General features: G+C 45.8%; 4 protein-coding genes across 12 annotated transcripts in view; all 4 read left to right on the forward strand.

The window, feature by feature from the left end:
* LOC139060176 (carcinine transporter-like) overlaps window positions 1-5,325 on the forward strand; it is a 36,424-nt gene extending 31,099 nt beyond the window's left edge. Inside the window, exons 8-11 of the mRNA XM_070539106.1 lie at window positions 516-694; window positions 1,382-1,545; window positions 3,207-3,291; window positions 4,012-5,325. Of these exons, the coding sequence (XP_070395207.1) occupies window positions 516-694; window positions 1,382-1,545; window positions 3,207-3,291; window positions 4,012-4,038 (455 nt within the window). The 3' untranslated portion in view covers window positions 4,039-5,325. The remainder of the gene's footprint in view (window positions 1-515; window positions 695-1,381; window positions 1,546-3,206; window positions 3,292-4,011) is intronic.
* A 3,724-nt stretch (window positions 5,326-9,049) lies between these two features.
* On the forward strand, window positions 9,050-40,080 carry LOC139060599 (organic cation transporter 1-like). Of its 3 annotated transcripts, XM_070539746.1 has the most exons (10): window positions 9,050-9,570; window positions 17,305-17,408; window positions 18,827-18,981; window positions 19,863-20,031; window positions 21,418-21,544; window positions 24,027-24,139; window positions 26,676-26,890; window positions 35,326-35,504; window positions 38,113-38,276; window positions 39,949-40,080. In XM_070539746.1, exons 1-10 carry the CDS (start codon window positions 9,169-9,171, stop codon window positions 40,034-40,036), a joined length of 1,716 nt encoding a protein of 571 aa, XP_070395847.1. In that variant the 5' UTR covers window positions 9,050-9,168; the 3' UTR covers window positions 40,037-40,080. The 3 variants fall into 3 exon arrangements, with proteins under 3 accessions (XP_070395847.1, XP_070395849.1, XP_070395848.1); XM_070539748.1 differs by lacking the exon at window positions 24,027-24,139; XM_070539747.1 differs by lacking the exon at window positions 24,027-24,139 and having other exon boundaries at window positions 21,455-21,544.
* A 4,617-nt stretch (window positions 40,081-44,697) lies between these two features.
* On the forward strand, window positions 44,698-90,324 carry LOC139060600 (organic cation transporter protein-like). 2 transcript variants are annotated; one of them, XM_070539751.1, is made up of 11 exons: window positions 44,698-45,123; window positions 67,267-67,704; window positions 72,654-72,757; window positions 74,971-75,125; window positions 76,125-76,293; window positions 77,900-78,026; window positions 78,714-78,823; window positions 79,899-80,113; window positions 83,167-83,348; window positions 84,896-85,059; window positions 88,678-90,324. In XM_070539751.1, the coding sequence occupies exons 2-11, from the start codon at window positions 67,297-67,299 to the stop codon at window positions 88,760-88,762; spliced, it is 1,719 nt and encodes a 572-aa protein (XP_070395852.1). In that variant the 5' UTR covers window positions 44,698-45,123; window positions 67,267-67,296; the 3' UTR covers window positions 88,763-90,324. The 2 variants fall into 2 exon arrangements, with proteins under 2 accessions (XP_070395852.1, XP_070395850.1); XM_070539749.1 differs by having other exon boundaries at window positions 44,698-45,070.
* A 9,600-nt stretch (window positions 90,325-99,924) lies between these two features.
* LOC139060177 (organic cation transporter protein-like) lies at window positions 99,925-128,645 on the forward strand. 6 transcript variants are annotated; one of them, XM_070539113.1, is made up of 11 exons: window positions 99,925-100,105; window positions 103,399-104,061; window positions 105,363-105,466; window positions 111,047-111,201; window positions 114,276-114,444; window positions 115,174-115,300; window positions 116,827-116,936; window positions 117,079-117,293; window positions 118,150-118,331; window positions 123,890-124,053; window positions 127,633-128,645. In XM_070539113.1, the coding sequence occupies exons 2-11, from the start codon at window positions 103,642-103,644 to the stop codon at window positions 127,721-127,723; spliced, it is 1,737 nt and encodes a 578-aa protein (XP_070395214.1). In that variant the 5' UTR covers window positions 99,925-100,105; window positions 103,399-103,641; the 3' UTR covers window positions 127,724-128,645. The 6 variants fall into 6 exon arrangements, with proteins under 6 accessions (XP_070395214.1, XP_070395208.1, XP_070395212.1 ...); XM_070539107.1 differs by lacking the exon at window positions 99,925-100,105 and adding an exon at window positions 102,744-102,883; XM_070539111.1 differs by lacking the exon at window positions 99,925-100,105 and adding an exon at window positions 102,816-102,898.
* The last annotated feature ends 15,534 nt before the right edge of the window (window positions 128,646-144,179 follow it).

Consider the following 144,179-nt stretch of genomic DNA (forward strand, 5'->3'; position numbering starts at 1 on the left):
GGGGTGCTGTCGCGTTCATATATTAAAAGCTACATTTAGCCCTTGCGTCCCCTCGACACGTCCATCCTGAAGGATGTGCAATGAATGGACACATATCACTATCACACACGCACTGCCTCAGTTGTCTGTTCGGGCACATAACCGTTGGCACATGCTCAGCGACCGAAGTTGTCTACTAAGCCAGACTGCAGCCACCAGCATGTTGTCTATTGTTGGCCACCTACTCAGTGACATATGTTGTCTGCTCGGTAAGGCAGCAGCCTAAGCATACCTAGTGACCCAATGACAACTTGCGTCACTGAGTGACAGCAGTTAAATACATACTTCACAGCGATAAAAGTTCCCAAAGAACTTCGGGTTAGCTGCGACACCCAGTAGTAAAGAAACCTGTGTTCTTGAACGCGATCATGCCATTTGTCATACAGACTTTAAAAAAAACGAACGCATCGCCCACGTTCGTCCTACGTGGCCCCCTTTATGAATAAACTTGCATGGCTTCACTGCTCGTGACGCAGCCGGCACGGTGCACATCGTCTCCTCGATCGTGGCCAAGTTCTCGACCACGGCGGCGTACATGATGATGTACCAGCAGTCGGCAGAGCTGTTCCCGACGCCGCTACGTTCCTTCTCAGTGGGAGTGCTCACCGCTCTGGCCGCAGTCTTCACGGCATCGGTGCCTTACATCGTCTACCTGGTGAGTCCGTCAAAAAAGCCACGAAAGAGAAAAGATCAGCTTAGACTGTTAAAGTATCCTTTGAAAGCTCTATTTTTGTTACTTTCGAGCCATTGATTGTTAGAAGAGAAAATGGCGGTACAAGTTTCTTTGTTAGGGAACTGGTGGATCAAAAAATGCATGGAAGTGATTGATAGACTCGGAGTGACTAAAGGCACAGTGATACTAGCCGTTATATAGATATATAGGCTTTAATAAAGGAGGAAGACAGGCAAGGCCGCTAAACTGTGTTAGATGCAGTAGGCCTTCGTTAGATCAGGCAGAATTTGCGACTATTTGTCGCCTCCCCGTTTTAAAGAGGATGCCAGTAATCATCATCATCGTCATCGATGCACTAAAGGAGGAGCCCGATGGCATACACACCTCAGTCATACGCCATGTGCGCCATGTGCCATGTGCGCCAATACGGTGTGTAGCTACAGCGCTTCAATTTAGTCACATTGACGTCTACATTCAGCGTGAAAAAGGTTCTGCCGGAATTCTTCCCCCCGATCTCTCTATCTCTTTCTCAAGCCACATTCTATATCAACGCATTCATTTCTCAACTCGCGGTATCGCTGTGTACCGCATAACATTAATCAGCATCATCATCATCATCATCATCATCATCATCATGAGTGACTAACCAACAGCCCCTACGTGACGCAGGTGAGGTACGGCGCGTGGATACCGTTCCTCTTCCTGGCCGTGCTGACAATGGCGGCTGGCATCGCGGCCGCCTGGCTACCCGAGACCAAGGGCTACCCGCTCTGCCAGACGGTTGAAGACGCCGAGAAATTTGGCAATGACCAAAAATTCTTCTCATTCAACAGGTGTGACACGGGCGGAGCGCCTGAAAGTTATTCTAACGTGTACTACCGCACAAGCTTAGTATAACCACAAAAATAACTTCACGAAGCCTTCTTATTAGCTTTTTCGCTCGACATGATAGTCGCATGGTATAGCGCGCAGCTTGCTACTTTCTTAACTGTTTTGCTTTTCTTATATTTTTGTTTATTTATTCGTTTCTGTTACGTGCAGAGAAGCGCTTAGCATGCAAGATGATATTGAGGTCATGGTGTAGACGTACTCGGCAAAACTCTTACGGCACGCTTGCAAAGTTTTTCTCACAGTCGGCCTGTAGACATGCGTCTCCTCTAAGGCCTGCGCGAACAATTTGTATTTCCTCGTCATCATTGTCTCTTTCGCTGCTCCATTCCTATCCTTATATGTACAGTAGACAACCAGCGTCAACCTTATTAATTTCACTATACCCTCATTTCTTTTGCCTTTCTATTCTTTCTGTTTTGTTTACGAAAAGTGTTACGTTTAAAGAACTTATGACCACGTGGGTGTCACATGAACGAGAAAACGTAGATCCAGCTTTCGGATTGATAACATGTCCATGTTTCATGCTCAAGCTGATGGTAAGCACTTCATATTAATTTGAACGATGCCCGCATCCTCCTCCAGCTAGGCAGAAAAGCAATTCTGTGAGACAGTTGGGGGCAATTCACATTAAATATGTGCAGACGGAACGCACATGTTTATACCTATGTGAATCTAACCTTTAGCGAAGAAGGTAATTAGACGCTTTACATATAACGTTGCTGCTTACAAATTTGTATACGTTCATGTCATGCAACGTGTAATCTCATGGAATGTGTGTTTATCCACCACAATGGATACAACTTTATTGTCATGCATTTTTTTGTGATTATGAACTGCATCGCTCACAAGCCATGCTGAAATACAAACTCCAAATCAGGTAGATGCGCCGCGTGAGATATACACGCAGCGATGTTACAATAACTCATACCCCGGTGTAGGGTAGCCAACCGGACGTGATTCTGGTTAACCTCCCTACCTTCTTCTTATCTCTATCCCTCCATTGTCGAGGGAAGAATGGTAATGACAGAAAGGTAAAGTGTAGTACGACACACATCAGGCAACATTTAGGGATTCTGTATATCTTGTGTCACACACAAGACATACCCATTCTGGTGGATTGGCCGTGAAAAGGCATACCCCTATAAGCACATACCGAATGGAGAAATGAACGAAAATGAAGTAAATCAATGAACCCGTTAAATCAAATTCACTATTCCATTAACAGATCGGTGTGCTTTAGAGATGCCTGTGAGCGAACATTACATTTACAGGTTTTATGTAGGAAGTTGTTTGTTATTGTTGCGCAGGAAAGAGGTGCGCATACTTGGTCAGCATACAAGAATTGTATATGCCGTTCGCTGGTACTTTCATTCAGTACGCATATACTTATGTATATATATCCACAAACGTATTCGCCGAGATAGCTACCCACCCAACCGCAGCCAGGTAGCCACGTCAAACCTGGAAAAGTAGGCAAAATAAAGAAGTTTCGCTTTAAATGTGTTACCGTACCAGTGCACGGCTAAAAGCGGGTATCATGGTACGATAACAAGTCTCGTGGATGCGAACTAACAAACATTCGGTATGTATGTTTTTTGAACAGGTTAGAGGAATCCTCGAAGCGCTCCAGGCGTGTCGAAGAAAACGGCGACAAGAAGACCGTCGAACTACAACCTCTGCAGGCTGAGGCATGACCGATTCGTCCGATCCCTCGTGCGATGCGCCATTTGCAACGAAGAAACCTGCGTGTCAACACATGTGACCACTACGTGCTAAGACACCATGCCTATTATATATATATATATATATATATATATATATATATGTGTGTACTAGTAGAACCCTGGGAGTGTTAGCCAGCGCCCCCACTCACAGACCTTGGCGGCGGACGTTCTCGTGACGCCTGCGGCAAAAAAGACGTTCCTCGTCCGCCGCCAAGGTCTGTGAGTGGGGGCGCTGGCTAACACTCCCAGGGTTCTACTAGTACACATAAATACCCAAGAAAGTGGATGGGGAAACGCCGCCGCGGTAGCTCAATTGGTAGAGCATCGCACGCGACATGCGAAGGTTGTGGGTTCGGTTCCCACCTGCGGCAAGTTGTTTTTTCATCCACTTTAATTTCCATTAATTTATCATTACTTTATTTCATTTATTAAGCACATGCAATTTCCCCTATGTTGTACTTGGTGTCAGTGTTTGTTGGCTTCTCATTATATGACTATATATATATTATACATTATATATTAGACATTATATATATATATATATATATATATATATATATATATATATATATATATATATATATATATATATATATGCTTGATGCTTGCTCTTACTTTTGAGGTAGCATATTTAGATCAACTGTTATTCCCTTCCAATGATTGCGATAACATTCTTGTTTCCAGGGAAGAGCCCTTAGTGTCCCCCACTGAACCTCCTTATACCTAAATTTTGCGCCAAGTCTGTCCATCAGCGCTCACCGTCCGCAACAATGCCACTCGCCACCTGCCCTATACTCAATCTCTCTCATGGTCATTTAAGCATAGATTGAAGCACTGCGAGCATAGAGCAGTGGTGGATGAGGCGCACCGTCGGTTCACTGCACCTCCATTCTATTTTATCAATCTCGCATAATGGCACCACCCTCGCACGTCATGGTGGCCGAAAAGCGAAGCGTCAAGCCATTGCCCTGTTATGAATTTCACTGCAATGCAATCAAGTTTCTTCTGGCGCTGCGATAGACCTATTCAACGTCGAACTATAAACACAGTCACCTCACATGCGCAAACGTTTGCCGGTCAAACCGGTAATCACTGCCGCTGCAGCATAACAACTGTTCGCTGCCTGTAGTGCATGCTGAAAGTAGCGCAGATCTCATGGACATTTTGTTTTCGTTCATTATGGGGAATTAAGTGACCTCTGATACGATCTCGACCGGGTGATGGGGGTCTCCACCGCAAGAATCAGGAAATGACGATGAAGCCGGGCTAGTGATTACGAAAAAAAGAAAAGATTGTATTCCCTCCATTGGTACATTAATGTGACTCTCACCTAAGTGTCGAACGGTTCTTATCCACTCGGGGGCCAGAACAGTATTAAATAACTGGCGGTCCTGTAGTCGTCGACATCTCCTTCGGGAGCCTGTTAGTGCTTTCGTTAGCTTATGCCGTTGATCTCTTGTCCTTCGGTCTGCCTTCTCTTCCCCCATCCTCCTGTGTCAGCTCGGGGAAAAAAGGGGCGACGCAGTTTCGGAGAAGAGGGTAATTATGTTGACATCGGGAGGCCCGCTTGAAGGCTTCTCACACTTGAGAGGTCAATCATACAGGGGCTAAGACGGCCTTAATTACCCCTTGCAGTCCTGTGGTCGTCGACGTCTTCCCGGGGAACCTGTGGAAGCATTAGCGCATTCGTCAGGCTCTGCGGTTGAGCTCTTGTCCTTCGGTTTGCCTTCTCTTCCCCCATCCTTTTATGTCAGCTCGGGGGGAAAAAGAAGTGACGCCGTTTCGAAGAAGATGGTAATTATATTGACATGGGGAGGCCCGCTTGAATGTCTTTCACACCCGACAGGTTCATCATAACACCTCCACTGACTGCAGTGTCGCCTACGTTACCAGCGCTAATGTTTGCTGTGTACATATGCCAACAGCGCTGATATTTCTATAATGTGTCCATCAGCAAGGCTTGAAGAGTTTACGAAGAATTAAAGTGGATTGCTCAGAGCCTGTGTTTGGTGTGTTTCTGCGGCCGACCTCCTGCAATAGCGTGCACACTACGCGTCTAACCAATTAATATTTGGTTTGAATACATAAACGACTGAAAGAGGTGAACAGAAGCGACAAAGTAAGCTGGAAATTGGCATAGAATGGATCGCAATGCCTGTCTATTGTTAACTAGGGGGATGGAAACATAAAAACTAAGGATATAAAGAAAGAAAGGATAGAAATAGGAAAGGAAGAACAAAACGAGATATATCAGGAAGGCTAAAGCAAAACAGACAAAAAATAAAGTGCGCCAGCGGGATCAGAAAAATAACAAATCAGACTATGCAAAACAACACTAAAAAAAGCTGAAAATATAGCCTAATAACTCATCACTCGGAAAGGAAAAGTACGCAAAAAACTGGAAGCCAAGTCAATATCTTCTTGGAAAAACAAGGAGTGCACGATAAGTCGGCCACGTCCAGACGCACAGCTCGGATACGAGCATTCTTCGAGGGTCATATGCATGGTTTCCCACGTAACTTTAGCTAAACTTTTAAAATATGCATATGCCACGTAGCTGGACAGAACCAAGGTAATGTTGTTTGCCGTTGCTTGGAGATACACAGGTTATTCTTTACATTCCCTTTAATTACATAATTAGTCTTAATTAGTCAACTTCTCAAGTATCATAATTAGGTGAAAAGTGTCGACAAAATTGTAGAGCAAGATGAAAAAACTCCCGATAGAGATTTATGTCACTCAATACGTGCGACATAAAAGTGTTATATTCCGAGCGTGAAAGAAGCCCGCGAATACACACAAAATTGTCGCTTGACTGGCCGCTCCAGACACTCAGATGTGCCTCCTCTACTAGGCCCGGTGTGTGGCGTTGGCCACTGGAGCCCTTGACTGAGGAACCCTCCGGCCCCCATAACCCTATTTTTCGTCAATAATTTTCTCTCTCTCTCTCTCTCTCTGTATAGACTCACGGATAAGTTTATGTGGCAATGAAGGGCGGCCTAGGGAGGTGAACGCACACAAGTAAGAACACTCCAGAAAAAATTACCCGCACTCTCATCCGGATTAGTTTAAGCTGGGGGAAAAGGAAACGTGAACATCTCATTTAAAACAGCGAAGTAAGACGAAATGCACCACTGAGTGTTAACTTAGACTCATTTTTCCCCTTACGCGGAAGCGAAGCTGAATCAGTGGGCAAGAAAGGAAAAAGTATTCAAGAAACGTTTTCAGTATTCAAGAAGCGAAAAGCGGTGTCAAACGCCGCCGGACCACTTGGCGCAGTAAGGCATGCGCAGAAGGTCCGGCGCCCCTGTATAGGTTCTCCTTCATCGCCACAGAAAACTCTGCGCATGCTTAGCCCGCCTATACACGGCTTACTATTTACGCTCCTTGGTGAACTTCAGGAAACTTCGTGGGCCGGAGCGACACTGTCGTAAATATCCGCTGTCCTCACGGAAACACGATGCCACTTGCGCACGTTACGCAACTGCTCTTCACGTCAGTCTACATAATAATTCCTCACGCTCTGTAACAAACACAGAGCACTGTATAATGAGTAGCGGCGTTGGCAGTTTAGCTCTAGTTTACAGGTGTTGCGATAACGTTGAGAGAACTGCATTTTGGAGACACTCGATCGAAACTTGGAGACTGGATGCGACAATGAAATACTAGCCGACTCTTGAAATTAGATAAAGCCGCTGGTAACTCGTAACTAGGGGCAGTACTGTCATCACGAATTGCCCTTTCTTTTTTCGCAAACGTGGCACAAGAAGTAAACATAGTGCACAATGTTTTTACACACTCACGTGTTTCTATCTTCGTGCCGCGTCTGGACAAAAAAGAAAGAAAGATTCTGCCTCAAGAGTTGCTGTATATATGGCGTGCAGCTTGGCGATCAGAGTCCTCCTTTCTAGCCTAACTTCTAGCCTAACTTGTAGCCTAACTTCAGTGACATATTAGTGAAAGACCGACTCTTTCCCATAGAAAATACAACATGTTTATTCATTGCTTTTTACTTCTCATTTGTGAGCAGCACTAATAACAATAAAAACACGTGCACAACTGCAGCGAACGAATTTACAAATTCAGGAAAGTACTCACAACGATTTTTCATTGTTTCGTTAAGTAAATGTTGCTTATTTACCTTCACATATGACGGTAAGAGGCTTAGAAGCTTCCCCCTCGGCACACGATGTTATTCACTGGGAGCATATTTGCTTTTTCCTTCCCGATTACATTGCCTTACATTCAACTGTGAGCAACGATTTAACCTGACAACCTTTAGAGACGTTTCGCGCTGCAGGAGGCCAAAAATGTCCGATAACCATTATATTTGCGACGTGAGCATGACGTTATGGGTGCCGCGGTTAGAAACTCGAGAAGTCTAACCCTAAATGTTCTCCCTACTGGTTAGCGATTTTCCAGACACACAACTGTACAAATAGACGCTCTTAAAGAGTGGTACACTCTTCTAAACGAATTCCTTGCTTATGTCTATTGCTCCTTTAAAATTGTGTTACCTACCGGGTCGTTCACCCTTAGTAGAAACAACTTATCGGCATTCATTCGTTCTTTACGTGAAAAATCTGGTTTTTGCTCAAACTATGCCGATTACGTACATCTATTAATCACTGTTTACTCTGCTGGATTGCATAAAAAGGAATTTAAGCTGCTACGAGCGTTTGAACACTAATTATCCCCTCACGCTGGTCGTGTCTTTAATATATGAAACCACTCGATGGGTCGGACAAACCTCCGCAATTCCTGCTATCAGTTACGATCCAATTTGACTACGTCACACCAGCACTTCTCCGCGCCGGGCAGTGCGAATATGTACGGGTAAACTTGTTGGCCAATTGTTCCGAGCGAGGTTCGTATGACTACCAAAATACAGCATCGTCATGCCACCTGCCGTGGTTGTTCAGTGGCTATGGTGTTAGGCTGCTGAGCACGAGGTCGCGGGATCGAATCCCGGCCACGGCGGCCGCATATCGATGGGGGCGAAATGCGAAAACACCCATGTAGTTAGATTTAGGTGCACTTTAAAGAACCCCAGGTGGTCAAAATTTCCGGAGTCCCCCACTACGGCGTGCCTCATAATCAGAAAGTGGTTTTGGCACGTAAAACCCCATATATTATTATTATTAGCATCGTCCATGCCGCCGCTGACGCGACGTACTTTCAGTTCCCGCCGGCAGGTAAGTGGCGCAGGTGTTCGAGCCTATCTCTCCCGCTCAGCCATTCAGTGAGCCCGTATACAGCCATGTTCGCTCTACGGCGCGGCTTTTAATCGCATTAAACTTCCAAAAGATGCCGCCACAACGTTCGGCGTTGCCGACCGACTTGCCCGCAGGCAAGCTTGTATATCACTACATCCTTGTAGCGCCAAACGGCTGCCAATTCGGGCTACGCGGCCAGCAACGCGAAGTCGACTGTCGACGATGACGTCGAGGGGCGATGTCAGATAAATAAAATAAAGCCAACATAACGCGTGGTCGCACGCAAAATCTTTTTCCTCTCAGCTACGGCCGCGTTTGCCGCACACCCAGAGTACAAGATTTCCTCTTCGTTTCTCGCCTCCTCTCTGTCTCTCTGTCTCCCTTCGTATTCCTCGCCAGGCCGCGAAGCGTGGCTTCTGCCACCGATAGCGGCAGCAGCAAGCGCGCTGTACAGATCGACTCCACTTCCACGTTTCGATAGGCGTTGGCACCAAACCCAGCTCGCACGTGCATCGTCGCGTTACTTTTTTGTTACTTACGGTAGAGAGACACGTCCCTACGAGTTAACAGAAGCGCTAGCGTCGCCGGGTCAATCGGAGTCAAGAAAGAGTAAAAGAGTTCGAATATGGAGTTCGAAGACGTGATCGAAGAGCTCGGAGGCTTCGGCAAGTTCCAGAAGTTCCTCTTGTGGGGATTCCTACTGCCCTCGGAGATACTGTTTCCTTTCTTCTCGATGAACCTGATATTTCTGTTGTCCGAGCCCGACCATCAGTGCGTGGTGCCGCAACTGGACGCCCTGGGCCTGAACGAATCTCGCGCACAAGAGATTCGCAAGCTGCTTGTCAGCGACGACGAGTGTGCGGTGCTGCCAATGCGGGACTTCAACTCGACACGCTTGGTGACCGCAGTAGGGTTCGAGGCGACGTCGTGGAACGCGTCGTGGTTCGTGAACGATAGTGCGCCCAGGCAGCCCTGCCAGCTGTTTCGTTACGACGACCTGCTTTACGAAGAGACCGTTCCCACCAAGGTAAAACTGAGATAATGCCACGCACAAAACCGTAAAATTCATTTCACCGCCACACGCCCGATGAATCGGTCCTCTGGCTCTGTGGCCATACTTCTTCTATAGAGTGTCGAATTCAAAGTTTTCTCGGTACCATTTTCCTTTAGGCTTACTGAAAACAGTTAAGTTCCGGTTGAATCCCGGAGTGAAAAAATTAACGGTTCGAACCGGATCGAACCAGTTCAAGTTCAGTCGCATACCCGAAGTCTGATTGCACGAAAGCAGCCCAAGCTTATTTTGTACAAGAACTCGACGCTGCTGCTAAGCTGCACTGAAAAATTAGGCCTATCGTTTGTTTTCCAGGCCGCAGGTAGTTACAAAATAATTATGTAAATCCAACACCAATACCGGAATCTTTGTGAAGCGAAACTAAAGAAGAGAGAGAGCGAGGACATATTGAGGAAACGCAGACAGGCCTCCAGCGTGTTACTCTGCTCAATGGGAAATAGAAGAGAAGAAAAATAAGAGACTGAGGAGAAATTATGAGGACAGGCAGTACGATGCGGATATATAAACGTTATTGCTCGAAGGGCCCGTTCACAGCCTTGAATCTCGGCCTGTGTTAACTAAATATTCTAAGATAGCCTTGATTGCTCGCTTCATTGGTATGTCTGGGCGAAGGCCAGGTAACACTTTTTTACGTTGGTAATTTGCACTAACCAAGAGATCAATGGCCGCTTCACAGTCATACTGGGGACAAGGAGCAAGCATGCGTACTCCACTGTCTCAGTGTACTTCGCACGCATCCAAGTTTGGGCGGTCCGCACGTCGGATGCGATGCAAGTATTATCGCGTTAACACAACACCTAGTGTGCGCCCTGCAGACCCAATACAATGAAAACCGTACTAATAGGGCTGCTACTTTTAAAAACACGGGAGGATGGTGTGTGTTCAAAGATGAGGTAGCATAGTTGAGCCACAATTGCAGGCAATGCATGGATGAAAAGCTTCGGAAATGATGGCCAACCTGAACCGGAAACCAGTATTTTTCCCTTTCGGTTTCGCTCCAGAGCTAAGTAAATTGCAATGTTCCTGTTCAATTCCGGTTAGAGCAAAAATAACTTTTTTTTTGTTCTCGGTTCAGTTCCCGTTTGAGACACGACCTCTTACCAATGCGATTCTGCGACAGCTTTGTACTTTGACATTACAATACTTCGAGAAGACGAAGGTGGTTCAGAGATAAACTTAACTCCTCACTCCATCGTTTTCTCTCCTTCGCGACACAATCGCACTCCCTTGGTGTGCAGCGTAGGTAACACGACCAAACCTAATTAGCCTTCTTCTATTCTCTCACATACTGTCTCTCACGGTAACCATCCCCGACGGCATTACTTGATTTAGAGCATCCACACGTCCACGTGCACATATCTCTAACCATCTTTTAGTTGAAACACGTTCCGGGTTCTTGCGCAGGCTGTACCTCTTGTGTAACAGTGCAAACCCCGGTCTGCATTTCAATTTAGCTACACCGATTGCGTCTACCATGAGCGTAATGCAAGAGCCTCTTCGATGCAAAGGCCCGGCACTATAAGACCGATATTGAAACCATCACACCAAGGACGCATGGATGAGCGGAACCATTGCAATTAGCAGCGATCATGCGTGCTCGCAGAGTTGTATTGACGTCTGCATTTAAAGAAAAAGTATACGTTGGTTTAAAATTTAGGCCACTAAAGGCACACGTAATAAACGAAACGACGAAAGCGTCTGAAGCCAGAAACACGAAGGTCAGGAAAATCCATGCACTACTCAGCCACCATGCATCATTCTCATGGTGGCTGAACGATCACAGCGCGAGGCTTTCCTCTAGTAATCTTAGCAGGAAACTCTTGTTTTGTTCTTCGTAGCATAAATCCTCGAAGATGGTGCGCGACGATGCACCGCCTTCGGAATCGGCCAAGGTCGTTATGGAAAAAGTTGTCACGTTTCCTCCCAGAATAAAAAAAAAATGGCGCAGTGTTGTTGCCGTCATATTATGGTCGTCGCCCTTTTCATTGTCGTCTTGCTTCTGTAGTCACACTCACGGTCGCATTGAACACAACTGCTTGCTTTACACAAACACGTTGGTGCCACTGTGGTAACCCTTCAAAGAACCCTAAACGGTGCTGGATAGCCGTCTACCCACATGATGTTTTGCATAACATCGATTCCCGCAGTGAGTGGCATCGGACTAACTTTTTGGCTTCTGCGCGTATCGAGATGTTGAAGGATATTTCAGGCAATGTCAGACGTACAGTCGCCTTTCATTTGTCTTACAGCGAAGCTGTCACTGGCTACTTCCCCCAGGACCGTGTCCTTGTGTGTTGACACAAAACTGGCGCCCGCGTCACACAAACCGGCGTCCGCGTCAGACGCCACCTGCGTTCGTGCCGTCGAGTACGCACCGTGATTGACGCGGCCCTGCTAGAATGAAACGTCATTGTATCACCAGTCAATCGTGTGTGTGTCCTGCGTTCCATGATGTCCTGATCTCGCCAGAGCAGTTGTCCTTTGGACTCGCGATGGCTCGGCCGCGTGCCGTTCGTTCTCGGGAAGGAGAGCGGGAACGCAAGGAGCGGCGACTTGCCCAGAAGCGCGAACGGGAGCGCAAACGTCGCGAAAGAGCTTACGCCGCCGAACGTACAACCACCAGCGTTACGTCCGGTGGCTCGGAATCCGCAGGCGACGACGAGGCCGTCGACCAATTACGGGCGCTCACGTTGAGCAGCGGCGGCAACGGGAGCGGCGGCGGCGGGCCAAGGCCGTGGACGACGGACGTGCCACCGGAGCCAATCGCAGGCGCGAGAAAGGCGGGCCGCCACGCCGTTGGAAGTTCCCGGTTGCGACGGCGAATTTCCGCAAAGAGTTCTTGGAGAATCGTTTGGCGGTGCACGTGTGCGATAATCATGTACAACTTTCACAATACACAGATTAGCCGGCCTTCTATCTTCACCAGAGTGGAAGGGCTTACCGGATTTTAAAAATATTTAGTTATTCTTTCCATACATCTTTATTAACTCGAATTGTACCTGTGTTTTCAAGCTATGTCAATGATTATAACTTCACGGTACAGATAGAAGACGTATACTTCGTTATCTGTGGTACGCTGGCAGAACATTGGATATCGGCGTGCTCATGGAGGTGTTCAATAGGCCGTACCACGGCTGTAACAGGCGTGCAGTTGCAGGCGACGGCCCGGCACTAGTTGATGTCGTGTTTGACATCGTCGTGTCATGTTTGTTTGTCATGTTTGGACATGTCGTAATTGACTCTGTGAGCGGAGCTGTCACATTCGAGCGTCAGCGCTTAGTATAAACGATTTATCTGAAACTTGTCAAGCCTCGTGCGCCCGAGTCTCTTGCTGGGCAATGCGCGACAGTGTGACTTTACTACGATCTAAAAAAAACCCGTGTGTGAGCTGACATATTATCCTCAACTGAAATTATATTGACTCGGCCTTCTCACAATGCCATGCAACCTGCTCCAATTTTGCGCTTGATGCAATTTATTAAAATTATTCACAACTCGTGCTTCTTGTGTTTACTAAAATTATTTAATCGTACATGTGTTGTAATAGTCGAGGGTTGTTTTTTTTTAATCAATTTGAATTCAAACACCCGATAAATCGCTCCCTGCAATATTGAATCGAATACCGATTTCTCTTTCGAAATGTTGAAGAGTAAACAAAGACGCCAAAAGTGGCAAGAAAGTTTATATATTTTCATTAAACACAGTCAATGCTGCGCGAAAGTCCTTACAACTTAGCGCCTTGTAGATGAGCAAAATATGTAAATGCCGTCCATGCCTGCCGGTTGGCTGAAACAGGGCACCTGAAGCGCACGCCGAAGCACGGGAACGAGCCCTCTCATCCGCGGCAGGCAAGCTTCCATTACTGCAGTAACAAAGAATATTCGGTCAAATCGAACATCCGAAGTGACGCATCGAATTTTAATATCGAGAACTCTCCTCTTTCAAGACATTAACGTTTCATGTCTATTCAAAATTAGGAATATTCTAACGCATCTTGTTTTTACTCATCATTCGTTCTTCGCCGTCGCTTCAAGTGGCAATAAAATGACTGTATTGTGTTAACTCATGAGCTTTATTGGACGCGAGCAAGACCAGTGTTATTAGCAGCACTAAAGGCGAAAAAATTAGGCCGAGTAGATTGGTAGCATATTCGTTTATCATCGTTGTCTGTGTGCCTATATATTTGTCGCATAGAAAAATTGTCGCCGAATGTCCCTATGTGCAGCTGCTCAATTTGAATCACCCACGCGATAACGGACGAATTCACGTGATCAGTGAACTCCCTCTACTGCCGAGCTCCGTGAAGCAGTCAGTGCTGACATCGCGTGAGAAGCACTATAGTCCACATGGGGTGGCGCCACTCCTATTTTTAATTTACGTCAATTTGTCTATTTCTCTCTTACAAAAGCTACGTTCTCGCTACGAATGACAAAGTCGTTATTACTGAAACCTCATCCTTCAATGTAGCTCGACTTAGTGTTTACTTTTAGTGTTTAACCCTTTAAAGATACAACACACAACAGAGGTGATAAGCAACCATGTAGGATGATCGAGAAAAGAAACTCAGTTTCTCCCCGTAATGCGAAACCGTAACACAACAGCTCGCGTAGTACAACGCTCAAGAAATTATGCACTGCTTCCTATCGTATCGGTTGGAGTAAACATTCGAGGATGCAAGTGTGTCAATAGCTACGGACTATTCAATGCTTAAGGAGTAGGCTAGGCTAAAATATTCTGTATCCTTCACTTGCCCTGTTGTTTTCTTGAAGACTACCGAATTTCACTTCCGTTTTTTGAAGGTGAATTTTCGGCCGTGATTCTTGCACGCTTTTCGAGAATAAGAATATATTCGTAAGTGCCGAGCGTAGTTCACTGTTCAAGTCGGCCTTCGATTGTGGAAGTGGCCCTCTCCGGATGAGAAGACGCGAAGAGACATGGATGCTGCTTCCTTCTCGTTCCTGTCCTGCGTTTCGGTTATTATCATTGGCTTCGTACAAATTCTGTCATCTCGGTGCTCGGGCTATAGATCAGCTGCGTAGCGTCGTAGTTTCAGCCATTCACAGCTCTCCGGGAGCGTTATTATTTTGTGTTACAGAGTCGGCAGGAGTGCACTATTGCGCGCAGTAACCATTGCATGGTTTCGTGAGGGATCGGTACGAGTTAGTATTAGCACGTGCCCGCGGAGTGATCTCCTGATTATAATAAAAAAAAGGACAAAAATTAATTCATTGCGGAGGTGGGACTCCTGGAGGTGAAGTGGACAGACACGGTTATTCATCCATTCTCACCCCTAATATGCTGCTCGCGTTTTACCGCATAGTTTACATTATCTATGGAGGACAAGTGCAGAGTGGGGTGTCAGCAAATCATAGCAGCTCTCAAGAAGCCGTATTTTTCTTGGGCGTAGCACATCGCGAGGATCCAGACCAACGCGTCGCCAATGGAACGTTCCCGCCCCGTGTTCGCTGTCGAGGCTTTCCTCGTCGCTATAGAGCGAAGCTACTCTAGCTGAGCGTTGGCTGCGTGAACGTGCGCGAACGTTCATACAGACGAGGACTGTGTGGCCAGTCCGTCGTGTACGTCTTGCGGCTGCTGCGAGACACTTCAGCACCTGATATTGGAGTGTCCCGCTTTCGGCGGGCAGCTCATGTCGCTAGCGAGAGACTATCATCTCCTTGGCCTGCTGCGGTGTACGACAGTCGACGAATGTTTGTACCACAGTGGTTGTGCGTCTCGACGCAATCAGGCTCATCGCGCTCTACTTGCTTTTCTAGAATAAACTAACTTAGGTTCATGTTTGTAGCGCCGACACTATTTATTCTATTTAACGTTCTGTAGTAGCGTGACCTTCAGTGGCCGGCCCTACACAATTGCACGGAATTTAAATAGGCACTTCCCTAAAGCTTCGCCTCACATAGATACCTACAGGTGTGTTGGATCTGCATTTTTGTTCCTGCCTATATTAGGACATAGCGGGCTCTGCAGTAGCCAAACTTCCTACACTTCTGCAGTTAATAAACATCACATTATTCTGCAATCTCGCGGAAGGTGTGTTCCGATTTTCTTCTAACAAGTCCGCATTTTTATTTAGGCTTATGATATTATATTACATCTCCTGTTCTCTCGTGAGAGCCAGAGTATCCGGACGGCGCGGCCACTCTGTCGCTAAGTTGCAATAGGCAATTCATTGCAAGCGTCTACGTCGTTGGCGCCGATCAAGGTCAGCTGGCGCGTCCTTCGTACGTAGCGTTTCTTTCCTTGACTTTGATTACGTTGCTTGCAAGGAGCGAAAAATTCTCTCTTCTTATACACGGCACTGGTGCGCCTATCATAACGAGTTGCTCGTGCTAACGTCGAAGGAAACTGGGCTTTCTGCTCATGATTCCTGGAAGCCTAAATCGCCTAATATGCAACGCTAATAATATGAACGCTTGCCTCGTTAGAAGGAAGCTACGGACAAAACTAGACCGAAAATGCTGCAGCGTGCGTTGTCTTGTTTCACCCCTCTCTCCTATCAACGCCTAGAGTGCGATTTCGTTTTATTTTTTTGCATTCTAGAAGTCTTCCTCGAGGATATTCACATACTTTATTCAGCGCACGTCCATTCATGACTACTGCTACATGGCGAGAATTGTAAGGTTAGGTGACACGTGCTTGCAAAATAAGAATGACTTGAATGCAAAGAAAAAAATATTTTTTTAAATCCAACAGATGGGTACGGTACCGCACACTTGGTTTTACCAACTGGAAGCAGACGTCATAAATCCCAGATATATCCTGACATGTCCTGGCATATATCCTGACGTATATCCTGGCATAGCCCAGCTAAGCCACTGCCAATTTTTTTTCTTCGGTCCCATCTCGTGCACCACCGAGGCGTCACGCCTGCAGCGCCCCTGGCGGTGCTCCATGCCACGCCAGCTTTCCGAGACGCCGTCAGCGCGACGTTAAACCTTGCTGTCGCAGTCAAGACCCTATTCAAGGAGCGGTATTTTTCGCGAGGCGTGCGCCACATTGACGGGCCTTCTTTGATCACCTGCAAAACGTTACACGTCAACGCCTCAGTTCACCAGCGCTGAGTAAACGCCACCGCACGTCTGTGTTCACTTCATCATTGTTGTCCCAAATGTAATATTTGGGCTGACTTCGGCGCCTGGGTTCAAGAGGAATCTCATCAAGGAGTTTTACTGAATTATCTGCACGATGCAGGGTGGCAAGCATTTGTGTGTTTTGTTTGTGTCGCCAAATAACTGATACACAAATACATTCGCAGCCTATTACCATCCCACTTGCGACTTCAAAAGAATTTATGCACCTCCAGGTTTCTTCATAATCACCTCAGTACCAAACGCATATTTTGTAGAAGTAACGCTTCCGATGCTGAGACTTTCTCACAAGTCATCGCAGTTTAGAATAGCATATTCTTGCTTGAATTACTAACTGAGAACTGCTGAGTGAGTATTTGTGTGCACATTTCTTGTTCGAAAAATGTATAATTACGCCTTCTTTTGCTGCTAATAGTTACTTCTCGTTGTTCGTGTTCATTAGGTGTTCTCTTTCTTTTTTTTCCATCACGCAGTTCTCCTAAACGAGCCTGTAATGAATCTACAAATAAATAATACGATTATTATGCCTTCACACAGCCCTTCTTAAATAAAAAGTATAATGTTGCCTTTTCCAATTGTGCAGTGGGATCTGATATGTTCTCGCGGTCACCTCCCTAGCTTGCTGTACTCGACAGTGACCGCAGCAAGCGTCATTGGACCTGTCATCATTGGTGCATTGGCTGACAAGTTAGTACTATATGGAATGATCACTGCATATATTACATTAAGAATGCTTATTTGATCAGTTAATTGCGTAAGAGCTGTTTCATTATCAATAACGTTTCTTTTTTCTTTCCTCTTTTTCTAGAAGATGTTCTGTGCTGGCGGCATAGTAATAGTGACTACTCTTTATGTCCTGTTTATCTTGTTTCTTTTTTTTTGCTATCCATTGTCTTGTGTGAGCTTACCGAGAGGAAAAAGAAATAAGAAAGACATAAACACGCCCGAAAAGTTAAACTCAGAATGCAACCCCATAGAGTCACTAAAATTAATGGCCAGACTTGTAGCTTGTTGCAAAGCACAAGCATGTAATAAAACTTGATTCAGAGCTTAAGAAATCACCAATAACATATACGCATACACTCACACACACACACACACACACACACACACACACACGCCAAGAAAGGACTACTCCCACTTGCGTAAGCTCAAGCCTGCTTTCGCCACGGGTCCCAAAGAACATGTCATCGTCAGTGGCACATCACCGCGAAAAACAGTTAACCCGCAGTAGTAGTTCACGGCGAACCAATTTGTGCATATCATCGTCACACATGTTCAGCCATGGAGGCGTTGAACCTATGCGGTCATGTGGAAGATCTCAATAACTGTGAAGAATCCGCGAAGGTGACTCCACTTATTGAAAGGTAGAAAGCTCGTTTCGCACTCCTGTAGGGGCTCAGCGTCTTCTTAAGTCACGTCATACTTCGACAACCTGAAGCAACAAATCACAATTTTCCTGGTACAGAGAAACCACAAGGAACATTCACCGTCTTCGTTAAATCGAATTATAGAAATAATAAGGAAAAATTATTTTAAAGCGCATGAAACTACAACTTGCCGCAGATGGGAACCAAACCATCTTCCGCATTACCTGCTCGTCGCTTACCACTGGCGCGATGGCCGACATTATTGGGTGTTTGTGTGTATGTGTACTACGCAGCGTCAACCATGGTAACGCAAGGCCAGATCATATGTAGGGCTCCCACTTGCGGCAAGTTCTCTCTTTCGTATGCTTGTATTTTTGTTTTTCCTCATTATCTCTATATTTCAAGCTTTCTTTAATATGGAACCCACATTCAATTACCACAAATGTGGCACAGCAAGAAAGACGACAGACGATGGAAGCAACGTCGACAGAGACTTATTGTCACTTACGGTCGTCCTTCGCCTTTTTTTTTTTTTTAGTCAGAATTGTGGTAATTATTCAGGCACCAACCAACCCAGCAACGCGTTCTGTTGAACCCTTCGTTTCCCTATATGATTTCCTCGGTTTCATTGTGTATTTGCTTTTTACAGTTGTAATTTTTTTCTTTTTCTTTAGTTAAGCTGCTATAGGTTGCCCTTATTTCTATCGATTTAATTAGTGGTCCGCCCATCTGCAGGTACGGTCGTAAGCCAACGTTCTTCGCCATCGTGGCCCTGGCCGCGCTCTCGGGTTTCGGTGCCGTGCTGTCCACCAACTTCGCCATGTTCGTCGTCATGCGCTTCGTCAACGCCCTGCTGGACCCACAGATCGAGCAGGTGCCCTACATCATCAGTGAGTCCCGCACGGTGATAGGGCGCGGTGACAGTGACCGACTGAGATTGTGTTCCTGTCCTGCTCTCTTTCTTTCCCTGTTTCTACTTTCCTGTCACTTTACCTCACTTTGCCCTCTCTCCCCAGCGTAGGGTAGCAAACCGGATCCTCCCTCTTGGTTAACCTCCCTGCCTTTCCCCTTTGGGGTTTTACGTGCCAAAACCGCTTTCTGATTATGAGGGTTTCCCCTTTCTTCTGTCTCTCTCTTGTTCCTCTCATATGGTGCGTTGGGCTTTGCCGCACGCAGTTGGCATGGCACTGAATTGTACAACTCGTCGCTCCTAATATTTCGTGAAAGAAAGCCAGCTAAAGCACCGTGCCCAAGTGCAGAATGCATGCTGTTGTCTGATGAGTGTTTTCATTAAGAAGCCCCAAAATTATTCGGTCTGTTGGAATCGATTTTGAATACATACGTATATACAAACAGACGATAATGCGAAGAACGGAACGAGGAGACTCCATCGAGGGCTCTGGAAACATTAAATTAATTTCAACGGTTTAATCGAACTGCACAACGGGTTATGAAGGATGCCGAGGTGGACAGCTCGAGATTAATTTTGACCACTAGGGGTTCTTTGACAGGCACCTAAATCTCAGTCGCAAAGAACGTCCATAACCATCTTGCTGCAAGAAAAAAAAACAAGAAAAGTTAGCGACGTGGTTGCTGGCCGCGATGCAATAGCACTGTAGGAAATGAGTGGCAAGTACATACACCGTCAATTTTTTACAGCAAAAACCAACCCCGCCGCGCTGGCTTGCCCTACATAGTTACTTCTAGTACTTTTACCGAATACTTCGTTGTAACGAGCTTTTCGTTTTTTCCTTCCGCCCTGTCTGTGCAGTAATGGAGCTGTTGGATGCCAAGCAGCGAACTCTGATGTTGGGCGTGGCGTGCATGGGCTGGACGCTCGGCATGTGCCTGCTGACATTGGTGGCCTACCTGAGCCGCACCTGGGTGCTGCTGGCAACAGTGTGCGCCTCGTGCGTGGTGCCTCTTTTCTGCTACATCAGGTAAGAAACCACGCACTGATGGAACTTTAACAGTACTGGAATTCAGTGGCCGGTGAAGCGCGAACAGGTTGTTGCCGGGCAGCGCAAAGACTAGCCACAATGACAGAAGCCACCAAATAAACGAAATATTCGTTGTGTTTTACAACGACACGACATTGCTTCTTTGTATCAGCTGATCGGAAGCAGGGCGATGTGTGAATGCGCTTGCACTTCTTTGCAAGTGCGTCGCTTACTCAGTTTCGAGTACCAGAGGACGACCCGTATAGCTTCCCACTTCAGTGCCACAACATTGCCAAGCAGAGTAGAGAAGGCGAAACGCCAACTATCAACTCATCGACAAATATTAGTCCTGAAAGAAAACAAATAAACAGGTTGAAATTGGGTAGGCAACGGTGGTGAAATTATATTGTGCGATGTCATTGGCGCATACGGAACCCAAACCTAACATTTAGGGGTTTTTGTACCGTTTTTGTAGCGCAATCATACCGTCAGATAGCGTCATATTTGTTCATTTCATTGGTTGCTCACCGTGGGAACAATACTCAAACAGGCTTCTGAAGCGTTGCCATTGATTCTCTATCATTGGGTTTACGCTTCTTAAGGAACCATTTTTTCTCGCACTTGAATCATTCCAACTCCCCTTTCTACGAATGAGGGCCAGGTCACACTCTGTGCATTGCCAAGTTACTATGTGCTGTTCTTCGAGGTACTTTCCACTTTCCCGCTGCCTTACGCTACAAAAATAAGAAATCGCCAACTGGATTTTGTAGCGGAGCCGCATACAGAATCACGGCACACGTTCGCGACTGCAATTGGATTCCTTACGCAGGCGCAAGGCTTGTACGGTGCGCTGCCTGTGTTTGAAATTGACCAGGGCTTCCTCACAGCAGAAAGCCTGCGCACTTGATTTTGTAACATCGTGGTACTTGATATGAATAAGTATTATTAGCAAGTGCGGCGTCACGAAGGTGTTGTTTAAGGCATATTTGCTTGTTTATATTTATAGCAACGTCAACAGCGATATTTAGCAAGATGAGATACAGATATCATCATCAAAAGTACCATAAAATGAAACAAAAGGTCGAAGAAAAACCACGAAGCACGATTTAAGTAACGCAACAAGAACGCCACAGTGGCCATTGCTCCCTTCCAGTCATTTTTATTTCTGTGATGCTCGGTCCAATAAACCTGAAGCCATGGCCTTAAGCTTCCAAACCTCGTGTCACCTTGGAGACGCTCACTGGACTCCCTGTCAGCCACAACTCCTTTTCACCTCCCCTTCTCTTGGCGTATGTAGCAGCTTCCCTCGCGCAGGCTACGGGCAAAGCAGCCTCGCCTGCAGCCTTCCAGCCTCCGTCATTGACGGACCTCGCGTGTTCGTTGTAGGGTCATCCCCGAATCTCCGCGGTGGCTCTTGTCGCAGGACCGGCTCCCCGAGGCGTCGGCCGTTCTGCGCCGCATTGCCTTCCGAAACGGAGTCGAGCCCCCGATTGACCTCGACCTCAAGCTCAAGGTAAGAAGTCATTCGTCTTCCGTCCACCTAAGTGCAACCTATGTAAAAAGAGAGAGAGAGAATGTGCAGAAACCATCGAAAGTGGTTCCCAATATAAGCGAATAGCGGAACGCTTCCAGAAAGCAGCTCGCTTTATTAAAGGAATGATGCTCTTGAGAGCGTATATTGTTGCAGTTATGACATTTAGATAGCGTTTGCTGTTTCATATACGACGAGGGTGCAGGGAAGCGGAGGTGATGCATTAAACGGTACTTTGTAGCAGATTTATGGGCTAAAACGTACAAGCTTTAGCCCATGCGCTTACAATAATGTCACGCAAACAACTAAGGAATCTTCGCCATTCTTGATCCCTTACGAGCAAGAACCTTCGCTCACCATGAACAGTATTCTTCTCTGCCAGACCAACGCCTCAGAGTCCGTAACAGTTTCACAAACGGCTACATGCGCCAAAGAATGCTGCCAGCTTACTCGCTTGTTCACATCTCAAGACCAGTGGCGCCAGAAGCATCACCGCGACGCATCCACTACAACTACATACCATGCTCCCAGATTGCTTGTCTGCCTGTGGGTCCTGTCTAGTACTCCTAGCCTCTCCATCAAGCTGATATCTAAGTATTATAGTTGATATCTCGTAATTCACCAAACCTCCAAGCTCAACTACCTCATCAAGTCGCTGGAATTGTCTTTAGACCAATGCCATTGCGGCCAGGAAGTTGTACATGTCTCCGGACTAACACAATGCTGCGACGCTCCTGTGATGATGATGATGATGATGATGATGATGATGATGATGATGATGATAGCAACTTTATTGTACCGCCGGATAAGGAGGCCCCTACTCCCCGTCCCTGGCACACAGGCCTTGGGGACGGGGGCCGGAACCTCCGCGATTAGAAGCAAGCAAAGAGGTCTTGACTCTTCGCGGCTTCTTCCGCCAGGCGGATGGCGTGTTGCTGTGGAGTAGGGTCCTCGCTCCGCAGCAGGGCTTCCCAGGCCTCTCTACAATTTATGTTTGCTTTAGCCCCTGGTGAGCTAGCGCATTCCCAGATTATGTGATCGAGGGTCCCTCTCGCCCCACAGTGTTTGCACTTATCGGTTTCTCTGTCATGCATAACATGGTATGCCCAGACCGGGTTTACGAAGTTCCCAGCTTGCAGGCGCCGCCATGCGACTGCCTCTCTATTGTTTAGACTTTTATCCGGTGGTGGCACCAGTCTCCTGCGTAGCCGATAATTTTCGACAATCTCCGTATAATTTTGCACACGCTCGTCCATGTTCCGGCAGTCGGGCGGTTCCACAGCCACCCGGAAGTAGAGAGCTCGGGCTAACTCGTGGGCCGCCTCGTTGCCAGGAACGGACGTGTGTGCAGGGGTCCAAATTAGGCTAATTTTTCTGTTCAGCCGTCTACTGGCCAGAACCCTTGCCGCTTCCGGCGAGATCCTGCCCTTTCCAAAATTCCAGATGGCCGTTTTGCTATCGCTAATTATGAAATTTGCTTCCGTTCCCACGCAAGCGAGCGCTATCGCAACTTCTTCAGCCGTTTCCGAGTTGCGGCTTCTAATGGTGGCGGCCGATACGGGGGCACCTCGGCCGTCGACCACCGAGGCGACCGCCGCACCCGACTTGCCACTTGCCGCGTCCACGTACGCAACCGACTTGCTGTTCATTGAATCAAAGCGTTTGATTAGTGCTTCTGCTCTTTTTTCCCTCCTCTCCGTGTGGAATATGGGATGCATGTTACGAGGGAGGGGGGGAATGATTATATTTTCTCGGCAGTCCAGCGGGATGTTTGTCTTGCCTCGTAGTCCCCTGTCTGTTTGCAGGCCTACCATATCGAGAATAGCTCTGCCCGTGGTCGTTCGGCTTAATCTTTCAAGCTGCGAAATTCTGACAGCCTCCGCTATTTCGTCCCAGGTATTGTGCACTCCCATAGAGAGAAGCTTTTCTGTGGAGGTGGTAATTGGTAAGCCTAAGGCCCTCTTTATGCACCGTCGAATGAGCGAGTCGAGTTTCCTCCTCTCCTCTGACCTGATGTTTAAGAAAGGCGTGGCATAGCACATGCGGCTTATTACGTATGCTTGGGTTAGTTTAAGCAAGCTTCTTTCCTTCAGGCCTCGTCCTTTCAGCGCGACCCTTCTAAATATGCCAAGTGCTTGCGTGGCAAAGCCCTCTAGATTTTTGACTGTCCCAACTTTTTTCGCGTTGATATTGTACTGAAGAAGAATGACATCTGGATGGTGAAAGAGGAAGGCGGCAATTGCTGGTGTTTAGATGAGCACGTTCGCGCTCTGCTCTTTTCATAAAGCAGGAACTATACTCTCATATGAAGTGTTTAGCCTCATTTCTTTTATTTTATGCACTACATATTACATTCAGTTTGCTCGAATCTTTTGTGCACGTATACATGCTAAGCCCCCAGATAAGCGTTCTTATTTAAAAACTTTACGATCGTCTGGTACTGCTAGAATTTGTTTTGTTTCAGAAAGTTCAGCAAAGTTTAAGTGCCGAAGAAGAATCAGAGAAATCAGGCTCCATTCTGGACCTGTTTATCAAGCCCAAGATACGAAAGAACTTGCTGATACTCACGCTCATATGGTAAGCTTCCTTTACCTTACGTCTGCGCAAAGCTCCGCTCAAGTGAATATGTTTGACACCGACGTACCTTTTTGTCTAAATTTGTTTGAAGAAATGACCTTGTCTTTAGAAGAATTATTTCTTTTTTTAATGTATTCAAGGAAATGTTGGTTCCTCTTCTACTGCCCCGGCTTGTCCCCTTCTCTTAATTCATAGATGTGCCAAAAAAAAGTTTCAAGCAAAGAATGTAGGAAATACTATGATGGCATCTTCTATTGCAGTGAAAAGACTAAGATTCTCGCCGTAAGAGACTTAGAGAAGAATAGCAGTGTGCTAAGAGCAGTTTTTGACGTCGAATCGAATACGATTGAACTATCGCCAGAAGCGAATCCAATCGAAGCGAATATTGAATGATTTGTGAATAATGTGCGGCCTTGTCAGCAATAGTACTAAACAATATTATATTCTTGGTATTACAGTGACAGAATGTTTCGGTCATTAAATTTTCCGTTATAAGACATGTTTTATTAAAAGTCCAAAGGAGCATTCGAAGCAACGGAGCAAATTGTTCAAAAACTCGGAGCTCTTAGGTGAACACACGGTCATGCGTTATCGTGTAAAGCAATGTCAATTTAATCTAATCACGTAAATATATTCCGATGCAAGAACACAGGTGCTGCCATCTATACTACCATACAATACACTACTGAACGCCATGTCTAAGCATCTTGTTGCGAGTGATTGTGCTTGAGCAGAAAAGTCTGGCAGACTCAGTGATGCTGCGCGCTCTAGTTCGTTATGTCTGCTGTGAGTGGAATGAAAAATATCGCATTTCTTGTTTCAATTTCATGTTTGAAGGAATTCTGGTGTTTTACGTGCCAAAACGACGATTTCATTATCAGGCACGCCGTAGTGGCGGCACTCCGGATTAATCTTGACCACCGGGGGATTCGTGCCCACAATGCACTTGACACGGCCGTTTATTGCATTTCGCCCCCATCAAAATGCGGCCGCCGCGTTCGGGATTCGATCCCGTGACCTCGTGCTTCGCAGCGCAACACCATAGCAGCTAAGCAACCGCGGTGGTTCAATTCCACGTTTGATCGTGTACAGCTGGCGGAGTAAAGTATTTGAAAAAACATTCGTAAAATATATTCGCACATTCAAATAGCCTCTATTCGGTTCTCGGACCTAATCACATAATGACTATTCCATTCGATAACCGAATCGAATGGGACAATATTTGATCATTAACTTTATACGAAAGTTTCGAATATTTACACATCCTTAGTAAACGTGCATGCTTTGCATAGGAAGCCAATACCACTAAATAAAATTCTGGGTGCATGGACATCAGAAAACTTGCAACACAGTGCAGCATGCGCATTAGTGCAGTTTCTCGAAGAATCACGAACATCTAAAGGTTACGAAATCTTACAATTGCAAGTTTGATCACGACGTTGATTTGCAGAAGTTATTCTTTTCTATTTCACATTTTCACATAGTTGTTTTTCTGTAACCACTTTTATGATAGTGTTTCCCTGACTCTTGTGTGCGCATCTTGGGTGAGTTGGTAATAGTTGATGGCCCGGTGTTTAGGAAAACAGCACTCTTTGTAGCAATTCATGCGCTGCGCAGTACACCGCCATTATCTTGCCTGCGCGTTGACGGTCACAGTGTCTATTCACCAACGACAGACGTCGCTTGCACTTCAACAACATTCGAATTTTATTAACGACTCAGAAACGTTTCCTTTTTGTTGTGTATATTGTATACTTTAAATCTCTGTTATTCAATTCTCCTAAGATATTGCTGGTTTGCTAGTAAACCCTTGCCAAATCGCCTTGATATGCCGCAGTTTACACGTCTTTCTTCTGTCAACGTAGCAATACATCAGCCATTTCAGAGCTTCAGAGCTAAAACTTCAGTGCTAGGAAACTTCAACAGCATGCACCCCATCGCTTTTCTAAAAATAACACTTGACCCATCGCCCTGGCTGCTTGACAAGAACAAGCTCAAACCCAAAGACAAAACTACGTTGTTTCATTCTACACCTACGTGACATCTTCGGTGGCGTAATCTTTAGCAGGCAAGAATCGAGCGACTTCTGCCCGGGCCACTCTCTGATAACGAAGTGAGGTGTTGTTTGTACGTGTCGCCTGTCGAGGTTACGCATTGTTCAGCGACAATAGTGGCGTCACATTTTGTTTACCACTGCATCGATACAAAATGGGCTTCGCGAGGCAGTGAATGCCAGCTAAGCCTATCTACATTACAATAGGCGGGAGAGATAAGGATATATCCTTAATACGAAAGAAGCAAATCAGGATCTGTGACCATACGAGGTATTTCGTGCAACTTCTAAATTACAAATTTGATGGTCAAGGAAAAGAGGAAACTAGAATGATGGCTGTGCATTGTGCCAACTGAAAAGCGTTACAGCGCGAGATGAGTGGCCTAATGTATTTACTCCTCGTACGGCTATGTCGCTCACTCTTCCACCGAGCTTCTCGATGTTGAGATTCCTCAGCGCAGTCTTCTGTCCCACGTCGCGCAGGTCTGCGAACGGCTGCGCGTACAGCGGCCTGCACATCAACGTGACGCACCTGAGCGGCAACGAGTTCCTCAACTTTCTCTACCTGGCCCTGGTCGAGTTTCCGGCCAACGCGATTGGCTGGTGGAGCATGAACCGCTACGGCCGGCGCTGGACAAACGTCTTCTTCGTGCTTCTCACGGCCACCGCCTGCTGGGCGGCCGTCATTGCCCCCACTTGTGAGTTGGTCGGTCCGTTTATTTATTTATTTATTTATTTATATACGAGAGGGCACGACATAACGGACAACACAAATTTGGAACAAGGCAAGAAGTACGACAAAATATAAGGCATGAGTCACTAGAAATATTTCTTTTTTTTGTTGTTCTCCTCAACGGCTGAGGATCGGGTGAGTTGGTATTGCATTCTCAATCTGGTACAGCGCCACAAGGAAAGGAAGAAACAAGCCGAGCTCGCCAGAAGAAGAAAGAACAAAGCGCCGAACAGCGCTCTGTTCCTTCTTCTGGCCGGCTCGGCTTGCTTCTTCCTTTTCTTGTTGCGCTGTGCCAGTTTGAGAATGTTGTTCTCCTTTTATACTTTCACGAAAGTCATGCTGTATATTAGGAAAACTTAGAAACACTTATTCACCCAATAATAACAGATTTGTCCTCAGGTAATTGAGCGTAACGAAGTAATAGACCAAAGGCGCATGGCTGTCGTAAAATGGGACCCTGTTATATTCTTCGCCAGAGGGCAACTGAACAATCGACCTCTTCATTCATTCATTCATTCATTCATTCATTCATTCATTCATTCATTCATTCATTCATTCATTCATTCATTCATTCATTCATTCATTGTAAATTTTGAAACCTGGTGCCGCCGGTTTCTCGACCACAGCTGAAGCCAAGCACAGCTGCCTGGAAATGGTGTCCTGGACTCGTACGCCACTTCATTCTCTTACCAAAATTTTAACATGTTCTTTGAAGACCAATAGGTATACGCAGTTTAATGACACTGACAGCCAAGTTGTACTCCTGGTACTTTCATAAGGTTATCCTTACATAACCTTAACAATCTTATAACTACTGTGACCACAACTACCTTACGAGCCATAACTAGCTCTGGTTAGCATACCTGCCTTTCTACACATCTTTTCGTTCTCTTCACAACATTCGCATTTTTTTTTCTTTTAGCTGGAAGAAAGATTGCATGTGGAAGGGAAGAGAGGAAGGAAAGATGAGGGCGGAAGGTTAATTTGTGTGGAATAGTGCATTAGCATTAAGATTCATTTCCTCGCATAGCTGATTCCCTTGGTTCCTCTTCCTTTCCTCCAATAATGATGCCGCCCACTTTCCATTTTTTTTTATGCAACATGCGTGGTGCCTTTAACAGAGAATGTTGCCAGCCTTTCCTTCGAACATTTGTACATGTTTGTCATCGGTTAATAACACAAATTGTATGTATTTATGTATTATGGGGTTTAACGTGCCAAAACCACTTTCTGATTATGAGGCGCGCCGTAGTGGAGGACTCCGGAAATTTCGACCACCTGGGGTTCTTTAACGTGCACCTAAATCTAAGTACACGGGTGTTTTCGCATTTGGCCCCCATCTAAATGCGGCCGCCGCGGCCGGGATTCGCTCCCGCGACCTCGTGCTCAGCAGCCCAACACCGTAGCCACACAAGCCACACAAGCCATAGCCACACAAATTGAGTGTCTGCCCGTTGACAGAAAGTCTACTGTGGATCCGCTTCATCGTTTCCGCTAAACTACACTGCTTATAATCGCGGTATGTTTTCTCATACATACCGTGACTTTATTGAATTCTAACAAAGGGCCGAACTACATGCAATATCACCTCGATTGACGAGCAACAGTGATCACCGATTACGAAAGCCATTTCGGGGGGTGGGGACGGCATTCTGCAAGTGTCCACCTAGCGGCACGCGTCAGAAGGATGCAAGCGCCCCCAGCCAATCAACACTTCAGCAACAAACGAAATGAACATTTTCACTAGATGTAGACTTGCAAAATCGCGAATTCCACTTTTGGCGGTTGTCTGGGCCACAACCATTTTCCTGTGGGCAGGGCACCCTGCTCGGCTGCGGGAGCTGTGTGGTTAGATAACATCCCCCCCCCCCCTCACCCCCTCGTGTAGGGCATCCACCGGCGTATAAGACGGGCACAAGCAGCCAACCGGCCCGGTGTCCGGCGTTCAAGGGTATGCATTACTTGCATTACTTTGCCCTGTGCTGACTGTGCGAGAAACAAAGCAAAACAAAACACCAAACGACTCTCAAGAAAAGTAGCCCGGCAGGCGCATATGCTACCAATATCCCAACAGGAGGGTGTCCTTCCAAGCTTCTGGAACTCCCGTAGTTGCCGAACACCTGGCCGGTAGCCTGCTTGTATGCGTGTTTTACCGGTAAGTACACGGCGGCAGCACACGTCTGGCGCCCACAGCAGGAGCGGATGCTCGACTATTTCACGAAGGCTGTGGTGGCAGAAGGGACGTGCAGAGACCTTCGCAAATCTCTACAGGGCACCTGCTCCGAGATGAGAACCCATATTGACAACCGAGCGCCAGGTCGTGATACATCTCCACTCAATAGAAAAAAAAAACCGGTGAGTTTCCGGCAGTACCAGAATTCAAACGGTCGATCATTTCACCACCGCTGCGATTTCAGAGAGATTCAAACAAGGTTTTCTGGGTATATGTGACGTGTGTTCAATTCAAATCAACAGAGGAGAAATTTTTAAAGCCCTTTTTTAATCATTGAAGGGTTTTAAAAGTTTTGTTACAAAATTCCAGAATCTTGGAACTATAATAAATTGTGGCGTCCGCTGAAAGATACACGTATGACGTAAGTCTGTACTTGCACGTTTGTCAAAAATATATGTAGTATGTTATGTATGGTTATACTTAGGCCCAAACAATGAAACGTTCCTTTCCTTCGAGCGCTTCCTAAGCTTACGTGAGGCCTCCTTACAGCGAAGGACCGATGGAGGAAGCAAGCATACTCTGAAAGCTCCCTTCACCCGTCCTCACGTGGGGAGCGGTTGCCGCCACGCCTGGGTTCGAGATTATCTTTTAAAAGCTTTAGGCGAACATCCGAACACCACTATTCAATAAAAAAGGTTGTATCGTCGCACAATCTTTAAGTTGATGAGCTAATATAGAGAAGCGTGGACGCTTTTTTCTAATTTTGTTTACTAAACCTAAAGAAGTAGCGCATTACGGTGCAAAACTTGATGTGCTCCAGCAACGCTGGCACGCCGGCGTCGTGCAACGCCTAGCAACGCTTCCATGCCGCACGCGTGACTGAAACGAACGTGCCTGGCTAAACGTACCGTGCTCGCACTTCTCCGAAGGTGGGCGACAGCGCGCATGCGCAAGCAAACGTCACGTGGTTAAGCAGTGAGGCGAAGCGCTCGTTCAGGGCCAGGAGCGGCGTAAGGACCCATGAAGGTAGCTTGGCCCAAACAATAAAACGTTCCTTTCCTTCGAGCGCTTCCTAACCTTACGTGAGGCCTCCTTACAGCGAAGGACAGATGGAGGAATCAAGCGTACTCTGAAAGCTCCCTTCACCCGTCCTCACCTAAGGAGCGGTTGCCGCGTGCCTGGGTTCGAGATTATTTCTTCAAATCTTTCCGCGAACACCATTATTCTATTAAAAATGTTGTATCGTCACACAATCTTTAAATTGAATAGCTAATATAGAGAAACATGGACGCTTTCTTCTAGTTTTGTTTTACTAAAGTTAAAAAAAAGTTGAGCATTACAGTGCAAAACTTGATGTGCTCCAGCAACGCTGGCACGCCGGCGTCTTGCAACGCCTAGCAACGCCTAGCAATGCTTTCATGCCGCACGCGTGACTGAAACGAACATGCCTGGCAAGACGTAACGTGCACGCGCTTCTCCGCAGGTGAGCGACAGTGCGCATGCGCAAGCGAATGCCACGTGGTTAAGCAGTGAGGTGAAGCGCTCGTTCAGGGCCAGGAGCGGCGTAAGGACGCATGAAGGTAGCTTTGGAGCTACCTTACGCTGAGGAAGCACCAAGGAAGCCTTCACCGAGGGCCCCTCAGTAAGGAAGCTTTCAGAGTGACATAAGGTAGCCTCACCGCAATGAAGGCTTCCTTAGTGAGGTAAAGGAAGATTTCATTGTTTGGCTGCTTATCCTGAGGAAGTACCAAGGAAGCCTTCACCGAGGGCGCCTCAGTTAGGAAGCTTTCAAAGTGACATAAGGTGGCCTCACCGCAATGAAGGCTTCCTTACTGAGGAAAGGAGGGTTTCATTGTTTGGCCCTTAGGGTTAGTACGCTCGTCTGTGACACTGAAGTTCCTCTGTTAAACTGAAATTCTTTGTGTTCTCGGACAATACGAAGCACATATGTGTACATATGCAACTGCGTACATGTTCACCCTCTGTGGGTCTCTTGACTCGTGTACAAAACTTTACTGATATTGATGGCCGACTGTTCTTTGTGATTCTTTTCTGCTGCATTTTGTTACAAATATTAAAACAATATTTTTCTTTGCCAAGCGGCACAGAGTAGCAGGTGCCGCCTAAAGGCGCCAACCTCTCCTATTATATCATGTCAATAAAAAAAAAGCAGGACATACGCAGCAGCACATACCCAGTGACCCCAGTTCACGTCAAAGAGGTTCATTGAAGAGCGGTCCATAGCCAGTGGCACACACCTGCAGTGACCCATGTCGGCATCAAATAGGTTCACTGAAGACCAACACATACCAAGTGGAGCATGCCCAGTAGCGCATGTTTCCGTGAAAGAGGTTCATTGAAGAGCTGCACATATCCAATGTCACATAACCATGGTAACGCAAGTTCGTATAACGGTTGGTTTCGCACCCGGTTCTCTTAGCACAGCAGCCCGAAGCTTTACCCAATCATCCAAGTTGGCGGGAAAACTTTTCGAGACATAGAAAGTTACCGGGAAGGGCGTGAAGTATTCTAAGAATGCTAATAGCATTACCATTCCATCGCATGGAGTGGCCACAGAGATTTAGCATTTGTTTAACTTTACTCAGCTTAACAGAAAGTTCTCGGTCTCCAACGATCTCCAATGGCACCAGGACGCTTCACTTTCGGGCTCCAACGCAGCGCATTCGATCTTCCTTGTTCGCAAGCAGCGTGCAAAATTTCGGATCGCGCGAGCAGGCGCACACTAAACTACCTTGAACGCGATTGTATTTTCCTTTCATTCATTGTTTCACGTGGTCAAAGCCAAAAAAAGCAGTTAGTAATATCTCACCCAAGCAAGCGACTCGTCAGTATTTGCTCCGTGAAGGAAATGCTGCACTGAAACGAGTTTCAAGAAATGCAAGCTTCTGACGGTTCTTTTTGTCGTTTTCTTCGTCATAATGGCTTTCAAAGTGTTAATGGTGACTGTCAAACTTTTCGTGAAACCCACTAACGCGAACGTCTGGGCACCATTTTTTTCACCTCTCTCAAGAACGTACACGTTCCGCTAGTGTGTCCAGTCAGCTCGGAAAAAAGAAAAACATATCTTGCAGACTCGACTAGCTTAAAGCTAGAAGGTCGTCTTAGGACTCGACTTTAGCAGTGGTCACACTCGGCTGGAATTTTACTTTCTTGTAGAACAGGAAGTCGCCCGCAAGAAGTGAGACGCCTGACCCCAAAAAAATACTAATATTGCCCATAAGATACAAATTAGGAGCAGAATGGCGCTTTAGAATCGAACAAAAAAAAAGATTAACGATATCACTCGTGCTTGTTCTTCATTCGCTAACCCTTCGTTCTCTTTCTTTTCTTTCCGCCATTCAGTGCTTCGCATTGCAGAAATCAGGCCATGAAAGCCAAGTTTTATGATAACGCACAGTTACTAAGATGGGATTCTCCTACCAATCATAAATCTATATACTCCAAAACGAACGTTTCCTGTGCTTAGCGCCGAAATTTTATACGAGACAGGACAAGAGAAGAGACACATCGTCTGCCTCGTCTAAACTTTCTGCGCTACGCATTGGAAAAGATGTCTTACCAACGGGGCCATAAGTCAACCGTTGTTCCTCAACTAGTCTGGCTCACCATTATTCTTTGTTTTGCAGCTGCACAAGGCCTACGAATGTAATACATAGATATACCATACATATACTAGACTTTACACTAAGCTACAGCAGTTGTAATACGCGTACTTTATTTATTCTGTGGCTTATAACTTTGACGAAGCTTTTCGATTAGCTTGAGTGTCCATGTTCGTGTCTGTGCGGTGTGTGGTGTCTGTGTTTTTAATGTCAGCACTTTGTATACCATATACTTATATCACCTAGCGCCTCGAGTGGCATGCAAGAAGACCAGCAGGGCTAACATCTCCAGCTTGAAGTCATCGCAAATCATTATAGTCTTCATACTTCTCTCTCGGCCTTTTCTGCCTTATAATGAATGCGATATCACAAGTCAGAAGGGCGCCCGTGGACAATGGTGCGTGTTTAATAATGTAGACAGCCGATACAGATTAAACAAGTGAATACTAAATGCATGTGACCCAAATGAAAATATACAGTCTAAACATTGCTCATTTTCAGTGTAGAAGTGCTGTCTTCCTTCCGCATATGCGTTGAGATTCACTGCTAATTAAACGAGTATCTCCATATTATCTCCACGGCAGTGTCTGTCAAGTTTCCAATAAGCTCAGGAGGCTTACCGCTGAAGTAGGAGGTATACGTCGCGCGAAATATATATATATATATATATATATATATATATATATATATATATATATATATATATATATATATATATATAACGCGAGAGCCGCTAAATATGTTTCCGGAGTTTCCGTGAAATCGCGCTTCTTCATTTTATTTTTATCTTTTCGTATTTCTTCCTCCAAAGGAAAGCTTCTCTACGTAATAGCATTGTCTTTGATCTGTCGTTTAGTTTGCTCGCGAATAATACAGCGTAATTGAACTCCTTTCTGTTGAGTACATATTTTATCAAGCATCTGCGTGGCCAGGTGTACCGCGATATTGTATGGGAAGCTTCTGCTCTTGTCCACTGACGTTGAAATTCCAATCTTCAGCTCCAGCGTCAACATGGTGAAAATTCTATTCGAGCTACTGAAGGAATCGTGGCACTTGGTTTGGTGCCAAGGACTGCAGGAAAAAATTAATTATTTGTTGGTTATTCTACATACCGGTGTTCCAGATTATACAGCAAGTCATAACAAAAAAGCGAAGCCCATTGTGAGGGTGAAACCGACTTTTGAGCAACCTCCTTAAGAAGCCGCGACTATTCCTGTGTTCTTATTCGTTGATTAATTAGTAGTAACAAGTTACTAACCTTTAGTTATTCATTTCATCTCCATGGCGTCAATACATTAAAGGAAATTAGACGCACAGCATCGGAGGAAGAAGAAACCGATAGTAGGACAGGCAGTCCTGCCCTACTGTCTGCCTTTTCTTTCTCTCATGTTGTGCGTCTATTTCACTTTAAGTAACTTGTATCATCTAGGCCAACAGCACGTCATATTAAGATAGTTTATTTGTAGATCACATCTGGCAAGCTCACTTTGCATCGTTTATGGCGGACTACCTTTTGTATAGCTTCACATTAAAAAAGAGGCCTCTTGGCCCGCTGCGGCTAGAAAACCAGCGCGACCTAATGGACCTCAATAAAGTTTTTCGATCTACCCATCCATCTTGGACAAGCAGGCAACCAGTTAGCAACAACTTTTTAAACGTTCCTCGAGGTTTCATTTAAGCATGTAGCAAAAAACAAAAAAAAGAAAGGCCGTGCTGGTGGTTACGCTAAGCAATCAATTTAATATGGTGTCTTCAATATGATTTACGAACCACGACTGGGGATGCAAATTTAGTAATTAAGTATTTGTAAATAATCGGTGCTGATTATGCCCTTTATAAGGACACAATATATACTACAGGCGTCTCCAGTAGGTTGCTCAATGCGTACAGTTTGTTTCGTACCCACAGAGGGCTCCTCTTTCAAAAACATTTTATGACTCTGCTTAAAGGGACACTAAAGTGAAAAATAATTTCTTCTGCATCAGTAAATTACCGTTATTCAACACCAAGAACACCACTCTAACAACAATAAGACGTTTGGTAAGCCAGAAAAAGCGCAAGAACGAAATACGGGTGGCGACGCCTACTTGAGTTCCCGCACCAGGGGGCTGTGACGTCATGGATTTTGATGGCGTCTTCTAGGGCCTACTAATTATATACAGCGGTACAGATTGACTAAATTGTGTTCTAAAGGAATAAAATATTAAACATGCAATTTTCGAGAACGTTTATTCAGCCAACGCGGGACAAATGCGAAAACATACTTTGGAATCCCTGACGTCACGCTGACGTACCGGCGCTGGGGTTTCGGCGCGAAATTCAAATACTGATACTTGGACCTTCATTTTCTCATGTAATAATCAAACTATTTTTTGAAATGACTGCCTGCAGGGCTCTCAAACAATGATCCATTAGTCTAAACTGATTTATTGTTTCTCTTTAGTGTCCCTTTAGGCTCAGACACCCGGTATTAAAACATTGCGGTTCTTAAACGCGACCACGCCATTAGCCATGCAGGTTGAAGGATGAACGCCTCTCCCACGTTCGTCCGAATCAGCTTCCTCTTATAACAAAACTTTTCCGGCTACAATGCATCTGACGCAGCCGGCACGGTCCACGTCATCTCTTCCATCGTGGCCAAGTTCTCGACCACGGCGGCTTACATGATGATGTACCAACAGTCGGACGAGCTGTTCCCCACGCCGCTACGTTCCTTCTCAATGGGTGTGCTCCCTTCCCTGGCCGCGGTCTTCACGGCGTCGGTGCCTTACATCGTATACGTGGTGAGTGCGCCAAAAAACCACAAAAAGTGAAAGAATCAGCTTAGACTGTTACTCTTCCAAAGCTTTATTTCACGCACCACGGTTAGCTCGGTCTGTGTGGCGTTGTGCTGCTAAGCTCGAGGCCGCGGGTGTGATACCCGGACATGGCTGCCGCAATTCGGTGGCAGCGGAATGCACACAAAAAAAAAAGAAACCTTCGTTTACTTAAATTTGCGTGCGCGTTACCGAACCCCGGGTGCTCAAAAGTTAATCTGGAGTACCCCACTAGACCGTGTCTCGTAATGAGATCCTGGCTTTGGCACGTGAAATCCTAGAATCTAATTCAAAATTTTCGAAACTACTTTTTGTCAACTTTCTGGCAATATAGTGATCATTAAAAAAATGACGGTAATTTTTTTTTTAATTTCATACTGCGTCGGAACCCCAGCATCGCAACGTCACTGTGATGTCGCGAATTTCAGTCTTTTTTTTTTCTATTTGGTCCGTTTTGGCTCGGGGAAACATTCTTAAACTCGCAAAGTTCCATCTTTAGCGCTGTTGGTATACAATGCAGTACAGTAAACCCTCATTAGCTCAACCTCTGATATCTCGAAATACCGGTTCATTTGAAATGTATATGCATATTGTTTTTTTTTCACTTCTCATGTAGAAATTATTTCGCTCTTGATATTGGGAAATTCCGACTGCGAGAAATGTCGATGAAATGGCAGATACCCAAAAGTTTCCATGCTTCGCGTACAGCTGCGATATCACCAGAATAAGTGACCAGGACCACTAAAATTTCTGGCATTCCTCTTCATTCTACGCCAATCTTATGAACCGCCATTCACAGCCGCCTTCGACCTCGCGGATAATGCGGGCGGTGTGCCACCCTGACCCCTGACGAAGCGCGATAGTCGCGAGCAAGTACACGTGACCGCCGCACCATGCACGCTCACGTGTTCGCGGAGCCGTCGTCAGCTTGCTTATTCGCCGTGCTCTGCGTTTCTGTGTTTGTGGGTACGCGCGTTTCGCCCTGTCACGCACTACGCGATCCTCGTACGGATACCGCGCTCTCCGCCAGCTGCGCCGAGTATTTGGAACACCCTTTAAAAAAAAGAAGGTCGTCATATTCACAAAGTAAATACTAGCACGTTACCTGTCAGAAAAAGAACTACCTTCTTAGTAAGCGAAGGTACTAAAGTGATAGCTAGTACTCTTAGATACCTGCCGAAGCTCATTAATAGGACTAACTTAGTAGTGAGTACTACCTCGGAAGTGCAGTTACCAACGCAACTGAAATATGATTGCCAACAAAACACTGGGGGCCATTCGATTTAAAGTGCCGCTTATTGTCATATTGTCAGATTGTCATATTAAGTCGATGCTATTGCAAAACCTTAAGAAGGTAAAATATTACATTGGAAAAATAAAGGAAAGAGAGCCGCATCCTTTCACTATACCTGGTATTTCCACGAAGACTTTAAGTAATACTTAAAAATAGCCGTTTTGATATGAACTGGCAGTTACTTCAGAGACATGCCTTCGGTGGTGCCGACCGCGGTGTGACGACTGACGTGTGTTAATTAGTCGCTAATTTAGTAACAATATACTAATTTTATTTTAAAGTAATAATTTAAGCTGGCCCATTGTAAATGGGAAATTAAAGCGAACTCTTCGTAAAAGCCGTATCAACTTCTGGATCTGGGAAAAATGCGATTACCTTGCGAAACTGTGCCACCACGAATTTCGTCTGACAAACTGGGAAGCTGCAGCGAGCGCAAGGCCGCGCCTCTCGAAGCGACGTTCTGCTTACGTCACGCAGCAGTGGGCATGCCAGCGCGCTGCGACAGCCATAAGCACGAAGCCGCAGTGCGCTGTCTGCCCGCGGCTGGGTTACCAGTTGGGTAAACTGTCATCTAAATTGAAACTGGTAAAGGCCAACTCTAACTAGCTTCTCACAGCAGCACTGAAGCCTCTCAAAACACTTCATAATTTAGTGCAGTGAATGTTTACGGTGAGTGAAGACCTCTAAGTTCGGCAAACGTTGTTGCCCTTGGTATGTCGCTGGAATAAAGCTCAGAGCAAAGCATGAAGCCATGGAACACGGTTATAATGGCACGTTCTGAGGACAGGACACAGAAAGAATGCGCACAGGACAGTCGCCGTCCTGTGAGCATTCTTTCTGTGTCATGTGCTCAAAACGAGCCATTATAACCATGTTTCATCAAGCTAGCAACCAACAAGCCCATGTAAGTCCCTTAATAGCAAAGCATCAATACGCGCGGCAGCTTATTGTGTGAATTAGTAATTCGTAGCACAGAAAAGAAAACAGTAGGTATGCATGGGAGTCATGTATGTCAACCGAGACTGAGCCCCCCCGCCCCATCCCCAGTGTAGAGTAGCAAACTGTAGAGTAGTTCTAGTTAACCTCCCTGCCTTTCTTTCTTTCACCTCTCTCTCACAAGCCATATTGCATATCAGCGCGTTTATTTCTCGCCGCGTAATATCGCTGTCTACCACCTACATATTATTATTATTATTATTATTATTATTATTATTATTATTATTATTATTATTATTATTATTATTATTATTATTATTATTATTATCGCCCGACGTGACGCAGGGGAAGTACGGTGCCTGGATCCCGTTCCTATTCCTCGCCGTGGTGACAATGTCTGCAGGTATCGCAGCAGCGTGGCTACCCGAGACCAAAGGATACCCGCTCTGCCAGACGGTTGAAGACGCCGAGAAATTTGGCAATAACCAAAAATTCTTCTCATTCAACAGGTGCGGAACCTCGCCTAAATAGCAGGCAAAGCGCGCTCGTAGTCAAGCTAACGTGTACTGCCGCACGAGCCCAAAGGCTAAACCACACGTACGCTTGCCGGCGCGCGGAAGCTCGCTCCCGCGCGCCTTGCGTTTGTCGCGGCTCTCGAGGAATGCCGGTTTCAAACTACAAGACGTGCGCCCACTTGGCTCACTGCTTTCGCCTTAGTAGTCATCGTTTCGTATTTTTGTGAGGCAGTCGGAGCGTACAATTTTTGTAGGAAACTCCATGAGTCGGTGCACCGATACTAACGCGACAGCGTTAAGGGCCGCCCGCGTCGCAGGAAATCCGGCGCCGGCGTCCCTGTCGACTATCGTATTGGAAATAATCATTCCGAACCACGCATACCCAACCACGCAGGCCCTCCATATAGCTCTAAGAAGTTGCTGATTTGAATTTCTCAGAGTAAAATACGTCAGAAAAATTTTAAGGTACGACTTACACACAACCGACAGACATCATAGCGTCGGACTGTAATTTGAATAAAACATAAAACATAATTCTGTTACTCGCTAACTCAAACACAGACACTTTTTAACGCGACAGCGTTTTCCAGCTGCCGTTCGAGGTCTGTTTTGGTAGGAGCGGCGTGGCCCCCTCGGTTCCTTGCACACCATCAAAGACAGAACAAAGCTCGCCTTCGTACATAGCATTCGCCGCCAGCACTTCCCGGTAAACATTACGGTTACATAAGCTGCAGTTGCCGCGAAGCGTGAAAAGCAGTCAGCGATCTTTGAATGCTATCACGTTCCACTCTTAAAAGTGAAGCTTAAGCATCTTCCAAATTTTTGTGTGGATTATATATCCGTGATCGCGCCACGCTTCGACTCGTTCGATCTTTCGCTCAGCAATTGCCCTGGCGTAGGCGTGCGGGTGCGAGCTGTCGCGCACCGGCAAGCGTACGTGTAATTTGGCCTTAAACGAACCAGCCACAAACAAACGAAAAATTCCGCAAGGTTTTCCAGGAGCTTTTTTGCTCGAGAGGAGTGTCGTGCGATAAGTGTGCGTAGCTTGGTACCTTCTGTTTTTCGTGTATATATAGAGAAGGGCGCTTAGTATGAAAGTTGATTTGGAAGCCATGGCGAGAGAGCCCTACGTGACATAAGCCTGACTACACGCTTGCAAAGCTCTTTTTACGGTGACCGTGCAGACGTGTGTCACCTGCAACGCCTGCGAACAGCTTGTATACTGTCTTCATTCATATCTCTTTCTCTCCTCCACCCCTTCTTCGTTCGTGTAGACGAGCCAACCGGTGTCAGTCTCATTAGGTTCACTTCAATTTCCTTTTTTTTTCTTTCCTCTCTCCTGGCTAAGAAAGGCGTTACCTTTACTTAAAGCACATACGTATATCTATAGGGTGTCATATCAGCAACTAAATGTGGATGGCGTTCACTCATTGATAGCATTTTACTATTTCATGGTCAAGCGTGATCGGTAAGCACTTCGTCTTCATTGAACGATGTCCGCATCCTCCGCTAGTTAGGCGCAAGTTCGCGTTAGCGAAGCAGGATAGGGCAATTATTGAAATATGTTACCATTACTAGTGCACGACTGAATGTGAGTATCAATATGTGACGACCACTGCCATGTATGCATAGTAATAAAGCTTCGGAATGTCTGTTTTGTGAACAGGATAGAGGAATCCTCGAAGCGGCCCAGGCGTGTCGGAGAAAACGGCGAGAAGACCCTCGAACTACGACCCCTGCAGACTGAGGCCTGAATGACTGTTCAGATGCCTTGTACGATTAACCATTCTAAACAAAGAAGCCCTCGTGACAACACAAAGTGACAACATACAGGACATGACATCGTGCCAATGCAAGAAAATGAAAAGTCAAGGTTCGATACCCATGCTTCGACCCTTGGAACTCCTAGATCCTTATACGCACTCACGTGTGTAGGAGCATGCTCATTAATAATACTGTGAAATAGATAGCTTAGAATACCTTACACTATTTTGGGGAAAACAACCGACGACCATCAACCTTCTCAAGATGTCAGGATAGGGCTCACACGACAACTTGATGATATCGTGACAATGTTATTGTTGTTGCTCACGTACGGGCTGCTGTGCACGCCAGCCTTTTTATGGGTTGGGTCGGACGCATTATTGGTGTTCAAAGTAATATCTGAAATGTATGTGATATTCGGTGCTTCTTGCGCAAAAATCTGAACCGGTTCTAACGATACTACCCTTGTGCAAGCGAATTTCCTCATGATTCGTGCTTTTCATGCACAGGTTGCTCACCCGGAACTTGCTGGCGTTCCTAGCTGTGTGTTCTTTTCTCTGTCAGAAAAAATTATTGCTGATGTTAAGCGTCCCCATCGCTGCGAGTCTGATGCAACACAGTTGTACAAGAAGCAAAAGCGAGCGGTCATAGGATACCTGCGCGAAACGGCGCACGGTGCTGTTTTCTGACCGAAATAAGGCAGGCAAGGTGTGCTCCCTGGTTGATAGAATGTTATCCCGCAAGCCAGGCACAGAAACTCGATGTTCCGTCAATCATTTGTACAAATACGCGCAAATGGCACTGCCTACACCATACTATTATCATATGACAAAAAGTACGTCGGCCAAACGGAGTGGTGTCTGAATATGCGGCTTCGAGAAAATGAGCTTTCTCTTTGGGGCAATGCTTCCACGCAAATTGCCATTCGCTGTAGATCATGTGGCTGTTTGCCTCATCTAGAGAAGACGACCATCGAGTACAAATAGGAGAATAAGCGTAACCTGGGAGATAGGTGAAGCCTACCGCAAAGGTATTTTAAGCCATCTTTCTCTCATGCTATACAGGATAAAAAGTTTGGCTATTTAGCTGCAAGGACATGATCAGCTTTCTTTCGCGCATCTGCCGCGAATATTTGGCTGATATATGTATGTGTATATGTTATCCCGATATCGTTTTAGTGGCGAGTCACCGCTTTTTTCCTATTTTCTCTGTATATATTTAACACTGTCACGCATTCCACGATGAATTTCTTCATTGGCCGGCATTCTGGTAGCACGTACCCACCGCTCATGACAATGATCGGCGTGATAATATTCAAATGACCTTACTGCAATCGTCAATCTCACATCATATGAGAAGCTCTGTGAATACGATCCCTGGATGGCAAGAAACAGTAGACAGATATGTATCGGCTAAAGGCCTCGCTTGCTGGTCCTCACATATAACTTGAGGTAAGAGTTTCAAGTCAGTGATACGCTAATAAGTAGGTCATCTATCTAAAGGCAAAACACTGTGAAACCGTACTAAAGGGATGCTAAATAGCCGCACAAAACAAGTTTAGACTGATAAACATTATTTTAAAAGGTTACTTACATTTATTCAGAGGGGAAAGTATGATTACTTGTGGTGCTTCACACCTGCTTTGGACGTGCTTTGAACGTGGGTGATGGAACTTAAGAATTAGGAAAGGCTGGACTGAAGCCAGACCTATATCTGAAAATTAAGACCATTGAGTGATGGACAACAACATTTCCCGCGAAATTTCTCGCCCTGATGGCAAAAATTATCTTCAAATTGGCCTTAATGCAAATGCGAACTGGTGAAAGAAATTGGTCCCTGGAAATGAACGTTGTCACATGTAAATTCGTGCACCTAACAGGATCCAGCCGCGAGTTACAAGCTTACTACCTTAATAACATCCCTTTAGGAGCAGTGGCGTATTACAAATACCTTGGCGTTCACGTAACAAATGACCTCCCCTGGGCCGCTCACATTACCTGGCTAACTAACAACGCAATACAAATACTTTGATACATTCGCGGAAATGTTTCACAAGCGCCTTCAACACTAAAACGCTTGCTTTATAGAACAGCAGTTCGCTCGACACTCGAATACACCACAGCAGTGAAGAACAGTTAATGCACTCTTTAAATGTGGTTCAGAACACATCCGCCCGCTTCATGCTATGACAGAACTGAGAGTGTAAGTAACTTGAAATCTAATCTCGGTCTGCCATCACTATAGCACAACGTCGCGAGATCTCATCGCCTCTGCCTTTTTCATCATATATTTCACCACCACTTCTTTTGTGATAAACTCATTTTGCCTCCTGATTACTTATCCTCTCGGCTATATCATCGTCACAAGATTGGTATTCCGCCATGCAGAACAAATAAATCTCTTTCGGCCATTTCTACCTGCCACGCACATCCCAAGAGTGGAATCGCTTTCCTGCGCACATTGCTTCCATAGTAAACTACGATCATTTCTAACATTCTTTAGCGAATATTGTATAAAGCAGCCACTTATATCGTATATGACGTTAACTGTTCATTTTTAACTTGCTAAATTGTGAATGACCTGCCTAGGCATATTTTTTAGCTAATATTGTATAGGCAACTACTTCTACTATACGTTGCTTTATTGCTCCTTTATTTTCATTTTTACCAATTTAACCGCATCCCGCTGTAATGCCTCTGGAGCTGAGGGTATAATAAGCAAAACTAAATGAATAAATAAGTTTGCAAAGACACTGTTGCAGTTATGGCACAAATGCAGAGCTAGAAGCTTTTATTTACCTTTTTTTAAATATTTACGCCTTGTGGCAAATCCTCCAGCGTAAAGAGAAGAAAACCAAGGCCAATCTTTCTGTTTATTGAATTTCCCAACAACACCTTGGCAGTGGTACGTCAGTGTTACGTTACAGATCTCAAAGTATTTTATCCTATCTGGACCCTTATAGCTCGGCAAAGGTTCTCGGGCCTTGCTAGGTTGAGATCTCGGCTTCAATTATACTTTTCTTTTCATAACCACTTATACACGAGCAGACGGTGTCACAGTGCGTGACGTCACGGCGAGAAGGTACGCGAACTTCATCAAGGCGTCGCCATTAGTCTTGAGATCTTGCGTATTTTCCGACTAGCTGCCAATCTTGTACTCTGACAGGCGAGCCTTACCTGTCATCTTGCTGAGCAGGCTGCAATTTGTCCTTCCCACTCAGATTACAACAAAGGCGCCAAACAAAACAACGGACGAAGGAAGGAGACCCGAGACAACCTCCGCTGTAATCATGCACAACCGAGTCGCTTACCAGCACGAGCTCAGCGAGTTCTGAGTCAGAGCACCCGGGTATGAGCTGCTAACTAGCACTTTCATAACGTCCGCGCCCGGGAATAAATCAAGCAATTGAAGGAATATTCGTAGCCACAGGGCCCCCTTCCTCTACAGTGTTATCTTTGTGTGAAACTCTGCCGTCAGGGCTTACAATATTTTGAGAGAATGGGCGACTACCTGACGAAAGCAATTCCGTTTGTCATTAGGTTTTCTTGGAGCAGAAAAATACCTTGCGCATCCATTGTTGGCCGTTTCAAATCTCCCTCACCGTTTCGTCACGTTTGTATCGAGGCACTGTTTCTTTTTACGTTATTATTATTGTTTATAAATAAATAATAAACATACCGAACGCAGTGAGTGCGCATATCGACTCTGATTCGCAACATGTGAGAAAACACTGATGGCGCTACAACACAGAATACAGCCAGCTGGAAGTTAACACCGTAACATATAAACCCTTACACGGCCAGCTACCTGGGCTTTATGACCGACAAATGTCGGCCAAGGAATGTGCCCCAAGTGCACGGCTCCCGTGGCGACGTCAGATGCTCGACACCTGCTTTGGTTGTGCCCTCAAAAACCGGTGATCAGATTTAAGATCTCAAGAAACACTGGAGTTAATTAAGCGCCAGGTGTACCTGTAAATTACACCCGTTGTTTGTAGTTTGGAAAGTTTTCAGAGACATTGCCACTGATATAATTTGCAGAGTAAGTTTGCAAAGAAATTGCTACATTTCCTAGACGATGCAGACCAAGAAAATATTGTCCGATTTTTTTTTTCTCCCGTATACGTACGCCTTGTCATAAATTCTCCCTCCCCCCCCCCTTCACCCCCGTCTCCTCAGAAGAGAAAACGTCTTAGGCTTTTCGAGATTGTCCGTCTCCCGTCCCTATATCCCCGTACCATTGTTAACGTAAACGTGTATTCCTTGTTAACATGGCTGTCTACAAGACAACCCAGTTGTTATGCAAAGCTAACTTCATCTCTTGCGTTTAGTGAGCCACGGTCTCAGTAAACGCCCCGAATCGCTGCAGATAGTGCTGTGCGGGCAACGCATTCTGTGCGCGATAATGGCGCAACGCCCAATAGCCAAGCGAAGCCTTCGAAACATGCGATTCGCCGCGCCCATGTACGCGAACCATTTCGTAACACCGCCACCCGCAGCCACTTCTTCGTTCTGAACAATGATCGCTACTTTAGCGCCTTGCACTTGCTGTCCGACGGTCGAGCTCCTCGAAAAAAAATCTGCTCCCTTCCCGACCCCATCCATCTAATCTGTGCGTGTAGCTATCGGCCACACCGCACCGATCCAGTTCACGTCGGCGTTACCGTGTCGAGTGCCTGACGGGGACTTTGCGTGTGCGCTCCGAGAGCGCCAGTGGGCAAGGGTGCCAGGTTATTGAACGCCGGCGGACATCTTGCCATCTTCAATAACGCATCGTTGCACGCCGCGCGCGCTGGCACGTTCATAATCAGGAAACCTCAATCACACGTGTCAGTCAGTCACCGAAGCTCTCCGACGGCCTCTCCTGGAGATAGTCAGGAGTGGTCGTTACTGGAGCCGTTGCTCCTGTGATCGCCGCTGCGTGTACCCTTGTGCTGTGGGTCTGCGACCGTATCTCTCTGCTCTGGGTATACCTGTGACTGCGAGGTTCTGGCCTGTGATCTTTCAAGACTGCTCCCTTAAAAGGTAACACCAAACACCAATTCTCTAAAGAAAAATAAGGAAGCAGGCACTTTCAGGTAAGGGTGTTAGGTGTTTCTTTTATGTCTTATCAGCTTTATGATCTCTCTCTGGCTCTCTGCCGGCGTCGTGCTGTAGTGTTTTCTGCGGCAGCATGAGGAAACTTAGTACCGCTAAAAAAACAAGGACGCACGTGAGAACGACAACACACGTCTATACGTCGTAACCTAAAATGTAGTGCTAAATGCGTGATCAGCTCTTTATAGAGACTCTTGTTTAGCAAATATACGGGGCGATTTTACTCAAATTAGACTAAATTTATAGCTCGGCGACCTGGTATGGTGTCATATTTTGCCGCGTGTCATATACCTGCGTTCTGTGATGCGTGCTCCGTATTTCATTTAATTTCTTTTATTCACTCTTACAGCCGAAGTATTAGAGGAGCGGTGATTGCAAAAGCATATAAATATCGAAAAACTGCAAAGTGTAAGCAATACAAAATACTAACAAACTAAATAATATTACTTCATAAAATAATCGGAAACAGCAGTTTTAAACAAAATGACATCAAATATGGACGCCACGTGTGCTCGTTCTTCGAACAACGGAATAGGATTTCACATTTGTGCAACGTTGAACTGATTCCTACCGCGAAATGCAATGTACGATGGAGAAAAAAAAATGCGGCGGAACATATCTGACGATGATTGTCGACGGAAATGTGATTAGCATTCAAGCAATGCAGCGACACACCGCACTGCTGAAGTCAAGATCATTTGGAAATTGTAGTGGTCATCCCGCGACTTCGGTTACATTCGACACACACTGTCTCCAGTGTAAGCCCACATTACCCGCCCCCCTATGGCACTAGTTTGCTAAAGTCACCCATAAGCACGACGGCATGATGATAGTATAACTACGAAAACGTGACGACAACGCCTTAAGGGGCAATGAGATGATGACGAGTAGATCACGAAGATGCTTCACGAGGGCATGACAACGGATACGTGACTGTCTGACGACGACGCGATGAGGACGACGCCATGGCAACGGTGGCACATTCCCGATTGAATAACGACAGCCTGACTACGACGGAATGACGAAGAAGGAATGAGGAAGTCGGTATGACGACGATGACAATGACGGCAATGGAATGACGTTTCCGAAGTGATGACGATGATAAAATGACAGCGCGATGGCAATGGTAGCACGACGACTTGGTGACAACAACGGCATGACGAAGTTGGAATGGCGACGACGGAACGACCACGGCGGCATCGTGACAACGGCATGACAAGGAACGAATAACGATGAATGTGTGACGGTGATGGCATGACAAGGGATAGTGGAGAACAGGATGACGACGAGTGTATGGGGACGATGACAGCTGCATCGCGAGGACTGTACGACGACGATGGCACGATGGCGTGACAACGATGGCATGACGAGAGTCGAGCGACGAAGCTGCAGCGACAATGATGGAACGACCGCGACGGCCTCACGACAACCGCATGACAATGAATGCATGACGAATGTATGACGAGAACGGCGGGACGCCGATGACATGTCAATAGTAGGATGACAAAGCTGAAATGACAAAGACGCATCGACAGCGAAGGCACCACAACCACGAGCACACAATCACTGTTCCGAGCTATTAGACAATTTCGGCCACTGTGTCAGTGTAGAATGCCTGGTGCCGACAGCATGACGGACTGAGTCAAATGTTGAAGCTGGAATAACGACGATGGAACGACCATGGTGGCACGATGACCAGGATTACCAAGCTCGTTGAAAACTGGTCATTGAGCTGGCGTAAAAGAATAGACAGGCAGGCAGGCAGGATCGAAATGCCCAAGTAGGCAAATACTGCTATTTGCATTGAAACAGTCACGCAGGATTAGGTTGAAGGGATAAATTTTATGAAAAAGACTGAGACGTTAGATTTTTCTGTGCAGTGAAACATTAGACAGGTTAAAATTTACTTTCTTTTCACTAACGCTAGTAGTGCGAAAATAGTAGCACAGTTTACGCAAATAGTTGCATACATACGCGCTGTGTGATGTCACTCCCCTATTCCCCTCCTCACGTGTAGGGTAGCAAACTACTCAGTCTGGTCAACCTCCCTGCCTTTCTTTCCTCCCTTCTCTCTCTCTATCTGCGTAACTGTGATGTCTCTGTCATTACTTGCAGTTTGTTATGTCTACCTACTCGTCCTATTTTTCTTCCTGGAAAATAGTAAACTGAGCTCACGAATCCTCTCGATTAAACGAATTACAGCTCGCAGTGGAAATTTTTCAGAAATTCTCGGATTTGACTCCTGGTGGATGACGCATTCTTAGGATGGTGAACTCTAGCGCTCAATATATGTTTCATATAAAATTTACTTTTCTCTTTGCTTTGCCGATCTCATTGGGGCTTGGTTTGTTGCCTTGGCAACCAATTTTCCCTTGGGCATCAGGTTAGCCTACCAAGTTACGCCCTCATGCAGAACTCTAGAACTACCTACATAGTGCGCATATTTTAAGGAGAAATCCTTATATGCCCCACGAAGCGAAAAATCCGGCGTCCCTGCAGCGTTACCATACGATGGTACCAAATCCCAAGTGACCAAGTGATGACGTGCAGTTCCCGGTGCTGGACCTGCTCTCACTACAAAGTCTCATGGTGAAAAGTCACGGCGTAGGCCCTGGCCTGCTCTCAATATAAGATTAATGTGTATTAAGGCTGATTAAGATGGAACAAGATAGATTAAAGTGAATTAGGGTGAATTAAAGCGCATTAAGGTTCGTACAAATTAAATCAAGGTGGATTAAGGGGGAGCTTTAATTTATAGTGATAACTTAGATAAGTCCTAATACTTTGCATTAAAATCACGTAAAATACGTAAGTGACTGTCAACTTTTGCGCAACGTTATTGCTTTGTTTCCTCTCATTCCAGTACTGAACATACGTTTCTTTTTTTTTAAACCTAGCTCCTGTTTTCAAGCTTTATATCAATGTTTCAATCTGATAACAATATACAGACTAAAACTAGGCCATCGCATGGATATGTGACATTGGTCTGGATCCAAGCTAGTTGGTACGGCATCATTTTCCTTAAGGCCGGTCAAACGCTCAAAGGCACGAACCTCGAGAAGAAGACAGACGAGGCGCTTGGACATGACATGGGCCGATCTCGGATGCAGTGTAATCATGAGAGTGTGTGTTCCTAGATTCTAGAACACGCGCAAATTAGTAGTGTTCAAAACATGGCGTTTATGACATATTTCGGTTTGTTCAATTGCTTCCGGCGCATGTGGCCCGCAAACGCATATCCTTCGAGATACATTTTGCCTATTGAGAGAGGGCTGTCCCTGAGGCGTGAATTCGGACGCCAAGTATACGTGGTTTCGCAAGAATTTTAATGCGACAGCATTACTGCACATACAAGGATTTCACCTTCGCTGATGTAGGGAGGCGTTTCCTCAGCGGATCAACTAGAGCGACGGAGTGGGAAAGGAGCAGTGTAGTTGTGTGACGTATGGATGCACGTGACAAGGAGAGCGGTGACATGAGCGCTGGTAGTTTTGAGTGAGGTGGACACGATGGATTGCGCAACACTCACGGCCTTTGCTCATCATGGAGGTGTGTAAAACCGACAGCTGAGGTTCGCATAGCTCATTTATGTGCGTGCGTTTATTAGCAATATGTATGGTCAGTGTGTCGTATGCTTCATAGCGACAGCAGTTGCATGAACGTATAGTGTTTAGGAGTAAGAAACAGAAGGCAACTCGAATGTGCTCCGATGACCACAGGTGACATTGTTGATTCATATACTGCGGGAGTAGAGTTATATGGGCATAATGACTGGCAGGTTATCATGAAGTAGAAACAAAAGCATATATTGATCGTAATTAGTCCATGGTAGAGTTTCATAACGCTATCACATCATAAGAAGCCAAAAAACGCTGACACTAAGAACAACATAGGGGAAATTACTCCCGCTTAATAAATGAAATAAGGAAACGATAAATTAATGGAAATGGAAGCGGATGGAAGAACAACTTACCTTAGATAGGGAACGATCCCACAACCTTCGCATTTCGCGTGCGATGCTCTACCAATTCAGCAACCGCGGCGTCGTTTCCCCGCCATTTTCTTGGGTATTTATGTTTCCTAGTAAAACCTTGGGACTGTTAGCCAGCGCCAGCACTCACTGACCTTGTCAGCGGACGTGAAGTATCCTTTCGGCCGCAGGCGTCACGAGAACGTGATCTTTTTGGGTGAAGGCAGCCGGTCAATAAACCCACAAATGCTACCTTAAGGCATCAATGGCGCCACGGTAGCTCAATTGCTAGAGCATCGCACGCGGAATTCGAAGGTTGTGGGATCGTTCCCCACCTGCGGCAAGTTGTTTCTTCCTCCACTTTCTTTTCCATTAATTTATCTTTTCCTTATTTCATTTATTAAGCCCAAGTAATTTCCCCTACGTTGTCCTTGGTCTCAGTGTTTGTTGGCTTCTTATGATGTGACTAATAAAAATAGGGCCCCTCGGTTAACCCCTTTTCTTCTCGTTTATAATGCTGTCACATTATACAGCCACTAGAGTGAAGTGTGGTGACGGACGAGTCCTGTATAACTTCACGTTGTAACTGTAAATCAAGGCGTTAAGATTGGCTATGAAATGTGGCAGAAAAAAACTGTCGGGGAAGAGGAGGACCACGAGAAAAGTGTTACGTCCTGGGTACGCGGCTCAATGAGCTTACGTCGTTGAGAGCCATGCTTTGAGTTCCTGTTGCACAACGGCCGGGATCATCGCAATCGCGGCTGTTGATGGATAGGTAGGCGAGGCGGAGAAGGAAGGCGAATAGGCAGCCTAGAGCTCACGGCGAACAATTTGAGTTACGTTGTTACAGGTGGCTAGCTTGCAGCAATGGTCCTCACAAGTCAACGTAGCTGCAGTATCGTGCAAGCACTCGGTGTGGAGCGTGATAATGTGGCTCTTAGCCTGTTTGAAGCAGCAGCATTCATTGATAATAGCGTCGATAGCAGAGACGTTGCCTAAAACCTGCAAGCTGAAGACGTCGTCGGTGATACCCTTGAGTATGTGTGTCACTTTGTCTGTTTCAGACATCTTGTCAGCCTTGTGCCAAAGAGCCAGGGCGTCTTGTATTTATGAGACGTAGGGTTCTGCGAGTCTCAGAACACGGATCGCAAAAGTGTTCTTTTTCCTACGACCGAGCGCCTGAGTGGGCTACCGAACATTTTGCGAAGTTCTTTCTTTCAACGCTTCCCAACGTGTTAATTCGACTTCGTGGCTTTGGTACCATACGCGTTTGGTGCCGCTCAGGTAAAAAAACGAAGTTAGCGAGCAAGATCGTTGGATCCCACCTGTCATTAGAATTGGTGCGTTCATAAAGCTTGTACCAGTCTTCAACGACATTGCCATCCAGGTTGAAAAAACAGACCAAGGTAGCGAATCTGGGAAAGCGTGACGACTGGAGCGGTGTCGAGTGTCGTAGCCGACATCGATGAGTCTCTTCTCCAGCAGGCGTGGTGGCAAGCTCGCTGTAGCGATCCCTGCCGAGCCCTGTGGCGAGGATGGGTATCGCCGACCTCCACCAAAATGTCACGTGTGGAGCTACACAAACAAAAGAGACTGTTTACATTGTATTTACAACAGCAGCGCAGCCAGAGACCAAGATGGAAGCCAGCTCGCGAGAAGCCCAGATGCCACCGGTTTCTTGCTCTTAAGCATATGTCGAGTCATACCAATATATATTTGCCGGCAACCTCGCCTCCCACCTCCCTCCTTTAATGCGCTGCGCTACTTATGAGCTTTTAGGCCTGATTCGCACAGCCATTACTCACCCCGTCCCATCACCGACATGGCACCGGTTTCCGCCAGGTGAAAGTGTTTCCTCGTCGGTTTCCCATTGAAAAAGACCCATATGGACCGTACCATAACCGTATACGGTCATTTGAGCTTATACGGTAACAATAGAGGTTTTCATACAAGATCCTATATAATACAGAATTATGGACACAGAGCATAGAGAGCATAGATCTTTTCTATAGGGTTTCTCATGAAAAACACAGCTATGACATTTCCACACATTTCCACAAATTTTACAGGTACGTTATACTATAACAGTTCTACGTCAAAGGCAAAGTGGTTGGCGTCTGCAATTAAGTACAATCATTGTTCACAAGTGTTGAAGAACCACGCAGCCACATGCCTTTGTAAACCCAGTTAATGTACTGGAGTTTATTATGGTACCATACATGTCGTATTTCTCAATTTATTTTGGCTCCATACAGCAGCAGCAGTGTTTGACTTTCTAGTAGTCTTGATCGCACCGACGTTTTAAGGAAGGAATGAAAAAGAAAAGCAGAAGCATAGACAAAGAAAAAAAAGTTAAGAGTGGACACTCCCATATACCCCCAGCGGCCCAATCAAACCTAGCGCGCCTGGCGGTTGATGTGAGCAAGTAGCCTGCACTTCCTGTTTCGGTTTCGCTGGCGCGAAATTTGGATTACCCCTCGTAACTGACGTTGGGCTGTCGCGGAAGCTTGTCATTTCAGACGACCACTTTTCGTCACCCAAATAGCAACGCTTTTATTTGTCGCTTTGATTTAGCGATTCACTCTTTTGTCTAGTTCAATATTTGGTGTGAATTGAGGTAGTGACGCAATTTTTATTTTGATTAAGTTGTAACAGATGGAGATAGAGGTAATCATAATTCACTACGGCTTCATCCATCGTGCTTGTCTTCTGTGTTTTGGTACAAGCGCTCATATGTATCAAAGAGACAGAGTTTCCGCAATGTTTTTATTCCAAGTCAAGATAGGCTTCTTCTAGGTTCTGCCGTTGTCAAAGCACCACGACACACAGCAGTAGCTGCCGTAGCTTGGAGCGCCGGACGGCATGGCATCAGCACGGTCTGAAAATATCAATAAGTGCACGCTTCATTAATTACCAAAAACATATGTACACGTCATAACTGTACCAGGAAACCGCTTTGAATGAATAACGAACCGATGCACAATATAAAAATACCGACACATCCTGACCTCTGACCCATATAACCCGGACTCACAAGGATAAATGTTAATACATACCCCGTACAGGGGTGTTCAAAAGTGCCCAGGCCGCCATCCTATTTAATCCCATGGAGGGCATCGCGGCCTGTGAAGTTTTGGACACCCCTGTACGTACTCAGTATAAGGAGTACATTGGTAGGCAAAATAGCAGTTCACATAAGCGTGATGAAGATACATTCGAAACGTCCAAATACGAGGCGTTTGTTCAAATGCGCGCCACACCACGCCACGCCTACGCGGCAATACGTTCTGCAATGTCTTCGCCACGAAAAAATGATAAGCAACCGAAGATTACTAGAATGCGCAGTACTTCCCAACACGGCCGCCGCAATAAGTACATGCAGTAGTAATTGGTGACTTTTCCTCACCGTTACATTTCTGTATAAACAATCCGCACGGACGCATACACCAGCGTCGGTCCGTGCGCCGTAGATACGCACCTTGCTAAAGTACCAAACGCAATAAGCTATGCTCGGTGTTTGTCACATGCCATTGTTTGCAAGCAATATCGTTAAAATATTCAGGAGCCCTTACTCTATAAGGGAAACGAGCAAGCAAAACTTGGCTACAGCGTGCCTAACGTCCTGCTTTCTTTATTTAGGTAGCGCCCGTCCCCGGAACGCCGTTTTCGGTCTGAATCAGTGTGGCGTCTTTTATGTTCTTTCCAGCGTTCGTCAGCCTCTAGAACGGGCCAACGAAAAGACCGTCAACCGTGAGGCGATCATTTAAACGCGGTTTAGGAATTAAATTTTCTCGAAACCGGAATTTTTCTGAAATGTCCAATTCATGATATTGACCTTAAGCGTTGTCCAGCAGATCATTTTTAATCCGCCAACACGAACTATTTCAATGGAACGCCGATACCGCGGTTATCGCAAACAGCGCTGGGCAAGAACGGTTTACACTCGCAAACCGAGACGCAGCGTCTCGATGGCGTCTGACAAGCTGCGAGTCGCAGTGCAGTGCACAGCCATAGAGAAAGAAATTTTTATGTGGCACAGCCGTGAACCGGTGCAAGTTGATGGCAGCTTCGCGTCGTTTGATTATTTTCACGGAACGCAACCAACAAAGATTATGCCGTTCTCGGTGGGGATAGCAAGAAACTACAGCTAGTATGTACAGCCCTCTTGCTACGCGTTTCTTGAGGGGGCAGGCTTTTCGCATTGTTCGCGTCTAGCCGCTTCATATAGAGCCGCAAACTGCTTTTTTTAGCGAACCTCGTCGCACTCACAAGTCAATTACTCCAAGCTTCATTTAAAAACGTGACTCACCTTTCTCACACACAAGAACACCGCCGCAGCCGACGTTCACGAGACGTTCCCGCTGGCACGCCGCTGGTGTCGTTGATTTCTTCTCGATGGACGAATGGTGATTGGTGTTGGTGGCAGTACGAATGAAGAACAAAAAGCACGGAAGGTGTCTTCGATAAATTCTGTTTTTATGTATCAGAAACACGCCAAATTTGGGTGTATAATAATTATTTTGTAAAGCGATTGAGCAGAATTCATTACAACATTTTCTTTTTTTGCGCCTGCGTCCCCTGGCGTTTGATGAGAGCATTAGTTCGTTACGTAGCCGTGACGTAGTTCTTGAGGCCAGATTTCTCGGAGTGTCCGCTCTTAGTCTTTTTCTTTCTCTATGGCAGAAGGCAGGGAGGTTAACCAAAATAACGTCCGGTTGGCTACCCTACACTGGGGGAATGAGAAAGGGGAAACAAAGATGACAACCACGCTTTAGTCATGGCTAAAATACCCGACTCTGCGATTTCTACGCTTGATACACCCGCTAAATCTGCTGTGGCTTCACGCCGCGCCTCAATTATGTCGCTTACCCCGCCGCATCCGATTTGTGGCTCTTCTGCAAAAACCACGGCGCCGTTGCGTCTGAAAGAGCCCCCGACTACCGAAGTTGTCGGCGGCGATAACATCGATCCCGCAGCTCAACTGCTACCAACATCGTCATCGAAGAACAGCTTCAGCCTCAGAGTTGACAGTAACGTTGGACTCTCGCCAAGCCTGGATGGACTCGACTTGGAGATGGCGGTCCCATGAGACGTAAAGGGTGCCCATGCATCAGCCTCTGGCTCGGACGGCGCCCCGGCGATGACCAAAGAAACCTTGGCCTTTTTCGGGAGGGTCAAAGTGCTTTCTGTGACGTGCGTGGTCATGAACCCTGGATATGTTCTCGGAGCGCCGATTTCAACGACACGACACGACCAAGTCAGTTTAATGCCACTTTTATATCTAAATATGGCAGAGACTCAACATTATTTCATTAAACGCACAGGGGTTCCGAAGTCCGATAAAACATTTTAAAAACATTAAAACAAGCCGAAATTATGAGCCGGGTCCGCGCTAAAAGTTGTCACATTCTGTGTTTGAAAGAAACCATTTTTTTTTTTCACCATAGGGCATGTTCTTGCTTTCAAACGCACCTTCAACCTAGACTGTTTTTTATCTTTCGCGACGTCACGCTCTAGTGGAGTCGGTATTATCATTTTCAACAGAGCTCCCTTGCGAAATCATCTTGCATTTTATGATGGGACAGGCTTGATATTGGCATTTGATTGTGTACTAACTTCATTTAGGTTACGTATGTTGTACACCTACGGACCCGCGCAGGCCACTAAGTCCAGTCAGTCAAGAACTTTATTGAGGTCCTGAGGGGTCTAAGCCGTTGGAGATCGCACGCGGGGAGCTCCTTGGGCGGAAACCGTAGGCGACGCCCAAGTCGGGACGGGAACGTGGTGACGCTCCGCCAGTTCTTGGGCCCTCTGGACGGCCTTGAGTTGGAGTTTGAGGTCCGGGCTTTTGAGGGCTTCTTCCCATTCGGGCTCACTGGAGAGAGGGCCCTCTGGTAACGCGGTACATTGCCAAAGCATGTGCGAGAGTGAGCAATAGGGTTCTGAGCAGTCTGGGCAATTTGCCGGGATTTCTGAATTGTAGTGGCTTAATAGGCCAATGATTTTTTTTTTCGTGACGTGGACGAGTATTCCTTGGACGGTAGTCACGTGGTGCTTGATGGAGATATTAATTGTGTTTTAGACAGGCGAGCAGATCCGCAAGGCCCGAGCTGGAGTCAACCTGACTGCAACGCACGGTAGTTGCGCCGCCTCGTTCAGCACTTTTCGTTGCTGGATACATATAGACTTTTTCGTGGTTCTTCATTTCTTTTGACGTGGCGACGCGGTGTGTCATGAAGCAGGTTACACTGTGCCTATGTGCCAAACAATTTAGCTCAGCATGTCTCACAACCTGATGTGACAACTTTACCTTCATCCCCTGTTTATATTTCCGATCACCGACCAGTTATGCTTGAAATTTGCTTCATCAGCAAAACCTTGGCGCCTCGACATCCGCGTTCTACAAGACACGCATTCGCGCTCTTGTTTGTCAAGAGTCTTGCGAGCCTCTCTGTTTCTAGTTCTGACCCAGAGTCATGGGACGCACTCAAGGTGCAGTAGTACCTGCATTATTTAGTGGAAGAGCTCAGTCCTGGTTAACCTCCCTACCTTTCCTTTATCATTTGCTCTCTCTCTCTAGTGGAAGGGCGTGCACTCAGACGACGTATGTTAGAAGAACTGGCTGATACCACCACAAAGCTCTGTATAGCCCTTCAGGCCAGTCAGACGACTCCGCTGATGCGTCCATGGCAGCGCGAGCTACGGAGGCCTTTCCAACGCCTCATCGCGGCATCGGGTTTATCAGCTGCTGCTTCTTAGCGATGCAGACGCAATCCGCGTGCACACCCTGTAGTTCTGCGCAATGCAAGAAGCTCGCTTTTTAGACAACCGTATACATTAGGTTCTGCGGCCCTAAGAGCACTTCCTGTTACGCCGCCTTCCACGCGTAATTTTTCGCTCTTTGTAACGCATCTTGAAAACATGGCACGCATGACTGTGCAAATAGATCCTGCTTCTCGAGGATCTCGTACAATGTTTAGTGGGCTGCCTCAGGTTGCACCTAAGGTAGCTGACCGCCTTAGTGTACTACCGTCAGCTCAGGCCTCCGTAGGCCTCCGTAGCTCGCGCTGCCATGGACGCATCAGCGGAGTCGTCTGACTGGCCTGAAGGGCTATACAGAGCTTTGTGGTGGTATCAGCCAGTTCTTCTAACATACGTCGTCTGAGTGCACGCCCTTCCACTAGAGAGAGAGAGCAAATGATAAAGGAAAGGTAGGCAGCTGATGAGGTAAAGACAGCATAATATTCCATGAAGCATGGCTCAGCCCTATAGGACCGCACGGGTTGCCCGTTGAGTTATTGGTTCCATTTTCGTATCTGTTATCAGTCGCTGCTTTGAGAGCTTTGAATTCCCGGCTAGTTTTCGGGACGGCCGTATTGTGCTTATACCTAAGTACGATCCATCATCAGTTCGTCTGGAGGAATGAAGGCCAATCACGCTTCTCAAGGTTAACTACGAAATCTTCACAGTTGTTGTCACTCGACGCTTGGGAAGCCTCATGCCTTCATAAATAGAACACCATCAGGCACGCACGGTCCCTGGCAGAGAGATACAGTCTCTCTTTTGTTTCTTTCGTTACGCGTGGCATAATGACGTACACGCTAATCAGGTCAGCACGAGGTCTCTTGGTTTTACTAGATCAAGAAAAGGCATTCGATCGCTTTGAGCATAGCTACATATTTAATGTACTAACCTCGTTTGGCTTTTCGTCAGATTTTGTTGAACTTATTAGGAATGCCTCTTCAAATATCCGAAGTACATTATTTCTTGATGGTTGTCAAAGCGCACCATTTCCCGTCACTCGTGGTATTCGTGAAGGGTCCCCACTGTCCTCAGTACTCCTTGTGCTCAGCCCGGAGCCATTTCTGTGCTCGGTACTGAGAGACCTTACGTGTGCGGTCTCCCACTGCCTGGTAGCGGCGTTTTGGAGGTGACAGCCTTCGCCGATGACATCACATTGTATCTCAGGAATGAAGACAGCTTATCTTGTAGCCTTCGAATTTTCACTGAGTACGGAAATATTTCAGGTGCAGCGCTAAATTTTTCAAAATGTCGTTATTCGTTCGTTGGTTCCCCATAGACACGCCTTTTCCGTCTTTAAAAGAGTGATTTTATTCGTATTTTACGCCTAGATTACACCTATGGTGACATATCAGACTATGTGTGCCTCTCAATTCTTGAAGATGTAAGGTGAAATATTCAGAATGTTCAAGGGTTTCATTTACCCCTAGAAGGAAGGTCCTTAGCACAGTCTCTATTTCGCGGCTGTGTACGGTACGTTTGTCATGGTGTACAGTCAGCGTTACGGGTTACTAGGTCTTTGCAGTCCGTTCCTGGTTCCTTCTTCTGGTCGGGTAATACAGAACAGGTCAGTCGCGCGGCGCTTGTACAACAACGCTCTCGCGGTGGGTTCACGCTCCCAGCTGTGTCTGTCCGCTCCCGGCTGCTTTCTCTGCGATTTCTGCTCCGTCTGTTACAGCGTGATGAGTGACCCGCGCGTAAACTAGGCTGCTATTTCCTTGGCACAATATTCGTTACATGCTACCAGGCGTACACTTAGATTGCGGACCAGAAGTGTTAAACGCACCTGCATTTTACTCTACGGCTGTGGCATTTTATCGCCGCGTACAACAGGTATATGTCCTGATGTAGACGCTCTCAGGAACAGTGTTGTAGATACAAAGACAGCCTTACTGCTTCCTGTAGTTCGCCTAGCGCGCCACGCAAGTTCCAGTAATGTGTTATGGGATGCAATAACGGTGTCATTTCTGTCTTGCCACCTACGCGACTTCATGTGGCGCTTAGGGTGGCAAGTACTTCCAACGCGTGACAGAGTAGAGTGGTGCGTTATAGCCCGCAGTATTCGCTGTGTCTTAATTGCCCCCTTTAAGAATCCAACAAGCATGTGCTGCTGTAATGCGTCATTACTAGGGTATTTCGGAGGGCTGTGCATGGTGGTTTCCGTGGCCTTGGAGTTAACCGCTTTATTACATCTGGTCGCTACTCACGTGGCCACTTCGTGCTACCTTTAATTGCTGCAGAGGCCTTTAGTCTGTGGCGTAACCGGTGCGAGGCTATTGCCACGGGACATCGCCATCGCCCTCTGTTTCCGCTTCAGGAGAGGCTCTACTCTGAGCTACTGTCGTTTCTGTCAGATGAGTTGTCCTTCCTTGGAGAAGAGGAGTTTCTTCGACAGTGGTCATGCCGTTTCCTGTGAGTGGCTGATGGACGCGTATGGCTTAATTTTCAACCACCCTGGTTCTTGTAGCCAGGCCATCAAAAGTATTGACTGAATATACATGCATGTAGGTGCACGGGATTTCTGTGTCCTCTAGTATGCTGATCATCTCTGTATACACACATCTACATAGCACCGCCACAAAACTGTAAAGTCACATCATCATTGTGAATAACCATTGTGTACAGTTTTATATTGAACATCATTTTGTATAATGTGACACTCAGTTTATGTGTAACTTTGCGTTTATGTGGGTCTATGTGGTTATATGTTATTGAGTGTGGACTCGGACACTTCTTCAAAACGTGCCATGTACACAATGCTTCGTACTTTCTATATGTTATCGTCCTGGTGGAATTGTACCGTCATTCCGACTCAGTGTTCGTATCGTCTTTTGTTGAAATAAACTTTATCTAAAAGATCCAGCTGATACTCTGAATTCTTTCTTTCTGAAATATATGCACTTTTATCCCTTTCTTGTACGCACGCGACGCAGGATGTTAACAATATTAAGATCAAGCCTTGAGAAAAGAGCACTTCTTCATTGGGAAAGGTTTTTTGAATAAAAAAATTAGGGGGAATCTTAAATTCCTGTTTATCCGAATAAGGTAAATGGGTGATATAACTGATGTTTTGTGTTCAAAATTAATTTATGTGGTGCTCGTGCTTCTTTACGCAATGCGTTTATACTTGTGTTTCGTGTTTCAGCCATTCAATATATTCAACTTTATATATGCACATATGTACTGAACTCATGCACAAAACCTTGTAATACATATATTGTTGAACTGTACAGTGTTAATACATCTGGCGTTCTACTGAGTGTCATATTTAGCGATATTATTAATTCTTTTTGCACATATTTGTTTCCTCAATTGGCTAACTTACAAGGAGTAACCAGCACCGCCATAAAGGCGCCAACCTCTCCTATTAATGTTTTCAATCAAAAGATAAGAATAAGCACGTAACAAGGTGCTTGTGGTCCAATGTGATGAGAAATGTGACGCCCAACGCTGCCGTATCAGGCAAGTGATCAAATTTTTATACGGGTATCATATGTGGGCCACCTTCAATTACGATCGAGCCCGATCGGGATTACATTTCTCGATCGCGATTCCCTCTTCTGCGCAAGTTAAGAAGCCGCAGTTTCACCCGAAAGGCGAAATATTGATTGGGATAACAAATTAGCAGACAGCTATACGAAGTAAGGATAGCAGTATAATTGGCCGTATAAACTTGTAAGCATTCCCTTACTAGCTAAATTAACGAGCCTGGTGTCACGTGAGCGCAAGCACACACGAGCACTTCTCACTCAATGACCGCGGACACTCGCTGTCAAAAGGCTGGAGTGAGAAAGCGCAGCAGCAGCAGACATCGACTTAATCTTCGCGCTGCACCTCGCTTGAACGCGAACTAAGCGGCGAGGACACAGTCCATACGAAGCTACAGACCCACGGCTTACCTAGACTCTGTGATGATTGCGTATTGGTTTGGCCGTGTCGTACGCAGCAGCAGTCGGAGTAGAAGCCCTCCCCCCCCCCCCTCGTCCAAGTGCCTTGCGTGCGACGGAAGACGGCGCGCTTCCTCCCTGCTTTCCTCCATTGCGCGTACGAGATTGAGCCGCCGTTGTCGGCTTAATCTCGTACGATTTAACTTCCTCGTACAGCCTACTGCGCGCGGCGACGATTTCATTGCCCTTGCACTTTGTGCGGAAAATCACGGCCACGGCGGTGGCAGAAGTGCTCTTGGAGTGTCCATATAAATGCCATCGAAAGAAAAACTGGACGATACGGCGCTGGCACGTGCTCCCAATGTCCTCATAGTCTCGTTTATAGCGATAGAAATTATATGGATACTCGAAGCGTGTTCGCTCCGTCGGCACCGCCGTGCTAACACGGTATGGATTGTGGAAACATGGCTGGCGCGTGTATACGTTTAGAGTATATTCGGAAACGTCAGAGACACGCTGTGCGTTTGCCTGCGCAAACGACGAAGCCAAGTGGACGCACCCTCGCGCTACGCCAACACCACCTAGATAGCACAAGGCCCGCTCACTTCAATCTGTGACGTCATGCTACCTGGCCCGACTGCCATAGAATCTAATGGGGATGCTCCCGAGTAAGCCGCGGTGAATTTGACGTCACCGCTTTTGTCACGCGTGCCTTGGCAATGGACATTTCGGGCCAGGTAGCATGACGTCATGGATTGGAGTGGACAGGCCTTGTGCTATCTAGGTGGTGTTGGCTACGCTCAATCCGCTCTGCAGCGGAGCCAGTGACAGCGTTTCGCGCCCTGCTTATGCACGAGCGTTGTGCACGTACAAAAAAAAAAAAGAATCCACCTCCGTTTCATTCTGCGAAAGTCGATGTACAGCGAAGCTGTTGCCGACGTCAGACAAGCACCACCACCGCAAGCGACGTACGTCACGCGCTTGCGCACGTGTGTGGAAAGTGCAGCATATATCCTCAATCTCCTGGACCGTTAATTTGCCAAGCGCCGATGCCTTATTGAACCGATTGAATTTAAAGCGATAACGTTGAGGGCCCCATGTCGTCACAGAAAATTCGGTGTCGGTGGCGCCGTCCGTATGAGAAAAATCATCCCGATCCACGCAGGTCCTCAGCGTGGCGCATGGGTGTTGCTGAATTAATTGAATTTCTCGAAGTAAAAATGCGTCAGAAAATTCGTAAAGTGCCATTTACACAAATGCTGCAGACATGATAGCTTCGGACTGTAATTCAAATGATCGAGAAAACATAATCCTGTTACACGGAAACTCAAATACAGAGCCCTTATCCAGCTACCACGCGAGGTTTGCCTGAGTGACCGCGGCCGCTAGGTGGCGGTACTGTTTTTGGGTGAGCACGAGATCACTAAAAATCCGGAACTAGAGGCTAACAGCATCGCTGTAAAACTAGCGTTTACAGCTTTGTATACATACCACACCACGGTGCGTTTGAGCGCAACGGACACTACACTTCAAGCTGCAAACACTAACCGTTTTCCTTCTGTCTCATGGCGCCAGTGTTTTGAGGCGCCAGGGCGCTGTTTCTTCTTCGCGACAGAAGTCGCCTGGCGTGCTGTGTCACAACATCTCACCTCAGTGTGTTCTAAGAACATCGCTTCAGGACCTTTAGCGCGATGCTAAGCCTCTTGCTGTCGTGTTAACGCTTCACTGCCCAACGTTTTTGAGGCTAAGCCGGCGAACAAACTCTCTCTTTGGACGGAAACCAGTGCCGTGACGATGAAAGAATGGGTATGCAACTGCTGAATTATTTTATACGCAATCACGCTGCAATGTCTACGCCAGCTACTTCCTATCTTACATGACCACCGCAGTTATGCTGGGTATACTTAGGATTTTACGTCGCAATCATTGTAAAGTTCTAAATAGCTGCAGATACAAACCACTATTTGCATATAGTTTTGCATGGTACGTATTCTATTTAATCTAATATCTAAAACACAACCAAATTAATCAAACAAAGCGCCATTCAGAGGTGAATATATTACACATTAACATTGCGATATTAATCAGCAATAGACGGGAGATTGACATACGACGACGCTATGCCTAGGAAGCACTTTAAAAATAAAAAAGGCATCTAAAATTATTGTCAAAGTAAGCGGGTATAGGTTTTGCCGACCACCGAAACCAAACGGACACACTTGCTATACATCCTTATAGTATGTTGCTGATGTGGAAATCATGACGGCGTAATACGACAACAGCAGCGTCACCAAGACGGAATGACAGCGACGGAATTACGACGGTCGGAAGACGCCAGCGCCACGGCAGTGGCATAGCTACTACTGCTGCTTGTGGACGCTGATTGCGTCAGCAGTACACGCAGCTGTCCAAGCTACACTGCTGCTTGCGGGCGCATACCCATTTGCGACAGTTGGCGTGCAAGAGACTGATTGAAGAGCGGCACACACCCATTGTTACCTATCAAGTACCCCAAGTTTGTCCAACGGTTGGTTCCAAAGCCGGTTTTCTCGGCACAGCAGCCTGACGATACCCGTTAGACCGTGGACTACCCAGTGACCGAAGTTCGCGGGAGAACGGTTAGGCACAAACAAGCGGACAGACAGACAAACATACTGTAAGCTGGGCGAAGTTATCAAAGAATGCTAATGGTGTTTGAAATACTGACAATGTTATATCCGCCAATTTCGCTAGACCATTCTCGGCGTGCTACACTGTCAAGCAAAGAGAAGAAAAAAAAAGTGACGTGGTAGAGCCGGCGGTGTCTCGGAGTATCAGCCACACATCCAACTTTCCCTGACTATGCTGCCCGAACGAAAGGAAGACATTACGTGAAGTTGCGGCGTGGCTATTATGAAGCAGTAATCGAATCAAGCATGGTGTGGTTTGGAGCTTTTTTTAAGCCTGCTTTTATGTATGTGCACTTGTGTGTCAATTTAACGAACAACTCCCTTCCAGATTTTGTGGTTCTGACCTCCATTTTTGCAGCCCCTATAGCTAGGACATGTCATCCACTCTACTTGAAGATGTAGTTCACGCATATGACTCAGCCTTAAGCAAGAATAAACGGTAACTATTCACTCGGGGATGCCCCTTTCGCCAATAGAAAAAGGCGGAGGGGTCTGTTACCTTGGCACACGAGAGTACAAGACAAAAAGAAAGCAGCGTCTATGCAACGTTTGATGGTCTCAGCATGCAGATGCAGAAGGCGTTCAGTAGAATGTAGCACATGACAACCTTGATCCTCGAACAGCGTGTTTGTATAGGAAGGGTTGCTAAATCTAACTTGAAGAAAGTCAAGTGCTTCTCGTAAGGCACTCTCTGCTGCGCTGGCAAACAACCTATTCCCGGTTCGCCCTTATCATGCGCCGTATTTATGAGAATGCTTCAGCATGGCCCCACTTAATGCATGACGTGTTATTTGAAAACGTCCTGGAATGGCGTAAAAATGCTCGCGACGAGAACTGAAGCATACGGCTACCTCTGTTGAAACTTGAACTATGACTTCGTCCTTCGTTTTTGCGTAATAATGTTCGCTAGGGCCGACAATTCAGAATTCCGTGACTTTCAGCGGCCTGTCCTGCATTTGCATATTTTTTTTTCTAGCATGTGAAAAGGTTTCGTACGGTTTGAAATTTCCCCGGAGACGAAGACGTCAACGACGTAGTATACGCATTTGGCGTTCATTGCAGCCAGCATAGAAGAAAAACGTTTTTGCTCACACTCGTATGGAGAAAGGTGCGGCATCCGCCGAGGCCCTTGATGCTGTGGTTATTCCAGCACGTCGCTGGACTCGGTACAAAGCCTCCCTTCTGACTTACGCTACACCAACCATTTTCCGCAGAGCCTTGCACAGAACTTGCGCAGAAGGCGCATTTTGAAGGAGCGCATGCATATTCAAGACACTCATTCTGTCAGCATGCAGTTCTCACATCATTTCGAAGTTTCCTCATCAGTCTGATATGCGTGCAGTCAAGAGTTCATAATCCTTCCAGGAATTTTCTACTGACAGCAGATAGCCTGACTCTGATGGATAACGCCTGGTCACACAATGTACGTACGCGCGTGTTTGTGTGTGTGTGTGGGGGGAGGGGGGTAGAGAGAGAGAAAGGCAGAGAAAAGGTGTGCGCGCGCGCACGCGTCTGTTGCCAGCTTTACCCTTCCTGGTTATTAATTCGTGCACAAAATATTCGTCATAAAAGAGCCCGTTAAAATGGTAATGGCCGCCGTTTTTAATAATTTCGGCAAAGAAGCTTCTCGGACGTTTTCATGTTATTGGGGAACCGACGCTGAACTCAGCCCGCCATCGCACCGGAAGCCTCAGTAAGCGACTTCTTCCCGCCAGCGTGCCTAATCGACTTCGGCGAAAGAGATCTGAAAAGAAATTCTGAGTACGCTTAAGCTTCGCCATTAACAGTGAAACGAAATAGCATTCAATGATCCCCGAGTGCTTCTCACGCTTCCCGGCAACTACAGTTTATGCAACCGGAATACCTGGAAACGCTGGCGGCGAGCGCTATCCAAGAAGGTATGCGTGCAAGGAACCGAAGGGGACGCACCGCTCTTACCAAGACGGACCTCAAACGGCAGCTGGACAAGGCTGTCGCGTTAAAATGGGTTTGTGTTCCAGTTTCGGAGTAACAGAATCATGTTTTTCGTATATTGAAATGGAATCCGCCGCTATCATGTCTGTCGATTGTGTATAAGTCGTACTTTACGATTTTTCTACGTATTTTACCTAGAGAAATTCAATTTGTTCAGTAACTTCCTTGCGCCACATGGAAGGCCTGCGTGGTTGGGTATGCGTGGTTCGAATTTATTGTTTGCCGAGGCGACGTCCGACACTGGCGACACGAGGCCTTTAATGCTGTCGCGATAAAAAACAAAATGCGTTAGTAGCCCAGTTTTACACATCAGGGCGCTCCTTTCCTCTTTCTGCCACTGAGGCGACTGCTGCCAGGCGTTTTCACGTGATACTGCAAAGCACATGACGCTCATGGCAAGGCCCATCCTTCCACAAGTCTTTACAACCGTCTTTATTTGTCTCTCATTACGAGACTCTTGACAAAATACACTTTTCTTTCACACGACGTTGTAGGCAGCAGAAACCTCCGGGTTTTCTTTTCGTTGTTCTGCGTCCCCTGCAGTTACTCTAATTTCACTCTATTTTGTTCTCTGGGTATCGTCATTTACACGAGTAACTATGCATAATGAATAAGAAGAAAAATTCACTGTGGGAACGGCAAAGTTTTCGCCAGGAGGAGCTCGCTCACTGGCCTTCCAAGCCGCATAGAAAAAGGGTGGGAAAGAAAGTGGGGGAGGGAATGCAGCAGACGGTGACAGAGGGCAGGGAGCTATGTAGCTATGTACAAAGATGTGGCAGCGGCCATTGAGGAAAACGGATTCTGCGCGGAATGCTCGCTAAGGACTGGATGACCAAGGCAGGCAAGAAGCTTCGTTAAAATAGGAAGACGGTTCAGCGTCGTGTATACGTTGCTGCTGCTGTCTTTCTTATACAAATTATCTTTTTTCCGCAAGCTCTTTAGTAGACCGTCTGTCATCCGACGATTTTTGGGGCTTTTAAATCGATTTTTACATCTCACAGTTCTAGAGCCAGCTACTGACTGCTTTAATAAATAAAGTGCATACAAAATTAAGAGCCTCTATTGGGCCTTCAACAAAATCGATATCTGAACAGTCAGTGGGGCCAATGGTAGAAAGGAATTTATCTGTGTCGAATACTGTAGTGAAGTAAGAGGTGGCGATGTTAGCCTAACGAATTTCGAAGACTAGAAATCGGAAAGTGATCAGTGAGGTCAGTGTTAACAACGCTCGTCAAAACGGGAACGAGCAGGTTTGTTAAAACATGATCTACTAGTGAATGAGAGCCTTCACAAACGCATCTTGTAGATGATGCGATGTGGTACTCAAAGCCATATACCCACTGAATCAGTCAGTGTAGGCTGTATACGAGCTAGAACTAACATCCAGCAGGTTGATGTTTACATCTCCCACAATCATTACACTCTTATTTTCTGGCAGTAATTTGTTCAGTACGTTATCAAGAGCACAGAGTAAATCAGAAAAGTTGGAAGCTAGTTACCTATAAACAGAACCGAGAACAAAGCTTTTAGTACTGCATGCCACGAGAAGCTCGTTAGTCTCCACCCATACCGTTTCGTAGCAGTCAACGTGAAAGCTTAAATCATTTCTGCGAGTGTAACTGATGCGAGGAGAAACAAGGATAGCAGCACCACCATGCCTACTCTATAAACGGTGACAATATTCAGGACTGTAACAACGGAACCTATGCATGTTACTGTCATCGCTAGAAAGCCACGTATCAGAAACACAAGTGAAAGCGAAATCCTGATCAAGCTAAGACAATAAATTATTTATCCCCTCGTGATTCTTCCGTATAGGCTGTGTGTATTAAATGTATCAATGCAGGATTACTGTGGCTACGTAAAGGACGAAGTTCACACGGATGCGTAAGGGACATCTCAATGAGAACCGTCACGTGTTATCAGCACAAAGGGTGCTCTTACGTGAATATGCGCAGATCCGATTCGGCTGAAATTTGTAATACCCTGCTATTAGTAGTTTTTCGCGCTTTGATCTGGCTTTGACCTCAGTCCAGAGGTACTGCCACTTTTTTGCCTTCTTCAGGGCAACTGCCTTCGCAGACAGCATTTTATTAGATGATATTGAGATGTGCCGGAAAACCCAAGGTGGGTCATTCAGAGCCAGGCCTTGCGAGCCCGCTTTACAAATTCATTTTTTTTTTTGCCTCTTGAAACAAAGCGAGCAATTAAATGTTGATCGGATGATTTCGATGGAACACGATCTGTCTCAATGTCCGATTCAGATACAGGACACCAGGTGACGTCGCCCATATGCTTCAGAATCGATCAGCCATCCTCCCCCTTTGTCAGAGAAATTCCTTTAACTTCAATGTTGTTGAGTCTAGAATATTGCCCCAAATCAGCAACACGTTTCCCAGGCATCTCATTTTTGGGTCAATAAGACCTTGTTTGAAGCAATCAATTCATCCTGCGTAGTTCTAAACTCATTAAACAGGTTGCTCATAAAGTCAATGTTTTCGCGAAGCGAGGCATATTCAGACAGGCCACAGTCATTCAATTTCAGTTTTATTTTAGAGCCCATTTCTAACATCAGGGATTCCTTCCTATCCATGAAATATCGTTCAAGCTGTTCAATATTTTTGCAAGTTCTTGACACGTAGGCATGACATAAGCAAGAAATCAGCACTTGAAAACTTGATGAATCCAGAGCCAAGGGGACCCAAGCACTGGTATGGCTTCTGGAAGTACAAGCGCAGAGTTTCGCTGCTGCACTACTGCCACAACTACCACTGCCACTGCCGGTGGAGACTGCACTCAGTATTTCGTACTCTTCTCTTCCAGGTGGCAACGGACACCCGAGAGCGCCGAGTCATGGAGTTTGAAGATGTCCTCGAGAAACTCGGAGGCTACGGAAAGTTCCAGAAAATGCTGGTGTGGGGATACCTGGCCCCCGCTTCCATCCTCATGCCGGGGTACTTCATGAGCCAGATATTCATGCTGTCCACGCCCAAGCACACGTGCCAGCTGCCGGACTTTGTGCGCGATTCCTACAACCTGACGGCCTCCGAAGCGCTCTTCCTAAGGAGTGCCCTTGTCAGCGAAGACAACTGCAGAGTGTTCCCGGCCACGGCGCTCAATTCGAGTTTGGTGAAACAAATCTTGAACGGTGCTCACGGCGCAAATGGGTCGTCGTGGCTCGTGACTGGCGGCATCGAGTGGGAACCGTGCGAGAGGTTCGACTATGACAGAACTTTCTACGACAATACCGCTTCGACTCAGGTATACACGCGCTTTCGATTCCAAATGTTGATAACGCTATAGTGCTGATATATACGATAATACCCGTCCCGTATAGCCACCCTCAGAATGCACACGGCACCTCATTTTCGCGTTCGATAAACACTAGCTCGCATTACTCAAGCGGGATAGAATAGTACGAGAAAGCTGCCGCACGGTTTCGAAACGAAATAGCGTAAGGCACAATAAACACGCAGACAAGCCGACTTCTCGTGTTGTACAGCTTTCTTTTGATGGCACAAAGTGAAGCCCGCTGTTGCAATTACCGTGTCAAGTGTGTGGACTACGTCGAGCCAAGCCTTGCTGAACACATCCGGTGCTAAAGTGGTCACCGAGAGTCGGTGCAGCGTTGAGCTTGGCCTGTGGTCTTTGGAAGGAAACGAGGTGGGGATGTTGGAATGCTGGTGGTGGCCCACGGTGTCCTTCATACGTTCATTCATTTGCTAATTGATTGATTGATTGATTGATTGATTGATTGATTGATTGATTGATTGATTGATTGATTGATTGATTGATTGATTGATTGATTGATTGATTGATTGATTGATTGATTGATTCGCTCATTAAGGCAGCCAATAATTCATATTATCCGACATGTTGGCAACTTTCGTGGCTAGCTTGTTCGGCATGGGAACCCTCGCAGGGCCCTCACTGGCCACCCTTTCCGCGTAAGCAGCGCCTATAGAACGAAACTAAAATGTTGTACGAATTTGACTAGACGAGGAAAAGGTCGTGACGTATAAGCTTATACAATATCACCGAGAATTTCCTGCCGTCCTATTACATGTTTGCATCCTGTTAGATGCCATCCTGTCAGAATCGTGTTGTGAAAAAACTAAGCGTTTGAATTTTTTTCAAAATTTGTCGAACGTTAGAAGCAACGGCTTGTTTTGCCATACGCCGCGGAATTTTAGCCGCGCGGTCAGAAAAAGCAGAAAAAGCCCTTGTCAAGTTCTCCATTACGTTGTGCAGTAGGAGTATTGTTTCTCACTATATTCATATTTTCAACTGTTGCACAGTGCGCGGGTTGGGCGAATTGCTTTCACGAATGACATGTATTCACAAAACCCTCAGAGGTGCATTCAATTTTACGCTCGCATTTCTGTGGAGGACGTATAATTTCCTTGTCCCTTATCTCAGAAGAGCAAGATTTTAATCTGAATATTTGCAGTCATTTCTTTATATACCTTGTTTCCTTCATTGCCTTATAGTGGCTCTCGTATGGTAAAAAAATTTTTATGGCATTTCAAACAAGCATGACTGATCCATTAAAGAAATGGACACGAGAGTACCTTGTTTTGGCGACGAAAAAGTAATCTTTCAGAGTAAGTAGGACGGCTCACATAGTGAAATCGTCGAATTGAAACAATTATCAAATTAGCAATATTGTGGTCTTCAATATTCTAATCGAATACTCATTGCCTTTATATTCTAAAAGTAGAATGAAATATATTAAGATCGAAAAAAAATCATTTCAGTGAATACGCACAAACATAATTGAATATCCGGCTCAAACGGCCAGAATTCGAATTCAACTGAGCAAGGAAAGAATTATGGAGTTTTACGTGCCAAAACCACTTTCTGATTATGAGGCACGCCGTAGTGGAGGGGCTCCGGAAATTTCGACCATCTGGGGTTCTATAACGTGCACCTAAATCTAAGCACATGGGTGTTTGCGCATTTCGCCCCCATCGAAATGCGGCTGCCGTGGCCGGGATTCGATCCCGCGACCTCGTGCTCAGCAGCCCAACACCATAGCCACTGAGCAACCACGGCGGGCAACTGCGCAAGGATAAGAAATAAGCAATGTAATTGGTTGGGCACTCAAAGGGGCCGTTAAACTATATTCACGAATCCTTTTGTTTTTCTTATCGGGCAAGTTCTAACAGATACATTTGAGTCATAACAACATATTCGAAGAAATATGCATGATATTATAGCATTGAACCGAATATTTGCACTCGAATCAGATCCATTCGTATTCAATATTTCACATATTTGCTCACCCCTAAGAATAAAGAAAACTGTGCATAAATAGACCACACGTATATAGATTTCAGGGACTGCCTTGTTGCAACTCACCATAGTACATCATCTTCACCCTAGCTTCATCAGTAGTTCAATGAATCGATGGACTTTCCTGCTCCAGAGGTTAATGTCCTACCTATTCATTATGTGGGGGATTCGTACTGATATGAAGCAGACAGTAATATTTTAAGGTGGTTGGCCACCTTCAAAATTCATTTTTTTACCATTTTTTTCACATTTTATGTATGCTCAAACATTCAGCAACATGTTGCAAAATGATCTTCCCAACGTCCTTAGTTTGACAGTCACAGTGAGTTTTCCAACCCATACCCCCATATTGCGAAACCGAAAATCAGTACAATTTATTTTGCATAAATATTATTCAAAATACCTTTTTTTTCATTTTATGTTGTCGCCAAGCAGCCTCACGAACAAAAGAGAACTGTAGTGCATCATCTCGTGGGGGCTCCACCTATGAAGCAGGCACATTTTAGTCCTCTGTGTAGGTTTGACATCTTTCACACGGTATGATGATTTGCTCACGTCTTTCTCAAAATAATATTTTGCCCCGCCTCATGTTACGCAAACTTTGATCATTCTTTTTTTTGAATGAACATACTCATATAAAATTTTACACACTCATTTCTCACATAAGCATTGTAAATTGTACGAGATGTGTGGAATGAGCTAGAACAAAAGAAATTGACACAATATTTTTGCATTTACAGCTCCTTTTGCAAGTACATTTGGTCAAAATTGGCAAATTTTCTCACTTTGATAGTTTTTCGAACATTACATTGAGTTAATTAAATTATGTGGTTTTACGTGCCAAAACTACTTTCTGATTATGAGGCACGCCGTAGTGGGGGACTCCGGAAATTTCGACCACCTGGAGTTATTTAATGTGCACCTACGTCTAAATACACTGGTGTTTTCGCCCCCATCGAAATGCGGCTGCCGTGGCCGGAATTCGATCCCGCTATAGCTCGTACTTAGCAACCCAACACCATAGCCACTAAGTAACCGTGGCGGTTTTTTTTTCTAACATTGCTTTCATATAATTTATCACATTTATTTATCCTAGTTCATTGAACAGGTTACAGGTTAGCTACAAAAATGTCGAACTTTTACTCAACTCAGCCATTCATTAGTTACTTATCAGTGCTGGCACGACTAGCACTTTTAGCGCATTTTATAAAAAAATTAACTTCGAATAAATTAAGATGAGCCATTTTCTGCACTTTAAATAGTTGAATAAGCTAAATAAGACACGCTTATTCAGGGGAAAAACAGGTATTTGAATCCTAGCTCCTGAATTAAAGAAAAATACCTTGTGTGGGGCTTACCACCTTAAGCTGCTTGAAAAAGAGCGCAGGAGCAATGGCAATATCGGTGACCTTTTTTTGGACTACCCGTTTAATGCTCACTTCACCTTGTAACGTACGCTGCACTACATTTTAATCACGGACGATCATGATACTTCTGTTCAGTGAGGCTTTCTCTACTGTTCTGTTCTGTTCAGCAACGAGTCCTCAGCGATTTTAAAATTGAGATTGAGGCTGAGCGTGTGCCATGCACTGAAAATTACTTGGTTTAACAAATGAAGCATACTAATCCGCGCTGAGATAAAAAAAAAACAAATTATTTGCTAGAAGGACATTATTAGCGACCTAGTTAGAGCATGCAAGAATAAGCCGCTTACTCTTAAAGCCTTGCAGCATTAAGCCTTCCCTTCTCGCAGGGAGGTATGGTATGACAGCGCACCGGCAGAATTGTATGTGCGCGCGCATAAATTAATGTACTGGCAATATGTGATCCCGAGTTGGTGAATATCCAACGCACAATGAACGAATCGGTCTGACGTTTCATTTCTTTTGCACGTGCCTTGAGCCATACTTGTTAACTACATGCAGATGTAAAGACTACACGTAAAGACGTGTAATGTCGACAATTGGGCGGCTTTGTAAGCGTAATGACCACGCTTCCAAGCCATGAGAGCTTTCGGATGAGAACACAGCGACCATGCTGCAGTGGATGCAACCTGCGAGCGTTAATAAATTGCTGTTATTTAAAGAGTGCAATACGTTTTCGTTTCTGCATAACACAGAGTTATATCGAGAACGTTTGTAAGCACGTGTGTCCCGTTAAAAAAAGACGCTTACTAGGAAAATGCGTCCTGTACTTTTTATGGTTAAGGAGTTTCTCGCTGTCAACCTGACCTGCTTTAGTTACGTGTTCTTGCGCTATCAACCGACTTTCTAGGTGTCGCGTGCCCTAACCGAGTAAGTTACGCCAGTGTAAAACGGACACCGGTACGCTGCCCACGTGCACCAGACCGAAACGTCGTGCCTCGTCGTTGAAACCTCGTTTACTGCACTGTTCCTTGTAGCTGTTGTTGTTTGGATATGAGACCCGACCAACCGGTTCAAACACAGACGATAGCACTTCGGGCATGCGTCGCCATTCGGTGGAACTCTCAAACAAGAAATGGCGAGTCATTCCAAAGCGTTGTTTATATACGCAGGAACTGCAGAAATAACGTAGCTGTCGCTAACGCAATCGTCACCGGCAACTGTCAAGTTTAGCGATTAGGCACACCGCTTGACGAGTATACAACGTGCGATTTCTGCTAAATTGTTCATTTCCATTTGTGTCGCCGTTAGCGCAACCATAGACAAACGGAAATGGTAGGCTACATTAGATCCCGCTATCCCACAACGCAGTGAAAAAGTTGGGACTACTATTTTCGCAATATAATGCATGCGCCCTCTTCAACATCCCTACAGTTTTCCACGAGACCCGCTGTGGACGAAAAAGAAAAGATTCGCTGATGTGACCCATGATGACGTAGTTTCAGGGGCAACCTGACAGTCACTGACAATGATCTTTTTCGTGTCTTTCAGTGGGACTTAGTCTGCGAACGCAGTCACCTGCCAAGCCTAGTGTTCACAGTTACAAGCATAGGAAGCGCGCTGGGAACAATTTTCTTCGGAACACTATCAGATAAGTAAGGACCACCTGTTACATTCTGCTGCGCTTGACGAATCGATGAAAACTCAATTGCTCGCGGTGGCGTTGAAATGTTGTAGCAAACGAAGAATTTCTAAGGAACGAATGCTCAATGAACAGACTCGCTTAGCGAGAACATTTCAGTTTAAATAATTTGACATTTTCACTTTGTGTTAGAGCTAGAAATTTACTACGGGGCGATGCTATCGCTTAAGAAATGGGAAATAGAAATACTTGGCCAATGGCCAGCCTAGGAGAAAAGCGCTTGTCACTTAATTTTTTCTTAAATATCAATACGTAATGTTTATGTTAAATATTTGTGTCCGTTGATACAAAAGTGCCAATACTATATGAGATATATGCTCAAGGCAAGCTTAGGTTTGTTATATGATATGCTGTTATAAGGTTGCAATGATGTAATTGTGTTGTGATGTATTGTAATTATATTTGCATTGGATCAATCAGCTGCTAAACTGTGAGCTTCTGAGCGTCTCATATGACAATTGGAGGAGCTTTTATTTATTTATTTATTTATTTATTTATTTATTTATTTATTTATTTATTTATTTATTTATTTATTTATTTATTTAAGTGAGTGGACTGGGCGTGTTTATAAATACTGATGCATGTTACTTGTACCATCTACTGTGGCTTTCTGGACTCTTGTGCAGAACTTTGCATGTGCTCACGATCTCCGACTGTATTCAGTGTTTCGCGATGAATTCGGTGACTTCATCTTGTTTGCCATACCACAAGGAGTAGCCGGTGCCTGCTAAAAACGCGAACATCTTTAAGCGCCAACTGCAACAAAGTTTCGGAGCGCGTAGAAAGCCTAGTTTAAGATAAGCTAGAATAGAGCCTCCGTGCGAGATTTGAGTGAGAGCGCCTCGAAACGATCGCAAAAAATTGCCGTTTTCGATACGGAAACTATAGAAACGCCGCCATTACCAATTGCCGAAAGTGACGCATGGCCCAGAGCGCGCGGCTCCTAAAATGTATGGCTTCCGAGATAACGCGAAAGCCAGCGGTTGCACGCGGCGCGCTGAAAAATCTCGGAGGTAACTTGCCGGGAGCTATGTCACAGCCTGTAACCACCAGCGCCATGCGTCGTTTGCTTTGAAGCAGTTTTTAAAGGCTGCTAACAAAAAAGTACTGCTATTCTCAGCCCTGCGGCTTAGCCAAGATTGTTTCTGTCGTATATCGGGTGCTTCTGCGAAGATTTTTAGCATGTTTTTTTTTTTAAGATCACCAGCGATAGATAACACAATTACAGCATTTGAGCTGGTTTACATAAAGAGGGGGACATTAGTCACACGAGAATTCGAAATGCATTTTTGAATAATTACTAAAAATTGATAAATGCTGACTAGTTACCCTACGGCACATATGGCAACTTACAAATTGTAGCCTGGCAGCCTGGCCGCAGAATTTGTCACTGCATGTGACAAATTCTGCGGCCGACACCATTCGCGAGATTTGCGCCATCAAACTTGCTGTAAAAACGAACTGCCGTACCACTTACTCTTACAACAAAACTCCGTTTGATGCAGTGAAGCAGAAAATTAACTGGAGCGCCAGTGTATTCGCAAATTTCGGGAATTAATATCTCAAAACAGGTTTCATCCTGAGAAATCGTTCCAAGTGTATCCGCCTTGCGAACTCCCCGCCTACAATTTGTGAACTGCGATATGTGACACGAGAAAATTAGTTAAAAACTTGAATAGGGAATTTTAGTAATTAGTCAATTATACATTTTTATTTCTCGTGCATATAATGTCCGCCTCTTTTAGAAATCCAGCTCAAGGATCAGAATCGTGCTATCACCCACAGGTGATTTCTGAAAATTGGTAAAAGATCTCGTAGAAGCACTCAGTATACTGCTCAGTTATAACCAATTGAGCAAAAATGAAATTCATAGTTGCAACTGACTTTTAACACCATGTCATTAAAAAGAAAGGAAAGATGAGGGCGAATGCATGGCGTTAAAATGCGGCGTTCTAACGACATCATTCATTCTCCGTCATCCTTTGATGTCATTCATTCCACGCGGAGCACCCTGCACAGCTGTCGCTAAAGAGTGTTAGAACTGAGACTCAAGTGGCTGCTGTGAACATGGAAGGCCGTGTAATGGGGACGTGCATGCTGATGATCGCAAGACTGGTAATTATGACAACCAATAGGGCTAACGATCCCGTGACGGCGACTCAACAGGATCGGCCGCCGGTTCGCCTTCTTCATCACCGTGGTGGTGGCCACCGTGTTCGGCATCGCGTCCATCCTCGTGACCAACTTCGTCGCCTTCGTCGTCCTGAGGTTCGTCAACGCCACCATCATGCCGCAGATATTCCAGATCCCGTACGTGATACGTGAGTATACATTCGAGCCATGCCGACAGGCCGTGACTTTCTATTGTTTGTAAATACCGCGGTGCGCAAGTGACCGAAACAGCATCGCAAGCACTGCAAGTGACGAGCTATAGCGCTGCGAGCTGTGTGCCAAAAAAAAAAAGAAAAACTGCAAAACGTAGGTCTTCCCTTTTTTCTTATCTTTTTTTTTCGGAAAGATACGAAAGTTATGGTTTAATTGCGCGCCGCTCAGAGGCAATGGTTCAGTGTTTTTGGAAAACGCAGTAGGGTCTCTGATACGGTTTGAAGAAATTTTGTAGAGGCGTAGAGTACAGCTGCAGTAAAACATTAAAGCCACAATTGAAGTGAAGCGTCTCAAATTAAGTAAGCTACGGGCGATTACAACTTACCCTGCTCCCTAGACATGCTTTACAGACGCTGCCGTAGACGAGGCCTCGCGACAGGGGCAATAAAACGCACGCGCGTCCTCCACGCTCACTTCGTCCTCCCTTGCAGCACCACATCTTCTATCCTGCGTTAATAGCGTTATGTGGCGCAGCCTACCTATAGCACCTGACAGAGGGTCTCACCAACACCGTACAAGGTGACGTCAAAATATCTATCTATCTATCTATCTATCTATCTATCTATCTATCTATCTATCTATCTATCTATCTATCTATCTATCTATCTATCTATCTATCTATCTATCTATCTATCTATCTATCTATCTATCTATCTATTTAAAACGTCTATTCAGCAGCTTCAGGATCGACTCGCTGGCATCAGAGCAAATAGCCCTGCGGCCATCTCGAGACCGCTCCTCCGACTCCGGTCAAACACTCGAAGTTACTTCAGACAGGATTGATTGATTGATTGATTGATTGATTGATTGATTGATTGATTGATTGATTGATTGATTGATTGATTGATTGATTGATTGATTGATTGATTGATTGATTGATTGATTGATTGATTGATTGATTGATTGATTGATTGATTGACTGACAACCCACACAGTGCTGGAGCTGGTGGGCACCAAGCAGCGCACGGCCATGCTTGCCGTCGGCTGGATGTCTTGGACCGCCGGCCTGTGCCTGCTGCCGCTGGCGGCTTTTCTCACCCGTGACTGGACAGTGCTTGGTCTCATGTGCTCTGCAGCAGCAGCGCTCAACGCTGTCTACTGGAAGTAAGGCGCTATTTTTTTTATTATTTCACCCTACGTACTGCACGTCCCGTGCAACTAAAGGCTCGATATGCGTATCGCGCCTGCCAAGCATACTGCACTCCGTCACTTGACAGTTGCGCGCGTCTCCACCTTTACAGCGCGCGTTGTTCACAAGTTTAAGCTGCGCTTGATGGTGGATGTGACGGCACACAGAACAAAACCCGAACAGTGGGCAAGGGCTGATGATACGGGCCTATATTTCCATATAAAGGTTATTACGCGATCAGCTACTCCTGGCCAAATAATAATAGGCTACGCATTCTTGGAAGTAAGCGTTTGTGTCTTCCGGCCGAGATTCCACCATTTCGCCGTCGTGTTCAGGAGTGTATCAAACTCCTGGACACAGTACCACAGCAGTGTGCTTGCTGCGAAATCATTTTTCTGAACTGCAACATAGGCCGCTGCCTGTTACTTCATCAGTGTAAGAACACCTTGTGAAATTTTACTGTATCTTTACAAAAAACAATTCTTAGAGACAATGCAGGGTTAAGAGAGGGCTCCGTGGGTGAACGTAAGATTCAGCTGAATTCATCGCTTCCTGAATAATGGTTCGAGCAACTGTAAGTTGTTAGGAAACTCTGCCCTAGCAACCCTCAAAAGCGTCACACATACGAAGTATGTGGAGCAGCTTGCATGCCGTCTCGGTAGCGGCGCAGCATATCCCACCCTATAGAAAAAGACGTCAAACCGACAGCGTATGGCAGCTTTTGTTTTCAGTGTCCCGTCTCTGGAACGATGTATCGTTCTCTGGGCGGTGTTACTTGTATACAGCACTGCCTGCCGCGGCTGCACTTCCTTTACTGACTGAGCCTGCCCCCATTCCAGCTACCCACCTGATTACCAACCCCAAATAGACGACTTGCGTCAATTCCCAAGCACTTTCCGCAAAGTGTTCATGTTGTTCTTGTTTATCTTATTCTTGTTTTTCTTCTTCTTGTTATTGTTGTTCTTCTTATTCTTGTTTTTCTTATTTTTGTTTCTCTTGTTCTTGTTTCTCTTGTTCAGCCGACTGCTGAGACCATTTACGTACAGAAATATTACATGGATGTATCGTCATCATTATTAATGTCCTCATCATTATCAGTAGCAGCAGCAGCTTATTTCACGTTTTCTCCGAAATACCTTTTTTTTTTTCTCTAAGAGACCTCCAATTATTCCTGTGTTGCATCAGCTGATCTTATCCTATGTGTGTAAATTTCCTCATTTAATCACACTACCTTATCCTCTGCCTTCCTCGCCTTTGTTTCATCCCTTAGAATTCGATCCGCACCGCCAGAAGATAACGAGTTATCTGCTCTACGCATGTTATGACCTGCTTAAGGAAGTGTAAGAGAAAGTAAATGTGCAAGCAAAAACCCTCCATATTTAAAAATTTGCGATTGGTAGACACGCCCACCAATTGCGAATTTTTCAAACGCCGACGGCTTTGCCTGCACATTTGGTCAACAAGACTGTATAAGTGCCGTTTAAGGCGCTGTTTCGGCGAGTCAGCCAGACGTTGTGCTCTCCGCTCACATTCACGTGCGCACAGCTCACGTCCTCGCGCGTTGTCTCTTCTCGGTGCCAGGCTGCTGCCGGAGTCTGCGCGGTGGCTTTTATCGCGGGACCGCTTCAGCGAAGCCACCCGCGTGCTGACTCGCGTGGCGAAGACAAACGGCGTCTGCCCGCCCAAAAGCCTGGCCACCGATTTGGAGGTAATTGGCTAATCGAGCGTGCCTCAGCACCTCTCTTCCTCTCGTCGGAACGCTCTTCCGCTTTTGTTCTGTCGCGTACGGTTTTCTTTAGCACTTCGCTCTGTTTCGGAACGTTCCTCGCTGACGTCATTACTGATCGAAAACCTGATAATTCCCGCATTGTTGGAGCTGCGGGACACTCGTGTCAATCAAACAAAACAGAGAGCGGGAAACAGTTGCGCAGGCGAGAAGATTGTGGGGAGAAGTAATGCGACTGACCTGCTTACGGCGTAGAGAGAAAACAAAGTCATCCTTTCGGTCACCCTGAGAGGGGGAGCTGTAATTGCACGTATGGGCAGGGAAGTTGCCCCCACTGTGGCTATCGGTAGTGCGCAAGTAACAACGATCACCTCCCGAAATCTAGGAAGAAGTGCTGTATATGCGACTGGTTTTTCGGAGCTCTAAACTGAGGTGAAAGTGTAATAACCACTTCAACAAATTGAAGGTAAACAACAACTACTTTAAAAATACATTCTCCAAGACGAAATCGGTTCTCGAGTATTATATATGACTTCTCTCTTTTTCTTATTCTTTTGCACAAGAACTGCCGCAAGGGAAGGTGCCGTCGTTCGTATCACAGCAACACATTCTTGAGATTGATCTTCTCCACATCGAATACCTGATGGCGTTATTCTCTTCTCTTGCCAGCGGGTCCAGAAAAAACTTGCAGAGGAAGAAAAAGTGGCCAAGTCGTCTACTGCCGACCTCATACGGATGCCGAAAGTCCGTAGTAACTTTCTCATCATCACGCTCAGCTGGTACGTATATTATGGCGAAAGTAATGTAAAGTATAATGCTGACTTGTTTTATGCTAACAGACCGCGTCACACGTATGTGTTTGAGACTCGTGTCTTGCTATATATACTGCATATGGCGTGTGGAACATTATAATATGAGAAAACAGCAAATATGGAAGCGAATGGGGAAATAAATATTGGCAAGAATCTCCTAGCATCAGACGTCTTAATAAAAAAAACGGGCAAGCCTTTTTCGGCAACGCCAAAGAAATACATGCACCACATTACAACATACACAAACAGTGAAAATTTCTGCACTTCGGGCATTTCTCTGCGGAATGTGAATGTGGCGAGCGTTCCAATGTTTTGAAAATGTGCGTCCGGAAAGCTTTTGTGTGATCTTTTTCAACGTTCAACTTTTATCCAGCGCCTCTTGTTTCACCATGACATGTACTAATATATGACTAATATGAAATCATTTTACGCTGACAATACATACAAGCTCATGTTCACAGTTTTGTAGTGTTGTGCAGTCTGTTAGATGCAATAATGATCTCCCGTCCACACAAAGTTGTACTACATTGCAGTTAAGCAACGTTAATTATCGTCATCATTCCATTGCCACGCATCCCTTTCTGATGCGAGGAAGGAAAAATAAGTATGCTCACTTTCAATTGCGATACATAAGAAGATTCCTTTCTATCCCGTGGTTATGCAGGCGCCTAATGAATTCCACAAGAAGAGCAGTGTAGTAGAGAACAGGGCTGTTTAACTGTAATGAACAATTGGCAATTGGCAATGATAGGGTGGGAGCGCTGCAGCGGATGCCCATTTCGACGTGGACATTTAGCCAATATCAGATTTAAGATTGCACGACCCCTGCGAAACTTAGTCAAGACAGACCACTGACACATTCAGGGGCAGTAGGAGAACAAATAAAGCCAGAGGCTCTCTCTGCCTCCCTTAACTCGCTGAGACTCACGCCGTGTATACGTTGAGACCACAAAATGAATCGGTCATCTGATTAACCACGCAGAAGACAGCCATCTCAGCTCTCAGCCACTGAGTCAGTCATGCTTTCGCCCCGCCAATCAAGGGTCGCCAACGCGAGCGCGTACTACGGCATGAGCATCAACGTGACCAACATGAGCGGCAACGAGTTCGTCAACTTCTTCCTTCTGGCGCTCGTCGAGTTCCCGGCCTGCGTGGTCGCCTGGTGGGCCATGGAGAAACTGGGACGCCGATGGATGAACGTCTTCTTCCAGTTCATGGTCAGCGCATCGTGCATCGCCTTCTGCCTCGTGCCCAAAGGTGAGCTCGTGCGCAATCCGGGTGGGGCCTCTACAATTAACAGCGACGGTATAGTGTACGCATTACGGCGACATTTGTAGACGACTGTTCGCGAGTGTCACACACGTGATTCTTCTCACGAAACGTTGCAGAACAGCTACTCTATCAATCTTTTCTACCCGACATTCAAAACTGCGTCCCCAACGTGAGAATCAACGCGTCGTCTACGCCACAGCTGTCATCGTAATGCGGTCATCATCATCGTCGTGGTTATGATCATCGCCATACCGTTGCATTCGTCATTGAACCACTAGCTACACCTCTTTTACGTGGCAGTAATCCCCCCATAGTCTTATATATTGAGCAAAAGGAAAGCATATAAATTTTACTTGTAGGCTCTTTAAAGCGACGCTTTTTTTAATTAATTTTATCCCTACTTCCTCAAGCGTTGCGTGTTGTCGTGTTGTTCCTTGCGGAGTGGGAGGGCCTGATGTACGTATTTCTACGTAAATAACGCGAGTGCAGAGAGTCAGCCACTCAGAAAAATAAAATATCATGTTACCATTACAACGCAATGTGACGCCGCAAAGAAACAGGGAACGACGCATAAAAAAAGAAAACTCACAATTTCGCCATATATAATGGCGAAGCAATGAATGCGATAGCACAATATTAGAATATTTCACAAGGTACAAGCCCTTAGCTTTAGCGGCAGTATGAATTGCAGTAAACATAAGCTGACTAAGTAAACACGCCTGGTAAGCGCGCGCATAAGCAGAGATAATTCGATGACAGCTAGCAGCCTCGGTTAGAATCCTGAGATGATGAGAAGCACCTGCCGTAGGCAGCGCGTGCTTGTCACACACCGTATACGTACAGTGTTGCCGCTTTCTCCACCATAGCAAGAGTGCCGCGCGTTCAAAACTGAGCAGACCATATGAACTGTACTACGAGGCGTGGGGGAAGATAACCCGGATGAAGGTACCGTGCGAGCAACGTTCACGGCTCGTTGTTGGCCTGATGTTGTTGATGTCGGACATCGTAGTCGTCAGCAGATCACTCAACGTGAAAAACACTCGGCGAGCGGATCACGCATGCATGCTATCTGCCGCTTGCCTGGAATGTCCGTGCAACTCGTCTTGCAATACCCACATGAGAAGAAGTAATGGTCACGTCGGGGCATTATTGTGGTACAGTTTCAACACTTGCGATGATTATTTAATGAGGAGCCGTTCATGGTGATGTCACAGTATAGATGTACAACGCACTCTGACACAACATGCCCAGACAGGGTCTCAAGTCCGATTTTTTTTTTCACCCAGGAAGATAGGTATGAGCCCTTGTTGATAAGATTTCTTTTAGCGTGGACATTGACGGTGGGGTCTTCGTGAAGGTTGCGGAGTTACGATTTAACCGTAGTGTCCGTTTCGACGTGAACCAGTTGCAACAAACTGGGAAATGAGCAAAATTGGGTTTTGAAAGTATGCCTTATCAGTCCAAAGAGATTGTTTCTCCTTAGTGTTCCTTTAAGTCGCATTGCTTATGAAAACGAGCACGTGCCAGTTCCATCTTTTCCCGTAGTAGCTCGCATTAGTTAAGTCACTTTGTTAGGGTCTACCACCTTCGGAATCGGACACATATATTCCTCACTCCTCTCCTCGCAGTACCTAGCGATACGCAGACACTGTGCGACACTGTACCGCCTTTAGGGTCATCCCTATTCGTGAAACAGGTTGTAACATATGTTTTCTGGAATACAAAAAATCACTCACCCTGCCATCGGCGTCATACTAACAACACCGACGTCGCGCCTGTCCTGCTGCTGTAGTCACACAGGCTCACGTCACAGACGCTATTGCTCGCCCTTCACAAACACTTTGGTTTTCTGGGAAGCGTTAACCGAATGACCAAACGAAACACTGGATAGTTAGCTACCTGCAAAATGCTTCGCACGATTAACATAGATTCCTACAGAGCGCTTCATTAACCGCTTGACTAAAGCTGCGCTTCACGTAGACTCCAATATGTCCATTGGATCTGAATAATTTCGCGCAAGGTTAAAACATCCAACATTAGTTTCACATCATTTAGTGTGCTTCGGAAAAATTGATGGGCTCGTTGCGAAAACAAATGGGTGTGTGACACGCAAACAATGCTATAATACCACCTTACTTTCGCACTGTACAAGCTCTGAATTAGCAAAGCTAACCATCTCGCATCTTATAGCAGCCCACCATGTCAGTCAATATCGCAGAGTTGCCAACTGCGATCTTTGCATGTGAATGAATGCAGCCGCGTCTGTGTTTTTTTTTTTTTTTTAGTGCTCAACCTCTTTGGAAACTGAAGTGTGCAAGCACTGTGCAAACTGAAGTGTGCAAACTGTCTGCAAGTACAGACAGGGATGGTAATATGCCGACACCTTTTGTTCGGATCCCTGCACGTGGCGCCGAAACCAGCTTTATCTCGCATAGACGTCCCTTTCGGAGTCATAGGAGCACAGATTCGGTACGGGGAGATAGCTAAACAACAGGCTATAAAAGCTAAACGGTTAAGACTGTCGACTGAGGGACCTCCTTCAACCTCAATCACGTCGCCTTCGTAACTGCTGTACGCAACATTTAGCGTGCAAATTAAAAATGAGCTTGCGCTTCACCTTACCTCCTTTTGCAGCGTAAGCCATGAAAGATGCTTCAGCAGGTTTCTGTGGCAGCTACATAGAGAAAGGAATGTATCTTTGTGAATTCTTGCAAGTGGCTAACGCTATAACGCAAGTCAATACAAGGGTATACATAGACGTTATGTGCAAGAAACGCTGCATGTCGGAGAAGCGAATCCTAGAATATGCTGACACTTTCGGAACAACGTGTAAAATGACAGCCCGAGTGTCTCGCGGAAAACTGTCTTGGTTGATGAAACTTGTCGAGCGAAAAATGGCCTCACTGACGTCCCTTTGTGACAAGTTTTAAGCATGTACCACTTTGAGCTTTCTACCAGTTGAAGTTTGTTGACTTCAAATAGTGCGATTGTAGCGCAGTGCGTTTCAAACTTGTTTATCCCGCCTCCATTTCATGCAGAGGCGCAAGTCACCGGCATCGTCCTCGTGATGTTGGCCAAGTTCTCTTGCACGGCGTCCGCAATGGTCATGTACCAGCAGGCGTCCGAAGTGATGCCCACTCCTGTGCGCTCGTTTGCCCTCGGCGCATCCTCGTCGGTCGCTTCGACGATCACCATCTGCATGCCCTACATCATCTACCTTGTACGTTCTGACAACATGTGCGGGTATTTCCCTTTATAATGTTGAAACAATGCAAACACAGAAATTTTATTTTAACAAAATATTTGGGCCTTAAAAATTGTCCTTCCTTCCTTCCTTCCTTCCTTCCTTCCTTCCTTCCTTCCTTCCTTCCTTCCTTCCTTCCTTCCTTCCTTCCTTCCTTCCTTCCTTCCTTCCTTCCTTCCTTCCTTCCTTCCTTCCTTCCTTCCTTCCTTCCTTCCTTCCTTCCTTCCTTCCTTCCTTCCTTCCTTCCTTCCTTCCTTCCTTCCTTCCTTCCTTCCTTCCTTCCTTCCTTCCTTCCTTCCTTCCTTCCTTCCTTCCTTCCTTCCTTCCTTCCTTCCTTCCTTCCTTCCTTCCTTCCTTCCTTCCTTCCTTCCTTCCTTCCTTCCTTCCTTCCTTCCTTCCTTCCTTCCTTCCTTCCTTCCTTCCTTCCTTCCTTCCTTCCTTCCTTCCTTCCTTCCTTCCTTCCTTCCTTCCTTCCTTCCTTCCTTCCTTCCTTCCTTCCTTCCTTCCTTCCTTCCTTCCTTCCTTCCTTCCTTCCTTCCTTCCTTCCTTCCTTCCTTCCTTCCTTCCTTCCTTCCTTCCTTCCTTCCTTCCTTCCTTCCTTCCTTCCTTCCTTCCTTCCTTCCTTCCTTCCTTCCTTCCTTCCTTCCTTCCTTCCTTCCTTCCTTCCTTCCTTCCTTCCTTCCTTCCTTCCTTCCTTCCTTCCTTCCTTCCTTCCTTCCTTCCTTCCTTCCTTCCTTCCTTCCTTCCTTCCTTCCTTCCTTCCTTCCTTCATTTTTTTCTTTCTTTTATAATACATTATATCGTCATCAATAACATCTAGTTCACATTGAAAGAGCAAGTGGGCATACTGATCCGATGTACTCTCTGTCTCTCTCTTTCTCATCGCGACAGAAATAAACCCTTCAGAAAATTAAATAGCCGTCCCCCCACAAGACACATGCTGTGACTTCTGTGAGAGACAGAGAGAGAGATCGAGAGAGAGAGAGAGAAACGGGCTGGAAATGCAGGGAGATTACCTGGAAAAGATTCAAGTTTTCCACCCTGCAATAGAAGAAGGGTAAAGGGAAATGAAAGACGGAAAGGAAATAAAAGCAAACGAATGAAAAAAAATAACAGAGGAAGTTGGGAACGTCCGTGAGAACTATAATCTCTCTAATAAGCGACTCGAACGCAAAAATTTTAAGAGTGCCTTGAGCGGCTTGTGGTGTGACGACTGTATGGCCGGCATTCCAGGACTGTCTGTTCCGAAAGCGGCCGGTCGTCAAAACACGCCAGCACGGTCGCGAATTACTGCCTGTGTGCGCTGCATCGGAAACAACGGCAAAGAACGCGTTCGATAGTTTCATCGCTGCCGCAGTGGTCACACGCAGCACTATCTTCCCTTTTAATGCGGAAAGCAAATAATGTTGTCAAAGCGAACTGCGGCTTGTGCATACGTGGTATATATCTATAGATTGGTGAACACTGACGCGTTGTACAAAGACGCGCAACGTGTAAGTACTTCATCTCCCTTTTTCTCACAGGGGAAGTACGGAGCCTGGATCCCGTTTGCAGCAATAGCTATGCTCGCAACACTGGGAGGAGCATTTTCGGTGTGGCTACCTGAAACACGAGGTTATCCTCTGTACCAGAACATGGAGGACGCGCAGAAGTTTGCTGAAAAACAAAAGTTCTTCTCTTTCAACAGGTATGGCTTGTCCGTCCTCTCAAAAAAGTGCGCGAGAGACTGGCGTGTGATAAAGAAAGATGACAGGGGCGCCAGCCGCAGAAGTTAATCTAACTAACGTTTTAGCTCCTACCACGGAGTTAAACATGTATTTACTTATCGGTAATTGCACTGATAGGTTCAAGGATGGGGATCTCAACTCATTGCGAACATTAATATGACTCGGCAGAATGATATCGCACCTTTGATTTCCCTCGCGCACTCTCTTTTTCACGGCTCTTATCACGGTTCTATCGACTCCCGCGCCAGTTAATTCCCATCGTGCTAGCCGCTTAAAAGCTGTGTAAGCGAAATGTAAAATCAAGCAATAGACGTACGCAGACGTCGTAATGTTCAAAGGCGATGACCTAACCCGTGTGAGATAGAACTCGTATCTTTCAAGCTTCGAAGGTACTGCTATTTTCATAACCACTATTCCTTCGTGCGCAGCGGCCGCGACATAGCCGAAAGTGCGCGCATATAATATAAATATATATACATTAGCACCCGCCTATGAAATCAGTGCCTGCTGACCGACATAGTACTCATCATCATCATCATCATCAGCCTATTTTATGTCCCCTGCTCAACGAAGGCCTCCCTCCCTGCGACCTCCATTCACTCCTATCCTGCGCCAACTGATTCCAGCTTGTGCCTGCAAATTCCCTGATTTCATAACCCCACCTAATTTTTTGCCGTCCTCGACTGCGCTTCCCTTCTATTGGCACCCATTCTGCAACTCTAATGGTCCACTGGTTATCCATCCTAAGCATTACATGGCCTGCTCAGCTTCATTTATTCCTCTTAGTGTCAAATAGAATATCGGCTATCCCCGTTTGTTCTGATCCACACCGCTCTCTTCCTGTCTCTTAGTGTTTCGCTTAACATTTTTCGTTCGATCGCTCTTTGCGCGGTTATCAACTTGTTCTCGAGCTTAATTGTCGACCTCAAAGTTTCTGCCCCATACGTTATAGCACCGGTAGAATGCATTGATTGTGCACCTTTCGTTTCAATGATAGTGGTAAGCTTCCAGTCAGGACCTGACAATGTCTACCGTATGCACTCCAACGCATTTTTATTCTTCTGTAAGTTTCCTTCTCATGATCAGGGTCCCCTGTGAGTAATTGACCTACATAAACGTACTCCTTCACGGACCCCAGAGGCTGACTGGCGATCTTAAACTCTTGTACCCTTCCCACGCTATTGGACATTATCTTTGTCTTCTACATATTAATGTTCAAGCCCACTCTTATGTTTTCTCTGTTAAGGTCCTCAATCATTTGTTGTAACTTGTCTGCATTGTTGCTGAATAGAACAATGTCACCGGCAAACCAAAGGTTGCTGAGATATTCACCGTCGATCTTTACTCCTAAGCCTTCCCAGTTTAATAGCTTCAATACTTCTTCCAAGCAAGCAGTGAATAGCATTGGAGAGATTGTATCACCCTGTCTGACCCCTTTCTTTATAGGTATCTTCCTGCTTTTCTTGTGTAGAATTAAGGTGGCTGTAGAACCTGTGTAGGTATTTTCCAAGGTATTCACGTAAGCGTTCTGTACTTCTTGATTACGTAATGTTGCTATGACTGTTCGTATCTCTATTGAATCAAATGCCTTTTCATAATCTATGAAAGCCATATAGACAAGGTTATTGTACTCTACGGATTTCTCGATAACCTGATTAATGACATGGATAACATCCACTGTAGAGCATCCCTTCCTGAAGCCAGCCTGTTTCCTTGGTTGACTAAAGTCCAGTGTTGCCCTTATTCTATTGGAGATTATTTTGGTAAATATTTTATATAATACTGAGAGTAAGCTAATGGGCCGATAATTTCTCAATTCATTAACGTCTTCCTTTTAGTAGATTAGCATAATGTTTGCATTCTTCCAGTTTTCTGGGACCCTTGCAGTCGATAGACACTTCGTATAACGAGTCGCCAGTTTTCCAAGCATTATGACTCCTCCATCTTTTATTAAATCGACTGTTATTCCATCTTCTCCTGCCGCTCTTCCTTGTTTCGTGTCTTGCAAGGCCCTTCTCACCTCATCGACAGTTATAGGACAAGTTTCTGCATCCTGTTCATTGCTGTTTCTAATTGAGGTATTCTACAGGTCAATTGGGTACTGTACAGGTCCGTATAGAATTCTTCCGCTGCTTTTACTATATCTTCGAGATTTCTGATGATATTACCCTGCTTATCTTTCAGAGCATACATCTTGGTTTAGGCTGCGTCCATTTTTTACGGTTTCTTCAGTCTTTCTCATGTTATAGTTTCGAATATAACTTATTTTCGCCATGTTGATCAGTTTTGACAGTCCCGCGAATTCTGTCTTATTTCTTGAGCTGGACTCTTTCATTTGTTGTCGTTTCATTATTAGATCCTTTGTTACTTGGGAGAGCTTGCGTACTGGATGCCTTGGTGCCTTGCCTCCCACTTCAATTGCTGCTTCTGAAGCCAACCTAGTAACGGTTTCATTCGTTAGCTCTATGTCATCATCTCTCTGTTCCAAGGCTGGATATTTGTTTCAATGTACCAGCCTGAATTTGTCTACTTTTACCTTTACTGCCTCTAGGTTTACCTGTTTCTTCTCGACCAATTTTCCTCTTTCTCTCTTCAAATTGAGGTGAATCCTAGCCCTCACTAACCTATGATCACTTCACTTTACCCCACCTATCACTTTTACATCCTGCTAATACTATGCTGGGGTCAGCAGAAAGTATGAAGTCAATTTCATTTCTTGTTTCACCATTAGTGCCTTTCCCGGTCCACTTTCTGTTGCTACGCTTCCTGAAAAAAGGTGTTCATTATTCAAAGCTTATTTCTGAAGCATAATAGGGAAGAAATGTAAATGAGTGGCATGATGAAACAGTTCTCTCGACATAAACCCTGAACGCATAATGCAGCGTCATAGGCATCTCTAAAGCACACATACCTCTCGATGTGATAGCACACGGTATTGAACAGCTCGATGATTTTCCTATATTTAGCCTGCCACATTCCTGGGCTCTGTATGTGCCACTTCGTACGTAACACGGTGACAAAACAGGTATGGAAGCCTTAAACGCACTAGCATTAAGCGTCGCACTTCTCACCGCACGAGCCTTTCTTTTTCTTCAATCGACAAACATCAGACATCTCCCTCATCCTCGTGACATTACTCCATCGACATCTGAAAGTGTAAACCCGCATAAATGGCTCACTGAATTTCGTCATAGCCTACGAACTATGTAGTGCACAAACATGAATGCTGCGAGACATAAAGACTGCATAAGTCCACACGTTGCATTACATTGAACTAAACAGAATTGTGCGCGTCACATGTAGGTTTACCGCATTTCATTACCCTCTTCCCGAAGGCTTCGCTTCACACAGATCCCAACGAATACGTGGAGTATACGTAATGTTCTGCATCTGTCCTTCCTTTAAAACAAAACTTGGAACACTACGTTACCACCTGTATGTTTTTGACGGTGTATTGGCTGGCATTCAGCATAGCCAAGGTGTATAGCCCAAATCGTCAGCCTATTCTTCTCTTCTTTATTCCGTCATATTTAGGAGGAATCCCAACACTATCCTCTGCTTTCGTTTCTTCTCTGCAGGAGGCCCAAGGACCAATGCCCAACTGTAGATAACCAAACAAACGAGAAAGAGATGAAGTTGATCTCGAACGGCTGCGCTCTTTGAAAAACTGTTGAAAAAATTGTGCCCACATTGTGAACGTCGAGAAGTTTTTCCCCAGTTACCTAAGCCATGGACTGGAGCCGTCAACGTTTCCTCCCTGCGCTGACATATTATCGAGCAGCCAGCAGCTGTCGAGCAGCGATGTGCGGCTCCTTTACAGCTTGCCAGGCATCCGTCCGGATCTCTGGATTATGTGTAAACCGTCGGACGGCAAGAGGAGAAGAGAAGGCAAATTTCGTTACTACGTTTGCCATTTTCATTTCACACTGGCGTGATTTATTCGTGGAAAACGAGTTTTTTTACTACAGCTTGCATGTCCGGAAGTCACGTAGCTACGTTAAAGCGATACGTAAAGTGTCTAGCATGCCGCGGCTTTTTAGGTAGTCCAACATATGATGGCCTCTCTGTACTACAGCAACGTGCCAACTTGGGTCAGTTGGTACATACTTAAGCTCTCTAAACTAGTATTTTGTTTTTTAGTTCACATTTGATAGCGGTCCAGGAGTATATACGGCAAGAATTGGAACGAACACAAGTAACTAAAATGGTATTCGAGTGAGCTAGTCAATTAGCAGCTGAAGGAATTGTAATAGTTGGACGTGCGAGCAGAAGGTAACACGACGGTCAGACTAAGGCTTTGCTCATTAAGCACTGGAGTTCATAGTCAAAGACCATTTGATCCTTTTCTTTCTTCAACCGCAGGCTCAGCCATGAAAACAAAGTTACGCTAACAAAAGACCAAGAATCAGCATTGGAACACATCGAAGTCATGCAACTGTACAGTGAGAAAGCTCAGCGCAACCCCGGTGTGTCGGTGATGTTAAGCGGTCACTAAAGTAAAATACAATATCAGCTTAGACTAACAAAGTATTCTTACAGAAGTATTTCCGTTAATCTTGCGAGAAAATGTTCGTTACTGGAGGGCAAAATGAAGGTCAAACTACTAGGTTTTGAATTTCGCTCCGAAACCTCGAAGCTCGTACGTCAGTGTGGCGTCACGGATTTCGGAGCACATTCCCGTATTTCGCATTTTTGCGGCATGGTAAAAGCACTCGAAACTCCTTAAGCTCAGTATTTCGCTCCTTTAGGAAGCTGTATCGTCCACCTTTGTTCATAAATGATTAACTAGGCCCGAGCACGCAGACGCCGTTAAAATTCATGACGTCACTCGAGACGGTCACGGTGCCATCACCTCAAGGCGGCGGAGCCACCAGCCCGTGTTTGCATGTTTTCTGGACTATCCAGCCTGCTCTCAAAGGCAGGGATGGCTTTCTTTTGGTATTGATGCCACCCAATTTACAAATACAGTTCGACCTAGTATTTTACCTCTTTAGTGCCCCTTAAGCACTCCTGTTCCACCATACACCAACGCTCCGCCACTGTTCCAGCATCGTTTCGGAACAGCGCCGTACAAGCGCTGTTCTGTCAAAAATGTGGGCGTGGATGTTCTTCTGCTGTAGTTATCATCACAGGCAGCCCTGACTTCTCGCTCTTCCGGTTCGTTTTTTCACGAGCTCTGTATACGACCGCATGTGATCTGTGATTAAAAGGAGGTTGTCTTTCCCTTTGCAGTTCTTTATTGAAAGCAACTAAAAAAGAAAAAAACAAAACAATAAAAAATATACTTGGACTGATAAAGTGTTCTTTAAAAACTCCATTTTCAATATTTTTGTTTATCAGGAGAGAAAATCAATGTCGGGGTTACATTTGCTTAATTACGTGCCAAAATCTCAGTGCTGGCACGTCAGTGTAACGTCACAGATTTATTTTTTTTTATTTTTTATTTTTTAGTATCCACACAAAGTGCGCGACAAGACGGCACACAAGGTAAAAAAAATGGAACATGAGAATAAGCGATGCCTTATAATTGATTAACTGAAAGAAAAAATTTGAAAAAATAACTTATAACCGCGCTCGTCTGTTACTTTTCTTAGCTTGCGTAGCGCCTTGTTGTGGTGTTTGTATCACTACCATCCGTACAAACACGCCCAGCTTCAACCCTATTCTTTAGTACTTGGGCCGAAGTGGCTCCGTAAAAGTTCTTGTAGCTTGCTAAGTTCTGTCTCTGGCTCCTTTAAAATACAATGCAGTCTATCCTTACCATTAAAATATTAACCGGCTTCGAGCAAAAAGACGTCAAAATTCTATGACGACATGGCGTTCTGGTGCGCGAACTTCGAGGCGGCGCCGGCCAGCTGTCTCATTTTTTTTCTCTTTTTTTGCGTTCTTTAATAAAAATAAATAAACTGTGGGACTTTAGGTGTCAAAACCCCGATATGAGTATGGGGCACGCTGCAGTGGCAGTCTCCGGTTTAATGTCTGAACACCTGGGATTCTTGCGCCTTTTCTGGCTTAGCCAGCTTCTCGTCACGGTAAAAATGGCGTTGTTGATATTGTACAAAATTTATTAACTAATACAGCTCCCATTAATGTTCTTTTACTTCCGTATTAGCAACTCACGCGTAATCAACGTTTATAATTTTCCCCCCGAATATGCTTCCCAAGAAACATAGTAAAACATTTTGGTTACCATTGAATCTTCCCTATAGAAATAGCTATACATGTCTGGCTTAATTCAGAATTATGAGATTAACACGTACGTCGTGTAGCAATAATGCTAGCTACAACGACGTTGCTCTTAAAGAAACAAACTGAAATGCTGTACTGATAGTATTTCTTATTGCTGCGCTCACGTGTAGCAGCCGCAGCTATCGCAGAAGCGAAGCGAGCCAATGTGTCATGACGTCACGACGTGACCACCTCCAGCGCAGTGAAACCAACAATTTTTTAGAAACAATTAGTATAATGAGGTAATTATGACCCTCTGACACGTTCCACTATTTTTTCTAGCTTTTAGAGGGTCTGGATCGTCATTTGCAGCAAAATAAAATAATATAGTAGCAAGTCACAAGTGTCAGTACTCGCTTAGGTGACGTCTCAGTCAGCATTTTATTTAGTGTTGGAACTATATATATACATATATATATCATTCTATCAGGTAAGCTTTTATTGGCGTGCAGCAAAGGGCTACCCTTACCACTGGCAGGCTCTCCTCCTGGCCATCTACTTCTGAAGAAGACGCACGGGCACTACGTCAATGCCTAACGTCAGGTCGGCGCACTTCTCTTTGAAAACGCCATCAACTTCCGCTTATCATGTACACCACATTTTTCGGCTACACGCTGCTGCCGCTGCACGCTGAGTGCGAAGCACGCTGTACGATCAGTTGGCTGCCCACGAAAGGCAAGAGAGGCGACGAGTAAGAGCGGGCGGTGGGGACTGCACGGCAAAGGCCTGCTAGCAGACGCACTGGAACTGTTGTCCCTCGTGCACGGAGCAATCGGCGGCTTTTACCAAGGGGACGTCACGTGCATGACTTAGTCAGCGTCGCGATGTGCGAACAGGGAACCGGAAACGCCGGGAAGTGAGCACGAGATTATTTCTTGAATCAGCAGAGGATGTTCCGAAGGCCTTTTAAAAAGCACCGTCTCCAGACTCGCACATATAGAGTTTCAGGCCAAAGCGCCACACCATTGAAAACCGAATTTCCTACATTTCGCATGCACTATTTCGTATGTGGAATAACTTCTATGGCGCCAGCTCCAATAAAATGCGACTGCCCGCTTTCACGAAGAAGTCACGGCTCCGTGGATGCTATGCAAAGCATAGGCATCCTTAGTACATGCAGTAATAGGTTAACTTATATGTAGGCGCCGCAGTAGTACATGTGAAGTACCCGCCTCCTTGTCCATGTTTCACAACATATAGCAGTTTTCTTGACCAGTATAGCAAAACACTTCATTCCTTGCTTTCCAGCTTGCAAAAGTAGCTGTACAATTTTAGGCGAAGCCACGTACCACACAAATAGGGCATGCTCTCGACGCATTTTTTAACGTCCTCTATTCGTATCATCAGTCCAGAGTGCGTCAGCGTGTATGTGCCTTGCGACAACCACACCATTGCGGCGTTTGGAGTAGGTACGTAAAGCCCGCGGTGCTCAATTTACACTGTAGTAGCGTACACCGCATTTCAGCAAGGTTTTCAGCCCCGTCACCACGCGCAGTGCATCGTTAAAAAGTAATGACGCCGAATGACGTCACGTCGGAAGTACACTCTAAAAACTAAGAGAGTGCCGGGCACTCCCTTTGAGGGAGTAGCGGCTTGTCCCATATTTCACTCTCTTTTCGAGAGTAGATCGACCCTCTTTCAGAGAGAGTAGGTCAACTCCTGTTGACAGAGTTTTGTTACTCCGCCGCAAGGGATTGCTAGTACTCTTCTGCAGAGTGATAATACTCTTCCCACAGGGAGTGCTAGTACTCTTCCGCAGAGTGGTAATACTCTCACCGTAGGGGTAATGGCACTCCACCAGACCGAGTACTTCTACTCCCCCAAACAAAGTGCAACTACTCTTCCCAATACCCTCTTAGCGAAGTCCTGGCCACGCATGCAGGCAGGAAATCAGATCAAATTAGGGTCGCTGATACACCGTTCTCTAGGCGGCTCCTCAGACTCAGTGGCCCGATTCCAAGCGGCCTTCAGAATAGGCGTGAGCAATGTTATGCAGGATTTTAAAGTCATTTTTCCTGGCTATTTGCTGCCTACCATGGTCGTGACGGCTCGTAATCGGCCTATGCGTATGTGTCCCGAACGCCACTGCGGAGAAAAAAAAGCTAATTCACATTTAATCCTCAAATACTTTCGCATACTTCACAATCAGGAGACACATAATCTAATTAAAACACAATAGTCGAAGGAATCACACACTTATGGAGAATCACATTGCTCTTTACATCACGTGGATTCGAACCCACGTACACTCGCATCTATACAATTCAAAACACACATCTTAACCATTACACCACAAAGCCACCACGCTCAGTCGTGTTGTTTTACAGCTTATATACATAACAAATGTATTTGAGGAATCGGCTGCGGTGGTTGGAGTTTCTTTGCAGTGTGCTGTGCTGTTGTGTACTGGAATACGTTTGCGTTTGCATCATTTCCATTCCTTGCTACGACTAACGGAGGAATACAACGTAGACGACGACGTGAGAACTATTCACGGCTTGTCGTCACCCCAGGAAAATAACAAATGTGTCGTTCAGCTCACGATCGAGTGCTTTTCCAGTCCATGCATTATATGTTCTCCGAAATTACGCGGATACAAAGTATCGTGCCAACCATCCACGTATGTGAATTTAAGTCGCGCATATACTGGTGAGCATTTCTGTTTATTTTTTCCGCCAGTTCCATTCGTATGTGGTCAACTGCGATGCCAGTACCAGGCATTTCGACGTGCCTCACGCTGCCGTGTAGGCGTTCTTTTCAGGTGCATTAGTTTGGTTCAGTCCGCTGTGAGCTGTTGTCCTGCATTAGCAGCGGATCGTTAGCGTTTCGAAGAGCACGCATTCCAGCATTTGGAGACTGCTTATGCCGATAGCTGCGTCACATGCATTGGCACGCATGTTTAAATGAGTAATGTGTCCACTTGTTACGCGTGCACTGCTCGTATCCTGTGGCAGTGCTCGTTCTAAAAGCTTCGAAGACCATCTACATTCATACGTGTGTTCAATATATATGCACAGGATAGACTTGCCGGCTATTTGGTTGAGCATTTTAGAAGAAACAGCGCAACACAAGGACGACGCAAAAACATGGACAACACCACGAAGCGCTGGTGTGGACGATGCTTTTTTTCGTCCTGGTGTTAGCGCTGTTTCTTCTTCCACGATACACGCACACCACAGGTACGCGAAAGTTTAGGAGTATAGGGCGTTAACTTTGTTTTCCCCGTTTCCTCTCAGTGTCAATGGCACAATGCGTTGCCCGAAATAGCGCACGCTTACCCCCATATTCAGAAATGCATCATAACTTGAAGCCCATGCTTGACTTGATCTGAATGACGCAAGTCGTGAACGCACCAAAAGAAAGGCAGTGAGCGTCTGGGGGACGTTCGCACCAGGCGTCGTTTATATAAAGTCAAGCATGGGCTTTGTATTAATATACATTTCTGAATACGGGGGTTAGTCATCTACTTCTCACAGAAAATGTCGAAGAAACGCCCACCAAAACCAGGCACATTCGTAAACCTAACTAGGCAATACGAAGCTCCATAGAAAAAGAGTGGTATTAAAAGCTTTCAGTATTTTTCTTTACTCCAAAATGGTTGCGCTCTCGTGGTTTCAATGTACAGAGATGATGCAGCGTTAGCTAAAAAGCATGAATTTCCGAACTCCATGCCAAAATAAGCTTGTAAAATTATTTAGGTGCTAGAAACCAGGGTTTGTAGCGATCCTTGAAAACCCTTTATTTCTAAAATGCCATTTTCAAGGCATTGAAAAGCCTGGAATTTTTAGAAGTACTGGAAAGTCCTTAAATTCGTACACTTGGCTAGACATAGCAGACATTGCTAAGTGCTTTTTTTTTCCCTTCTGTGACATTCTTCGCATGTCACACAGAATTGTCTGTGGAGGTAATAGAAGGAAAGCGACATCCTTAAAGTTCAAATTACAAAGGAGCTGCAGATACCAGTTTTAGGCACATGGAACCGGCGACAAATGTACTTGGAGGAGCAGAAGCAGGAAGCTCAACGGTTGAGGCATTCAAAGAAAAGCCGTGATGAGTAAATTGAGAGCTACAGACACAATAAAAGATCACCTTTCTCCGGTGCTGTGTTGTTCCGCGATCTTGAGCGCGCGCGCGCGCGGTGGAGAACTCCGAGTGAAAAAGTAGAGCGCTCGCTACGCGTTCCCTTAAACTGCGGCGGCCTGTTCTCTTAGAAGCAAAACGATGTGTTCTTTGCTCAGCGTGCATGAATGATACATTGCCATGTTCGGGGCCAGCCACTTACAGTTGAAGCAGAAGATCACGCTACGTTTTGTTCTCTATTGCCGCAAGAGTAGAACTACTCTCTCTCTCTGAAGGGGGAGAGTGAAAAGCACATTTCACTCTCTCCTTGGTGAGAGAGTGAACAATGCATTTCACTCTCCTCGACATTTTGCGAGAGTAAAACGACGCTTTGAAGAGTGAACCGGCCGCTTCACTCCTGCGATACCCTTCCTAGTTTTTAGAGTGTACGACATACGTCCGGCCCACGTGTTTCCTCGTTTAGTAACAGGCGATGGCCTGCGCACCGGCGTACCCGTTTATGATAGTTTATCTGTGCGCGAGTACACAGAGTAATCGAAGAAAAATATGGCAAGGGAACGGATGGAAATACATGTTGTATATATATACGTTTACACGGACACATCGTACAAGTCTACAACCCTACAAAGTCCTATAAAATGAAGATTTCTTAAACTTTCCCGGGGTATATTCTATATGCAGAAGCTAGTTTTGGACTTACGTTAGTCATAACTTCTTTACAACGCGCGCTCCGTCCAAAAATCAACACTGGCATCGGACGATACAGACAGCCGCAAAATAATGCAAGACGCATGTTTCAAAATGTCATCGAATGACACTCCCTAGCTTTCGCCCCGGTGGAAGGACTGCGCGATCAGGAAATGTCACGTATCCCGACCGTTACTAACCATAGATAGGTGCTTCAAAAGATAAATGATTACATCCTTTAATAGGGCACCTTCTCCTCCCAGATTTATACACAGGCGCTCTCCCTGCGCATATGGCGTCATGGCTGAAAGCGTGAAGGTTGATACTACGTGCAAGATAAACAAAGACCTTAGCAAGTACGCAGCTCGGCTCTGTGGCGCTGTGTAATAGCTCCCTGCGCCATGGTAGGCAGAATGGTAGTTCGATTATTGTTGGTTGATTGCAAACATTTTATATTTCATATACGCGCGAAGTAATCATAAGCAAAGCAATCCCACAAATGCCATCACGGTCTGTTATCAAGATACGCATTCTAAAATGTGTACAGTATAGCTAAAGTCAAGGCATATGACCACCCTAATAGCGCACATGACACTTTAATGATTCTGTTCACACGGCATTACATACCGCGCTCTGTGTGTAACCCTGGTGAACAGGTTCGAAAGGCACTCCTGCTCCTGTTCGACCATACTCGCGGCAGACTGGCACGGCTCCCCAGGAATGGAAGACAGGTCCCCTGATTCCGCTTCTGAAAGCTGGCAAGTCGTCTTTGGATATTGCATCATACCGTATGATCGCGCTTGCTGGATGTGTAGAAAAAGTAATGGAACGGATGGGAGGGGGGGGGGGTCCTAACGTGTTTGGAGTCTTACTTAGAGCGCTTTGAAATTTATCCAGACCAGTTGACAGAATTCAGTCGTGGCCGTTCATCTATAGACAGCGTTGTCGACTTGGTGACACGTCGAATTCCAGAAGGCCTGCAAACGCTTGTCTGCTGCCTTGTTACTAGACGTTAAAGGGGCTTACAATAACGTTACTCATGAAGCCATTCTTAAAGCGTTAGAAGCAACAGGACTTGGTGGCAAGAGATATCTCAAGTCTCGTCGCTACCTACAGATGCGATCATTCTGCGTGGTCACCGGGGATGGTCCGACACTCCAGTTTTACAGAAGCCAAGGAATCCCTCAAGGTGGAGTACTAAGCTTAACGCTTCTTAATCTGGCCCTTATTGGACTACGCGAGGACCTGTCAAGCACCACTCGACTCTCTATCTACGCCAACGACATCTGTATCTGGACGTAGAGGATGACACGGTTTCAGCTCCGCGCTCGGCTTCAGAAGGCGGCTTAATCGACATCGTGCTACTTTCGTAAACAAAGTCTGGAGGTGACGTGGGAAAAGTGCGCAGTGGTGGCGTTTAACCGGAAGCCAAGGTCTACATACGCGATATCAATCAACGGACAAGTGATATCGTCCAGGAGAAGTCGCAGGTTTTTGGGTGTTGTGAATGACAGACTTGTCCTGGACTCCTCACGTGAACCACGTGAAAAACCGACTGATTGCTTTATGTAATCTGTTCAAAGGTTCCCTGCAGGAAACAACTAGTGGGTGTTCACATAATTCATGTTGCAGCAGTACAGGGTGCTGTTTGTTGGGTTCTTCTGGTACAGCCTACATGTTATATTCAACACCTGCAAAACCAATTTGCGTATAGTTCAGAGCATTCAAGCCCAAGCTCTAAGTATATGCATTGGACTACCACGCAGTGCGTCTACGGCTGAAACTATTACCATTGCTCAAGATTATTCAATCACGACGCACATCGTCGTCGAGACAATGCGTGCACATGTCAGGTACGCTGCCCGTACCCCTTGCCACCACCCCGCCGCACTCCCCTTGAAGAGACCCCACACGTCATCACACAACTGTCAGGGCATATCTTGCCTCGCTTACATCGGGGCACACCCCTGCGGCAAGGTCGGGGTCTCCTGCACGGTGCTTGTGCCATCCTGCAGTACACCTCATAATTCCAGGACTTCAGAAAAAGTCAGATTTACCGCCATCTGCATTAAAACAATTGAGCTTGCTTCTGTTGTACGAGATATACAGTAGCTACGTACACATCTATACTGATGGATCGACTACATCGGCCAGTTCTGGCGGTGCTGTGTTTATACCGACGAGAGGAGCAACATTGCGATTCAAGACGTCACATTTCCCCACGTCCACGGCTGCAGAACTCATGGCTCTGCACAGTGCGCTTCTATTTATTGACACAGAGAGTCCTGGCGCATAGGCCGAGTTTTCCGACTTGAGACCGGCTTTGCACAGCATGCAGTCAGTTCTCAGACGTAGCGCTCACGAGCTACCATACAAAATTGTCAAGCTTCATCATGATATCAAACAAAAAGGCCACGAAATTATTTTACAGTGGCTACCTGGCCATTGTGGGATAAGTGGAAATGATCAAGCAGACAAAGCTGCCCGAGAGTCACATCAAGAACAACACCGCGTTCCCATTCCTCTTTCCACGACAGACGCTGCAAAGCAGCTTCGTCAGCTGGCACGCAAGCTCTCTTTAACAGAGTGGGACACCCCAAACACAAGGCGCACCCTTCGCTCCAATTCCGACCTTTACCCGGGCTTCACCGACGTGAGGTGCCGCTTCTATACCGGCTGTGGTTGGGTGTGGCTTTCACGAAGGCGTACACTACTTTGATTGGAATGAATGACAGTGCTGCATGCGAGGTCTGCAGCGGCAAAAAGAACATCGAAAATTTATTGTGCCATTGTCATCGATTTCAATCGGAAACACAAACGTTATCTATCCCAATGCGACGACTGGACGATCGGCCGTTGTCTGTGCAGGTGCTCCTCGAAGACCGTCCCCATCGCTCGTCGGCCCACAAAGCTATGAAAGCACTTTTGTCTTTCTCGAGGGCGACTGGCCTATGTGAGCGCCTTTGACTCGCTCAGGCCCTCCACGTGCATGTGCAAGCTTACCGCCGGCCTTTCTCCCCCTCCCCTCCCTCCCTCTCTCTGTCTTATCTTTCTATTCCCTCTTTCCCATCCCTCAGAGTAGTGTAGCAACCAGACGCATTTCTGGTTGACATCCCTGCCTTCTCTATTTCCTCCTCCTCCTGTTCACACAGATCAGTGGATCTCAAGAAGCGGAGTAGCGCTCCCACGGCATTCCGATACGATCTTAAGCCACTGTCGATTTTGTAAAATTCTTCCTTCCCACAAGAGCCCTGTTGCCCGAGTGGTGCAGCACGCCAGAAGATGATTTTCTCGGCGCACTCTACTGCGGGCACTGTCACACAAAAGAACGCCCTTCCTGATACTTTTTCCTTATTCCTTTAATTTCTTTCTCTCTTTCTCTTCTTTGCTTCCACTCCCTATTTCCCGCAACCCTAGCGCAGAGTAGCCAAATGGAAACTCGCATCTAGTCAACGTTCCTGCATTTCCTCTCTGTCTCTGCCTTTCTCGAACAATCCTGTATACAATTCAGTTGTCCCGCAAGAAGGCCGCCCTATAGATAAAAACAGCTCGCACACCATCTAACGACACACTGGCGGCTGACGCCATGCCGCCGCGCGACGCGGCGTTACTGAGTGACCGCGTGTGTGTACGGCCTAGGGCACGGCGACAACGACGTTACGCACGAGAACCCAGGGACCGCCCGTGTCAAGTAAACGTGCCGCTAGAAAGCCCGCGCTTGCGAGCAATATCAGAGGTCGCGACGTCAGAGGGGTGGCGAACACGCAATTTCCTTATTCGAACGTCGCGCAAGTGGGGGTCGAGGCAATCGGCCGACACTGGCGGACTGTTGCCCGGGCGTATATGCGTTCCCAAGACGGCATCGCGAAGGGCCGTTTCTTTGTTTCTACCGTACATTGGAGCCGTGTCCGGTTGTTATGCAATCGTGGAGCAGTATTGGAAGACCCGGCTGAACGGCGGATCCGCCTGATCCGGCGAACACTGTGGATGCGCCTCTTCGCGACCTGACTCGTGAGTTTCTTTTCTCTTCTTTTTCTTTTGTCTCTGGTTCTATTTTACAGGTGAACAGATTGTTCATGCGACGTCCCCCAATCTTTATAAAGTGGTAAAGCGGCTGAACCTCATGCGCAGCGCAAGGCAGGTTCACTGTATAGCACCTTCTGTTGTGGAAAACAATCAGTATATGAAATCGGGTTGTTTAGGTCTGTGTTAGGCGTCAAGATCACCTAGTAATACCACAGTCACTGCACCGTATGCTTAATGGATATGCAATATCCAACTATAACAGGACCGCTAGCATATCTTCAATGAAATCAAGCCTTAATCTACCATCCCTAGCCTCACGTCGCAAAGCGTTTCGTATCTCTCTGTTCCATAAGATGTTTCATCATCCACACCTGCGTAGCGAATTAATCCCTCCCCCACGTCACCTATCATCTCGATTAGATCATGCCTACAAGGTCGGTGTCCCATTTTGTAGAACTAACGCTTTCTTCCAGTCATTTATACCTCGTACAGCAGCAGAGTGGAATCACCTTCCCGCACTGACAGCCACCAACAAAGATTACCAGCTTTTCAAGAACGCCTTAGCTAACATTGTATGAGTAGACACACTTGTTAACTTTTATTGCAATACTCCTCTTCCTTGTATCACATTTCCTATTTTTTCTTGTTTTGTATGCCTGTAACCACTCCCCTCTCCAATGCCAATGGCCCTGAGGATACACGAAATAAAAATAAAATAAAAATAGATGTACCAATTAGTCAATGCACATAGGTTATGGTTTTCGCGTATAGAGTAACGCCTAAGCGTCGGCAACGGCAGAAGAAAGCCCACCTACGTTAATTGTCAATTCGCATCGAACAACCCTCCGTACAGACACACGAAAATCACTTGGTAGTTTGAGAAGTGTGCAACTCAGTGTTATGGGACGCTACCGGTGGGGCGCAAAAAAGGAAAGAAAAAGAAAGACGCAAGTGCGTTTTCAGGAATCTTGAGTAGGCTAAACCACTTGGAAGGGCTATTTCTAAAACTATCTATTTCACTCGACGCTACGCCATGCGATCTTTACGACGACGCCATTCTGACAACCTTTGAGGCACGCAGTGAAAGCAACGAAGAAAGAAAAAGCGAAGACGATTCTCAGTGACGCGTCACAGTAGCGGAAACATAGCACGGAGGTCTCCAAACTACTCTTTCATTAACAGATGTCGGTACAATGCTTCACATCGGCTACTTTTCTTCTTTTCCGCGAAGGGGCTTCTTCACATGCCGGCTATGTGTTTCCGTTGAAGCAAAGAACATGCTCATCCACAATCCCTTGAGAGAAAGAGGGTGCAACTAGATTATTGACTGCTGCCTTCAACTCCGTGCTGTGAACGTTCCCGAACTACATTCCCACATTTAAATTTTTCTACCGCGTAATCTCGCCGGTGGTCGAGCTTGTGCAGCTATTCGACGTGACGAAAACAGCGTAAGTAAATCGAGGAAATAAACGAGGTACCAGGCAAACGCAAACTAGATTGTCAACAAGACGAGGAAACTATGGCTACCGAATGAACGTGATCGTTGCGTTTGTTGGTGGTCAGGCATAAACTTTCCTCATATTCAGATCTGTTTTCTTCGTGTCCCTATTCTTGCTGGAATGCTTATGCAAGCGGTAGAGTCCCATCATTAGAACGTCTATCAACTACTGTTCCGTTCACGACATCCTTTCAAGAATACTCAAACGCCGGCGTACCTATTAGAGGAGCGTAGGTGACGTGTCAGAGAAGTTGCTAACCAGTAGACTTCACCCGACGGCACCTCATCGCGTGGTTCAGCGGAAAGCGCAGTCACTCTCTCTTTTCTTTTTATTTGCATGTGGACCTGCCTTCTTTCCAAAGAACCTTACAATGGCATAACGCGTTAGTGGTTTCAATGTCATTTATTCACATCTGAAGTTACTTGCATTCTGTCGAGGTAATATCAATGATATTGTCAGGGACAACTCTACAGGAAACTACCTTGAACTGACACTAACTCTACTTTTGTTTCTGCGAGGTGACACATTAGAAGCCTTAACAACGCTAAGCCACCGAAGAACAGAATTCGCGGAAATTTTCGTAGCGTATGGCCACGTACCGACCTACCGCATTTCAAGCTGCAAACCTTTCATCGCACCGTAAGTGCACGGATCAATAGTCAGTAACCCACTCAAGCGTCTCTTTGGTATTCAGGGACAAGTGTTCACGTGACCTCCACTGCAGAGAACTTGAAGATATCTTGAGAGATGCGGAGTCCTGGTGTCAAAATACAGGCACGTGACGTATAAGCTCCTTGCAGATGAGCATCCATCAGTGATAGAATGCTTTCGAGAAACTCTCTCTCTATCTCTCATTGAGCCTCTCGGCTGATCGATAAACAGAGCCGGCGCTCTTCGATGAACGGGTATGTTTAAAGACCGGAGGGATCATATCTCGGTGTAGCCAACGCGTTCGGCTGTTGACTCTATATACCGCGTTGCCCGGCGTACGCGCGGTTCGGTACGATTGCCAGCCACAGGAGACTCCAAAGAGAAGCAGAAAAAGCTGCTTGAAGTGGTTCGCTCCTTCTGGGCTAATCTTTGCGCGAGAGCTGCAATCGGCCAGATAGGAGTGCGCGACGGTGCGCGTCAATATGCGGTTGATAACGGTCAGCGCGCTCAGGAGAGCCAAGCTCAGTTTACGATGCGAGTCGCCAAGACACTGCGGCACCCTTTTAGAGATCGCGAATGAATGTCACCGAGACACCACTGATACACGGCGGGGGCGAGTATTCTCTTTGTATGTATATAGTGTATGTGAGCGTCCTGTTAGTGGCACCGATTTGTAACATGTCTTGTTTGACGCAACGAGCCGTGTACTTGCATACGCAACGTGCCGCGAATGCTCGCTTCGAGCCATCGCTATAGCATCGAAGCATTGAAAAAAAAAAAAACATTTCTCAACCTTCGAATCGGCCTTAACGTAGGTAACTCAAGGTGCACTGACCTTGTTCCCTCTACTTCCTGCTCACTAGCCCGCACGCTCCCTCTCGTTCCCTCTTCGCGAAACCAGAGCATTTCCCAAGTGTCTTTAGCACGTCCACCTTCGCCGCACGTAGACTCAACGTTCATTTACCCCCGCCTGTTCGACTCCTGTGCTGGCGGGTGAGGCGCACGCTGTTCTGACCTTGCCAGCCCGCTGCGAACAATCGACGTGTTACCCACATGACATCCTCTCTTGCATGCGTCTCTGCCATCTTTAAGTGCACTCCACGCTCAATGTGACTTCTTTCTTTTCAGCATTTCCAAGCAACTGCGAATGGTACTGCCACAAGACTGGGACCACGAACAAGCCGTTCTCTTCCGCAGACTTCTTTCTCTCTTCCGGGTCGGCGTCCGAATTCCGGCGCATGAGTCACTGCTGTTGTCGCGGGGCATGAGACCACGAAACAACGGACTTCCAGCCTGAAAATTACCTTCCCCGCCGGCGTCCCGGGATCGCCTCGCGTTGCACGGTGCGCGTAGTGTCGGCGAGCTCGAGCCATGGAATTCGAAGACGTGATCGACAAGCTCGGAGGCTACGGCCGGTTCCAACGGCTACTCGTCTGGGCATACCTGGCGCCGGCGTCCCTCCTGATGCCGGGCTACTTCATGAACCAGATCTTCATGCTGTCCGTGCCCAAACACTCCTGCGTGCTACCCGACCTGGCGCTGACGTTCAACCTGACGGACACCCCCGAGCCGGGCGTGCTGCGCAAGTTCCTCGTGACGGACGACGACTGCAGCACGTACGCGCTGGACTCCATCAACGAGAGCCTGGCTCGCGGTCTCCTGTGGGCGGCCAGCGCCAGTGACGCGGGCGCCAACGTCACCCGCTTGCTGGAGCATCACGGCGTGGAGAAGATGGCCTGCACGGAATTCGCCTACGACGACACCAACTACGAGAGCACAGCGTCCACGCAGGTGGGACATCTTCCCATCTTGCCTTTGTTGTTCATAAGCTGCATGCCTTATACGCAAGAGGGCGCTGTGGAACATAGTTTCGAGATGCAGATACAAGTGCCGCAGGAAAAGATCTGCCAGTGACGACTATTCATGCGTAGCGTGTGGAAATCGCGCAAAAGCTATTCAGAATGCTTTATTAGGATTTCGCAGTACCTATTTCTAAGTAACAAGTGCCGTAGTTACCTCTTCCCGCGACCTTGGGCTTTAAAGCTAACCTATGGCAGTTGAATAAAACTCCAGTGTAGAATAATAAATGACTGGCGGAACGGTAGGGATTGCACCGAATCAAAATACATTAGATTTGGAGCAGTAACGTTGTTTTTTTCTTTTTCTTTAAGGTTGCGCAATCTTTAACACAAACAACAGATCTTCAAGATATATAATATACACCACGAGAACTTGAAAATAAAGGTCTTAGTGGCGCCAGTTGTCATTCCGTTCCAAAGGGGATGCTCATAAAATTCATCAGTCCAACCATCAAAAAGCGCCTACTTGCGTAAGCAAAGTGGGCAGACAAAGTTCATGGCAGTATACCCGTTTCTTAAGAACCATACGTAAACGGCTATTAGGTTGGCCACTAATACTGACAAACTGTCAAAGAGAGAAAGATAGAACATCTTTAATTCATCTACACATAGCATTTTTATATTGCGCTAAAGCTCCCAGCTGAAATAACGCGGCAGCTTTCTGAGATACCCTCACAACGGGGTACAGGCTTTAATTGATCGGTGCTGCATAACGTAAATTTTAGACGAAAAATTTGATTCACACACAGCCTTCATTCTGGTTACTTTAGTCCTCATACTTCATTCTGGTTGTGCCTTCAGTTTACGTGTTCTATAGGTATTGTCATTTTACTGTAATGGCTAGACTCAAGACCGTTTTCGGAAGCTAGGATGCTTGGACAATAGGTGTGTGCTTTGCTGGCGCTGGAAGCAACGACAGCGTTGCTGCAGTTCCTTAAGTCGACAGGTCTTTGCGACCGTTTATGCATGGATTAGCTGCAGATCTTCGATTGTGCGCGCCACAATTCCTATTTCTCTCTTCTTGTTTCTCTCAATTCACTTCCTTATACCCTCTCGCTTCCTTATCCTTTCTCATTTGCAGGGCAGCAAACTGGACTCGCTTCTGGTGCTCCGTGACTTTTTCTTTCCCCTCTCTCTAACAGCGCCTACTGTCAATTGATGAAGTCTAGCTTTCCCTTTGTCTTTCCTTTTTCCTTTCTCATTCCAGTGAAATATCCAACTCTTATGTTTCAGTGGGACTTGGTATGCGATCGAGCCCATCTTCCTAGCCTTGTCTTCACGCTTGGAAGCGTCGGCAGCGCCATTGGAACCGTCCTCTTAGGGACGCTGTCTGACAGGTGAGCTAGCGAAAAGAGTGAAAATGCATTGATTGATTGATTGATTGATTGATTGATTGATTGATTGATTGATTGATTGATTGATTGATTGATTGATTGATTGATTGATTGATTGATTGATTGATTGATTGATTGATAAGCATATCGTTATTTTAGTTCTATGCCACTTACGTTGTTTATTTTGCTATCTGATCTACATGTGTTAATGTGAAAGCTTTCCGCGTAATAAAAAAGGAGCGTTCACGCAATATCTCCATTACCAAAGAAAGAAGAAAGAAAGAAAGTCGAGCTTATGGATAGCCGAGTACTCCTCTGTTGCAGAATTACAAGGTTGCCCCCATGATGTACTCGTTCTCTTTTTCTGCCTTTTCTTTCTTTTTTCTATGGTAGTTAAAATACAGGTTTTTTTTTTTAGTTGCACCAATTTTTTTTAAAGATTGCCTATGGAAGATAGCACAATTCTAACCCTTGATCCAAATTACTCCATGAGGCGGCCATTACTTCCACGAGAAATCAAGAGAGAGAGAGAGAGAATGAAGAGGAAAGGCAGGGAGGTTAACCAGATATGAGTCTCCGGTTTGCTACCCTACACTGGGGATGGGGGATAGGGGTTAGAAAGATGACAGAGAGGAAAACACAAAAAAAAACAAAAAAAACCGAACGCGCACACATGGAGACACACACACAAAAGGCGTTCCAGTTAAAGTCGTTCACACAGGCCGGTAGATCGCAAGAAGCGCAAAAGCGCTTGCACGGCCTACGAGAAATCAAAATGTTCACTTGAATAATTAACGTATTGACGAATATTAACTCATCGATTCATTACTTTACGCCACATACTTCCATCTACAAATTATAGCTCCCGAGTTCTCACGGCGTATCCACTTAGAACCAATTCTCTGGACCGCACCAGTTCCGAGATATCAATTTTCAAGGTGTCCTACGAAATGCATTGGTGTTCCGGTTACTTTCATCCTTCAATGCATAAAACAGCAGTTTCTTAAACACGTAATTTGGACGCCAGTGCATTTCGTAAGACACTTTGAAAATTAATATCTCGGAACTGGTGCTGTCCAGAGAATTCGTTCCAAGTGGATACGCCGTGAGAACTCAGGGGCTCTAATTTGTAGATTGAAATATGTGGCGTAAATCAATTTTAAAAAATAATTATCGTAACTACGTTAATTATTCAATTGCACATTTTCATTTCTCGCAGAATTAAGGACCGCCTCATCGAGTAATTTAGATAAAGGCTTAAAATTGTGCTATCAATCTTCAAAATATATATAGGTCGGAGAGGGGGGCTTCAGGACACTAATAAAGTTTTGTGAATGAATGAATGAGGGGGGAGGGAGAGCTAGTCGCCACTTTTTGTTAACCAGGTGAGGGCCTACATAAGAAATCTGACCAGAAATGTCACTAGAATATGACTTCTTTGAAGAAGTGAGACGAAGTTAATTCGAACAGCTTTAGTCGTTCCCGGATAAGAGCGTTTCTTCGGTTCACTTGTCTGACTGTAGGAGATGCTGGCCACTCGGAGTTGGTGCCGGCTACATATTCTCGCGTGAGTAAATGTAAATATATCACAATACACCCAACAACAACAACAACAAAAAGAAAAGAGATAGAGAGAGAGAGCGCGCATTATGAAATTTGATGAGTGTCACGCGTGCGCTCTCCATAAACTATCATGAACACTACAGAAGTGTTTTTTTTTTAAGAAAGAAAATCTTTATTCCCGCATAGTGTAATGCAATATGATTGACAGTGAGCAAAACGTGAACAAGGTGAATGCAGGAGCCAACGTTTCGACAAGTGGACTTGTCTTCTGTCTTCTTCAAGGCGACGTACGCTTTCCTCGCCATAGTATATATAGGTGGGGTTCTAAAGGGGAGAGGGTGTGAGGCGTAAACGTCAGTATAAATTGCAACCCAAAGTAAAAAGCAAAAGACATTTATCTTATATATACGATTTAAAGTGATGTTTTCATGACGGAACAGCATTTGAAAGTTTTCTTATGAAGCTGGGTATTTCATTCCAGATTTTTGCACCGATAAATGACAGGGAACGTTGGCCGTATACATTATGCCTTTTTGGCAAGCTAAATTTATTATTCTCAGCTTGTCTAGTGTCCCTTGTAGGCGTGTGAAATATTGATCATAGATCTGGCTCGTTCGCGGTTACTATTCTGTGGATTAGTATAGCTGTGTTATAGTTGCGTGCTTGAATAAGTGGCACTACATTTAACTTTGCAAAAAGGTGTGCAGAGGACGCGTCCTTTGTGGCCGATGCAATTATTCTCACAGCACGTTTCTGAATTTTAACTAAAGGATCAACGTACGAGGCGAAGGCGAAACCCCAAGATTCTATGCAATATGTTAAATGACAATGAAAAATGCTGAGCTAAATTAAAGGTAATGTTTGAGGATGGAAATGTTTGCGTGCCTTCAATAAGGTATAAGAACCAAAAACATTTCTTTAGTTACTTCTTCAATACGTGGAGCCCAGCGTAGCGACGAGTCAAGGCTTATTCCTAGATATTTATGACTACTAATTTGTTGTATTTGTGTATCTCGGAGATACAAGTTACATTTAGTAGCAGTAGTTTTTCGGTTAAAAGCAAATACTACATACCTGGTGTTTTCGGAGTTTAAAACAAGTTTATTAGCTTCAAACCATGTTAAAGTATTATGCAGCTCACTTTGAGCGATTTCTTCTGCTTCCTGTAGTGACTGTCGTGGAATTATCAGAGCTGTGTGTCATCCGCGTATAAGATAGAATGAGAAAATCTGAGTGATCTAGGATAATCGTTGATGAAAAGAGAGCAGAGTACTGGACCCAGTACTGATCCTTGTGGAACGCCCGTTTTTACTGTCTTTAGTGAAGATTATTTTCCTCTCACTACCACGTATAGCTAACGTTTAGTTTGTTTGTAGCTGCGAAAAGGGTCAAGTGCTTGTCCTCTAAAGCTATAATGTTCTAATTTTCGTAATAGTATACTGTGATCTACGGAGTCAAACGCTTTTCTAATATCCGAAATACGCCGAGTGAGAAGTAGTTCTTGTCTCCAGTTGATAGTTAACGAAACGTTGTTTCATGCACTGAAGCACATAAGTAACTGGAACGCCAATACATCACTCCGCAAAGTTCGGGAATTTATATCTCGCAACTGGTGTCGTCCTGAGAATTCCTTCCAAGTGGATCCGCCTTGCGAGGTCCACTGCTAGAATTTTTAAATTGCAATATGGGTCATGAAATAATTAGCTTAAAAGTTAATTATGGAATTCCTGTTAATTAACCGATTTTGCATTTCAGTTTTTTTCTGCAAGTAGGGTCCTTCGCTTCGAGTAGACTAGAATTGAGCTATCTGCCACAGGAAACCATTAAAAATTTTTGAAAGTGTTCGCGGAAACACCCTGTATATGCAGAACGAGAGGCAATAAGTGCAGAATTTGGCATATAAGGCAGCCTAGTGCGCAGAAACAAGTGAAGTGAACAGAATGGAACAAGAGCGAACGCTCAGCGAGGGGCGTTCGGCTACGGGGACAAACACTGAAGAAGAAGTGAAGTGACCACATCTCAGAAAGCATCAATGAAAGCTTCGCTATAACCGATTCCTACATATGCGCACGATCCGCCAATGTTTCGAAAAATCAAATAAAAGCTAAATGGCCTCGGAACTAGATTCACAGTCTATTCAAGGGCCCAATATAACGTCCACTGGGAACAGTTGGCTTTTGAGACAGGAAAGTGTACTGGAAGACCTCTGTCGATCTACCTCGTCATGAGGGTCAATCACATCTCAATCAAGCCCTCAAATAAAGGTTCAAACTTTTTCTTAAACTCCAGAGATCGTTGGCCAGTGATCAAGGCATCTGCCACAGCGAGCGAGCTTGATCAAATGACTAAGCGCAATGAAGTTGAACGCTATCAAGTGCAGAATTAGTCGGACAGAAAACTGGCGGGCCCTTCGACCGCCGCACGCAGCTGGTACACGCTGCACTCGGAAAGCCATCGCGTGGCCATAGTCTGCCGCCTTCACCCCCGCATACTCACAAACAGAAACCGCTGAAATGAGGCGAGAATTTTCAACCATGTCCCCATAGTTCTCTTCTTTTTTTTCTTTCTGTCATTTCTTATTTTTAGTTTTATTTCTGCCGATTCCTTCAAAGGGGACTCGGGAACTTTGCCAGGCAAGACCCGAATAGGATCTCAAAACTGTGCGCGGACGAAATTATTCAAATACCCTCCCCGCACATCTCAAACGACGGGGCTTTGGGCTCCCAAAATGCATGCAAATACCAATCGATGGCGGAACCAGGACATTCCTTAATAATCCTCCCGGCAGTCCCAGAGACCCGAACATGGGAGCTCATGCAAATCAAATCCTTATGCAAAGTCAGTCCTCGCCCCCGTGTCTTCATTTTTTTTTTGCCCAATGCTATAGCTCACAGGATTTACTGGCGCTGCACTCAGAAGGTCGATATATATATATATATATATATATATATATATATATATATATATATATATATATATATATATATATATATATATATATATATATATATATATATATATAATGTTCCCTTTTTCAATCGGCTTTCTTATATTGTGGCCTGTTCCGCAAAAGAAAACGACCACGTAATCTCCACAAAAGAACGGGTAGCAAGATACAACTGTCGCACGGGACAATGAAAGTATCGTAACGTACCCCGGAAACGCAAGGTCTGTCACCTGCCGTAACTTTATTCAACACAGTCCAAAATTCTAAAGGTTCTAGGAGATCAGATAAAGGAAGCTAAGGTAAAGGCCTTGCTGGGAGCCTGCCTTCAACCACAGGAACTTCAAACTTTCGTATGTAAAGAAAAGTGGTACTGAGGGGGATATCGGAGCCATGGTGAAGAGTTGCCTAAACAAGCGAAAACGCTGCAACGATTTGAAGCAAGGCTTGAACGAGCACCAAGGTCCAAGAGAGCTATTTAATTCACAAAGCATCCAACAAATTTTACCAGAAGGAACTATGGCGTTAGTGACTTCGGCAGTCGCAAAGATGGTGGTTCAGCCAGGGATGGTATTCTGGACATCGTCAAATTCTGTAATGGCGACATTCTGAGCCAATCAGACAGCCCGTAGTAGCCCTCTCGGCCAATCAGAGCCTACAATAATGCGAATTCGACATAATGGCAAAATTTTACAGCTTGCAGAACATCATTCCAGCTTCAGAATGATGGGGAGTACGTGGATTTGCCTAAGCATTGTCCTTCTAGCTTCGAATGGCTTTGCGACTTTGGAAATTGATGTTTTCAACAAACTAGTGCGCTATGAATGCAGCAATTCGCAACGATTACGCTTGCGCATAGCGAGTAATTGTCTTGCCATATTTATAGCGGCCAATATTTACGTTTTACTTTCTGGTGTCCGTGTGGCATGCCTGAAGTTTACACTGTGTGTGTGTTTGTGTCGGAGTCAACGCTAAAGAGATGCTTACCATACATAGTGATACTCGGTACATTAAGTACATACAACAACCTACCCTAACCAAGCCCTAAACATCCACTGCATGGCGGTATTTTCCAGAATCGGACGGAAGCCGGTATTCCTCCTGACCGTCTTCATCGCGACTGCGTTCGGGCTCTCCTCCATCCTGGTGACCAACTTCATCGCTTTCGCCATGCTGCGCTTCATGAACGCCAGCGTCATGCCGCAGATATTCCAGCTGCCCTATATTATTTGTGAGTTGTTTTATTTTTTCGACGCCTACTACCCGCTATCATTTTTGACACTTTAGCGATGTTGTCCCTAGATTTAGCGACATTTTTATCTGTTTGGCGATGAATTTTCGATTTAGCGACCACCGACATTTTTTAGAGATGTAACCGAACGAATGGCGACAATTTAACGGCTTATAAGTTAACACAATTCGTTCAATAATAACTTTCTAGAACGCAGTTTACTATGAAAAAAAGTTAAGCGCATTAGGCTGTATGGTGCATGGACTCTGTGAAGATGACGGAGCGATGGTTTGCATTATGTAGGCCTTACGCTGCAAGGTGAACTGTGCCAAGAAGAACAGGCTTCACATTCTCACCCGAAGGTACTTTTGTTATCTTTTTATACAGCTCAATAAAAAAAGTCTTACGCTGCGGGTGCGGCAGTTTCACTAATTGCGTTGATTTTCGGACGTCATAAACTTAGCAGTAAACTATATTAACGGAACTTACTCAATACACTTTATCGTGGGATTCATAAGTGCAGCAGCTGATTTATACGGGACAGAACAAGGGTAGAAAGGCCTAAATATTGGATCGGCTAGGCTTATTAGCGCGAATCTGAACATACCGCCTCCCTTTGTCGTGCTTTTCGGATAAATCGATACCACGTTGAGTCTTCAGGGGGATCAAGGGGTGCAACGCAGTATTTTACTCGTATAAAGGCTATGTAATTGTTATTGTCGTGTTACCAAAATGACACAAACCGCATTGCATAACTTTGTTCTGCCTTCACAAGCGCTGAAAACTAAACAATTGGCACGCGTATAACGTAGACCAAGTGCGTCTTTCTGCTCGGAAAGTCAGGTGACCCGTGTTTCTTTAAGCCGTGCTAGATTAGTGCCGTTATAATCTAATGGTAAACGCAGGGTATCCGCTGTTATCACCTGCACCCACACTATACAAAAGTGAAATGTTTCGGCAGATGCATTACACCACGTTAGCCTATATTATTTTCCAGAACGCCTACATTATGTAATATTCACTCGACAGTTTTAGCGATAATTTTAGCGACATTAGAGCAAAATTTCGCGAATTCTTTATCTCAGTTTAGTGACACGCTCGAAAAGTAATTGGCAACACTGCCCGTTATATGCGTATTATAATATAACTAAAAGGAAAATTATTACCTTATATGTTTTTATATCTACATAAATTACATGTAAGCCTTCTTTAATGGAGGAAGTTGGTTCTAGAAAAAAATTATTCCTCGAGATGTGGAGCTGAAAACTTGTAAATATATGTAATGGTATGTGCTTATTTTGAAGGTGCAGTCCATTTTGTTTACCTTCTCTGGTTCTACTTTTATGTGAGCCTCTTTTAAACAATACCTTGAAAACATTTGCAAAATATATCTTCCTTAGATTTCGCTAAAGGGGATATCAGTTACTTTTGTATGCTTCAAGAAATGCCGTAAGACAACGTTATTGATGTATCTTACCTAGAAGAAGAGTTGCGATACTTCAAAGTTAAGCACACAAAAAAAACACTCTTTCGAGTTTCAACTTCAAAACCTCGCAAAACGTGTTCTAGGTGAGGCAGCGCAATAAGCTTGTTCTTACGGCATTCCCTGAATCATACAGAAGCCAACGATAGCATGTTTAGTGAAGTCTAAAAAACAAATATTTTACAAATATTTTCAGAAAATAATTAATGACGCTTGCATAAAATTAGAACCAAAGGAGACAAACACTAAGGGCCTGAAATAAGCACATAACATTACATATACGTACAAGTTCTCAGCACCGTACCTCGAAGATGTTAAATACGCCTGATCAAAGACCCATGCCTCCCCTTAAAGGGACACTAAAGGAGAATAATAACTCGAGCTACATCGATAGATCATTCGCCTAGTAGTCTGTCACCGTTTTCTGTGTGCCAATACACCGCTGTCTTGCGTGGGAAATCGCCGCCGAAGGTTCTGCTGCTGCTCCTCAATTTCTATCCCTCACGCCAAAGCGGACGAGTTGCATAATCTCCACGTGAGCTCCCTCTATGCCGGTCCCTGAGAATCAGCCAGTGCTGAAGTCATGTGAGTTGAATTGAATTGAAGTTTATTCCTTGCATACGGTCCAGAGTAAAACATGTAAACAAGTGCATTTGAGTCCCTAGCTGCAGCCTAGTACGGATAACAAAACTACGTAGAAGAAGCAAAGCAATACGATAGTCCACAACAGGTAGCGTCACATCAATTTTCCGTTCTCGTCATTTTTATCGCTTACAAAAGCTTTGTCTTGACTAAGATTGACGAATTCGTTATAACGGCAGCCTAATCTTTCAATCTAGCTCGACTTAATATTTTTCATCATCGGCGTTTTAGCAATAGCACGCGCGTACGGAAGTTTGTCTCTTTCTTTCCTACATCTCGGCCGTTTCGAAGTCAACGCAGAGTGAAACACTTACATGTGCGGCTTTATGCAACTCGTTGGTAAAAAACGCATAGTTCTATCACGTGACAGCTCCCGGTTAAAATGACGTCATGACGCATCCATCTCCTTGCCACAGAAACAAAAACAAGAACGCGTTCCTACAGACGAGTATTATAGTAAATTACTTAAGGCATCCTGGCGTTTGCCAGCATTATTTTTCTAATGTTTGTAATAAATTTGGACCTTAACGAAAAATACAATAAGTTGAGTGTCACGTCAGTACAGCTTTGTAGTTGTGTCCTTTAGGTTTGTTCCTCAGGTATCACTTTTGGCGCGCAGAGGCTGAGAAAAAGCTCGCTCATGCCGACATCAATCCAGTGCTTCGATTCACACGACAACATTCCTTAAATTGACGGTACACCAGACTACCACACCAGTGCCGTAGTACTGCGACGCGGAGTGCAGGTAGAAGGGTGCTCGTAGCATCCGAAATTCGGGCGCCCCACATCATCCCATGCACATCGTCCGACGTCGGCGTGCATCTTCCGTTCCCGTACGGTGTAGCCCCTGGCATGCAAAGTGGCGCGCAGGGAAAAGCTCGCTCACGCCGACATCGATGGTGACGACGACTTGCACGATGGTCACCCCGTGCCTCGCTCGTGTCCGCAGTGCTGGAGCTGGTGGGTCCCCAGCAGCGCACCCTGATGTTGGGCGTCTGCTGCATCTCCTGGACCGTGGGCCTGTGCATACTGCCGCTCATCGCCTACCTGTCGCGCTCTTGGATCCTGCTGGGCATCATCTGCTCCTCGTGCGCCATACCGAACCTCTTCTACTACAAGTGAGGCCGCCGCGTCTTCTTCGCCATCCTGCGCCGAGGAAATCTTTGCCGAGCGACCGCGAAAAATAGTTGAGCCCTGTAGTGCGGGTTGCTGACGTTCATCGTGTGGTCGATTGACTGAGAAGTCTCTTTGATGGTGTCGAAAATGTGGGCAACGTTCGTCGCTGTATTCTGTACATATCTTGGTCGTAAGGTGACGGGATGTAGATGACACTGAAGCACCGTAATCACCGCTGTTCCGCTGTAGAAAGACAGAGCTCGGGCCACAGCATGATCCACATACGTAGAGCAGAACGAGGAGAACGTTAATGCCTTCCTTAACAAAAGGCAGGGAAATTAGAACTCAGTACAATTTTCGAGACAGTTTGTGTGTATAACTCTGGCCCACCTTTCTCTGCCTAAAACCGGGAGCAGACGGCCGTGAATGGTTGCGTGCTTCACGTGGCGGAACCTTGCACACTGTTAACTAGAAAGTACTTATCCTGATAAATTATTCCTGTTTTCTCAGCATATGATTTGTATACGCAATTGCGCATTGGACCGGATGCTGTCCTGTCGGCTATGGCTATTGGTTCAGAAATCCTTGTATTAAAGTATGGTGTACGCATGATATTAAATTCTTCATCAATTTATTTTTTTATTAACCGGAAATGTCTTACTGGTACAAATAATGGAAATATAATGCTTCCTGTTACGCTAAGAGACTGACTTTCTTTCACTTGATCGTAGACTCATTCCGGAATCACCCAGATGGCTTCTGTCCCAGAACAAAATCAAAGACACAATGGCCATTCTCCAGCGGATCGCAAAAACCAACGGCGTGGAAGTGCCGGCAGATCTGGAGACGGATCTTACGGTAGGTCACCAACTTTTTCCTCAGATGTCGACCGCTCATCCGTCGACAGTACTCATCGTCGAAGTAAACGTGCCGTTTATGCAGACTCCTAACATACCCGCCAAAGAGGTTAGCAAAATTGTGTTAGCGTTGCAAAGTTCATATATATATATATATATATATATATATATATATATATATATATATATATATATATATATATATATATATATATATATATATATATATATACAAGAAGAAAGGGGTTAACCGAGGGGCCCGATATTTATTAGTCATATCATAAGAAGCCAACAAACACACACTGACACCAAGGACAACATAGGGAAAATTACTTGTGCTTAGTAAATGAAATACAGAAACGATAAATTAATGGAAATTAAAGTGGATCCACTTCCACTTTAATCCACTTTAATTTCCATTAATTTGTCGTTTCTTTATTTCATTTACTAAGCACAAGTAATTTCCCCTATGTTGTCCTTGGTGTCAGTGTTTGTTGGCTTCTTATGATATGACTATATATATATATATATATATATATATATATATATATATATATATATATATATATATATATATATATATATATATATATATATATATATATATATATATATATACATATATATATATATATATATATATATATATATATATATATATATATATATATATATATATATATATATATATGTATATATAAAGAAGAAGGGAGACCAAGAGACCGCGGTAACGAAAATCGGACCCCTTCTCATCGTTCATTGCAAAGCGAGCGTCTCGACTCCGGCAGGTGTTTGATGCCTTCATGTAGCATACAAGAGTTTTTTATTCAGCTGCCTGCTCCTAAATGTTGACGTACTACGCGATGCCTTCGATCAAATGGTTGTTCATACGTCGCGATGGCCGGAGTGGCGCTGGCTAACACTGCGAGGCGTGCTAGATAAGTACCCAAAAATGTGGATGCGGGAACAGCCGCCACCTTTAGCACAGGTTGGTAGTGTAATGAACGCGTATTGCGGAGGTTGTGGGCTCGGATCCCACCGGCAGCAAGTTGTTTTATCGTCCAGTATCATTTCCTTCTAGCTTATCATTTTTACACTTCAATAAAAACTACGAATAACGTTCACTATAGTTTAGGCTTGTCACAGGCGCTCGTGAAATCCCATTATGGGGCAATTAAGAGCACCAGCCCACCTGCTGGCATTTCTGTCACAACATTCTCTTTTCTCGCATTTTTAGCTGGTATTTCATGAAGATTACGCAGCAGCATTCAATACGTGGTACAGCGCTTTCGTCTCTGCAACCTCCATGCATCATTCCCCTCGCTTAGGCTCTACCAAGCTCGATTTGACATATTTATTGAAGGCACCACGGGTATTGTTTCGCGAATCCGCTTGCGGAAATGCTGTCGAAAATAACGAACAAACCTTAACATTTATTCCCCTAAGCGACCTTTTTCTGCTTGTTCCTTTATTTTGATCTTTTCATTACTTTAATCTGCACGTAGTTCTTTCCTCCTTTCTTTCAAGAAAGTACAAACGAAGATTGCCGAAGAAAAGGAAATTGCAGCCGCTAGGACGTTTGACCTATTCCGGAAAGCTCGCATCCGCAGGAACATCCTCATCATCACCGTAAGCTGGTAAGTAGTCGCGACACAGGTCACCTGTGTCTTACGCGCCGTTACTCGATCTTCCAACCTTCCCTCGTATACCGTTCTCAAGTGCCGCCCCCTGGAGGTGCTACGAGGCGATGCTTTACCAGCCTTGTGCGCACACACGCAGGGTAGCCAACGGCTGCGCCTACTACGGCCTGCACATCAACGTGACCAACATGAGCGGCAACGAGTTCCTCAACTTCTTCCTGCTCGGCCTAGTCGAGCTGCCGGCCTCGGTGGTGGGCTGGTGGACCATGGAGTATTTTGGTCGCCGCTGGAGCAACGTGGCGCTACAGCTCCTCGTGAGCGTCGCCTGCATAGCGTCCTGCTTCATACCTACGGGTGAGCAGCTCCATAAAGTTCTTGTCCTCGTGCTTAAATTAGCCATACCATCCCTGAAGCAGGAACTATTAGAGGTCTCGCACACGAACAAAATGAAACGGTCCTTCACCTTTAATGAGTTTTCTCAACAGTTATTTATGTGCCACAGAACCTCTAGAGAAGACCCTCTATTGTGTGCTGCCTAAAATGGAGCTCCTATGGAGCCGCTCCTCCAGCTTACGTTGCGACTGTGCTGCGTGTCCAACGCAGGCCTGCAACCATTTAGTAATCCGGAAACATGCTTGAAATATGTTCTTCTGCTCATCTGCACAAGGGCACATGCAAGCGAAAGCTGACATTTGGTTCATCGACGAAATGATGTCGAGAACCTTCAGACAGGCAACGATGCCAGAGCAGCACTCTGACGTATCGTAGCAGTGGTGACGGGCCACCCATCACTACAGGATGAAAAAATATTCGAAAATATTCGCTTAGTAATATGCCCTTATATGTTATAACAGTGGCTGTAAGAAGGCTTTTACGTAGATTAACTGAAGAATGCCCTAGTCACTAACAACTCTATCTTGTTTTGTTTTTTATGATATCGACAGCACATTGCTTTAGGTTAAGACGTAATATTGCGGTCCATAATCTAGTATCTGCACAACTGCGCGTCCCACGCACGCGTTTTGCTGCGTCTAATAAAAAAGATTTGTGGTTATGCTCATCCGGCTTACGCCTTCCTTGGCTTTTGTCGGTTCTCAGTTTTGTGTCCGCATGAACGGCCAGTGATAAAGTGACCGCTGTTAATCTCTCTCTCTCTCTCTCATTGAAGTGCACGCCCGAACAAACAGAGCGTCATTCACGTCCATTGCAGAGGCCGTAGTCGCCGGCGTCACGGCGTCGCTGGTGGCCAAGTTCGCGTGCGCGGCCTCCTTCATGATCATGTACCAGCAGGCCGCCGAGGTAATGCCCACACCACTGCGCGCGTTCGCACTGGGCGCCTCCTCGGCCTTCTCGTCGGCCTTCAGCATCTGCATGCCCTACATCATCTACCTCGTGAGTGGCCTGCACCTTTTTTTGTTTCTACTCCCCTACTCGACTCCCTGCTACCTTATAAACCTACGATTTTTCTTTTGCTTCTTCTTCTTTGCTTTGTTTACGAAACTATCCACTTGTACCGTGTGCAAAAAAACAAAAAAAAAGGGGGGGGGGGGGGGGGAGCTCGCTCCTTAACACCATTGTATCTTTCGTCGTTTATCAAACCGAAGCTTTCTTAACAAAGCCAATCCAGAACTTCCTGACCGTGGTTGCTGCCGTGTCCGATAGGCGCGTAGCGCATGCGCCCGGGACCACGTGTGCGCGCGCCAATCGCCATTATGCCCTGGACGCAAGAACAAAACTGAAAAATGAAAAATGTATAACAATGATAAGCAGTCAAGCTTACCGCCGTCTTGCACGTCGTACTTCTCTCTCTCTCTCAGTATGCATCCGCCATCGCCACTCTTCACTTCTACAAACTCACCTTCGCCCTCGTGGCATCGCATGCGTCGACTTCTCGCCGTGTACAACCGCGCGAAGTGTCATTGGCATTTCGGCTTAGCTTGCGAACGGTGCATATAGCGCCATAAACGTAAGCATTAAATAGCCATACTGTTGTTACCGCCATATTGCATAAATAAAAACATTGCATGACCCTACAAAGTTCCATATAGATGACAATAAAAAACAATTGTACGCATCGCGTTTAGTTTTATAGCATTAGCTAAACGCTACGTGAAACCTACGTTTCGAAAATTCCGAAATAATTGGCTTTATATATATATATGCATTCATCATTGTAGTATTTTCGCCTCTTTTTCCTGGTACTCGTCTCCCACCTTCCGAACTTCTTCAATCACAGCCGCGTCCCATTTCTTCCCGAGGCCGCTGTTATCATAAACCACACACGGTATGCACCAATTTCCACGTAGATTATATACAGTGGTGTGACTTCCGTGTGTGGCACGATAACAGTTATCCGCCTCGCAGTGGAGATTGAAAGGAGTAGGCCGAGGAGGGACGGACGATGCGAAGCCGTCAGAGAAGGAGGGTTCGTGCGCGCGCAAAGCTAAACGCAATCCTAGGTGTTACAGAAAGACATGCTGGACAGAATGAAACTGAGAGGGAGGGAAGGAGAGAGAGAGAGAGAGTCAGGCGAAGCTGGTGGCGTTCGGGACTCCGCGCGCGCAGCGAGTTATCCGAGTCGTTACCCCGGGGAGCGATGAGGCTGACAAACCTACGCACGCACCAATTGAGCGTTGCGACAGGTGGACCCGTACAGGACATAAAAAAACAACTATACGGCGCCCCGCTACGCCGTGCAGTAAAGAGGTACCTACGCTGCAGGGTGAGCACATTTAATATGAAGCAGGATATAAGATTAGACGCGAAGCAGAAGAAACACAACGCAGTTTCGAAATTCGGTTACAGTACAGAACTAGGAAGACTCGAGATATTTGTAATCTGTTTCCTCTCGCAGTCGTACAGGCCTGACTGCCGTACACCTATAGCTGCTTTTATTTTTTATCTTTTTGCTTCGCATGAAGCGCTGTTTGACCGAGTTTATAGCACTTCGAAACGCGGTAGCAGTATTGAAATATGACGCCATTTCTCTGCTTGAAATCAGCGAGACGTAACAGTTACAAGGGTATGTGCAGACAGCATCACACCAGTTAAGCCCAGATAGAAAACTTCAAAGAGCGAACCACTAAAATCAGGGTTCAGCATGGATACTGAGAGAGGCGAACAGTCTAGAAGCGATGGGCGGAAAAATCTGCCGAGTACTTTCGGCGAAAAAGCGTGGGCACTGCGGTATTTTATCATCAAAGATCTCTACCGGCATTTTGGGGACTCAGCCGCAATTAAGCGAGAAATTAATTAAGTAATTATTAATTAATTAGTTAATTAATTAATTAATTAATTAATTAATTAATTAATTAATTACCGAACTTTCATTGACATATAATGGTGCTTCGGCCTAGTTAATGAGAAAGAAATTGGGAAAAGGGTAGGTGTGTCGGTGGTGCCGACTCAGTATTAGACGCGGTGAATGACGTCCTTCTCCCTCGGAAAGGCCATTAGAGGCTGTGATACCTGAAGGCGAAGCATATTTCTGGAAACAGCAGAAGTGTTAAGAATTTCCAATCGCCTTTACTGTCGTCCAATATGTAGCCGGCATGATGGACTTTCCTGAGGTGGCCATGCCGAGAACGATGATCTGGATATTGTGATGAGCTTTTTGCAGCGTAACAACACTCAGATTGCATGGTTACATATGCCACGTGTGCTGACAGCCTTCCTACGCTTCCTACTGAAACTGCGACCCCAATTCTAGGTGTATCCCTCGTGGCACTGTTTTACAGCGAAGCTGTCAAGGGCTACTTTCCCCACTATCGTGTTCACGTGTAGAAAAAAATGCTGGCCCGACCCGCAGCGGAGGTGCAGGTTGCCATTAAGGGAGCCCATATAATCAGCTTCGTTAGTCATCCTTCTTCGCAGAGTGGAAGGGCACTGAGTTTTTTTTTTTTTGGGGGGGGGGGACGTTGTTGGCTGGACCCGTAAGCTGGTTCCCCACTAAGCTATAACCCGATCTGAAATGCGACGTCATATCTTGGAGCGCTTGAATCTTCAGCACGCGGCTGAGTTTCCCTCTCCTCCCTTTCGCTTAAGTTTACGAGCAGGTCAGCAGCAAGCATTCACGAGTACGATACACGACTGTCCCAGCTTTAGAGAGTGGTGCGGGAGCAGTACTGCACGGGAGCAATGATCTGCACGTACTGCATTAACATGCAGGCTCAAAGGCAGCACAAATAGTGGCTCCACGTTTGCTTATACTTTTCACTGACCCTCAGCTCTGCTGACTGCACTTCCACGATCTCCCTTTCCTCTTCAGTGGCATTGTTGTACCGTATATATCTTCGACCTGATATCTAGGTGAGCACGCTAGATGGAGGAGTTGGAAAGCTTCCCGAAACCTTGACGTTACAACGAAGGCACGTGAGGCGACATTCGCATAGGCGGGCCAGCAGCTGCGACACGTTATCTTACAGAGCTCCGAGCAGATCGATGCGCGCTTTATGCGAAACTTTAAAGCGCGCGCTGTTGTTTTATGGCGTGAGAGCCCTTTGGGAACGCGCATGGGCTTCCGAGAGTGCAAGCTGCTCCATATGTGAGCCAGACATGCGGGCAATCCAGAGGAGGAGACAGCAGGGACGGCCAGACGCTTGCGAAACATAACGATCCACTTTGTCGAGACTGCTCTGCTATCGGATAAAAGCGAGAGGCGTCGCTGCACAAACAAAGACGAGTGGGGCGAGCTCGCGCGAACGCAAAGAAGGCGCAAAAGAAGAAAGTAAAAGATAAATAAAATCGAGATGGCCTCGGCTTCTAAAGCCTTTAAGGTCAAGAGGACGGCACGAATGTCACTGAAGGAGCTGCATACGCTTGACACAAGGAAGCTGTAAACTTGCCTTTAACATTTTTCTTTTACCACGTGTTCTCTCGTGGCCCCATAGCACGTGCTCGCAGTAAGACCGGCATGAATTCCATTTCATGCTTACGCCCTTGCATTCACTAATCGCTCAACCGCGCTGTTTTCTTTTTTGCGACAGCCTGCCTTTAGGCATGATACATATGGGGTTACAGACACACAAACAGGTTTGTAACTGCGCTTTTAATCTTCATTGTGCTACTTATCACGCGGAGACACCATTCTAGATGCTGCCGTATACGTATTCATACGGGAAGGCACCCCGTCATCGGCAACTTGCTCAACTGCCCGTGCATAAGTTCGCAATTTTGTCGAACATGACTGCAAATAACACTTGCTAGTCGGCAAATGTATCAACAAGAATAGGTTTTAGGTAAGACTGGAAGTTCATTGGAAATGCTTTTCGCCATGGAGACAGATTATCCCTACCGATGATTCGGACTCGCGGTTTTCGAAATAAGCGCCATCTTGTGGTCATAGTGCCGCCGTCGTAATCGTCTTCGTCGTTTAATTATTTTAATGCGCTAACTGCACGCTTTTTCCAGTTCATTTGCTGGCTTAGCCCCAATATATTGTTTACTTGTCTGTTGTTGTTGTTTTTTTACTTTTGACTACATCTACTGAAGCATGTACAAAGGTCTTTCTGTCCTTCCTCAATGAGTCAGTCTCACTATATGGCGTACTTTCGTTGAGCAACGCATTGCCATTAGTGTCGGGCCCACAAGATGTTAAGGGGTGCGTTTCGAAGCGACTTCATGGCACTTGAATGCTAGTGGTGATCATATCGAAATGCCCTTAAACTGAACCTACTCGCAGCAACCGCAATCTGTCATGACAATGGAGGTGGCTGCTTGGTATGATTACTACGTGTTTGACGCAAATTTCAGCGTCATAATGAATGAATGAATGAATGAATGAATGAATGAATGAATGAATGAATGAATGAATGAATGAATGAATGAATGAATGAATGAATGAATGAATGAGCGAGCGAACAACAGTCGAGCAATGTGATGCTGATGCCCCACTCATAGTAGTTGTGGGATGTGTACATACTGGCGCGCGTATAGTACAAACAGATCATTAAAATTTAAAAACTTTGGTGGACGCTTAAGCTGCGCCTTTAATAGAGGAACGCAATAGCATCTAAAGATCCCTGACTGCTTCTCACGCTTCCCGGCAACTGCAGCTTATTTAACCATAATGTTTATCGGGAAGCGCTGGCGGCGAACGCTATGCACGATGGCGAGCTTTCTGGTAGAAACGCTGCCTCTTGCGTGGGCCGACCCCGGAGTTAGTGCATAGCCGCTCCAGAAAAATTACACCATATACAGGTTTCTATTATTGTTTCGCATTTTTAATATTTCAGTCTGAGAATATTTAACATAAAAGGCGTGCGCTATGATTGTTTTGTTTCATGACATTTGTTTGTGGCCTGCCATTCACAAAATTCCGAGGAACAAATTTGTGCAGAATGTAAGACAAAGTGTGAGCAACTTTGGTGATATAATGGTGTGGCAATATAACCTGCATATACCGCATGTCATATAGCAAGGTGTGGCATATACATATACCTTAATATATCTGCCAATTTTCGCTTACGGGACCGATTTTGATTTTCTGCGACACAGGGCCCTCAACGCTATCGCGTGTAAAGGGCGAAAACCAGGACTGACATAGATGCTTGAGCAGCAACTGGGACGAGGTACGCTTGATGTGGCCCTGTCACACTTCAACGGACTTCCTCACTTTCCTTTAACGAGTCCGTTAGCTCCTGCGTCGCGTTTTAAGGCGAAAGCCTTAGATCTCAATGCTTCAAGGTTGTGTTTTGAGGTACATAAAATATCACATGACCCAAGGACGGCCAGAAGCAAACCAAAGCATGTCCAGCCGTGTACAAAAGATGATTAATGATTAGCGAAGTTAATTAATGATTGATTAGAGATTGCATTGTGGTGAATCAAGGTCGATTAAGTTGGATAAAAGAGGAGGAGGGTGCATTCAGGTGAATTACAGCATGCTTTACAAGGCTTTCGCCTTCACGTCTCTTGAGCGATAGCTAAGGACACCTGCGATTTCATTCTAGGGACGCTACGGAAACTGGATTCCCTTCCTGTTCCTCGGTGTACTGGCAGCCGCGGCTGGCATTTCGGCCGCGTGGCTTCCAGAGACCAACGGCTACGCGTTGTGTCAGACCATCGAAGACGCCGACGAGTTCGGCAAGGGCCAGCAGTTCTTCTCGCTCAACAGGTGCGTTGCAAACCGCCAAGGAATCACCCGTTTGTGTGAATACCTTCAGAGGGAGACCAGAGTATCCCTTCAGAGCTCTGTCTTCATTAGTTTTGTACTAGCATGTAGATTCTTATAAAAGAAAATAACAAAGTTTCATTTTTTTATGAAGCGACAAATCTCCAATGGTGGTAAGCCAGCTTGACATCATGGATTTCATTGTTCTTTTTCTGTTCGTATTCAGGCCGTCGTGACTCAGTAAATCTTTTCTAACCTTGTTAAGTTCACTTTCTGGCTCTTGTAGAATACAGTGTAGCCTACCTTAGCAAATAAAGGATTAACTGGTTCCTAGAAGGCGCCGTCAGAATTCATGACGTCACGATGAGCTAGTGCCGCAGCTTCAAAGCGGCGGCGCCACCAGTCTCTCGTTACTACCTCTTTTCTGGCTTATCAAACGCTTTCTCGCTGTGATAGTGGATTTTTCGGTATCATCGAAGTATAATTTACTACAGCACAGAACAAATTAATAATAATAATATTTGGGGTTTTACGTGCCAAAACCACTTTCTGATTATGAGGCACGCCGTAGTGGAGGACTCCGGAAATTTTGACCACCTGGGGTTCTTTAACGTGCACCTAAATCTAAGCACACGGGTGTTTTCGCATTTCGCCCCCATCGAAATGCGGCCGCCGTGGCCGGGATTCGATCCCGCGACCTCGTGCTCAGCAGCCCAACACCATAGCCACTGAGCAACCACGGCGGGTCCCAGAACAAATTATCACTGTCTTTGGGGTCCCTTTAAAATGCTTAAAAGGACATCAAGTTTAAAATTTTTGATAGCGATGACGATCATCACGATGATCATCATTTCTATTGACACCCCTTTGAAACATGGCGGCGACAGATAGTCACCAAGCTTGCTTAAACTAGTCAGGTTTTACATACGTCGAACGTCTCTCCAACGAAATGACCTGTAGTATAATGAAGGCATAATTCTGTCCTAGTTCTATAGTGAGTGGTGCGGTGCATGACCTTTTGCAACGAAGTGACCTGTGTAACAATCGATTTCGGACTTCCCTAGCACTTCGCTATAAAGGCGTTCGACTGTACATCCATTGGTGTCTAGCAAGCATCGCTCCTTGATCTCGGTTTTAAACTCTTCATTTAGACTCTTCATTAAACTATTCATTAGACTCTTCATTTAAAACCTATATCGCTATATTGCACTAATATCTATGCCTGTAATGTCCCCGCGCGGCCCTGTAGATTTCTTTCCTGCATTTATTCGCCCAATACCATAAATGTATCTGTCTTATCTCGACCGCTGAACAGGCAATACTCCGATCCGCTTTGAATGCCAGTGCTTCTAGTAGGTGAGTGTCCCCTATGAGTCTTACTGAGTGAATATATCTGCTGAGTAGGCAATTTCCACACCTGGGAACGCACTTTGTAACGCTTCATTTCTTTTTCCCTTCTCACACCTTTCACTTAAACTAGTGACTACAGACAATATACGGAACCCGGTAGTGGCTTCATGGATGAGATTTATGAATGTTTATCATCAGAATATTGAACTTGCTGTCACCGTTGTGCAATCCACTTTCTATGTCATCATCATCACTCATCACACCTTTATGTCCCCGTTCCCACTACCCCTGTGCACAGTAGCAGGCTAGAGCGCGTTAATTCAGGCCGACCCCCCTCTGGCTTCTTTCAAATAAATTCTCCCTCTCTCTTCACTTTTCGAGAACGGACAGGACGCTCCTACATCGCCGTTATCCCCAAGATCGAGCATTCAGTGAGACAGATAAGAAAACAGAAGTAGAAAGTGCAATTTATTGTTACAAAATTACAACCCCAGATGACTAATACGACTCCTGCCACAATTAATAAGGCTAGACTGGAGAGATCAACGAGCACAATGAAATTGTTGGATCTGTGGCCAACAACAACTGCTCATAAACGTGATATTTATTGCTGCAAAGGAGCCTTTGTAAGTCATACAGTTGACCGATACCAGAATAGAAAGTGAGTTCAATGTTAATGTTGTTGATGTCGTCGTCGTCATCGTCGTTGTCGTTGTTTGGCGTGATGATGACATTCTATGTTAGCACCATTACCGTTTTGAAGTCAATACGTAACTTTCCATCAAGCGTGGCATTGCGTGTTTTGTGTATCTATAGTGTGTATCCCAATAATACAGAAACTCGAATGAAGGTGGAGGCTTGAAGTGATGAACAGTGGTGGAACAAGGAATTCAACAAGCAGTAGAACAAGAAACAATTATTTTTGTCTCCTTTTGTCTTTCTGATCTTTTGCAACTTTTGATATGTTTCTACTCTTCCCATGTGAAAAGGAGTGGGCGGCAACATCTATCGGTATTAACATATATCTGCTTAGTTACGCGACTAAGAAAAAAAATGGCCCCGGAGTAACTTATGTCGCGAGGCACAGGTGAGAAAAAAAAAGAACAGAAAGAAGGCAGGGATGTTAACAAGGAAAGGTTCTGGTTGGAAACAGGCAAATAGAAGCAAGAGGGAAAGAGAGAGATGTAGAGCGGTAAATGTGAGCACGTGCGTGTACAGCACCCAGCAGCCAAAGGCGCTCACAAAAGGCAGTCATTTTCAAATAGCACAAAAATACCTTCGCTGCCTCCTCAACCGATCATGAGCGGGTATCTTATCCCAGTAGTATCTGCATGCTCAAGTGTGCTAAACCACATGTTAAGCATGCACATGCATCTTTTGGTAGACGCGCACGTTGTTTTCTGCCAATGGATGATCACCTCTTCGCTGCGTGCACTGAACATTTACTGTCATTGTACACCAAGTCGAGGACAGTAGCACAAGAGGTGGTATATGTTCCCTTCGCAGCCGCCGACATTAAGTTCAGCACTGTAATTAAGCCATTCCGATTAGTGCTGAATCAGCTCAGGTGGAGATAACTCCTTAACCATTCATGGCCGCCACAAGAGATGCTTCACGTCGGTTCAGCCCGGATGGAGGTTCGAGTTGAAGCGAAGGGCTTAGTTTGTGCAGTCTGGGTCGACCTAATGCGACGTATTCAACTCGGTTAACGAGAGTATATGCGCCAGACAGCCAAGCTGCCTCGCAGCCTCTGTTTTAGATAGTATAATGGGAACGCAGTATATACGTAAATATACATAATATACATAAATAAATAAATTTATATACATACACATACATAAATCATTGCCTTTCTCTATTAAGAGGTGGTGAATGAATTTCTGTCAATTCCCACGTCAATTGTCCACGTATTCCACGCCAGAGGAACGACTGCATACATTGCAATCCCATCTTTTAGTGGCAGAAGACGTCCCTTTTCCACGACTATTTGTGTCGACCATCTGAAGTGTATTGTGGAGAGCCGCGAGTTCTGTAGCTGTAAATGTTGTGGCACGCGAAGTCTTGAACCGTCGTGTACATCGGTGAAACGGCGAAACCATCGCATATGCCGCGTCTCTGAAAAACTAGCTGCTTTTTTCTGCGAGTCATGTACTGGTAGTTTAATGGATCAATTTTTCTTTTCCTATCGTCTGGGCACTGCCTCATGTTTTGCTTTCTGTTTTTCTCCCGCAGGTTGAAAGACAAAAAGAAAGACTACGACAAGGCAGGCCACAAAGAAAAAGAAATGGAGCCCATGACGAAGTCCTCAGACGTAAAAGTCTGATCGCATCGCATCGTCTGCATTGTTTGTTTTGTATTTGTTTTTTTTTTCGTTAAGTTCCCAATTCGTACTGGCCGTTCCGCCTCGGTTTCATAGCTGAGCGTGCGATTGGACGTTCGGTTACGTTGACACCTCCTGGCATGTGGTTAAATACCGTCCCCTTCATTACCACACAATGCTGGACATGCGCTAGCATTCGACGAACATCACCACAGCTTCATAAAAAAAATGAGTTTTTAGCGAACTATTCTGTATGCGCACGTGAGAATCCGGCGCAAAGAGCGCAAACGAGTCAGTCTGAAACAAGTCTTGGAGTGATATTTTGCTCAAACGTCCTTGGCAGCTCGTTGTTTAGCGCACGCATCATCTACGTACCTGTTAAGTTACGACCAGGAAAATATAGACGAATCCAATAATCAGTAATGCTTCGCTTATAGTCCAGACACTCGCCTTTGTCGAGACCTTCACACCCACTAAATTCGAGTGCACTTTCAGCATGCAACGCTCCTCGCATCTACATATAGGGCACTTAAAAACAAAATGGTCATCCTTCTAATGCAGGCCGGACCGCATGAGAAGATCCTGACACTCACGTTGTTTCGCTCACAAAAGCCATCTCATCAACATTCAACAGATTATGTCTTGATGTCATGCTTGAATTACATAGATTTCTTTTTTTTTCATGCCAGCTTTTATGAACGTCGCATGTTTTTATTTTACCTTCCATTGCTGTGTAGGGAGAGTCTGTCTTGTAATTTTCAAACCAGATTCCTTTTACGTTGGTAGCACTCTGGTCACACGAAACAAGTCGCAATGCTCTATGTCGAATAAGTGGATTCAAATAATGGCGCACGACTTTCTGTCCTCCTAGTTCCGAATAGAAATTTTACAGAGAATAAAAGATGGAATTCAAAGTTCTCCTGAACCGACACTTGGTCTCAAATGCATTCCTCGAACTGGTGCACGGAGTATTCTTTTATTCAGTTTGCCGCAAATATGAAAAAAATCTGGTGATTTCAGCCATCCCGTTGGTTCTGAACTCGTTTGGGTACTACCTCAACTACTGCAAACATCCCCAAGTTCTTGAAAAATCCGAGGAAATCCGAGCATCTTATGAGTTATGAATGCAAAAGCATCATTGTCCAACTGATTGCCGCTGAGCAGTCCAAGTTTTGCGCTGCGAGTAACGTACCAGAGCAGCACGTGCTGCCCGAGCCATCAAGCAGCAGCAGCAGCCTGCGGTGCCAACGCCGCATGCCACCGATGTCCTGCACGACGAGGGACCAAGGAAGCAGCAGCGGTCACCAAGGCCAAGGAGCGCACAGCAGCTAAGCCCAGTGGGAGAGAGAGAGAGAGATAGAGAGAGAGATACGGACCGCCTGACGGCTTACGAGAGCGAGAGTGAGGGTGACGCGGCGTCGCAGCGACGCCTTCTCCCCTCACACAACACTTGGCGCGCTATCGCCCAGCAGGTGTTCCGTCGAGGCGAGGTGCGCTCGTGACGTCACGTCGCAGTCAATGTAAATTTAGAAGGCATACATCGAGAGTATATCTGTAAGTGTTCCGTTCAGGCGTTCAGTGAGGCCGTTAGTTTGAGGGTGGTATGCTGTCGTGAACTTGTGTTTCGTGGCACAAGAGCGATGTATATCTTCAATAACCCGAGATAAAAAGTAGCCGCCCCTGTCTGTGAGAGGCTAGCGAGGAGCTCCGTGGTGTAAGATGACGTCTTGGAGCAGGAAGTCTGCGACGTCGATAGCAAAACTGGCCTGGATGGCTCGAGTGACGGCGTAGCGGGTTGAATAATCCGACGGCGATGTACTTATTTCCAGCTCTGGAGATAGGGAAAGGGCCCAACAGGTCATGGCCAACACGATAAAACGGTTCGGTGAGTATATCAATTGACTGGAGGGTTCCAGCCGGAAGCAAAGCAGATTTCTTACTACGTTGGCATGGTTCGCAAGCAGCGACATAACGTCGCACGGTACGGTAGAGTCCAGTCCAGAAAAATCGTCGCCGGACACGGTCGTAGGTCTTTCCAGGTGGCCAGCGGTGGGGACATCATTGGGTTGTGCGAGTACAGTTGCCTGGAGATGAGATGGAACGACTATCAGCAGTTCACGTCCTTCGGTGCGCATATTTCGGCGGTGTAAGATGTCATCCAAAACTAGGAACAAGCTAAGCAAGGGGCCTGACGGGTGAGAACGGAGGCGGCTGATGAGGTCGCGCAAGGATGTATCACGTGCTTGCTTCTCGCCGATGTGGTGGAAGGCGGAGAGCGTGAATATTCCAGCAGTTACATCACTGGAGTCAGGAGCGTCGACGGGGTGCCGAGACAAACAGTCGGCATCCTGGTGTAGCCTAGCGGAATTGTACACCACTGTGTGAAGTCTTGAAGACGTAGCGCCCAGCGACCTAGACGACCCGTTGGATCCTTAAGTGTCGAGAGCCAACAGAGAGCGTGATGGTCCGTGGTGACAGTGAAAGGTCGACCGTATAAGCACGGCCGGAATTTGCTTACTGCCCATACGAGTGCGAGACACTCGCGCTCTGTAATGAAGTAATTGCGTTCAGCGTGTGATAGCAGGTGACTTGCGCACGCAATAATTTTGCCACGCCCTGCAGGTTGACGCGGAGCAAAACCACGCCAATTTCATAGCCACTATATACGGACCTCAGGTGGGGCAGATGGGTCGAAGTGAGCAAGAATTGGTGGAGTAGTGAGCAGGGTGATAAGGCGCTGAAAGGCAGCGGCTTGGTCAGGACTCCATGAAGAGGGGTCGTCTTTCTTCAGAAGATCAGTCAGAGGCCGAGCAATGTACGCAAAATTTCTGACAAATCGACGAAAATAAGAGCATAAGGACCTGTTTACGCTCGAGCCACCCATCGCCGCAAGCCGCACCACACGCTTGCGGTTGCGCGAAAAATTGCACGTATCCAGCACTTCGGCACAAATTACCGTTTACATTGTGTACACAGTGTATACATTACACATTGTAAACCGAAATTTGTGCACAAGTGTCTGATATGTGCAATCTTTCGCGTGACCGCATGCGTGCGGTGCGGCTTGCATGCGGCGACGGGCGGCTCGAGCGTAAACAGGCGCTAAGCCTATAAAGCTGCAGACGTCTTCGGCACAGGTCGGCACAGGAAAATCGAGAACAGCACGAACTTTTGCGGGATCGGGGCGGTCGCCAGATGAGTCCACGAGATGACCGAGGATAGTAATTTGGCGAAAAGAAGGTGCCGGGGTCGCGCGGATGGGTCAAGACGACTGTCAACCGGCTGCGGTGTCGCGGACATTGACGGTCCGGGTGCGCCGGGTGCTGACGCTATGCTTAACCCAGCGGCCTGGTCGTCTGTCAGCATGGTAGGACGGCCGAGAACAAGCCCGCTGCGGAGTTCCGTCTTGTGCAATACCCAGCACCTCCACCGAAAATGAAACGGGTAGAGATATAAGGTTAAATGGGACAGTGTTTACTTTGCAGAAAATATGGCCGACACAACCAGTATAGCCGAACATAAAGTTAGCCCCACTACGTAATCTTGTCTTTTCTTGTCTTGTGTCCCAGACAGTGGCGCGTACCCACTAAGGGGGATTGGCCAAGAAGCAGGCGGTTTTCCGTAAGGTTAGAAGTATAGAGAAACTATATTTGAATAGTGGAGCGTGGGACGATAGAACTGTAATTTAGACTTGCAATGAAAATATTGGTAAGAATTTTGATAAAATAATTTAACGTAAAGAAATGAAATAATAGAAACTATGGATAATTGTAGAAAATCAGCAAGGTACTCTTCTTGTCTCTCTAATAAAATTGTAAACTGCAAGAAAAGCATCTAATCTCTTTCGTCTTGTTAGTGATCGTCGTATTTGTCCCTCTCGTGGCACCGTGACATTATTAAGCTGAATTAGATCGATATACCATTCGTATAGAAGCCCGTCATCATTTCCTGCGTGCCAATGTGCGATATTTTTAATTAATAATATGAGTTGTATGCAAACAGATGTTGGCGCCTGTCAGACGGCTCTTCTTTTCTTAATTCAAAGATGATCGTTTCCCATGTGCCAATACGTGACATTGTTGCATGCGAAATGGCCAACGAAAGTCCCACTGCTGTTTTTTCAACTTGAATCGCCCGCACCAGAACAGACAAGCTGACGTAATTCCCACGTGATCTGCCTGTCTTCCGCTGCCAATCAACCACTGCTGACCTCGCATAAGAAGTATCATAGTCCAAATTAAATGGCGCCACGTTTTTGTAGTTCTGTCGCTAACAAAATTAGTGTTCTCACGGTGAATGAAGAATTCGTTATTCCAAAAAGCATAATCTTTTAATCTAGCTCGACTTCATATTTCCTATTATTATTCTTTTAAAGCTATGTGAAGCAGACAATGATGCCGGATATAGCACAGAGGAAGTTAACTGTTGCCTTTTTGATTCAAGTGTTGAAATAATAATGAAAGCGAACGTGAAAGTGGTCGAAAAGACAACTTGCCGCAGGTAGGGGTGCAACCCGCATCTTCAGCTTTACCCACGCAGTTGTCTACCAATTAAGTCACCGCGGTGCCCATCCTCCCGTCAACTTTCATGACAGGAGGTGCTGAGAGTGTTAATTAGCGCCACTCACGGCCATGGCGGCGGATGTAGAACGTTGTGGCAACTACAGGCATCCCTGTACGCGAAATTAAGAGCAGGAAGCAGCGTACGAGGGTCTATTGGCCAATTGACTGTTTTAATTTCGCGCTCTGTATACACTCCTAAAAATGTTTGCAGCCTTTGGGTTACATTTTGTCCCACAATGATAATCGTCATCTGTCTTGCCCGCATTTTCTTTCTTTAACGCTGCGAGCCCGGTACTTCCTGGTCACGAACGGCTTGCGCGTTATCAGCTCGACAAGGCATTCTCGGCAGGAAAGTAGCGAGCGCCGAGTTTTCAAGAAAGGAAACGCAAGCAAGGCAGATGACGATTATCGTTGTGGGACAAATATACACCTTCAAGGGTGCAACTGTTTCAAGAGTGCATTCTTTAAAATGTTTCCACCCTTTCGGGCTTATCTTGTCCCACAACACTCTTTCACGCCACATTTCACTCTGTGTCATATTTACCTGGCACACGTTAAGAGGAGACGTTCGGGCAGAGCCGTCGCCGGCAAGTCTTTGTAAGGCTAGACCCTGGCCTGTAGCCATCATCGGCATCATTTTCCTCTATCTACAACCTCGTGCAAAGATCACTAAATGCTATATATAACTACGACGACGACAACCGATGATAACGGTGATTACGATGACGACGATGACCAGACAGTGCTTCACTGAACGCACTTGCGAGGCAGCAAAGAACTGCCTTTGCATGGGGAACCAACAAAAATAGGAAAGTTATATGTATGTCACGTGTTCAAGGGGCACGACTGCCTGTGATTATCAGAAATATGGGGGATTCGAGATAAAATTATTGCTTGTGCTTTCCACGCATCAAACGGCAGTGGATGACATGAGAATTTTCGCGATAATCGCTCATTTATTAATTAATTAGGAAAATTACATTACTCAACTTTATTCATTTTAGAGGAACGCTGCGATTGCGGAGTTGAAGTCGGCCAGTACTCGAAAGCATAGCGGTTTTCTAGAAACTTCGCGTTTCTGTAAGCTAGTCGCATGGTACAAGCACGGACTCAAAATGTGCCGTGAAACGCATTATTCCTGTAGTCAGCACCTTTCAGCCTATGAATTTTTTCCACAGTGAGGAAATATATGAACTGGTAGTACGTCACGTCAACACGTCTTCCTACGATACGCTTAGCTCGACTATGACATATGTCAGAGAAACATACACTAAGAAGCTGTCCCTTCAATTAACAACCGCATATATTCGTATATAATAGAAATACTGAATGCTATTTTTCCAATGTTGATGAGTACTTCGCTGGTATAGATGTGAAACCAATAAACAAAGTAAAGGGAAAAAACACGCTTGCGCCTCCTCCAGTCACTTACTATTTCAGCTTCCTTCGACGCGGGACAAAAATAATTGGATGCTTATGTTTCGAAAACCATCATTAAATTGACACGCCTCCCTCCATTACTCTCACTATCCCTGGTCAGCGAATACTGTGCTGTTTTTCATTTGAACAACTGCGCTCCGATTTCTCGGACTAATGGTCTTGAACTAACGGACTTCTTCAACTATGCAAGTGTGTTGTTCTCCTTCCGCCACACGGTCATTAAAAGGAACGAAGCGCTGTTCCGGACGGCCCACTTGTTTCATAACTTAGTGCTCATATAATATTTCGGGCTCAAAATGTCTGAAACATGCCTTGAGTTGCATTTCTGAAGAGCTGAGTAAGTGTAACGTATACCCTCGTGGCACATCATTAGTACTGTGCCGAAACAGTGCATCGGCTTTCCAAGGAGCCTCGCCTTAGAGGACTTTCCAAAGTCTATGAATGAGAAACGATCCACCAACGTAAACAGCGGCCAGGCCTAATGAATTAGGCAGGATTCGTAGATCAGGCGTTCCTCTGTCGCGCCGCCAAATATTTCATTACAGTGCGCCGAGCATCAGATGGATGCTTGGCTCGGCAAGTTTGTTCCGCGTTTGCATCGGGACGGCTATCGTACAACAAGGCCGTAATGACTAATGCACATACGAGACCCCGTGCACCGCAGGCTCGTTATAAAGTGGCGGTAAAGGAGTCGCGTTTCACACATGCCAAGCAGGACCTAGAGGACGCTCAGAAGGCAGCAAACCGAAGCCCCGTGATCATCTCTCCATACAATGACCGCATTCGCGATATTTCTGCTTCTTATCATCAGAACGCCGCGGATGTCGGAAGGTAAAATCTTTTAATCATTATTATTATTTTGTTATTACGTCTGTTGAAGGGAGGTTGGAGACTGTAAACGGCGCAGGCTACATATCTTCTCTTGATTGACGGATGTACACCGAACGAAGGTTAAAACGCAAACTAGAGAAATGAACATAGCGATAGCAGTTCTAGAATTCACATACGCATAACGTAGATACTTTCACGTGTCCCTTTCACGTGTCCCTCTTGTGCGGTCAAAAAAGAATATTTACATGCGTCAATCATTCGTGAGATTCATCTGTGCTCAATACAGGTGTTTACGTGTTCTTTTCATCAACAGCTGCTCACGACGAGTCACCTGCGCAGAGCTGTGCATTTCCGGCCGGCCTGGTCAGAGATGTCACCGTGAACATACTGCGAGCCTCACACGTGGTACTCTACGTGGGCGGACCCGCTCGTAAGAGATGTTCCTTAAAGCGTCGAATGTCCGTAGATGGCATCGACCAGTGTTTGAGCCAAGCTTCGCAAAGATATTCTGCACTTTTTTTTATTTTTACAGCGCACAGCGCACCCAAACGCTAAACACGAAATAATGACACACAAACACGAAGGCGCGGTGTTTATGCGTCCTTCTTTCTTTTGAGTCTCCTCTTTGCCTGCGCGCCATACGTGCTTTTTTATCGTATGAATTGCAATAACAGGTTGGCGCCTTTAGGTGGGGCACCTTACTCTTCTTCGGGGCAAGCAAAAGTAAGTGAATGTAGAAAATGCTCTCAAAAATACTGCAGACAGTTTGAGAGCAAGAACAAATGCAAAATTCCGAGCGCGAGCCAATGAACGCACCCATGCGAGTGTACAAGAACACGCACAAACGTGTACAGTTTCGCAAGAAAATGTAAATGTGATGGAAAAAGTCGGAGAACATGCACAGAACTTCATTTTCTTTTTTCAGACAAGTGGGCATATTACGCAACTACATGTAATTACACGTCTACACGACGCACGACATGACAAAAATAAATGCGTAATTTCTTGGCGTTGTGAAGAGTCTCGACGAGCCAACCTTGGGCTCGTAACGTTTCGAAGTTCTCGTTGATGCCCGGGTGACTATGCGAGATTCGGTGAGAACTTCCACCACTGGTGACCAAAAGACGAAGAAACAAAAAGGAATGTCTAGATAAAAAATTGTCCACGATATTTTCTGTTTGAGAGCGGGAGATCGGCAAATACCTTAAAGTTTATACGCACATACGGATTGTGCGAGCGTATCAAACTTCCGACCGCGATGTGACCAATATTAGTCCGAACAACGTCATCTGACTTGCGTGTAAGGTACCCCCGCGTAATGGCAATACTCATCGAAAAACCTCTCAGGGCACTATAAGTACATTACTTTTACAGTGTGGGCGCCTAACAGAAGTGACACAACCACTTCATTTTCCGTTCGTCCTGCCGTTTCATTTTAATATTTTCAGTGCTTCTGCTGTTCGTTATGAACATTCTTGAACTATATTCTTTTCGCTCTTCTAGCGCTGTGACGTCCTTGTCCGTCCGTCCGTCCGTCTGTTCGTTTTTCATGAGCTTCTTCTACCCGCCACATTTTTTTTTTATCATGACTTCCGAGGTTATGGACAATCTAGACTCTCCCTCCTCACATAAGGAACTTACCAAACATTTTTACATGAGACGGAGACGATATCCTCCACCCCACAGGAAACTAGGCAGACCACTGGCGTTAAAATTCAGGTTACTCCAGGTTGGTGCATACCCTAACCCCGCACTGTTACCTAGAATCAATCCAGAGATACAATCGACCGATACTTGCGAGCTATGGTCAGACCTAGCTAACTTGGAACACATGCTCTGGCGATGCCCCGCGTTACGCGACGGCGTGACGTCGTCCAAATGGGAGGCCGCTCTAAGGAGGAGGAAAGAACTTTATTGGGTCCTGAGGAACCCCTTCCCACCCACTCTTGGTATAAAGGTCGGCAGGGGTCGCGGGCCGCACCCACGTTGGGACGGGAAGCCCGTGAGCCTCCACCCTTTCGTGAGCCCTCTGGACGGCCCTGGCCGCTCTAAGCAGCCCCGATCTTGTAGCACAGCTATGGGGTGCCCATTGGGCCCGCGACGCAGCTGAGAGGATCGGCCTTTCTGTGCCGACTTGAAAGCGGCCTGCTACGTGCTGACGCGCTTTCCGAAGGACCTCAATGAAGTTTTACCATGCCTTGACTTTTGTTACCTGCACCTTAATGAAACGTGCCTTGCTCTCGTGCCCTCCTGCCACCAGGTTAAATCTTCATCGACTGCTTAAGCCAGCCTAGATCACGTCTTTTTCTTGTCCCGTTTCCGAATCAGCTAGTGCACCGCCACAAATATGTCGACCTTACTAAACAGGCTGGGGCCAGGCCACACGATTACGCTCCGTCACGTACACACCGCAGTTGGCAGGAAGTGCATACGACGCGGCCTTCACAGCGCGTGCCCACTTGCAAGTATTATGATTCAAGTATGCGCGTTAAAAGAGAAGTGCGAGTCGTTCGAGGGTGTTTTGGGAGGCGCCGCATAAATAAAAATTAGGGCACCAGGTTGTTTTGACTGTAAACATCATTAGCTCTGCATCGTGAGAGGCTATCGGCCAGCAATGTAGGGTTTGATGCCAACAGCATTCGGCCTTCCTTCGATGTGTAAGCGATAATGATAACTAATTGCTCGCGCACGCATACCCGTGCGCACCGTCATTTTCACGACGGCAATGATGATAAACATGATTATTATGATAATGATTATGACGACGACGCTGTGGCGGCGGTGATGATGGTAGCGAATCATGATGGTGATTATTATGAGCGGCAGCAGCATCATAAGCATCTGCAGAAAGCTGAAGCAGCAGACGAAGTCCGCTGCAGACAAGAAGCCTGCTACAGAAATCTCGACATGCCTCCATCTGCATGCGTCAAACACACGCACCATACAGGCTCGCAAATTTTCTCATTTTGCCCGTCCACCTAGTACTCCGCCTCGCTTCGCAGCGCTTCCAAATTCTTGTAAGCAATCCTGTTTATGCATTCCACAATCCTGATTGTAGAGATGCCTTTCTTAGCAAGCAGTCCTCATATGACGAAAAAGGTAAATTAACCCGATCAGCAGACTTGTAACCACAACAAAAAGGGGGGAACAAAAAGAAAAGAACGTTGTCTGACACAAATTCAATACTAAGCGAAACTAGATATTCAAATGTAAAGACGGCGTAACGGAAGGACAGGACAACCGCATATAATATGACCGTACGCGACCTAATCACTTGTCATTAAGAAAACATTGTCAGTACGTTGCGATCCGTCGTCTCCAGCTGCCGCTTCTTTAATAATTGTATGTGGTCTCGGCGAAGGAATTACCATTTTTCCTTAGGCTAGTAAAGAGAGAGTAATTACTCCATTTGGGCGTATACCACGCCATTTCTAACGTAAACAGCGCTTCAGACGTCAAGCCCACGCTCTTCAGACAAACACGCTCGAAACCCATGGACAGCGCGTTCTTAAGCGAAGAATGGCACGCCCTTCAATAACAGGCTGGATTGCTGCTAAAAAAAACGATATGTCGATATGTCCCGTTCATTTGGCGCACTACAACCGTTCCCTGACAGTTCGATAAGAGCGCGCGCTTGTCCACTAATTGCGGACGGCGATAAGCAGCTGTATATGCAGAGACGGTGGCCTTTTACGTAAACGTCCTCTCCTTCTTTCTTCTGAGTAGGGTGAAAGTTATCAGCGTCTCGTTTTTCTGTTTGCGTGAACTAGAACCCATGGATCGAAACAGCGAGTTGGGCACTTTGGTAGGTTAGAGAAAGAAAGCAAAGATAGACGAACGTCCGGTTTGCTACCCTGGCGAAATGAAAGGGGAAATAGATATAAAAACAGGGAGAGAGTGAGCGTTGCGGCTAGGAATTTTCACTTTAAGAATTGTGCTAGAGTATGCTGGGTTTAGCGCGACCTTGTACAAAAGCAGCGGAACAAAACACAACATATTGTCCGCGTTGTGCGATTCTATCGTTCCCTCTTCCTTTAGCGATGTCACCACTCGAGAAACTTGGAGGTTAACAAAGAAGCTCGAAGACAAGTTAAGGGCCAGACAACGAGCTACGGGACGAAATATGTCACAGGGAAAACGTTAACAGACAGGAAGACAGTCTAGTGTATTAGAGAACAAACGGGGGTTAGCCGACAGTCTAGTTGACATTAAGAGGGGGAAATGGAGCTGGGCAGGCGATGTAATTCGCAGGGCAGATAACAGGTGGACCATCAGGGTTACAGAATTGGTGCTAAGAGAAGCAAAGCATGGAGGTGCCATCGAGGACAGCGAGAAATTAGGCAATGTGACGAAATTAGGAAATTTTCCGGCACAACTAGGCTTAGCTAGCGCAAAACAGGGATTCTAGATCTCTCGGAGTGGATTTCGTCCGGCAGTGGACGTAAAATATAGGCTGATGACGAGCGTGCGGTGAACAAGCTCTTCATGCATCCCCCCCCCCTCCTCCTCACCCCATTTACATGCGAACTCCGCTGCCGCGAATCGAACCCACGACATCGCACTCAGCAGCAGAACACCGTATCTCTAAAGCCACCCCGGCGAGCTTGGAGGCCTTGCAGACTGCGCGCCTGAAGCCATCTTCTTAAATTCTCCGTGCACAGTATAATATACGTCAGAGATTTATCTTTATAACTCGACAAGAGGCAACCGCTAACGGCAAGAAACTGAACAGACACCAGCAAGCCTGAACCAGTCTTGCACTAGCATCACGATACAGAGCACAAAAACAGGACTGTGGAACCGAAATGTCATCCTTGAACTCTATTTAGGATGTTCTCGCCCCCAACTCGGCAACTCTAAACCGTCCTCCAGAATCTCGCAAGTATTATAGTTTGCTTTTATAAATTTGCAGTTTCTCCCTTATACGCACGTGCTAGTAGTGTCGTCCCCTCCCCTCCTCCCTCTTTTCTTTCTCCTTTCTTCTTTTTTTTCTTTTTTTTTTGCAAAAGACAGTCTATGCGCGCATCTGCCGTGGTGTCCCCATGCTGACCCCGTTTGCGTGCCTTACAGGTGTCTCCATCTCCTTTGAATAAAACCCACCTTTTGCGCCTGGCACGACTGCAAGATAACAGCGTTAGCCTTGGCAGCCCGCCGAGGCAATCTTCCTTCCCTAGCTCTTTGGTCCCCCTTTGTCTACAACTCAATATGGCGTCCTCATTTATTCATGCTATACAGGCGCCGACGCGTGTCGCCTTCTTCGACTCTCGTGAAGCACTCTTCATTCCACGTCAGCGCGGGAAATCAGAGAGAATTTATTATTCAGTTGCCCATCACTGCGAGTGTACGTTATGCCGCAATGCTGTTAGGTATTGTAAGAATGTCCTCGTAAGCACTGATATAGTATACCGTGTGTCCCAGCTAACGTTAGCAAAAGTGTTCGAGGCAAAGAAATAACGGCCTAAAGAGATTGGTGAAAATGCACAGAGCTCGGTCGTCAGAGTTCTGAAGACCGAACGCAGTAGATCTTAAGATCGTATACCGCACCGGGCTTTTCTTAATCATTTTTTTTTCGTTGAATAGCCTGGCTAATGTTAGCAGGGACATCTTACATACGAGAAAACAGGAGGAGGAGGAGGAGGAGGAGGAGGAGGAGGAGGAGGAGGAGGAGGAGGAGGAGGGAAACATGCATTTAAAAAAAAGGGACAAGCAGGCGTCTTTCTGCTTGCGCGGGCGAGAAAGCAAGAACAGGCATGCATATATAAAGGCGCTCAATTTTCTCGTCGTGCGAATACTTCACCACTCGCAATCAAGGCAGGATAAAAAAAACGCAAGAGGCGAGTAATTATAGTATCTGCCACGCGTAATTACACGCCAGATGCGCGTGGTCGTTCGCCGATGAATACAGCGCACGAATTTCGGCGGATGAGAGCAGAGTTTGTCATGCAAACAAACCGAAAGGAAACATAGTGGCTCACACTGGTTGAGATAATGTGCAAGTCTTTTGTGACATTGTTTGCGCTAATATAGATCACGTGACGGTTCGAAGTCCACTACGCTCGCAAGCTGCCACGTACGAAGATTACAGTTAATCGCCGGTGTCTCGACCCGCCGCGGTATATCCGTGGCCATGGCGTATACCCTGCTGATATCAAAGTGGTTAACTCAATCCCAGCCGCGGTGGTTGCATTTGGAGAGGGGCTGAATGCAAAAACGCTGGTGTACTTAAATTTAGGGCACGATAAAGGACCCCACGTGGTCAAAACTAATCCCGTGTCTCCCAGTACGACGTGCCTCATGCTCAGACCGTGCTTCTGGCACGCAAAACCCCCGAACGTTGTTTTAGTTTTTTTCCCCGTTGTTCCTTCTTTGGCAGCTAACACTTTCAGACGATATGTAACACTAAACGGCCTTCAGGACCAGCTAAACTGAACAAGCCGTAACGCTTCTACGCTGGAGTACAATAAATCAGTCGTCCCGTGCCATCGTCATCCCCTTGCTGCTGTAGCCGTCGTCGTAGCTACGGCTATAGAAACATGTTGAGAAATTGCTTTCTGGTAACGCATTTCAGAACCCTGCACGATGCTGCATAGCCAGCCATCTGCAAGATGCTTCACGTAACATTGATTCCCCAACTGCGTGGAGTCTACATAATCATTCTCCTCCTTTTCTCTTCATTTTTCTTTTTGTTTTTGCATGGGCTGCAATGCATATTTTTCACGCTTTCCAGTCTTGGCTGATTTCATTGCCACTGTTGCTTTTATTTCTACTTCTTTCTGGACTGTACCTTCCTGCTTCTAAATTTACCAACGCTTCTTGAACATGCATGTCTCATCTTTCCCCTTCTAATCTGTCTGTACTACTAGGCCTGTCAAGACGGGCGACAAGCCGTCATTTTTTTTCATTTTTTTTGTCACCCGTACACCTGACGTTATACTCACTCTTTTTCACGTTCATTTCTCTCGTTCCAATGTTTGGTGCCAGAAATCATATGTCCTGATCAGCTGATCAGGACACAACCTTATAGAATAGGTTACATTCAAATCTCTTGAACTTTTTTTGTATTATTTTTCAGATTCCGAGTGCAACTTCAAAATTTCGCGCACTCTGCACGCTTCCGGAGTGACAGTTGCGTCGACTAAGCACGCTGCTGCAAAGGATGCAGCGTCGTCGTTATCGCACGCCCTCGACGCGCACGCCTTCGCACTCTCCAGATTGGACATCCTGTGCTTCGTCTCCTCCCTTGGGTCGCCCGAAATGACCGAGGTACGAAGAGTGTGCCCGATCCGTACAGTCCCGCCAAAAGGCGTACAATGTCACTGTGTGATAAATTTCTTGTTCCGGAACGGTGGCAAAGGTTCCCGTTAGCCTCGGCTATACTCTTTTTATAAGTTTCGATGCATAAACTGAAGAAAATATAACTCGTTGAATCAAATGTTTGTTGTTTAGACGAAAGCAACTCACGATGTCTAAGACAAATCTTTTCCTGTATTTTCGTTCAAAACAAATTTATTTACATTGCTTTTTAACCCATCTGTGTTTTGTAGACTGTTTTACGAGCGAAAAACCATGCTTCCACATGTGACGAAGGAGTCAAGAGACACTCAAGCATCGTGTGTGCTGCTTCTTCGTCAACCTCCTGTATTTATTTATTTTTAAATAGAATTCAATAAAGAAAAACTTTGACGAGTTGCTCGAAAGCACCACGTCACTTAAAAGGCAAGTTGTATAAGAACACGCTACTGAAATAACTGCATCAACTTGTTGACCAAAAGGGCGACTTGGAAGATATTTTGGTCGTATTCGTGAAGTATTTAGTTTCAAATTATTTTGGTGCGTATCGAATGGTGCTGGCGAGTGAAAATGACACCGTGCGTTAATATTAGACAAGAGAATTTACCGCACGGAGCTCGTTATAGCCTATATTATTGCAGCATGGTGAACATGCGAGAAAAGTTGGGCACACCTATACGCCTATCGGCGTCACACTGAAATGGAGCCGAACATACACCGTTACGTGTGTTTGCCGCTCAGTAAATAGCCCTGTGACAGATCGCATCTGCGATTCAAGCTTCGAAATATATAGCACTCAGATAAGGCCCTGCTAAAATGGCCTAGAGAATTTTCCGGGAGTGCTGCATTTGAAACGCACTGGACAGAACTGAGGACAGTGCGAGAGAAAGCTACAAACGTAATGCCAATGCACTGTATAACGAATTAGCATCTTGACAGGAGAGTGTATAGTTGATGCGTGTCGCATGCAATCATGCCAATGAATTACGACTAACGCCAGAGGCAAGGATATCAACTTAGTTTTGCTATTTCCGATGTTTCAACCCAGTCTGCCTGCTACTGATGAAACGTCCATTCGTTTCATTTTTGAAGTCTGAGATTTTTTCTTATGAGACAAGAACCAAAAGCGGTTTACTTTCTCGAGTAACTACGGTAATATTTCGCCACAACATAACTATTATCTCAGTCCTAATCTGCCTGAACAGACATTCTTTTTCATCATGCTCTTCAGCCCCAAGATAACTGCTACCCCAATACGAGGTGCCAGAGAATGAAAAAACATTCTGCACCAGGAGAGCGAAGCGCCTATGAATGGGGTGTTATGTACCCTGATGAAGTGTAGAATGGCGTCAGGAATTTGAGGACGAATTTTTTGTCTTCTCTCTCGTCGCATTTCATTTCTGTCGTTTTTGTCTATAAAAATGTTGTATTGTTTCTTTCTTTATCACAAAACAACAGCTGCACAAAGCGGTGAGCTCGTCAGTACTGTACCGGTTCTTTCGATACGTCGTATTTCTGCCAGCGGCTCCCGAACCACTGGAGAACAGCTTGGGGGCTTGCAGACTTTTGGTCGTCACCCCGCTTGAAGGGGATGAGGTAAGCCAGCTCAACGCCGTGTGAGCGCCGCAGGCTATTAATTAGACTGGCAAAGGCACATAAAAGATAACTTAAAAGAATAATTTTAAACTGATAAAATATTTTACATTACAACATTCTCGTTATTTTGGCAAAGAGTGGCTCATTATATTACTAGAAACAAGGATGGGCAATTTTTCTTTTTTTGATGTTGGGTTTCACTCCAGAGCCTCAGCGCCAATGTGTCAGGGTAATGTCACAAACGCCAAATATTCTTTTCGTAGTTGGGCCATTTTGGCTCAATAAATGTTATCGGAACTTGCTAGGATAGGTTCGGCTTTCTGTTCCTTTAAAGTGCAATGCCGCTCCTCGTTACCCATAAATAATCAACTAGGCCAGAGTAGACTGTTGAAAGCAGTTAAGTCACGGTCAGCCTGTGTGGAAACTGCAGGATGGCGTCGCAACTTGTATTTAGTTCTTGCGCCTTATCTTGCCCCTCGTTTCTTTTCTCACAACAAAAGCGACCGTTTTTGCAATCGCAGGAGCGTAGTTTACCAGTACAGCACTGGACTATACAGGCTACCTAAACTGAAAAAAGTCACGAATGCAGCGGCATAATTGCACGAATCTCTAGGTTCAGGTCTGTTTCTGCAGTATCGGTGCATGCTCCGCCTAAAAGAAATCGGGCAGAGCTCACCTGCAATGACTATCCAAGTATGCGAATGGCCGAAGTGCGTCATGTATGAGGCGTGTACTGCAGC

This window comes from Dermacentor albipictus, chromosome 5 (genome assembly GCF_038994185.2).
Source record: "Dermacentor albipictus isolate Rhodes 1998 colony chromosome 5, USDA_Dalb.pri_finalv2, whole genome shotgun sequence".
Classification (NCBI taxonomy): Eukaryota; Metazoa; Arthropoda; class Arachnida; order Ixodida; family Ixodidae; genus Dermacentor; species Dermacentor albipictus.

Coding starts and splice junctions, on each gene's coding strand:
- LOC139060599 (XM_070539746.1), top strand. CDS start 9,169: ATGGAGTTCGAAGACGTGATCGAAGAGCTCGGAGGCTTCGGCAAGTTC. Junction 35,505..38,112: donor TGCCTTACATCGTATACGTG/GTGAGTGCGCCA, acceptor GACGTGACGCAG/GGGAAGTACGGTGCCTGGAT. Junction 38,277..39,948: donor AAATTCTTCTCATTCAACAG/GTGCGGAACCTC, acceptor TTTTGTGAACAG/GATAGAGGAATCCTCGAAGC.
- LOC139060600 (XM_070539751.1), top strand. CDS start 67,297: ATGGAGTTTGAAGATGTCCTCGAGAAACTCGGAGGCTACGGAAAGTTC. Junction 75,126..76,124: donor CCAGATCCCGTACGTGATAC/GTGAGTATACAT, acceptor CAACCCACACAG/TGCTGGAGCTGGTGGGCACC. Junction 78,027..78,713: donor GCCTGGCCACCGATTTGGAG/GTAATTGGCTAA, acceptor TTCTCTTGCCAG/CGGGTCCAGAAAAAACTTGC.
- LOC139060177 (XM_070539113.1), top strand. CDS start 103,642: ATGGAATTCGAAGACGTGATCGACAAGCTCGGAGGCTACGGCCGGTTC. Junction 117,294..118,149: donor GTCCTGCTTCATACCTACGG/GTGAGCAGCTCC, acceptor CGTCCATTGCAG/AGGCCGTAGTCGCCGGCGTC. Junction 118,332..123,889: donor TGCCCTACATCATCTACCTC/GTGAGTGGCCTG, acceptor ATTTCATTCTAG/GGACGCTACGGAAACTGGAT.